Source organism: Ochotona princeps, chromosome 2 (assembly GCF_030435755.1).
Source record: "Ochotona princeps isolate mOchPri1 chromosome 2, mOchPri1.hap1, whole genome shotgun sequence".
Lineage (NCBI taxonomy): Eukaryota > Metazoa > Chordata > Mammalia > Lagomorpha > Ochotonidae > Ochotona > Ochotona princeps.
The window spans coordinates 16,572,338-16,685,524 of NC_080833.1; the positions used below are offsets into that span (position 1 = coordinate 16,572,338).

Consider the following 113,187-nt stretch of genomic DNA (forward strand, 5'->3'; position numbering starts at 1 on the left):
TCCTGGTTTCTGGCTTCGGATCGGCGTAGCACCAGCCGTTGTGCTCACTTGGGGAGTGAATCATCGGACGGAAGATCTTCCTCTCTGTCTCTCCTCTCTGTATATCTGACTTTGTAATAAAAATAAATAAATCTTTAAAAAAATATGCACTTAATTTTTATTGGAAAGGCAGTGGTTTTACAGAGCAAGAAGGAGACACAGAAAGCTCTTCCATCTGCTGGTTCACACGCCCTCCTCTTACCGCCAAATGGCTGCAATGGCCAGAGCTGAGGTAATCTGAAGCGGGGAGCCAGGAACTTCTTCCCATCCTCCCACATGGATGTAGGGACCCAAGGCTTTGGACCATCCTCCACTGCTTCCCCAGGCAATAAGCAGAGAGCTGGATCAGAAGTTGAACAGCAGGGACATGAATTGGTACCCATATGGTATACCAGTGCTTGAAGGCAAAAGATTAGCATGCTGTGCCACTGTGCTGGTGCCAAGGAACCCAAGTTCTTAAGCCATTATCTGCTGCCCTCCCAGGTGCATTAGTAGGAAGGTGGGATAAGAAGTGGAACAGTTCCACCGGCATCAGCTGGAAATGGAGGCAGGTCGGGAGGAGCCAGGTTGCAGTATCCACCGGTGAATACCAAAGTTAGACAGGCCATGCCAGACCAGACTGCAGCTCCCACCAGCATACATAAGACCTGGAGGGAGGTGGTGAGTTCCCCTGCTTGGCCATTGATCCACTGCTAAGCGTGGGAGCTGGACTTGGGGCAGACCAGGCTGGGGAGGGCTATGAAACCCATTGGCTCGCATATGAGCTTGGTTAGGGGGACAGCCAGGCTGGGTTAAATGACCATATCTACTGGGACATGCATGAGCCAGGCTGGTTGGACTTTGCCGCAGTATCAGCTGCCAATGGAGAATGGGGGAAAGTCCTCTCAGGTAAGACTGAAGAACCACCCGGAAAGTGCAAGATCCAGGACTGGGAGTGGGCCTAGTAGGGAAACTGTGAGCACCCCTCTGATGGGCTGCAGCTCCCACCGTTGAGCAAGAGAACCAGGGCTGGGAGCAGGCCTGGACAGGTGGTAGCACCCACCAGCATAATTGTGGACTGGATAGTGAGGTGGGTTGAGCTGAGCTGGGCTATAGCACCCATCAGTGTGTATGAGAGCAAATAGAATGTGGCTGAGATGGATTATCCCAGTCTGTTGCACACACCAGGATGCCCAAGAACTGGGGCTGGGGGTGGACCTGGTGGGAGTTCCCAGGGATTGCTCTGACTAGGCTATAGTTTAGACTGGTGTGTATGAGGGCTGAGTGTGTGGTGGGCAGTGTTAGGTTGGGACACAGCATCCATTGGTTTGCATATGAGATGGACAAAACTGAATGGCCAACTGTAACCAGCAGTGTGTATGTGTAGGCTGATGTGGGTGATGGACTGAGCCAGACCCCCCACTGGCTGGCACACACAGGAGTCAGGTTGGGGATCATCTCTGGCAAGGTTTTAACCGGACCCCTGGATTCAAAACTCAAACCATAGCGAAAATCACAGGATTTGTGGTCTGACCTTGGAATACACATATCAGAATTTGGCCTCCTCAGTTTCTGAAGCTGGTGCTGTGGATGGCAAGCCCAGTTGCACATGGGGGACATCACAGCTCACTGAGGCCTGCAGAGGACATCTAGTACCGTGGCAGAGGATGGAAGGCAGAACAAATTGGACAACTCTCTTGGCCAAGCTTTGATAGCAAGTATCTGGGTGAGTGGAAACTCCAAGATGGATTATATCAGCCAATGGACCTTGGAGGATTTCCTCATTCTTGGAGTACCAAAATCAACAGCATCTCAGAACTATCAAAACCACTTAAGCAGTATCCTTGGAACATGCTCCATACTGGGGACTCTGGAATGACATCGAGTAGCCAGCCCCCATCCTTGGATGCTGATGTTGTTGGGCTGCTGGGAGTGGCCCTTCCCTCCCTTCTTCCTCCAGATACAGGAAGAAAAAAAAAAATTGGAAGCAACTGTCTCATCCACTTTCCCCATTCCTGAACCCTTCCTACCCTGATTGCTGGTCCATGTGGACGTGCATCATTCTCAACTATGTAAACATCATCAAAAATAAAATAAATTTCCTTTAAAAAAAAAAAGTGGAGTAGTGGTGCCAGTGCTGCAGTGTAGCACAGTAAGCTGCCATCTGCAGTACTGGGGTCCTCTATCGGTGCGGGTTGGACACCTGGTTGCTTTGTTTCCAATCCAGCTCCCTGTTAGTGTGCATGGGGAAGCAGCAGAGCACGGCCCAAGCATTTGAAGCCCTGAACCCACATGGCACATGTGGAAGAAGTTCCTGACTTCTGGTTAAAGTCTTGCCCAGCCTCAGCCATTGTGGGCATTCGGGGTGTGAACCAGCAGAGATTTCTTCTTCCTCTTTCTCTCACTCCTCTTTTGTTTATTTGTTTGTTTGTTTAAGATTTAGTCATTTTTATTGGAAAATCAGATATACAGAGAGAGAAGAGACAAAGATCTTCTGGCCACTGGTTCACTCCCCAAGTGGCTGCCATGGCCAGAGCTGAGAGGATCCAAAGCCAGGAGCCAGGAGTTTCCTCTGGGTCTCCCACGTGGGTGATGGTTCCAAGGCTTTGGGCCATCTTCAACTGCTTTCCTATGCCACAAGCAAGGAGCTGAAAGGAAGTAGAGCAGCGAGGACATGAACCAGTGCCCATATGGTATCCCAGCATGTGCTAGGCAAGGACTTTAGCCACTAGGGTACCACACCAGGTCCAAAATAAATCTTTTCTTTTTTTTTTTTTTTTAAACAAAGCGAAATTGTGTGAGTACTATAGTTTATTATTGAGGACACTTGGAAGCTTTTCCACAAGTTGCCCTGTTACTCTCCCCTTTGACCCATGGTTTGTCTGGGAACTTTTTCTTGATTGATTGACAGCTTTGGAATCAGAGGTCACCTTCAGCCTCCCCTTCTCACTTACGATGGACAGAGGCTCCCTCAGGCAGGCTTGGGTGCGGGACTAGCTCAGGGGAGAACCAGAGATGACATTACCAGTGACATTCTCTCTGGGAAAGTTCAACACTAAGAAATGGGGTCTGGTGCAGTGGCCTAGAGGTTAAAATCCTCACCTTGAACACACCGGGGTTCCACATGGGCACCGGTTCTAATCCCAGCGACCCTGCTTCCTATCCAACTCCCTGCTTGTGGCCTGGGAAAGCAGGAGAGGACAGCCCAAGAGCTTGGGACCCTGCACCTGCAAGTGGGAGACCCAGAAGAAATTCCTGGCTCCTGGCTTCGAATCAGCTCAGCTGTCTACGGCCATACCACCCTGAACACGCCTGATCTCGGATCGGCTCAGCTCCGGCCTTTGAGGTCACTTGGGGAGTGAATCATCGGATGGAAGATCTTTGTCTCTGTCTCTCCTCTCTGTATATCTGATTTTGCAATAAAAATAAATAAAGCCAAAAAAAAAAAAAAAAAGACTAAGAAAGACCCTGTCACCATCATCCACACCTGGGGTCGCCATGATTAGCACAGGCGCCCCTTGCAGGCACTGCCAGGCTTGCCTTGTCCCTGCTCTGGGTTGGAGATGGGGGTCCCAGGCCACCTATTAGCTGGGGTGTCTACTCAGGCAAGCTTAACTATGCTGATCATGGCAAGCAGGGAAGGCCAGTTTGCAGTTGGCATCCCCAAGAATGGCCAGGTGTGGTGCCCCACACTGCTGGCCTGAGTGCTGGGCTTGAAGCAGCTCATTATGGTGGTCTTGGAGATGGACCTCAGGGAGTAGTTCAGTGGTACTTGCTAGGAGGAGGCAAAGGCCTAGAGCAAGACTGATGACAACTCTGACACTGGACCCTCGGAGCCCACCTTGGCATGAGGACAATATGCTGGAACCTAGTAGTGAGGAAAGAGATGACAGAAGTAAGACCATTACACAGGACTTCCCCAGTCGGATATCTGAACTCACTGTGGGACAGAATACCCAGGAGTTAGAGGCTGATGCTATTTTATGGCAAGCTAATCCACTGCTATAGTGCCATCATCTCATATTTTCAGCAGTTCAAGCCCTGACTGCTCCACTTGCAGACCAGCTTCCTGTTAATATACCTGGGGAAACAGCTGAAGATGGTCCAGCTACTAGAACCCCTATGCTCATGTGGGGGGACCTGGAAGAAGCTCCTGGCTCCTGGCTTCAGACTGCCTGGCTCCATTTGTTGCAACCATTTGGGGAGTGAAACAGTGGCTGGAAGATCTCTCTTTGCCCCTACCCCTGGAATGCTGATTTTCATGTAAATAAAATAAATCTTTAAAAAAAAGATAAAGAGGGCCCTGTGCGGTGGCTTAGCAGCTGGGGTCCTTGCCTTGCATGCCCCGGGATCCCATGTGGGAGCCAGTTCTAATCCCGGCAGCCACATTTCCCATCTAGCCCCCTGCTTGTGGCATGGGAAGACATTCAAGGACAACCCAAGGACTTGGGACCCTGCACCTGCCTGAGGACCCAGAAGAGTTTCCTGGCTCCTGGATTCAGATCGGTGCAGCACCGGCTGTTGCGGTCACTTGGGGAGTAGAGCAACAGATGGAGGATCTTCCTCTCTGTCTCTCCTCCTCTCTGTATATCTGACTTTCTAATTAAAAAAAAAATTTTTTTAAAAAAAAAAAATTCAGGATTTACAGGATGCTATGGGATGTGCTTTGCTATACTATGCTGTCTCCTTGCAGCTGTACAAATAGTGGGCCTAGAGTTGTACTGACCATTTTGGTGGCCACTAGCTACATATGGCTATTTAAAACCAAACCAAATGATCCAATTAACTACATTAGCCACATATCAAGGGCCCAGCAATCATATGCAGTTGCAGAAAGCTCTGTAGGTCAATGCTGGCATTCTAGCCCATGCCATGGCATTTAAACTCTACCACTGGAGGCAGAAATGCATCTAAAACATAATCGCTGTGCCAAGGATCTCACCATCGCGTGGGGATTGCAATTCCTGGTTGCATATTTCTCAATCTGGGGTGTAGTTGTGACTCAGACCTGATACAAGACGAATATGGAGGAGTCACTAGGTTCCCACCTCCATCCTTTGTCCAGAATAAGGGGACGGAGTGTTATTTTAATGCTCTAGGACTCAGAATTCATGAGATTGGGAGAACTCAGTGAAAGATTCCACACAGGCATTTGGTCATGCGCATGAATGGCGCTCCAGTTGCTAACCACCATCATTTATTGCATCTTTCTGAAATCCTTGCTATATTTTTCTAAAGTTTCCTTTTTCTTTTTTTTTTTTAAAGATTTTATTTTTTCTTAGAAGGGCAGATTTGCAGAGAGAAAGAGCTTCTATTTGTTGGTTTATTCCCTAAATGCCTGCAGTGGCTGGAGATGTGCCAATCCAAAGCCAGGAGCCAAGAGCTTTTTCCGGGTCTCCCATGCGAGTGCAGGGTCCCAAGGCTTTGGCCAGTCTCCACTGCTTTCCCAGGCCACAGGCAGGGAGCTGGATAGGAAGTGGAACAGCTGAGACATGAACTGGAACCATATGAGATCCTGGCAGTTCAAAGGAGAGGATTTAGACACTAGGCTAAAAAGAAATAAATCTTAAAAGAAAAAAAAATCCTGACTCAGTTATCGGGTTCCCCCTGGAAGCCTACCCAATTCAATCACTCCCAAAGACCCAACTTTCCCATTACTGGAGCAAGGCTCCTCTCCATTCTGTCCATCAGTCCAATTACTACTCCCACAAAACTTTGGAATTGAAACACCCATATGTGTCTGGGAGCCAAATTCTGTTCAAACCATAACAGCATGCATTTTCTATTTTTTTAAGTGTCTGACGAGGTGGCCGAGTGGTTAAGGCGATGGACTGCGTTTTTTTTTTTTTTTTAAGATTTATTTATTTTTATTGTAAAGTCAGATATAGAGAGAAGAGACAGAGAGGAAGATTTTCCGTCCGATGATTCACTCCCCAAGTGACCACAACAGCTGGTACTGCGCTGATCCGAAGCCAGGAACTTCTTCTGGGTCTCCCACATGGGTACAGGGTCCCAAGGCTTTGGGTCATCCTCAACTGCTTTTGTAGGCCACAAGTAGGGAGTTGGATGGGAAGTGGAGCAGCTGGGATTAGAATTGGAGTCCATACGGGATCCCAGAGCATTCAAGGTGAGGAATTTAACAGCTAGGCCACCACACTGAGCCTCTAGAATAAATTTTAGTGAAACAATGGATAGTACTCATTTTGGAATCTGATTCATATGGTCAACTGCCCTGCAGGAAAAAAAAAAAAAAAAGGCTGGAGTTGCCATGGGCAGTGTGTTGTTCTCTTGGGAGAGATCGGGGCTGGCCTGGTGGGCACTGTCCTTGGTGCTGAGATGCAGCAGCCTGGGAGATGTAAATCCATTCATAGTTTAGAGACGGATGGGATCATTTGGTGGTTGGTAAGAAGTGCTGAGAGGAAAATGGTCCCAAGAAGTGTTGAAAGACAAAATGACAACCATTTTAAAGCTCTCAAATCCCTTTTGTGTTTCTAGAATCAAGCGATACCTCCTTCTAGAAAGCAGGGTGTACTGGTCTGCTGAGTGGAGTGTGCCTTAAAAGAGGAGCTGGTGCTGCGGCCCAGGTTAAGCTGCTGCATGGTGTGTTGGTGTCCTCTGTCCTAGCACCACTACTGTGTCTCAGCCGCTCCACTTCAAATTCGGCACCCAAAAATGTGCCTGGGAAAACAGCAGCGGACGACCCGGGTAAGTATGTGGGCCCGGGCACCCACATGGGAGACCTGGATGAATTTCCTGACTCCTGGCTTCAACCGGCCCAGCCTTGCCTGTTGTATTTGGAAAGCAAATTAACAAATGGAAGATGCTCTTTCTTGTGTTGTTCTGCCTTTCAAATAAATAAATAAATCTTTAAAAGAAAAGGGCTGAGGAAAACAAAAAGTTAAAATCAGTGGATTGGATGGGTCAAACTTGTTTTCCTTAAAGGGTTAGAAGAGAGAGCTCTTCCTGATCATGTGGGCTAAACTCCCCTGTTCTGAGGTTTGATCATTATTCATTCATTTCCTCCTCCCCACCCTCATGATTCTCTGGAAGGTCATATAAACTTGGCTGATGATAAGGAACTCCAGTACGACGAGCGACATTTCTGTTTTGTCTAGTGGACCTAGTGCAGGAACTCAGCCCAAACCAATGACCCCCATAAAAGATGTTTAACAAAACTCTCCAGCATGGCGAGTTACTCTGTATTAGTGGTCAAGTGGGGGTTCTTCTAAGATGACATTAAAGCAGCGACCTGATGCTTTGGTGTCTGTATCTGCAATTTGAGTGATACAGCATAGAAGAACTTTATCTCCATGTCCCTCTGAGCAGTTATGAGGCACCTACTATGCTCTCAATGTTCAAGAGTAAAATATGTTAGATTGCAGTTAGTGAACTAGCTGTTGGGCTTGGATTTAGACTCAGTTCTCAAGAAGTAACTGGGCAAGGGAAGAGGTCAGTTTGCGCCCAGAGAATTGGTTTCATTGTCAGCCTCTGACTGGTCACTTGCTATTGAACTTTGGCCATCTACTTTGGTCCTTCACTGTCCCTTCGGGGAAAGATGAAATATTCTTTGTCTTACATGTTGAAATTCTCTAGGGCCAGCATTGTGGCGCAGACTGCTAAGCCGCCACCTGAGATAGTGGCACCCCATATCTAGAGCTCCACCTGCCTGCTTCTGACCCTGCTCGCTGCCAACACACCCAGAAAAGCAGCCGAAGATGACGTAAGTGCTTGGGCCCCTGCCGCTCCCATGGGAAACCCACATGAAGTTCCAAACGCCTGGCTTAGGCCTGGCATAGTCCCCACTGTTGTGGCCTTTTGCGAAGTGAACCAGCAGATAAAAGATTTCTCTCAGTCTCCTTCTGTCTTTCAAGTAATGAAGAAATAAATATTTTACAAAATGCTTTCTTAAAAGGGTTGGTGTGGCATAGTGCCTGTGACACAGGCATTCCATATTGAAGCCTGTTCCTGTCCCAGCCATTCTACTTCCCCTCCAACTTCATGTTAATGACCTGGGAAAAGCAGCAGCAGAAGGTCCAAGTATTCCTGCTACTCCTGTGGCAGACCAGGATGAAGACCCTGGTCCTGGTTTTGGTCTGGCTCAGCTTTAGCCACTGTGGCCACTTGGGGATGAAACCAGGGGATGCAAGATTTCTGTCTTTCGCTGTCTATCCCTCACTGTCGGTAATTCTTTCAAATAAATACATCTTTTATTTTTTAAAAGCTGTATTTATTTTTATTGCAAAGTCAGATATACGGAGAAGAGAGACGGAGAGAAAGATTTCCATCTGTTCATTTACTCCCCAAGTGACTGCAACAGCCGGTGCTGCACCTGTCCAAAGCCAGGAGCCAGGAGCTTCTTCCAGGTCTCCCACGCGGGTGCAGGATCCCAAGGCTTTGGGCCGTCCTCGACTGCTTTTCCAGGTCACAAACAGGGAGCTGGATGGGAAGCAGGGCCGCTGGAACTAAAACCAGCACCCATATGGGATCCGAAAGCATGCACAGTGAGAACTCCAGCTGCTAGGTCACTGCGCCAGATCCAATAAATCTCTCTCTTTTTTAAAAGATTTATTTTTATTGGACAGTCAGATATGCAGAGAAGAGAAAGGACTGAGAGAAACATCTTCTGTCCAATGATTCACTCCCCAAGGAGCCACAATGCCTTGAGCCGAGCCAATTCAAAGCTAGGTGCCCAGAGCCTCTTCCAGGTTTCCCACGCAGGTGCAGGATCCCAAAGCTTTGGCTGTCCTCCACTGCTTTTCCAGGCCACAGCAGGGCACTAGATGGGAAGTGGGGTCGCTGGGATTAGAACCAGTGTCCGGGCCCGACGTGATAGTGTAGTGGTTAAGGTCCTTGCCTTGCATGCGCTGGGATCCCATATGGTCACCGGTTCTAATCCCAGCTGCCCTGCTTCCCATCCAGCCCCCTGCTTGTGGACTGGGAAAGCAGTAGAGGACAGCCCAAAGCCTTGGGACCCTGAACCCGCGTGGGAGAGCTGGAAGAGCTCCTGGCTTTGGATCAGCATAGCGCCAGCCGTTGCAGTCACTTGGGGAGTGAACCATCGGACGGAAGATCTTCCTCTCTGTCTTCTCCTCTCTGTAAATCTGCCTTTCCAATAAAAATAAATAAATCTTAAAAAAAAAAAAAAGAAAAGAACCAGCGTCCATATGGGATCCCGGCATGTGCAAGGCGAGGACTTTAGCTGCTAGGCTACTGTGCTGGGTTCAAATCTTCTATTTTAAAAAAGTGCTTACTACATTTTTAAAAAGTTGCTATTACTGACACCAACCCTCACTCATTTCAGTAAGAATTGGATATTTATAGAGACAGTCCTTTTCTTCCCTGGGCTACCAATTGTTGAGTCCCTGAGGCAGGGTGTGTTCCAAACGGCTCCTGTATTGAACATCACTGCTGCTCCTCCAGGAAAGACTTTTCCTTATCTGGCTCCTTCTGCTCTCATTCACCAAAATCATCCTTGATTCCTGGTTCCTGTCCCCAGTCCTTCTGTTCATGCCTTCACTGCCTCCACTCAAAGGCTGTCCACTGAGAGCTTGCTACATGGGGCCCCAACATCATGGTTTCTCCTCTTGGGTCCTGGTTTGAATCCTGGCTGAGGTGTAGGCTGGCATCTCCCTGGGAGGTGATGGGAGATGAAGATTTTGAAGCTTAGAGACTTGTACACACACCTGCAGCTGCAAAGGAGAAATTTCATCCGGATTTGTGCATGGGTGTCTGATCTGAGGCAGTGGGCTCACCAGCCCCACTGCTCTGATGGTCTGGTTGCCCGCTTAGCCCCCATCATCCACTGTCTTGCTTTTCTCTATGTCCTCCACGTCTTATGTTTCCAGTTAACCAATCAGTCTCTGAGGACACAGGCAATGTCTCGAGTGTTGGGCAGGAGTTTTTGAGGAGTACATATCAGGCCTGTTGAAAACACAGGCATAGGACACAAGATCCTCCTGAGACTTGCCCCTGGAAGTTCTCACACTTCACACTGCTGCTGTCACGTACAAGTTGGCTTCCAAGGGAAGAGGATGTAGGCCTGGCAGCCTATCATTTAGGGCTTGCCATCAGATGCTTCAGGAAACACCTTCGCCTTCAGAATGAGTAGGAGAGTAGCATTTTCACTTCTACCCCTGACACTTACATAACTTGCTCCTTTCCTTGAACCTCAGTTTCCCATCTGGGTAGTGAGCAAAGAGTGGACTCTCAGGGCTGTTCAGCTGCAGGATCTCTGCTGCCTGACTACACGGGTTCAGGAGAGTCTTACAAAGCCTGTGAAAGTCACAGTGATCATCACCATTTGGTGGCCCACAGTACAGCAGGCAAACACTGTGCTTGACTGAAACCGAACCCCATGACGTGAAAGCAGGACCTGCTTCTTGTCGGTCTCCTTTAGCCCAAGGTGTCCTTGCCTGACCTTGATCAAAAGCAACTTTCTGGCTGCTGGGAATGATGCAGCTGTCCATCCAAGGTTCTAGACTCCTGAAGTCATTTACGTCTCCAGTAGGTAAGAACCTTGATGGCCAGTGTCAGCCAGAAGGGTCTATTTAGTGGAATTTCCTGGTCTGGGTGGAATGTAACTACCACCTTCGCATGAGTCCCAGACCAACTGGAAGCCATCTTGTCATCATAAATTGCGTAAGAGCACAGCATCACTGACCAATCATAGGAAGATCATGAGTACTACTGACCAATTAGAAAGCTGGACACTAGCTGATCATGAACTTCTCAGCCGCAATTTTAATCTATTAAAATCTTCACCCTTGATTCCTTTGGGGAGCCTGACAATGAAGCAACAGCTGCCCAGCCTTCTTGCCCCACACTTTGCATTAAACACCTACTTTCTTCTACCACTCTGATGTCACTGATTGGCATTTGTGCATCAGACAAGTGGACCCAGTTTGGAGGGTCTACAGAAACACTTGTACTTAATTGGGGATGTTGCTTAGCAACATGCTTGGTGACATGTGTGGCTTTTGTGTCTTTATAATGGCCTGTAAGATACACAGCAACCAGCCCCAGCGTAGTAGCCTAGTGGTTAAGGTCCTCACCTTGCATGTGCTGGGATCTCATATCGGCACCAGTTTGTGTCCCAGCTGCTCCACCTTCCTTCCAGCTCCCTGCTTGTAGCCTGAGAAAGCAGTAGATGATAGCCCAAAGCTTTGGGACCCTGTACTCATGTGGGAGACCCAGAAGAAGCTACTGGTTGCTGGCTTCAGTTCAGCTCAGCTCTGGCCGTTGCGGCCACTTGGGGACTAAATCCAGTGGATGGATGATTTTTCTCTCTGTCTCTCCTTCTCTCTGGAAATCTCACTTTACAATAAAAATAAATAATGAATAATAAATAAACAAACAAATAAATAAATAAATAAATAAACACAGTGATCTTGCTGTTCCATCCAGACTTCAAATGCCTCAAACACTTGCGATCCCAGGCTAAGTGCAGGCAGGTGTCTCCCTGTGGCCTAAGTGAGCAGCACAGTTGGTGACTTTTCCAGATGTTCAGGTCAAAGGCTGGAAGGTACCAGCAAGGAGAGGGGGATGGAGCAGGCACAACACTGTTGGAAGCAGTGGCTTCTGTTATGTACCTTTTCCATCCCCTGTAGATAGGCCCTGGGGATGCCCAATCAAGACATGTACATAGACAGTGGGCATAAGGGCTCGGCGGCGTGGCCTAGCAGCTAAAGTCCTCGCCTTGAACACCCCGGGATCCCATATGGGCGCCGGTTCTAATCCCGGCAGCTCTACTTCCCATCCAGCTCCCTGCTTGTGGCCTGGCAAAGCAGTCGAGGATGGCCCAGAGCACTGGGACCCTGCACCCGCATGGGAGACCCAGAAGAGGTTCCTGGTTCCCGGCTTTGGATTGGCAGCACAGCACCAGCCATTGTGGCTCACTTGGGGAGTGAATCATCATCTTCCCCAAGACAGAAGATCTTCCTCTCTGTCTCTCCTCCTTTCTGTATATCTGACTTTGTAATAAAAGTAAATGAATCTTTAAAAAAAACAAAACCGGTGTCTCTTTCTCCCTCCCTTTTCGAGAGGCACCCCACCTCCCGGCTTTTCGGAGGTGCTTTCCCCTTCCTCTCCCTTCCCTGCTCACCTGGTCCCTTTGCAGATAAACTTTTCTGTTTGCAACAGATTCCCAGCTTTTTATTTCTATACTAAGCTGAGGAAAGAACCCACTGGGCATTTCTGGTAACTTATTTTCCCTGGCGCCCAACATGGGGCATGCAAAAAGAGACTTAGACGGGAGCCACGTGGCCCAACTCAACTGAGAGAAGACTTTATAAGGGGTCTTCAGAACCCAGGTGGCCTTGAACATACAAACTTGTATGACAACCAGACCAACTGCCATGGCAACTTGGATGACCTGGACCATCTCTCTGGATCCCACACCTCTAGGGTCCCCTTACCCAAACGACGACCCGATTCAGCAGGAAGTAGCCAGAAGACATCGTTGCCCCTTACCCTTACAGAAGTAGGATATGGGATTTCAAGAGGGGGGTCTGAGACCATCCAGGTCTTCTGAGGTCTTGGCCACACCTTCAGATGGGCGGCACAAGCATTGCCCACCCATTTTCTAACTAATTAAGAGACCACCAGGGCCCGGCGGCGTGGCCTAGTGGTAAAGTCCTCGCCTTGAACGCCCCAGGATCCCATATGGGTGGTGGTTCTAATCCCGGCAGCTCCACTTCCCATCCAGCTCCCTGCTTGTGGCCTGGCAAAGCAGTCGAGGACGGCCCAGAGCACTGGGACCCTGCACCTATGTGGGAGACCCGGAGGAGGTTCCTGGTTCCCGGCTTCGGATCGGCCGTTGAGCTCACTTGGGGAGTGAAACATTGGATGGAAGATCTTCCTCTCTGTATATCTGACTTTGTAATAATAAACAAAAAAGAGACCACCAATGGGGAACATCTTACCTGTAGGCTCCCCGCCCAACAAGGAGGGGTTAAGGAAGGCCCCACCTCCTGGTTTTTTGGAGGTGCTTTCCCCTTCCCCTCCCTTCCCTGCTCACCTGGTCCCTTCGCAAATAAACTTTTCTGTTTGCAACAGACAAAAAAAAAAAAAAAAAAAAAAAAAAAAAAACAGGAGTGGGCATGAGACTGGGCCCTTTTGGGGCGAGGCAGGTTGGACATCCACTGTAGCCTGGCTGCTGAAGATCCTGGATGCTCTGCCCCTCCAGGCATTGTGCCCAAGAGTTTGGTAGAAAGGGGTTTCCTCATGCCAGGTGTGGCGGTGATCTGTGCCCCATGAGCCACTGTCTTGGAGGTCAAGACTGTGGAAATGCACTTGAGGCTCTGTCCAAGGCCCTGCCTGGTGACAAAACAGGCTTCAACATGAAGGACGCTGGGTGGGCAGTGCAGAGGGTAGGAGCAGTGAGAGTGACCCACCCTCACTGGTGGCAAGCCCTGTCTCCCCAAGGAGACCACCCTCTGAGGGACATCTCCTGAAATTGACTGTCCTAACTGTGAACTCTAAGGGAACTTCTGCTTCTCAGTGTCCATGACTTTCATTTTAATGAGATCATCATAATTGTAGTTCTCATAGGCTGCTATGAATATTAAATCAAAATGCAGGAGGGCACAGGTTGTGGTGCAGTGGGTTAAGCTGCTGTGTGGGAGGCCTGCATCCCAACCTCGCGTGCCAAACCTAGCTGGAGTCCCAACTACTCTACTTCTAACCCACCTTCCTGCCAATGCATTCTGGAGGTAGCAGGTGATAGCGCAAATACTTGGACCCTGCCACCCCCATGGACACTTGGATATAGTTCAGGGCTCCTGGCTTTGTCCTGGCGTGGCTCTGGCTGTTTGTTACAGGCATTTGGGAAACAAACCAACAGATGGAAGTTCTCTGTGTGTCTTTCTCTGTGTCTCCCTGTTTCTCTGCCTTTTGGGTATGAGAAATAAGCATTCAAATTGGAATGTACAACTCACTTAGCACAGAACTAGTTGCACTTGTGAGAGTTCCAATGTTTATTTATTTTTTTAAAAGATTTATTCATTTTATTATAGCCAGATATACACAGAGGAGGAGAGACAGAGAGGAAGATCTTTCGTCCAATGTTTCACTCCCCAAGTGAGCCGCAACCGGGCCGATGCGCACCGATCCGAAGCCGGGAACCTGGAACCTCTTCCGGGTCTCCCACGTGGGTGCAGGGTCCCAATGCTTTGGGCCATCCTCGACTGCTTTCCCAGGCCACAAGCAGGGAGCTGGATGGGAGGTGGAGCTGCCGGGATTAGAACCGGCGCCCATATGGGATCCCGGGGCTTTCAAGGCAAGGACTTTAGCCACTAGGCCACGCCGCCAGGCCCTCCAATGTTTATTAACTTAGGGTGTGGCCAAAGTGTCTGCCCCTCTGCTGGGTAGGTCTACCCTCTGTAGGAGACCTGCTAAGACCCCCTTCCATTCCTGTCTTAGCTCATCTTGAGCTCCAAGGGGTTATTTCAACCACCCTGGCCATGTAGCAGTAATCTAGGCTGCCGCAAAATTCACACCACCTCCAGACTTGCCAAGCAAAGATCAGCCAGCATTCAGGCAAGAAGGGAGATGGTGACCCCAAAATCCTGAGTTCTGAAGACTGCACCATTACTCAATCGGTTCCAGGCATGCCCATGTGCCAAAAACTTCTCGGACAAGCTGCCCACCCTTGAAAATGTACCTGGCTGGGCCAGGTCAAAGCCAGGAACCATGGACTACATCTGAGTCTCCCACTTAGGACCCAAGTACTTGAGGCTTCCCCACTGCCTCCCTGGGTGAGCGTGAAAAGGAAGATGAATAGGACGTGAAGGGTGGACTTGACCCCAGGCACTCCAACAAGGGAAGATACGTTCCAAGTGATGTCTTCATCACTGTGCCAAATGCTCACCTCTTTATTCCAAGTTTGTATGCAGTCCCTCCCTGGGTGCTGCCCCGCAGAGGCGGGGCTAAACCCTGGGCTCTGAGCTGGTGGGTGGGGCTTTTCCTCTTTCTCCATCAGCCCAGCTCCCGCAATGCGCCTCTTGTCCCCCTGGTAGCGTCCGTGTCCCCTTAGGAGAGGCAGGAAGAGGTTTGAGTCCCTTTCGGTTAAAGTGTGGGGAGAGCGGGCTAACCCCACATCTGAGTGCTGGTTCAAGTCTGGTCGGCTCCACTTCCCATCCAGCTTCTTGTTAATGTCCCTGGACATTAGCAGATGATGGCCCAAGTGCTTAGGTTCCTGCACCTACATGGAAGGCCTGAATGAAGTTCCTGTCTCCTAGCTTCAGTCTGGCCCAGCCCTGGGTGTTATGCCCATTTGAGGAATGAACCCGCACATGGAAGATTTCTTTCTCTGTCTCTGTCTCTCTCTCTCCTTCCCTCTCTGCAATTAGCTTTTCAGGCAGCAGAACGCACTATATCATAATGCGGCTCCAGTTTACCACTCTTAAACTCCCCACTCCGTTGGAGTTGTGTGCTATGTTACAGAAATTCGAGGACTTTGGAGTTCAGCTATTGGGGAATCCTAACTCTTGTTAGCTGGTGGTGCCTGCAGTTTTAGGAAGCGTCCACTGGGGGATTGCCGGCGCCAGAGCGCGCCGAGCAGCTCCACGCGCCTCTCTGCCTCTTCGTCTCTCTCGTTTGCTTGGGCAAAGAGCACGCCTCCTGGCCCATAAGGCTCCGGGCCGGAACTCTCGCTCTCTTTTCCTGTTCTCCATCATGGCGGTGAGTGGCTGTGGCCCGCCTATGCTTGCTTTCATCCGTGTCCATCCGTGGCTGGCCGAGCTGGGAGGCAGTGCGTTGCCGGCAGCCCGAGGAGGACGGAGCCCACAAGGCTGGCTGGATCGAAACTGGCCGTTCCGTGCGGACTGAAGCCGCGGGCTTGGCTCCTGTCACTCCTCCCGGCTTCCTAGGAACAGGCTTGGAGCAGCTGCCCGGGGCGCGCGGAGGCACGGCCCTTGGGCCGCCCGAGAGCTAGGGGCGGGCGGAGGGGCCTGGACCTTGTCCCGGGAGACCAGCCCGGTGCTCGGTCCTGGGGTTTCTTTGCTTGGGGAAGGCGCTTGCTCTGGGTTCCTGCCGCAGACCGCCTCGGAGTGGGGTTGGGTGGCGTCCAGCAACGCCGTGACCCCTACTTTACCCACCTTTGCAGTGAGGTGGGGGTTGCTTAGTGAGTCCCTGAACAGCATCCCCAGTGCCGGGCATGCTCACGAAGACAGAAGATCCCTTTTTTAGGAACCACGTGGGGCTTGGGGTGCAGGCAGACACCCCCGGGAGGTCAGGTTTTGACCCCGCGCTCCCCTTGTGTCCAGGACCAAGGTGAGAAGGAGAACCCCATGCGGGAACTGCGCATCCGCAAACTCTGCCTCAACATCTGCGTGGGGGAGAGTGGAGACAGACTGACCCGGGCCGCAAAGGTGTTAGAGCAACTCACGGGCCAGACCCCCGTGTTCTCCAAAGGTGAGTGGAGTGTCCCCCCTGATGCCAGAGCTGCTTAGGGGGTGGCAGGCTGTGGCCCTCTCCTGACTGCAGGTGAACAGGGTGTGAGGTAGGCTGGGCATAGCAGGGTCTTGTATGGGACAGGAGGGTCAGGGAATACAGTTGGGCCTCCCAAGAGCACGGAGGGCGAGTTTGTGAGGCGCACATTGCATTGGGTGGTGGGATGTGGCGGGCCCCATCTAACCCAGAATGGAGCTAACAGAACAGTAATATGGTTTGGGCAGATGTTAGCTCGCACACCTGTTTGAGAGCACGGCCAGTGTGTTCAGAATGTGGCTTCTCTAACAAATTTTGTTGTTACGGTTGCTAAGGTTGTAGTTGCAGCAGTGAGGCTACATGGTTTGGAAGTCACCGGGTTGTTTCTGTGTGGGAGATTAAATTGGGCAGGGAGTTCGTGCCACTGTGGGTGGTGGTGGAGGGGCCCATCAGTGGGAGGTTGGCGGCACCTGACCCCTTGTTGGCCCTGCCTGCAGCCAGGTACACAGTCAGGTCCTTCGGCATCCGGAGGAATGAGAAGATCGCCGTGCACTGCACGGTCCGTGGGGCCAAGGCGGAGGAGATCCTGGAGAAGGGTCTGAAGGTGAGGCTGACCCCTAGCCCCGCGGGGCGAGAGGATCGGCACCCACTCTCTGGTGGGTGACCAGGGGGGAGTGATCTGTGGTATCCTGGTATTTTATCGTCTCTTCTGTAATGGTTTTTCAACGCTCCACAAAGTTAGACTTGACTCTTGGTTTAATGCCTACTTGGAGTCACTGGTGCCTCTTGTTTCAGAGGTTTTTCCCTGTCCTTTTGAAGTTGGGAGACTTGAGTAGAGACCATAGCTGGGGCGTGTTGGGTAAGACTGTCCCTAGCAGGTGTGCATTGTGTTGTACTTAGGCTCTGGAGCTCTAAGTATTGCAGGTTGAGTTAGTTATTTGGAAGGAGCTAACAAGGAATGTGGTTGTCATTTTCCCCCTTGAGGTGCGGGAGTACGAGTTGAGGAAAAATAACTTCTCAGACACTGGAAACTTTGGTTTTGGGATCCAAGAGCACATCGACCTGGGAATTAAATACGACCCGAGCATTGGCATCTACGGCCTGGACTTCTATGTGGTATGGCTATTCCTTCCCCATTCTTGGTCTGTAGGGGGAGAGCACCTGGCTTTAGTGGGTGCTGTCTGGATGCTTGCGCATTGGCTTGAAGCTTTGGGGTGTCCTCTGTATGCATGTTCTGCCGCTTGGCAAGATGTGCCTCGTTTGTGGTAAGCCAAGGGGTATGGCACTGGGCGTTGTTGCCCAGCTTCCAGCCTGGGAGCCATCTGGCACCAGCGTGGGTGAAGAAAGCTCCTGTCAATAGAATGTAGGGACAGATTGGGACAGTGGTGCTGTGTCTGGCATGGGGTTAGTGCAGAAATGACCCTTTGTGCTGCTGCCATGTGCTAACCAGATGTAGCAGTAGGTGTATCTTCATGCTTCTCAGAATTGTTTGTTGTCTACAGTGGAGCTGTTCCCCAGGATCTTGGGTTGGGAAGGGCCGGCCTCTCAGACACATCTGTGTTGTGGCTGTGCATGGTCTGGGGTGCTGGCCACACTTCTGTCTGATGGAGAAGTGGGTCTTCTTCTTTTTTTTTTTTTAAAGATTTATTTATTTTTATTGCAAAGTCAGATATACAGAGAGAGGAGGAGAGACAGAGAGGAAGATCTTCCGTCCGATGATTCACTCCCCAAGTGAGCCACAGCGGCCGGTGCGCGCCGATCCGAAGCCGGGAACCAGGAACCTCTTCTGGGTCTCCCACGCGGGTGTAATGTCCCAATGCATTGGGTCATCCTCGACTAATTTCCCAGGCCACAAGCAGGGAGCTGGATGGGAAGTGGGGCTGCCGGGACTAGAACCAGCACCCATATGGGATCCTGGGGCGTTCAAGGCGAGGACTTTAGCTGCTAGGCCACGCCGCCAGGCCCAGAAGTGGGTCTTGCTCCAGAAACCACTGGAGTCTGAGCTGGCGAGGTAACTGTGGGTTACTCCTGGGACAGGTGCTGGGCAGGCCAGGCTTCAGCATCGCAGACAAGAAGCGCAGGACAGGCTGCATTGGGGCCAAACACAGAATCAGCAAAGAGGAGGCCATGCGCTGGTTCCAGCAGAAGGTAATTCTCCTATATCTCAAGTTCTGGTATGGCTGTGGGGGTGCAGAACAAGCTGCCAATTGGTGGGTAGCTTGGCAGATGGAGGCTTCCAGGGTTAGTGGTTTAAAGGAACACCCAGAACTAAGGCTTCTTCCTGCCCTCCTGAGTGTGGGTAACTAGGAGGAGGAGGTATTATTGCGGCGGGGGGGTCCCCTTTTTTTTAGGTTACTGTGCAGTGGAACAGTGCAGTACTTGCTGTTTAGTCCAGAAAGAACATGAAATTCAGAGCATAGGTTCAAGCATTAGCCATTGCTGACTGTGCTTTTGCTGTGTGTTCTGAAAAAAATGCAATCTCTTCTCTTTCAGTATGATGGAATCATCCTTCCTGGCAAATAAATTCCCGTTTCTACCCAAAAGGCCAATAAAATGTTTTCAGTGAAATCTGCGTTGCTGTTGTGTTTTTCTGTGAAAGGAGCCTCGCCTTTTCAAGTCCGAGAGCTTCCTTGGGACCAGCTTATAAACACCCTCGCTGACCACTGATGGGGTGGGATGCCCCGGGCACAGCCTGGGTTCACAAGCTTGCCAACATGCGTGCTGTCACGTGAGCTGGCTTTAGAGGTGGTGAGAATGAGAGGAAGATCTTCCATTGGCTCATTGACTCCCCAAGTGGCACAGCGGCCGGAGCTGAGCTGACCTGAAGCCAGGAGCTTCTTCCGGGTCTCCCACGCTGGTGATGGGGAGCAAGGCCACCGGGATTAGAACCAACAACTCACATGGGATGCCGGCATGTGCCAGGTGAGGAACCCAGCCCATGTGACCTGGCTTTAAGGGGGTTGGGCCTTGCTCTCAACTTGAGTCTGAAGCCCAGTGCTTGGTGGAAGGCTCCCTGGGCCCCAGGCGAGTGTTCTCCACTAGCAGCACTGGTGCATCACAAAGGGCTCACAGGCCTTGGTGGGGTGATTGAGGTCAATTTTTTACTTAACCCTTCAGGTTCAGGCGTCCAGTTCAACTTTTGCTGTGTTGCTTGAATGAGTTATTAATACACCCCAGTTTGTTATCTGTTTGAGGGCAGTAAAATTAGTAGCATCCCTAAGGATGCTAAATTAAACGCTAAGGAGATGCTTGGGCAGGTGTCAGACATACTCCTGGGGGGTTCTCTTGTTGCAAGTGTTGGCACATGAGAAATGGTGCTTAACGGGGGTGCTTTCCTCTGTATGAAAGGGATTTCTGTGCCTGTAGTGATATTTTTTTCCAGTTAGAGCAGTGATATTGAGAAGCCATTGTTTCTCTAACCATCCAACTCCGTATTTGGCCATTGATTTCATTTTCAGTTCTGGGTTTAAATTTTTTTTTTTTTTGAAGATTTATTTTTGTCAAATTCAGATAGAGGAGTAGAGACAAAGAGGAAGATCTTTTGCCCGCTGATTGACTCCCCATACGGCTACAATGGCTGGTAATGAGCTGATCTGAAGCTGGGACCCCAGACCCTCCTCTGGGTCTCCCATGTGGGTACAGGGTCCCAAGGCTTTGGGCCGTCCTCCACTGCTTTCCCAGGCCACAAGCAGGGAGCTGGATGGGAATTGGGGCTCTGGGATTTGAACTGGTCCCCATATGGGATCATGGCATGTACAAGGCGAGGATATTAGCTGCTAAGCTAGCGCGCCAGGCCCCGAGTTTAAATTTTGAGCACTTGTGTGAATTCAGTGCAGTAATACTCGTGACACTCATTTGATATCTAGGTGTTTCTAAACCTGGAGATACTGTTTTGTGATGAAAATGATTTTGTCTTTAGTAAGACTTGGCTAATTGTGGAATGTGTTTTTATAAATCTTGGACAAATACTCATTTTTAGTCTAATGTAGGGCTGGGACCACCATTTCATGAATGAATAAAGTAGCCAAAATAAACACTTAGGATTCTGCTGGTTCACTCCCCAAATAGCTGCATACACCAGAGCTAAGCCAATCTGAAGCCAAGAGCTCCTGGGCCTCCCACGTGGGTGCAGGGTCCATCATCCTCTATCGCTTTCCACAGGCCACAAGCAGGGAGCTGGATTGGCTGTGGTGCAGCCAGACATGAACCTGTACCCGTGTGAGACGCAGGTATAGGGTTAGTATATTACGTTATTGTGTGGGCCAGTGGGGTTTTGTGTTTGTTTTGAAGGCCTGTCAGCGCTGGGCCCCAGAAAGAGCTCTGTTGGGAATCCAGAGCTGTGGCTAGGTGTTCGTGTGCCTTGCGGATCAGGAAACATTGGGTCCTAGAGTAGGTAAGGACATGTCATAGTGAGGAGCAGCTGGAGGGAGGACAGCCTGTCCCTGCTCTGGTTCGATGCTTCATTTCCAAACATCATCCCACCGGGGTGGAAGGCATTGTGTGGGGAGGAGCTTGTAGCCAACCTGGTCGCCAGGGAGTTTACTGGATGCGGGCTACACTTCAGCCTACTGAGTAAGAACCTACCCTTTTAAACAAGACTGCCATCAATGAGTCATGCGCTCACTGGAGCACGGAAGCACTGCTCACATGACAGTACACGGAGATGGAAATGTGCAGTTTATGTTGCTCATTGTAGTGGATCACTGGGGACTGTCCCAGTGGTTGTCTCTGGAATGAGGTCGTGTCCCCAGTAAGCAAACGTCTGTCCATCTGATACCAGGCTGGAAATACTACCTGGCTACATGAAGGTCCTAGGGTGGAGTTGGCCCCGGAGCTTGGCTACTGCTGGATTTCATGACTGGAGGTCAACGTGTAGAAGGGGTGTCTGCCATTGGTGATAATCCCATGTGAACCAGGGGATCTCATCTTGTCTCAGCAAGAACGTGTTAAGGAGAAGGCCCGGTGGGAGGGAGCAGGTCAGATCAGGCCAGTGAGAGCCAGATCACACCAATCAGAAGCTTAGGAACCACTAGGCTGTCGGTCCATGACTGCTCATGGCTTGGTCCACACAGGAGAAAGAACTTGAAAGAAAGCAGTCCAGTCTGTGACCCAGGCTACTGTCTGGGTGTGCACATGAGTGCTCATGACTGTGAACTGTTAGTTCCTGTCCACAAGTGTTACCTGGGCTAAGCAGCAAATACAGGAGAATGTAGGAGAATGGCAGTGCTGAGGTCAGGCGCTCACTCCACCCGTTGGAAGTGCTGCTGTGGTTTTTTCCTTCCCATGGTCAGCCACAGTTAGTACCATGTGCTAAGGTATTTAGAGAGAGACCACATTCACATACCTTTGCTGACAGTGTGGTTTTACGGGTGTCCTAGTTTATTGTTAGGCTTACTGTGCCTAATTTACAAACTAACTTTATCATGGCTGTGTATGTGTAGGAGGAAACAGCAGTCAGTACCTACTCCAGTTCCAGGCTTCCACTGGCGGTTAGCAGTTAGACTCTCCTGCGTGTGAGATGGGTTTGCTGTAAATAGCAAACAGGTCCTGTTACTAACCTTTTAACGTGAGAGAAGACTGTTCATTTATGCCTTTCCCTGTAATGTAGCTATATACTGTTCCATTGTAGGAACTCATGGCTAGATCAAGGCAGCTGTCACTGTCAGGAATGCCATTTTCCTAGAACTGTCCCAGTGGGGGCAGTGTTGTGACTCTCCAGTGGGTACCCACAAGGTGGGTGTCCTTGTAAAGTGTCAGAGCTGCTGGCTGGGATGGCATGGTGGGAAGGACACAAAGTGGGAAAGGGGTTGTCCATGTTCTAACGTCGTTTCCCCTTGAGTTGGACCATAGGCAGGTAGTATGGGTGGTGAAGTCCCTAAGGAGGTGCTGTAGGTTTGGGGGATTTTTGTGCTTTTGCCCTTGCTACAGTGTAAATGCCCACTAGTGCTGACCTATTGAGCTCATACTGAAGGTGCTCCTGCCCACTTCACTGGTAGGTGAGGGTCCTAATAGTCTGCCACACTTCATGTCAGTGGGGCTGAGTCTTCAAGGGTTAAGGCCTTCTTGGTGAGTGGCTAAGTGAGGGCCCAGAAACCATCACAAATAAGTGGAAGCTGCCAGCCACAGGGGACCAAGCTAGAGCCCCGGGGCGCAGAACCACTTTCAGAGCAACCTGTTATGGAAACTGCAGTGTGCTTGTCAGAGGGGAATCCAGCCCAAGGCACCTGGGGGCTGCAGGAGGACTGCCACTAACTGGTGACACCGTAAGTGCAGACAGCCTGCTTTTAAAAACAACAGAAGCTGTGAGCTGCAGAGTTGACCTAGTTCGTATCTTCATGTAACTTGCTTTTAGGGTATTGTGTAATTACGTTTATCACAACTGATGACATTGGAATTCTCGTTTGGGTGGCAGTGAGAATTTACTCCTCTTGGCTTGCCACCCAAATGCTGCGGCAGTTGGGGCTGAAGCTGGGACTTGGGAGCCCGATCACTTGAGCCATGATTTGCTGCCTCCCACGGCCTGCATTGGCGGGAAGTTGGAGTCCGCAGCGGACTCGAACCCAGCCCCTCTGACATCAGTGCAGCTTTGCTGGTACGCTAGATGCCTGACAGTGCTTATGTGATAGGAATGTCAAAAATTGGCTTCAGTCTTAAAGCAAAGGGACTTGGAAGGCAACAACATTCAGCAACTTAGGCACAACGGAAATGCAGAACCCCCCTCAATCTGCAGAGTACATTGCCTTTTTTTTTTTCAAGGTTCTTACAAGGGGAGACAGAAATCTTCCTATGCAGGTTACAGCTGCAAAAATGGTCTGTCCCAGGTCAAAGCCAGGATCCCCAAGCTTGCTGTCTGCTGCTGCTTTCCCTAGTATGTGAGCAGGAAATATTACTGGCACCCAGGCCCAGCTGCCACAAAACTGGTCCTGAATATTGCTTTGATAATGCAGCTTGAACCCTTTGAATGCTGTGGCGCTGTAAAAACAGATTTTTTTAATTTGCCTTAAGCATCTGATTTCACACAAAGCATTGTATGATGTATCGTATTGACAGAAGCGCAGAACACGGAATCATCAGATCAGCTTCCCAGATTGTTGCAGGAATTGTGAGATCAAAAAGTTCAGCAATGGTTCCTGGAGACCAGCACTGTGGCACAGTGTGTTAAGCCAGAGTCTGAAGTGCCAGCATTCCACATGGGCACCATTAAACCACCTGTTAAACTTCCGATCCAGCTCCCTGCTAATGCAACTGGAAAGCAGCAGACGATGGCCCAGCCCAGGCGGTTGTAGCCATCTGGGGAGAGAACCAGGGGATGGGACATCTCTCTGTAACTCTGCCTTTTAAATAATAAATTAATTGATTAATAAATAAATAGGCTTGTTTGTGAAGGGCCACCTAGCTGCTCCGCCCTGTTTAGGGCAGTACTCGGGTCATGGTCGGTGGTTCCTCTCACGGAGGCCACGTGGCGACCAGAGCAGGGTCGCTTCGCTGACAGGCATGTATGGCCTCATTGAGTTTTCACAACTAAACAATTACCTCAAGTTACAAGTATTGCTTGTCTAACCAGCCTTGAAACCCCTGCGTTCTCCAGACCTGTCCTCAACAGGCTCGTGACTAAGGAGTAAGGCAAAACCAAGCGACTTCCCCATGGAAAACATTCTGTCTCAGAAGTAAGCCGACTCGCCAAACAGTGTTTGTTTTTTAGCCTGTATTCCCTGTGTGTCCTGGAAGAGCTGGGAGTGAGCTACTGAATCACCAGGGACAAGCATCCAAGCAAGAAAGTCCCTCAAAATCAGCATGGACAGGCAAGTGCTGTGGTGCAGCTGATGAAGGCGCTGCCTGCAACCCTGCATCCGCTGTTGAAGTGCCAGTTGGAGGAGCCTTGTTCCTCTGCTTCTGGCCCAGTTTCCTGCTAACACGTCCTGGAAGGCAGCAAGCTGTGACTCAAGTACCAGCTGGAGTTTCAGACTTGCACCTTCAGCCTGTCCCAACCCTGTTGCAGGCATCTGAGAGGTGAACCAGTATTTGAAAATCTTGATACTGCTCTGTCTCTGCCCTTAAAATAAATGCATTTTTAAAAATGATATAGGCCTGGTGCAGTAGCCTAGTGGCTAAAGTCCTCATCTTGCATGCACTGGGATCCCATATGGGCACCAGTTTTTATCCCAACTGCTCCACTTCCTTTTCAGCTTTCTGCCTGTGGCCTGGGAAAGCAGTAAACGATGGCCCAGAGCCTTGAGGGCCCTGCACCCACATGGAAGACCCAGAAGAAGCTTCTGACTCCTTGCTTTGGATCAACTCAGCTTTGGCCATGGCAGCCACTTGGGGAGTGAACCAGTGCACGGAATATCTTCGTCTCTCTGTAAATCTAACTAATAAAAATAAATCTTTTTCAAAAATCATATGTACTTTGTAGCAAACACTGTATTTTCAGCCACAGGGCTATCAATGTCTTCTGATGTGTTCCTTCTGTCTAGCTCTGGGAAACAGCTAGTTGCTCAGATTGGGCTCAGATAGCAACATGGTCATTACCCTGAGGAACTCCTTGGCAAGTTGGCCAGACAATCTCTGGACCTCGGATGTTATGTAAATTGGTTCAGTTTAATGGCTAAATCCTCACCTTACAAGCACTGGGATACCATTTGGGCACCTGTTTATGTCCTGGCTGCTCCACTTCCCAACCACCTCCCTGCTTGCAGCCTAGGAAAGCAGCAGAGGATGGGCCAAAGCCTTGGGATCCTGCACCGGTGTAGGAGACCCAGAAGAAGCTCCTGGCTCCTGGCTTCGAATCGGCACAGCTCTGGCTGTTGCAGTCACTTGGGGAGTGAATCATAGGATGGAAGATCTTCCTCTCTGTCTCACCTCCTCTCTGTATATCTGACTGCAATTTTTAAAAAAGTGCCTCTGTGGCAACCACGGGCAGGTGCGTGATTTACGGCTAGGAACAGGCCCAATTGGGGAGGTAAGGGGACACCCTAACTGGGTTGAGGTTCCCACCAAGGGGCGTGTGTGCTGGAATGGGGGCTGTGTTCTATCTAGGAAACAGTTGTAATCACCCGAGGCACTAGTGTGGGCTGGGATTGGATGCACCAGGCCAGTTCAGACCCCAACATCATCTGGTGTCCTGGAGAACCAGGGTGGATGTGGGACTGACGGGGCTGGGTCTCAATCCCCTACTGAGCCATGTGTGAGCTGTATGTGGGTATGGACGAGCCATGGCTGGGCTGAAACATCCAACAACAAGAACCACAATGGGGTGAAAGCCAGCCAGGAAAAGCCACTGTTCCTGCTAGGACAGGAGGTGAACTGAGTAGGGTTGGCTCATGGACCCCCTGGTATGCGCAAAATCTGGCATTGGGAGAGGTTCTGATGGAGGAGTCTGGGCAACTCCTCTGGCAGGACACAGTCCCTACAGGTAAGCACGAGAAGCATGATAGGAAACAGCCCAGATTAGGCCATGGAAAGTTTCCCACTGGCACACATTCGGCATGGGTCAGGGGCAGACCAGGCTGAATCAGTTCATGTCATCCATTGGCAAATCCGAACACCAGAACAGAGTGTGGGTCAAGCCGGGTTTGGTCACGACAAAACCAGTACACATTATGGAATGCCAGGGCGAGGTTGCCTGTACTGGATTTGACTGCAGCACTCAACCAGCACACGTGAGATCCAGGAAGGGAGGGGCAGAGCTGGCAGGGGGATTAAGGAGCTGGTCCCCTTGCCAGACAGCTACTCCCACTGGAGAGCTTGGGTTGGGATGGGGACAAACCAGACTAAGCAGGGCTACAACACCTATGTGCTGCATGTGGACTAGATTAGGGAAAAGCCAGGCTGGGCTGATTATTCCTGCGGGTGCAAGCATAAATTAGAGTGGGTGAGGGATGTTTGGGCTTAGCCACAGCATCAGCTGGCAGAAGCTGGCACTGGGGACTAATTCTGTCAAGTCAAATCACAGAACCACCTAAAGAGTGCATAAACCGGGACTGAGAGAGACCTGGGAGGGAAAAAGTGGGTTCCCCCTTCTTGGGTCACTACTCCTGCGGGAGGGCATGAAAACTAGGACGGGGGCTGGGGTGGCTAGACAGAGAGGCACTCAACAACATCCGTGATGGCTGGAGAGTTGAGTTGGTTAGATGGAACTAAGCTTTAATACCCACTGACAAGTACAAGAGCCAAATGGGATGGGGGACAGACTGAACTAGTCTGCTGCTACACACTGGCAAACCAGGGTAGGGGGCGGGCCTGGTGGGGGTTATTGTGGGTCGCCCACTGGTTGATGTAAGGGCCGAGTATGTGCTGGGCAGAACCAAGCTGGACTGCAACACCCATTGGTTCCAGTGCAAGTCAGGACTGAAAACAGAACCAACCCAGCAATTGAAACCACCAGCTGATTGCAGTGATGGACTGTGCCGGGACCTGTGCTTGCTAGAACATACAAGAATCTGGTCTGGGAATACCTCAAGGTTTCTTTGGAGATCTCCCCGGTCGAACTGCTGGACTCAGAACTCTAACCAAGAAAAGACAGAAGACAGAACAGGTCAATCATTCATCTCAGCTATATGTTGGCAGCAAAATATGGGGCAAACAGAGACTTTATGATGGACCATATCAATCAGTGGACGACCTCATCGAGCGAAACTGGCAGCGATTCATAACTGGAGAACTATTAAAACCACTTGAGCGAATATCTCAGAGCATGCCCCACATCCGGGACTTGGGGTGGGCGGGAAACCGGGTGAGGCTTCTCCCTCAATATCCCCCTTTACCTCAGATACATGATGGAAACAATGTGGACATAATAGTATTACCCACTTCCCTATACCCCCTGAACCTCTTTTTTTAAACCGTAATTAACTATGTAAAGATTGTCAACAACAATACAATAAAATAAATTAAAAAAAAAAGTGCTTCTGTGAACACAGCTTAAAACACACAGTCACGACTGAATTTAGAGGCAAGTCAAGTGATCAGACTAGCTGTGATATCGTAATAGTAACTGTGTCTACAAAGTAAGCCAACAGGGTCTCATTGGACCATTGGGTGGGGGAAATCGGAGGACTGAAGTTGCCTTAGCAGCAAGCAGCGGATTTCCCGCTCAGGTGGGAGAGGCCGTGTCGAGTAGCTTTCACAGGAGCCCCGGCTCCTGGTGTTGCACCAGACCCACTGAGGAGAGTCCTGGACTGCTTCAATCCCGTGTGGAAAATCCAATAGGAAATGGTTGACCCCGGAGTTCTCAGCCTTCATGAGCAGTCAAATTTCCAGTGATCTCCTTGGCAGTTGGGACATGACCCTGAGTGTCCTTTCTGACACTCCTTGATGAGGTGTCTGCTGCTTCTGCAGCGAAAGCACTTGGTAGGCCCCCAGGGGTCTCACTGGACCAGAGATGCAGTCCTCCTCTCCTCCTGCTCTGCTAGGGGATCCCCTCCTGCTCTGTGCACGTGACCACCTTTAAGAGGCTGTCAGGGTGCTCTTGGGTCCCACTGCAAGCCCCTACCATTTTTCCTAATGTCTTAATAGATTATACTTAAAATCTTCCTCAAACATTCTAAGAAGGTGGAGGATTTCTCTGCACCCCTGACCTGTCGTGGAACAAAAAGAATGTTAGTTAAGCAGTCCTCATTTTTGAACATTTTTATCTGTAAATAAATAAAGATTTTCCATTCTTTGAGGCAGTTCCACTGGGGAGTCCATTTTTTCCAAGGGCAGGGTTGTATTCAAAGGAGCTGTTGCACTTCTGAGGCCAGATAAGCAGTAGGGGAAACCTAAAGGTTTTTGAAGGATCTTTCAGGAAATTGTCTTTCTGTTGGGGGTCTCCATCACACTTTCTCTCTTCTTTCAAGTCCCTGTTCACGGGTGCCACTTGCTGTTCTCCGGCAGCAGTGGACTTAGTACATGGAGCCGATAGCAACACATGTGGACTACTGTGATGGCCAACAGCCCACATGAAGATTCTTGACACTTTCACCACCTTAGCGTCGCAGTGATAGCTTTGTTACAAGTTTATTAACTTCATGTGGATGAAGGTCCTGTATTTTTTTCTCCCCATGGTGGACCGTGTACACTGGCTCTGTATTGAAAGGGATGCATAATTGAAGTGTAGTGGAAATTAACATGTTCAGGCAGAAACAGAGAAGTATGTCTCCATGCATGCAGTACAAGGATGGAATCACAGTGAAATGGCTGATAATGTCCTGACAGTTAGATATTGGACTCTCCAACTGTCCGTGGCTGCATTGTTGGGAGACACCTCAGTGGCAGCGTGATGGACTTGTGGAAATTCATCAAAGATACCCATTGTAAAACAGGAAGGGAGATCAGTGGGGAAGGGAGGGAACTTGGAGGGGCAGGGGGAGAACCCAGTGTCTATGAAACAACATACAATTAAAAAAAAAAAATAGGAACTGGTGGCGTGGCCCAGCGGCTAAAGTCCTCGCCTTGAACACCCCAGGATCCCATATCGGCGCCGGTTCTAATCCCCACAGCTCTACTTCCCATCCAGCTCCCTGCTTGTGGCCTGGGAAAGCAGTCAAGGATGGCCCAAAGCCTTGGGACTCTGCACCCTCATGAGAGACCTGGAGGAAGTTCCTGGCTCTTGGCTGTGGATCGGCGCAGCACCGGCCATTGTGCTCACTTGGGGAGTGAATCATCGGATGGAAGATCTTCCTCTCTGACTCTCCTCCTCTCTGTATATCTGACTTTGTAATAAAAATAAAAATAAATCTTTTTGTAAAAATAGCTGTCCCTAATCACTGGCTGTATGTGAAGCAATGGATCATGAACTCTTGATCCTCTGCACAAGCTGGTTAAGAATAGGGCAGATGAAGAGACTGGGGGACAAGGTGGTCAGCTGCTGCATGGCAGGACTAGCACAGAGCCAAGACAGCGGGGCAGCCACAGAGCCAGTCAGGCTCCCCAGGCCAAGCTCTGATCCACCATCTTCGTGCTTTGGTTTCTACCCAGCATTCCTTCTTACAGCCAGAAAGACTGGCTGTATACGGGTCAGAAAACAACTTGGTCCCTTTACTCAGTGTTGGTTAATGTCTTGTCTGTATGCCATGTAAAGTTACACATGATGAATGACGAGCTGGGGTTTGTGTGGGTGGTTCTGAGAGAACCACATGAGGTGGGTGGGAGGTCAGAGAAATCCATTGGACTTAAATCTCAAGATGGTAGTGAAGCAGGCAAAGAGGTTGGGAAAAGTCGTTTCAGGGCCCGCTGCATTGGCTTAGTGGCTGAATCCTCACCTTGCAAGTGCCAGAATCCCGTATGGGCAACTGGTTCATGTCCTGGCATCTCTGCTTCCCATCCAGCTCCCAGCGGATGCAAGGCAAGGATTTAGCCACTAGCCCCAATAAATAAATCTTTAAAAATAAAACAAGTGAGTGGCACCCAGATTGAGATTGATCTGAGGGGCTGGCATGGTGGTGTACAGGATGACCCTCAGCCTGCAAGTGCCAGCATCCCATATGGGCAGCGGTTTGTGTCCTGGCTGTTCCATTTCTGATCTGGCTCCCTGCTTATGCTCTGGGAAAGCACCAGAGAATGACCCTAAACCTTGGGACCCTGCACCCATGTGGGAAACCCAGAAGAGACTCCTGGTCCCTGAGTTCAGATTGGCTTGGCTCCGGCTGTTGCAGCCATTTGGGAAGTGAACCAGCCAACGGAAGCTCTGTTGTTCTCTCCCTCTCTGTAACTCTTTCAAATAAAATAAATAAATCTTTTGAAAAACTATTTGAAAGTAAAATTGCATATGTACTGAGTATGTAGACTTTTTTCTTGTCATTATTCTCTAATACAACGTAACATTTTCATAGTATTTACCTTGCATCAGGTATTCAAGTTACCTAAAGGAGATAAAAAGTATATGAGATGGGAGGATTTCATAAATAAAATGCGAACTTTATGTAAGGCATTTTATATGAGAATTGAGGATCTCCCTTGGAGGCTGAGAACTCTGAGTTCACTCACTTCCTATTGAATTTCCCACACGGGATGGTAGCAGCCCTAAACCCTCTCATAGGGTCTGGTGACTTCAGAACTACAGCCAGGAGCCCCAGGTGGTACTTACTCAGAGATAAAAGGGTTGTAAATCTCCTTTTGAACTCAGGAGAGGAGCTTTCTCTGGTCCTTATCTAGTTCTAACCTTGGCTCCCAGGCCTCTCTTACACCAACCATCAGGGTTGCTTGTGAGCCCCAAAATTAGTTCAGATAGACAGATACTAATAAAGGTCAGCTAGTTGATATTCGCTCAGCTTGTACCTTACTGATCAGGCTTCCCATCTGGCTTTTCAGATAGACAGAGACAGACATAGATATAGATACAGAAAGTCTGGAACAGCCAGGAAAAGGCCAATTAGCCTATAATCGCTCAGCCTGTACTTACTGGGCAGGCTCCCTATTTGCTTCTCCTGGACTTTGCTAGGTAGGATGTAGAGTTAAATTCTTCCTCACTCACTGGGTTGTTTGGGATTTCCCTGCTCACCTGCCTAAAACTTTTCTATTCTTCAATTGCTAAAATGCAAAGTGCTGTAAAACCATGCTTAATCACTATATACTGCAAAGTTTAAATTGTGACTTAATTTTCTTCCCCCCAAAAACTTTATCAGTTTATGACTGTTAATGCTAAACAAGATGTAACAGTATAGAAACTTTGATGTTAAGTTTGTACTTAGCTGTTATATATATATGATGGATGTTACTGTTGATGCTTCCACTGTTCCTGTGCCACTCTGATTTAGGTTAAACTCAAAAACATGTTAGCTTGGGAGAAAAAAAAGGGTTTACAGCAGCTGGTTGTGTATATACTAAAACTGAGATGTCAAGGAAGTAGTTACAGGATGTGGTTAAGAACTTGCATTTTCTAACATGCTGGTCACTCAATACCATGTTCATTGGCTTCATGATGTGGTTAATTTTGATGCTTCTTCCTGTTGTTGAAAATGCGTAGTGACATCTCATTGGAGGAGATGATATTCTACCAGCTCTATTTCAGACCAAGGAAGGTCTCCCAATGAAACTGTTGAATTTATCTGGAAATGGAATGCTGGACTCTCTGCAGGGTCCATACCCGCAATGAAGGAATCATGACAGGATATGATCTGTAATACTGTAATAATATGGAGGAATTCAATATGGGAATGGCTTGTGGAGGGGCTGGGGGAATCTCAGAACTATGAAACTGTGTCATAAAATCATATAAAATTTTTTTCAAAAGAAAAAAAGTGAGTTAAAAAATAATAAATTGCCCTTCTGGCAAAAGAGAGAGAATTGAGGATCTGAGAATCTTCACCTCCCAGGAAGTCAGGGAGCCCAAGGCACCACAGCCTAAAATCAGGACTGAGGCTCAGCGTCCGCTTAGGTTGGAAAGAGAGCAGGTAACCTGTTAGAACCGGGAAGAGGTTTTCACAGAGAGCGGCTTTTCAGCCAAGCCCTGGGAGAGCCGGCTGGTGGAGTGGTGGGATGGGGAGGCGTGCAGGGCATTGTGAGACAGGGAGTAGTGAGCAAAGCCTGAAGCAGGCGAGACCGCTGGTGCTGCGGAACAGCTGTGGAACAGCTGTGAGCCCACAGCAGAGCAGTGTGGTCCCCAGGGAGCTCGACTGCCTCCCGGAGCCGTCAGCATCCATCCAAGGGCTTGGACAAGGCAACTTACTTCTTCACTTGCCAGCCCCTCGGCTTGGTGGGGATTGAGCAGGGGAAGGAAATGAAATGCTGGGGGCTCACCTCGTGCCAGCTGCCTTGCCACCTGTCCCAGCAGGTGCATTCCTGGCACAGTGAAGGTGTTTCCAGTCATCCAGGTGAATGCCTTTTAAGAGGAGGCCCAGAGAGGTGACGCCATTTGGCCCCAATGAGCAGGTGAGCAGGACATCTTCCTGTAGGGTGCGACCAAGTGGCCCAGGATTATGCCAACCCTGGATAGAGTTCCAGGCTTCAGAGTGGCTGAGCCAATCCAAAGCCAGGAGCTCTTCCGGGTCTCTCACACGGGTGCAGGGTCCCAAAGCATTGGGCCATCCTTCACTGCTTTCCCAGGCCACAAGAAGCGAGCTGGATGGGAAGCGGGGTCGCCGGGATTAGAACCGGTGCCCATATGGGATCCCAGGGCGTTAAAGGCCAGGACCTTAACCACTACGTTATCACGCCAGGCCTAAATAAATAAAACCTTTTTTTTTTTTGAAAGTTTTATCTAATTGTTTATTATTTGAAAAGCATGGTGACAGAGAATGAAAAAGAGCGATCTTCCATCTGTTGAACACATGCAAGAGAGCCTGAGCCACGCTGAAGCCTGAAATTCTATCCAGGTCTCCCCGATGGGTAACAGGAACCTAAGTGTTTGGGCCATCTTCTGCTGCCTTCCCAAGTGCACTGGCAGGAAGCTAGATCAGAAACAGGGCAGTCAGGACTCAAACCAACATTCCAGTATGGAATCCAGATGTCCCAAACATCAGCCTTTGCCACAACACCTGCCAAGTGTGCAAATTCAGGTGAAAGTTTAACTTTTTCTTCAAACGGGATAAAGATAACTGGAGGCAACCCAAGCAGGAGGGAGTGCTTGGCGTGTGTTGAGAGAGGGGAAAGCGTAGTATTGGATGGGATGTGACATCTCATTTTGTCATTAAAAGCAAAATACAGCCTGTTTCTGTCTTGGGAGAGGGGTAGTGCTGCAGGCTGAGTGTGGTTCGTGCCCTAGCACTCATGGGAGTTTAATCCCCGGGTCTGCTCTTGGCATTAAGAGGGAGGAAGCTTCATCCAGCTTACTAGTAGAGGTGGGGCATTAGATTATCTGAGATGCTGAGGATGCAGCCCCGTGATGGGATCCTTGTGGCTTTATTTTGTTTTGTTTTGTTTTGTTTTGTTTTGTTTTTTTGGAAAGGCAGATTTACAGAGAGGAGAGACAAAGATCTTCCATATGTTGGTTCACTCCACAAATGGTTGCAACAGCTGGAGCTGAGCCAATCCGAAGCCAGAAGCCAGGAGCTCCTCCAGGTTTCCCACGCAGGTGCAGGGTCCCAAGGCTTTGGGCCGTCCTCCACTGCTTTTTCAGGCTACAAGCAGTGAGCTGGATGGGAAGCAGTGCTGCTGGGATTAGAACCAGTGCCCACATGGCATCCTGGTGCTTGCGGTTGAGCCAACACATCAGCCCAATCCTTGTGGCTTTGTAAGGAGGGAGAGAGAGCACGCCTGCTCTCACTGTGCGGCACCAGGAAGTTTAGGCGTGGAGGTGCAGAACTGCTAGCCCAAATAAATCACTTTTCTCAATAAAACAGCCTGCCTGGGGCATGTGGTGGTGGTGCTGAGAGGCTAATACTGGCACTGGCCTGTCAGGGTGGATGCGGGCAATGACCTGGGGAGGTGGGGTCATGCTCTGCCCCAGTGCCAGAGGTGGGCAGATTGGCATCAGATTCAGGCTCAGCTGGGACCCCCGGTACCAAGCCCAGCTCTACCTGTGCGACCTCTGAGCAGTCATTCATCTCTGTGCTTCCGTTTCTTCACAGGTGAGATGGAGATCATGATTGTTCCCGATTCGGAGGGTGGAACCGAGAAGCAGAGCACTCAGCCCATGTAAAACACTGCCTCTGCTGGGGCTGGCACTGTGCTGTGGTGGCTAGAGCTTCTGCCTGCAATGCCAGCCTTTTGGCAGTTCCACTTCTAATCCAGCTCTTTACTAATGTACCTGGGAAAGCAGCAGAGGATGACCCAGGTCCTTGGGAACCAGCACCTACAAGGCAAACATGTAAGAAACTCCTGGCTTCCGCCTGGCCCAGCCCCTGCCATTGTGGCCACTTGGTGAGTGAACCAGCAGCTGGAGGGTCTCTCTGTCTCTCTCCCTATCTCTGTAATGCTGCATTTTAAATGAATGAATCTTAAAAAAAAAAAAAAAAGAAAAGAAAGTCTTGAGCCCAGCACGATAGCCTAGTAGCTAAAGCCCTTGCCTCACATGCACCGGGATCCCATATGACTGCCGGTTCTAATCCCGGCAGCCCTGCTTCCCATCCAGCTCACTTCTTGTGGCTTGGGAAAGCAGTCAAGGACGGCCCAAAGCCTTGGGACACTGCACTTGGGATCAGCTCAGCATCAGCCTGTTACGGCCACATGGGGAATGAATCAGCGGACAGAAGATCTTCCTCTCTGTCTCTCCCTCTCTCTGTATATCTGACTTTACAATAAAAGTAAGTAAATCTTAATAAATAAATAAATAAAATAAAGCTTTAACAAAACTCATGTTGGTGCTTTTCAGCTGGCCTGAAGATTTCTCTGTTCACGTTCCAGCTTCACTGCCCACTTGGCATATCTTGGAACTTCTCTGAGTCTTAGCTCCCTTGTGGGAAAAACACTGACACAGCATCAAGCCCGCAGGGTTTCAAGGCTGGGGACAATAGGGTGTGGAGAACTTGCTGAACTGTCGCCTTGGCACCATGCCAGAGTTGGCAGTGCCAGTGTCGGGGTTTCATCCATGCAGGCGGATCCCCTTTGCTCTCCAGTGTGGAGGAGCAGACACAGGAAGTGTGTGGAGCAGCCCGGCACTGGAGGTGGGGTGGGGCGCAATGCGGTGAGCCGCAGCACTCAGTCCAGCCACGTGTTGGCCCGTGGAGGCTAGCCTAGGACTTGCCAGTGCTTACTGTTTTCCAAGATAAATTGTGAAATCTCCTAATTTTAAACTTTTGGCAATTCGTTTGATTTTGCAAACAGTGGGAGGGTAAGCAGCACCTGCCAGCAGGCCCTGGGGGAGCCCACAGCTGCCAGTTGGCTATCGTGGCTCCTGCCTCTCAGTGCTCCATTTAGCAAAATATTTGCTAAGTGCCTGCCAGTCCCTGGAGCCCCCACAGGCCCTAGCCACTGTTGGTTGCTCTGCAGGCCCAGGCTCCCTCCAGGTCCTGGCCCAGTCTGATGGGCTGAGACGATGTTGCACTGTGCTTTCCTGAGGACTCCTGGGACTGAACATCCCTGTGGAGGTCCCTTTTCTCCCTTCCTCATCTTTGGCTCACCCTCTGGGAGCTGGAGGATTCAGGCCTCTCAAGTGAAGGGTGTCTAGGTTTGAAGATGCGCACACACCCCGAGGAGGCCCAGCCTCAAACCCAGGGTGGCCATGCAGCAGAGACTCACGGGAGTGAAGCCCGCCCCGTTTCCAAGCACAGTATCTCGTCCCCATCCTGCAGGCCTTTGCCCAAGCATTATTAACTACCAGCATACACAAGAATCACAGTTCCTCACTTAGATGAGGAAACAGACAGCAAGAGGTCTGATTGTGTCCTGCTCCATTCAAACTAAGAAGTAAATGCAGAATTGAGCTGTTTCCAGGAAACAAAGATTCCTGTAAGTGACGGGGCGCATTTACCAAGAAGGATCCTGGCGCTTGACAGCATGCAGGATCGGCGGCTACCAAGTCTAGTTTCATTTTAAAAGTTTGTTAAATTGTATTTATTTACTTTTTAAGCAAATAACTAAGAAAGAGAGAAATGTTCCATCCTCTGGTTCACTCCCCAAATGCCCACAACCCCTGGGAGTGAGCTAGGCTTTAGCCAGGAGCCAGGAACTCCATCATGGTCTCCTGCTTGAATGACAAGGACTCAAGTACTTGGGGTCACCCTCTGCTGCCTCCCAGACACCTTTGCAGGCAACCTGGAGGAGTGAGGACTTGACCCGGGTGATAAACCAGGATGCAGGGATCCCAAGTGCTGCCTGAGCCTGTTCTACCATTGCACCCCTCACCTCAGTTTCCCTTCCTGAAAAATGGTCACAGTGATAAAACAACCCCAAAAGCCGGTCCTTTTGTTTGTTTGTTTTTTTAAGATTTATTTATTTTTTTATTACAAAGTCAGATATACAGACAGGAGGAGAAACAGAGGGGAAGATCTTCCATCCGATGATTCACTCCCCAAGTGAGCCGCAACGGCCGGTGCTATGCCATTCCGAAGCCGGGAACCAGGAACCTCTTCCAGGTCTCCCACACGGGTGCAGAGTCCCAAAGGTTTGGGCTGTCCTCCACTGCTTTCCCAGGCCACAAGCAGGGAGCTGGATGGGAAGTGGAGCTGCCGGGATTAGAACCAGCGTCCATATGGGATCCTGGCACGTTCAAGGTGAGGACTTTAGCCGCTGGGCCAAGCCGCCGTTGTGTGCCCTTTAAGGTGTATTTGAAAGGGAAAGTTACAGAGAGAGAGATCTCCCATCTACTAGTTCACTCCCCCAAATGGCTCTAACCCCATCGGGGACTCCCACATGGGTAAGCAGGCACTCAGGCGCACATGGGCTATCTGCTGCACTCCCAGGTACATTAGCAGGGAACTGGGTCAGCAATGGAGTAGCAGGGGTAGCAGGGACTCGAACAGGTGCTCACATGGGATCACGGGTGGTGGTGTAACCTGCTGCCCGTATGGCTACTGCTTCATTGAGAAAATGCTCAAGGCTCTGCCTCTGCTCAGCGCACTAAGCATCTCCCATGATACTGACGTCACTGTAAACCCCAGGTGAAGGGGCTCGTATCTAGGGGAACGTCTCTAACACCACATGGGTCTCTGGATCAATGGCCTAGTTAGGGCACCTCTGCTTTCCTGAATGGTCTTGCCCTGGTGTTGCCTGTCACGCCTGACCTTCCACCGCAGTGACAGTGACCTCTTAGAGGAGGGTCCTGCACAGCTGCAGGAGGTCACACTGCTTCCCACACAGCGTTCCTCAGGAGCAGGCCTTGCACCCGCGCCCAGATGACCTGCTTTTTCTTATGCTCAAGGTAGATCACTCCAGCCCCACAACTGCGGTCATCGGGACCCACAGGCAGAATACGGGTCCCAGCGCAATGGTTCAGTGGCTAATTCCTCACGTTGCGAAGTGTCGGGATCCCATATGGGCACTGGTTCGTGTCCCGGCTGCTCCACTTCCCATCCAGCTCTCTGCTTGTGGCCTGGGAAAGCAGCAGATAATGGCCCAAAGCTTAGGACACCGCACCCACATGGAAACCTTAAAGAAGCTCCTGGTTCCTGGCTTTGGATTGGCTCAGCTTTGGCCATTGTGGTCACTCGGAGACTGAGCCAGTGAACAGAAGATTCTTCTCTCTGTCTCTCCTTCTCTCTGTGCATCTGTCTTTCCAATAAAAATAAATAAATATAGGAACCAGTGCTGTAGCCTAGAGGCTAAAGTCTTTGCCTTGTAGGCACCAGGATCCCATATGGGCATCGGTTCTAATCCCGGCAGCTCCACTTCCCATCCAGCTCCCTGCGTGTGGCCTGGGAAAGCAGCAGAGGATGGGCCAAAGTCTTAGGACCCTGCACCCGTGTGGGAGACCCAGAGGAAGCTTCTGGCTCCTGGCTGTGGATCGGCGAAGCTCCGGCTGTTGCGCTCACTTGGGGAATCAGCAGACCGAAGATTTTCCTTTTTCTCTCTACTGCTCTCTGTATATCTGACTTTCCAATAAAAATAAAGTAAATCTTTAAAAATAAATAAATGTTAAAAAGTGTGTGGGTGCCTTAAGGTGTCTTCACTTGCACTGTGGGGCGGGGGAGGCGGGGGAGCTCCTGTAAGTACAGCAGCTCCCTGTCCCTCCCGCCTGCAGACACTGTCATCACCTTGCCAGTCTCTTCACACCTGCTGTTGCTGCACCTAGAGCAGCCTCCCATTGGCTCTCACCTGGAGCGGCCTTCCACTGGCTCTCACCTGTCATTCCCTCCTTTGCAGTACTATGAGGTCAAGGCCCAACATCCCTCTGAACAAGTGGGTGGGTAAGTGAGGGGTGGGGGAGAAAGCGGCAGGGGAAGTGTTTCCCCTGTTGTTAGGAGAGTAGCACACACTTGGGGCTGGTGCTACGGCATAGAAGGTAAAGACGCTGCCTGCAATGTCAGTATCCCACAAGGACACCAGTTTGAGTTCCTGGCTACTCCACCTCTGATCCAGCTCCCTGCAAATGGCCTGGGAAAGCAGCAGCAGATGGCTCAAGTGATTGGGCCACTGCCACCCACATGGGAGATCCTGATGAAGCCCCTGGCTCCTGGTTTTAGTCTGACCACTCCTGGCCATTGAGGCCGTTAGGGAACAAACCAGCAGATGGAAGATTATTCTCTCTCTCTCTCTAGTCTTTGTAATCCCATTATTCTGCATTTCAAATAAAGACATCTTAAGAGAAATGGGAGGGTGGGGTGTATGGTGCAGTGCCCTAGGGTGGGGTCCTTGCCTTGCAGGCATCGGCATCCCATGTGGGCACCAGTTCATGTATTGGCTGCTGCACTTCCCATCTAGCTCACTGCCTGTGGCCTGGGAGATCAGTGAAAGGCAGCCTAAGGCCATGGGACTCTGCAGCCATTGGGGGAGACCGGGAAGAAGTTCCTGGCTCTTAGCTTTGGATCGGCTCAGTTCCAGCCATTGTGGCCACTTGGGGAGTGAGCTGACAGACGCAGGATCTTTCTGTCTCTCCTCTCTGTAGATCTGCCTTACCAAGGAAGACAGATATATCTTTAAAAAATAAATAAATAAAAAGAAAAATGGGGGAACCAGCGCAGAGGCAGCTGGTTCTCGATGATCTGGGACAGCAGCGGAGAATGGCTCAGCTCCTTGTGCCCCTGCACCCACATGGGAGACCTGAAGGAAACTCCTGGCTCCTGGCTTCAGACCAGCCAAGCTCCGGCTGTTGTGGCCATTGGAGAGTGAACCATCAAATGAAGATCTCCCTCTCCGTGGCTCTCTCTGTGTAACTTTGTCCTTCAAATACAAATAAATCTCGAACAAAAACAAAACAAACAAAAAAACCACTGACTTTCCAGGGACTAGCATTCTGGCACTATGGGTTCAGCTGTTGCCTATGATAATGATGTTCCGGAGGAACACTAGTTTGGCTTCCAGCTGCTCCGTTTCCCATCAAGCTCCCTGCTAAGGCTCCTGGGAAGCAACGAAATATGGCTCTAGTGCCTGGACCCCCAACATCCATGTAGCAGACCAAGATGGAGTTCCAGGCTCCTGGCTTCAGCCTGACCCAGCCTTGGCTGTTGTGGCTGTTTGGGGAGTGACCCAGCAGATGAAAGGTCTTGTGGTGAGGTAGGCAGCTAGTTCAGGGTCACGAGCTTGGAAGTCACTCCCCCAACACCTGGGTGTTCCCTCCTGCCCACCTGTGACTCTCACCTATCACCTGTGTAACCACTCCCTTCACAAGCCCCCATAAAGGCTTATGGCGAGGAGGGGCTCGCTCTCTTGCTTGTGTGCTTCTGTGGCTCTGGCATTCGGACTCTTGGCCTCCCCAGGTACCTCTGAGGACAGGTAACCACTGATCTGCACTCCTCACCCTCTGTTTACTGCTTCGGTGGGACAATGAAGATAGCAATGCTAAGATGCTTTGTATTCTAATTTGTGTACTATGGAGAGTTTTTTTAAAAAAAAATGAGAGAGACCCTGTGGAGAACTGGTAGCTTATGGACACGCCCAAGTTCTGCCAGAATTGGGAATGAAAACTTCATCCATCCCGTCAGTCAGCGACTTTCTCCTCCTTCCCCTTCCCTCCCTCGGGGCCTTTCACTCCAGGCTGAGCTCAGCTCACACTTCTTCTAATGACTTCATGCTCCAGGGCATTCCCAACAAGGCCCAAGAAATACCTTTCTCAGTTTCCAGGCCAGAGGGCAAGGCAGTGCCTGGAGGCTCCCACCAGGTCCTTTTCCTCATCTGTACAAAGGCAGGCTGAGATCCCAAAGTTTCCTATTAAGGGGTAGCCTTCTGCCAGGTGTTGTCTTCCTTCTTTTTTTTTCAAAAATTTATTTATTTATTTTATTACAAAGTCAGATATACTGAGAGGAGGAGAGAGAGAGAGGAAGTGGAGCTGCTGGGATTAGAACCAGCGGCCATATGGGATCAAGGCGAGGACCTTAGCCACTAGGCCACGCTGCCGAGCCCCAATTTATTTATTTTTATTAGGCAGGTTTTAAGGAGAGAAGAAACAGAAAGCTCTTCCCTCCACTGGTTCACTCCCTAAATGGCAACAGTGGCTGGAGTCGTGAGCCAGGATCTTCCGGGTCTTCCATGCAGGTGCAGCGTCCCAAGACTTTGGGCCACCCTCTGCTGCTTTCTCAGGCCACAAGCAGGAAACTGGATTGGAAGCGGAACAGCCAGGACACAAAAAGGTGCCAATATAGGATCCTGGCGCCTACCTGGTGCAGATTTAGCCATTAAGCCATCTGGGCACTATTTTTTTTAATTAATTCATTTTTTTGGAAAGGCAGATGTACAGAGAGGAGAGACAGAGAGGAAGGTCTTCCGTCCATGGTTCACTCCCCAAGTGGCCGTAGTGGCCGGAGTTGTGCCAAACCAAAGCCAGGAGCCAGGAACTTCTTTTCGGGTCTCCCATGCAGGTGCAGGGTCCCAAGGTTTTGGGCCATCCTTGACTGCTTTCCCAGGCCACAAGCAGGGAGCTGGATGGGAAGTGGAGCTGCTGGGGTTAGAACTGGCGCCCATATGGGATCCTGGTGCGTTCAAGGTGAGGACCTTAACCGCTACGCTATCATGCCAGGCCCTGGGCAGTATTTTCATACACCAACTCTTAACCTGCACAGAGATGCTGGGATGCTGAGGGGCGAAGCTTCCACTCAACTCTGCAGGAGTGTTTTATGTGTGTAGGGACCAGGCCCTGCTGAAGCCACAGCCATGGCTCTTGGGGCTCACACAAATGAAAATTATCAATAGGCCAGTTCAAATTGTTAGTGTTGTAACAAACATCAAACAAGGGGAGATATGTGGATACACTGTTGTAAATTCACAAAGTTTCAAAGTATCGAAGTGTATACTTGTTACTTTTTATGGGAGCTATTTTCTCCCCCCTGAAAATTTTAAATTCTCACTGGCCTCTTCTCTGTGGGCCTGTTTCAGTCTTCCGGCTTCAGACCAAGGGTCTCAGAGGGGTCAGTTCTGACGGCCTTAACTTCGTGGAAAGTTTTATCCATCTTCAAGGCATCCTTGAAAGGCATGCATTCTTTATTTTTATTATTATTATTTATCTGAAAAGAAGGGTTACAGAGGGAGAAAGGTAGGAAAAATTACATTCACTGATTCATTTCTTTTTTTTTTTCTTTTTTTTTCTTTAATATTCATTTATTCATTAATTACATTGCATTACATGACACAATTTCATAGGTACTGGGATTCCCCCCACCCAGATTCATTTCTCAAATAGATGTAGCGACCAGACTGACTTGGTCCAAAGCCAGAAGTTTTTTTTTGGGTCTCCTGAGTGGATTCAGGGGCTCAATTTACTGCTTTCTCAGGCACATTAGCGGGGAGCTGGATTGGAAGTGGAATAGCTGGAACTCAAACCAGTGTCTATATAATATTGGCACTGCAGGTGACAGCTTCAGCAGCTGCCCCACAGCTGGCCTGAAAGGTGGGGGGACTCAGGCTGTCAGACATCAATCCTGCCCTGGAGCGGTCACCTCCCACTTACATTACTATCTTTGAAGAGGGTGAGCTCAGTGTATGAACCCCAAAAAGATCCCATCCTTGAGTAAACAGCCAAGCCACCGTGCTGGGGGAAGTGAAACAAAGATGAATGCAGTCAGTTCAGAAGCAGGAGCCCCTTGGGGGAGGGTGACAGCAGCCACAGCTGTGTACAACACAGCTGCCCACACAGGGCCCGCAGGCCCTGCCTTGCAGCCAAGCACAAGAAACTCTAAGGAAACAGTGCCTTTCTTCCAATAATTGCTGTTTTTTTTTAAATGTACTTGCTCAGGGCAGCACTCCATAGGGTACCTGGCAACTCCACTTACTAACCAGCTCCCTGCTTGGGACCCTGCACCCATGAGGGAAACCTGAAAAAAGCTCCGGTTTCTGGCTTCAGCCCGAGTGGTTGTGGCCACTTGAGGAATGAACCAGAAGATGGAAGACTGTCTTTCATGCCTTTGCAATGAAAAAAAAAATCTTTTTCTAAAAATGTTTACCTGCTCCATGTCCTTAAACCACCTCCACAAGTTCTGAGAAACGGTTAGTGCAGGGAGGGTTGGGGCCCGGAGCTGGGTGGAGTTCCTGAGACGACCACAGAGGCTGCCCACCTGCTGGATGTGGCGGAGGAGCCCTCTCTGACCAGCACCCTTCCAGCCCACACAATCTACCACCCTAGGGAGGCGCTCCTTTCAGCTATTAGGGCATGATGGGGGTGGGGGAATGGACGAATAGTGTGTTTTTTATAATTTTAACTTTTTCAACATTGTAATGGGTACCTGAAAGTTACATGTTTACAGGACGCCATCTGAGGTTTCTATGTACACACACACAGTTTATCTTTCTGTGTTTCAAGTTGTCCTCCTACTCAACCTGGCCTTTTCTTTCTTTTTTTTTTTTAAAAGATTTATTCATTTTATTACAGCCAGATATACACAGAGGAGGAGAGACAGAGAGGAAGATCTTCCGTCCGATGATTCACTCCCCAAGTAAGCTGCGACAGCCGGTGCTGGAGATGAGCCAATCCGAAGCCGGGAACCTGGAACCTCTTCTGGGTCTCCCACGCGGGTGCAGGGTCCCAAGGCTTTGGGCCGTCCTCAACTGCTTTCCCAGGCCACAAGCAGGGAGCTGGATGGGACGTGGAGCTGCCGGGATTAGAACCGGCGCCCATATGGGATCCCGGGGCTTTCAAGGCGAGGACTTTAGCCGCTAGGCCACGGCACCGGGCCCAACCTGGCCTTTTCTAAATGATAACACCTTTCAACTATTTTCTTTCTTTTTTAAAAAAATATTATTTATTTATTTATTTATTTATACTGGAAAGTGAAATTTATAGGGAGAAGGAGATACAGAGAGGAAGATCTTTCATCTGCTGGTTCATTCTCCAAGTGGCCACAATGGCCAGAGCTGAGCTGACTTGAGGCCAGGAGCCCGGAGCTTTTTCTGGATTTCCTTTGTGGGTGCAGGGCCCCAAGGGTTTAGGCTGTCCTCAACTGCTTTCCTAGGCCACAGGCAGGGAACTGGATGGGAAAAGGAGCCGCTGAGACATGAACCAGTGCCATATAGGATCCTGGCGCTGGCGTGGTGCGGATTTAGCCATTGAACCATTGTGCCAGGCCTGTGGCTTCCACTATTGTGTAGCCTTGGGCAAACCCAGGTTCACAGTCATCAACCTTCAGTGAACAGGTGCGGAGCACATCAAACTTGGAGGTAGTTGAAACTTTGCTTTTCATCAGAGGAGGGATGGATGCCTGGGTAGTGGCTGCAACAACCACCTACAATGCTCACGTGCTGTGTACAATGCCAGCTGTGACTGGAGTCCCACCTCTGCTCTCTGCTCTAGTTCCCTACTCAGGCACAAGCTGCAAGGCCACAGAAGATGGCACCAGGGTTTGGTTCCCTCTGGGTCATCCATGTGGGAGACTCGGATAGAGTTCCAGACTCCTGGCTTCATCAACCTGGCACATTGCTGAATGTGGCTGGCATTTGGGGATGGACCCAGCTGATGGGAGATTGCTGTCTGCCTTTCCAATAAATACATCAGAGCATGACACACAGGTAATTAACTGCTCATCAGAGAAGTCAAATCTTCAAGTGTAAGAATGTGTAGCAGGGCCCGGCGGCGTGGTCTAGCGGCTAAAGTCCTCGCCTTGAAAGCCCCGGGATCCCATATGGGCGCCGGTTCTAATCCCGGCAGCTCCACTTCCCATCCAGCTCCCTGCTTGTGGCCTGGGAAAGCAGTGGAGGACGGCCCAATGCTTTGGGACACTGCACCCGCGTGGGAGACCTGGAAGAGGTTCCAGGTTCCTGGCATCGGATCGGCGCGCATCGGCCGTTGCGGCTCACTTGGGGAGTGAATCATCGGACGGAAGATCTTCCTCTCTGTCTCTCCTCCTCTGTGTATATCTGGCTGTAATAAAATGAATAAATCTTTAAAAAAAAAAAAAAAAAAAAGAATGTGTAGCAGGTAACCCTGGCTCAGGCGGACAAGTGCTGGAGCCCAGGCAGCCAGTGGGATCTTTGTGTTTCTGCTGTCGCCATATTCCACAGTGACGTCTGCAAAATGTTGCCAGCGTCTCAAGGATGTGCCAGGTCAGTTAGTCAGCAATTCCACTTTTCCCCGGCTCAACCTGTGTTTCTCTGCACCCACACGACATTCTCCAGACAAGGAGGAATTTAAACTTGAGAGAGCATTTGCCGCGCAGTTGGGCGGAGGAGGGGAGGGGGACCAGGACGCAAGCCCAGGTTCCAGGTACACTGGGGCCCCCCGCCCCGCCCCACGTTGCCTTTTTCATTACCCCCGCGCCCTAGGCCGGTGACGGTCCTGCCTGGGTGCTGCGGGTGCCGGCGTGGTCTGTGGAAGGCGGGGCGGTGCCTATCCTGACTTGCAACAGGTGGATTACTGGGCAGCCACGCAGCAAAAGCAGCCATTTCCTGAGGCAGAGTATGGGAAAGTTGCTGAGGAAGCTGGGAAGGGGCCTCCCCGCCATGGGGCGCTAGGGGACATGGAGAGGGCTTCCCGAGCCGCCGGGGAAGGCAGGCCGAGCGGGGGTGGGAGGGAAGGGGATTCCGGTCAGGTGCGCCCGGTTGCCGGGAAGTTGGGAACAGTCGGGTTGATCTTTAACCCGAGGAGATGCACCCGGCGCTGGTACCCTAAGTCAGTTCCCCCGCGGAGCTACGACCACCTTGAGGGCTTCCCGCAGGAGGGCGATGGGCCGCCTCCGGGGCTGCTGCCGTTGAGCCGCAGTCAGTAGAGACGTCGGCCACCGTTCGCTCGTTCATTCATTCGTTTTTCCCTTGTCTCCTTTGCAAAGGCCCTCCACACACCTGCTTTTCTCTTTGGACCTCCATTTCCCGACCTACTCAGAGGGAGCACGTTGCCCCCCGCCCCCAGGGGACCCAGGCTTCTTAGATGATTCGGGTTTTCCCTCCTCCCCGTTGTGCAACCACTTGCCGGTTCTCGTATCTCCGCGAGCCTCAGTTTCCTCGTCCCTACCCATGGGGAGAGCGAGCCGAGCTGTCTCGGGCTGCGAAGGCAGCGCAGCCGCGGGGCGGTGGCCTCGGCCGACACCTGCGCAATCCCGCGGCGGGGCGCTGGGCTGTCCCCCCGGGCCGGCCGACAGGTGCGGTGCTCTGGGCTCCATCGGCCGCGGCCCGGTCCCCACGCGGTGCCCCCCGCCCCCCGGCCCGGCGCGAGGCTGCCACCGGGGCTCCCGCGCCCCCGCCGAGGCCCGGAAGGGGCCGGCCGCGCTTCCGTCTCGCCGGGGATGCTCGGAGGGCGGAGCCGCGGCCCGAGGACGCGACGCGAGCCCAGTTCCGGCGAGGAGGCCGCGCCAGTGACAGCGATGGCGGCGGAGTCGGCGCTGCAAGTCGTGGAGCGGCTGCAGGCGCGCCTGGCCACGAACCCGGACCCCAAGAAGGTGAGCGGGCGGGCTGGTGGGCTGGCGAGCAGGCGTTGGCGCCGCACGGCCCCCAGTAACGGTCGCGGGGCCCCCCGGGGCGGGGAGGAACCGCGCCGGGGACTCGAACCCCGAGCCAGGCCCCGCGGCGCTCGCGGGCTGGGGTCGCCCGCTTGGCAGGGGTCTCTCTGGCCCGGCCCGGGCTGCCGGCGGCGGGCGCAGTGGGGCGAGCGCCGCGTGCCCCGCGGGTCCCGAGCGGCTCCCAGCGCCAGCTGCTGCCCCCCGGGGCCGACAGGGGCGCGCCCGCGGCCCGGCGAGGCCCCCCTCCAGGCCGACGCCTCCTCCCGCCGCCCGCCAAGCCGCCCGTCCACTCGGACTGCGGCCCAGGAGCTGCCGCCCGTCGGCGCCGCGGCGAGGGTGGGCGACCATCTTTAATTGGAGCCAACTTGGGCTGTTGCTGGCTGCTTCCGAAACTCCTGCCCGAAGTTTCCGCGAGCTGTGGCCCGCTGTCGCGGGATCGCGGTTTCCGGGGACCCGGGTGTCCGGCGCGGCATCTCGGGCGAGGGCAGCGATGGGCGGGAAGGTGGGCGCTACGCTCCCGGGGGGAGGCGATGCCGCCCCTGGCCCACCTGCTGCTCCCAGGTCGGGCCCGCGGCTCTGGGCCCCTGGCCGATCTCCGCACTGCCCCTTGCCCGAGGCAGAGTGGGACACGCCGCCGGGAGCTGCTGTTGGGTCGGCGGCCCACGGTTCGGGGAGCCCATGTGAGCCGGGGATCCCGAGATGTGGGGTGGCACTCCACAGAGTCTGGTTGTGTCACCTTATGTCCTGAACTCGGGACCCGGTGACCAGGCACAGCGACAGGTTTCTCTACACTTATCTCCGTGGCCACGTGATGGACAGTCATTATTTCTGAGTACTGGTTTGTTTTCCTGAACTTGGTGGAGATCCGGGACTGACTTGGAAAAACCTTCAAGGGATCTTAGCTAAGGCCCGCCCCCCATTTGGTGTCTGCGTCTGTTACGATTTAAATGAGCTCACACACATACAAACGCTGCATGTCGTTTTTGCACTACTGGTTGTTGATATACATGTAATATCTAATCAGCCAGTAGGTTTACAGGAACTGTTGTTATTATTATTAAGGACTTGGACTTTCTCTTCCCCTGAACTTGGGTTTTGCGTTGGGGAGTGGACCTTGGGGAGAAATTTTGGGAGGTCATTGCTGCAGAGGCCGGCTAGCTGGCGCTCAGCAGGAGCTAGCTCACTGCGGGAGCAAAAATTGCAAAGCTGGCATGCTGGCCTCCCTCTCAACCCTCTGTTAACCCAACAAGCTCCCACAGGTTCTTCCTGAAATTGCCAGATGACTACATAGCCGGGTTGCATTTGCAATCAGGCCTTGCTCTAAAGCCGTTATCAGCCAACGTGTGGATTCTGCATCTGTGTGTCCACAGATCTTGGGGTGTTAAAACCCTGTTTCCACGGTCAGTTCCTCTGGTGATCAAATTGGTCAGGGTCAGTTCATTTTATTTGAAGACAGAGACCTAGAGAAAGAACTTCCATCTACTGGTTTGCTTCCCAAATGCCTGCAACGGGCAGGACTGGACCAGGCACAAGTCAGAATCTCCATACACATCTCCCACAGGGGTGGCAGGGACCCAAGTACCTGTGCCATCCCCTGCTACCTTGCTGGGTAGCCCTGAACCTGGGTGCTGGGATGGTGAGCCTCAAGCCGGGTCTTGACCACCAACGGAGCCAGACACCTGCCCCTGGGGTCACTCGTTTTCCGGTCTTGCTCTTAAATTGGAAATGACCTTCATGGGTATTAAAGTTAACTCGATCCTTGGTTTCATTTTGAATAAAATGTGCCCAGAACACAGATTGACCGCAGACAAAGACTCAGGGATCAACACTGACTCGCTCTGGGTAGAAAATTGTGCAAGAGACATTTCTGTTCCGGTGAGCTAGTCAACAGCATGCGGGCACCTCCTTGGGGATGCCCACCATGCTTTTGCCTGCTGTTTCCCCTGTCGTTTCTCACGATTCACAGAAACCGCTGGGCTCCTGGGGTTGACCACTGCTGTGTCCAGGTGGCTCCTGGCTGACTGGGGAACAGGGGCGACACAGGAAGGGGACGCTGACTCTTGCAGCCAGCACTTGACCTTGGAGTCAATGCCTGCCCCAAGCCTGTGGCCCTGTCCTTGTCATTGCATGTTCACTCTGTGGGAGTCTTAGGGTCCTGGGTTGCCTCAGTGGCTGCCTTTACTCTCTACACTCAAGTGTCCAGCAGTGCCATGTCACAGGGAGCCGCTCTGACTGGTTCTGCTCACCCTCAGCGCTGTCTGAACCACTGCCTTCCTAAAGACAGTGTTATTTATTTATTATTTAAGGTGGAGTTATAAGAGAGAACGATCTTCCCATTTGCTGGTGGCTGCAATGACCAGAGCTGAGCTGGTCTGAAGCCAGGAGTCTGGAACTTCTTCCAGGTCTCACACATGGAGGGCAGGGCCTAAAAGGACCATCCTCTACTGCTTTCCCAGGCCATAAACAGGGAGCTGGATGGGAAGTGGATCAGCCCAGGACACAGATCTGCACCCATGGGATCCTGGAGCTTGTTGGCAAAGGATTAGCCACTGAGCCATTGTGCCAGCTCCATTACTATTATTACTATTAAATGAAGACTTATTTGGGAGATGTTTCATCTGCTGGCTCATTCCCCAAATGGTTGTAAGGCTGGGGCTTGGCCAGACCAAAGTCAGGTGCAAAGGGCTTTATCTGATTCTTCCACAGGATGGTTCTGACACTTGGCCATTGTCCTCTGATTTCCCTGGGTGCATCAGGGAGTTGAATTAGAAGTGGAGCAGTGGGGATTCAAATTGGCATCCATATAGGATGCTGGCATCACAGGCAATGGCTTGGCCTCGATGCCACAATGCTAGCCTTGGTGGTGTTCTACAGGATGCTTCGTGGCATGGTGGGTTAAGTTGGCTAACCCCACCGAACTCGGTATCTGAAATGGAGAAAATGGACAGATGAGCTCATACGTGGTGGCACGGGAAGGACCTTGGTGTAGTATCCGACACGCAGTGGATGGGAGTGTTCCCCCTTCCCTTTCAGGGCATGGCATCGCACAGAACTATTTATTTCAAACATTTGCATTGATTGAAAGGAATTGACATTAATCTGCACCCATAGCTTGGGTGACAGTGAGAACACAAGTATTCCCTGGATGGTGATCATAGAATTGGAAGTGGTGGATCATTTTCCCCCAACCTTGGAGTTTCACACTCACTAGATAAACCACGTGGCCTTTTGCTTGTTCCCGACCAAGATTATCCCCTGTCATTTGATCGCCCTGCCTAGCAATCATGTTAGGTAATAAATGGAGTAGAATGACCAGAAAAATGGTCTTATCACTATACCTGCCAGCGACGTGACATGCCAGTTACAGCCTGGGCGACACACAGAAAAGGAACAGATGTTGGTATATGAAGTCTGTCTTCAGGATATAAAGTTGTGTTTTTGTTTGTTGTGGTTGTTGTTTTCTCAGAGAACAGATTTTGTTCTTGTATTTAAATGTAAAGGGAGCCACAGTTCATCACTTTTTGAACTCCTGTGCTTTGTAATGCTCCTGGTGTGTTTATGTACACGGGACCACTTCCTGGACAAAGCTGTGGGCAGTCATGGCTCTCAGTGGAGAGTGAGAGACCAGGCGGGCAGGAACTCTCAGGAATCCTGAGAGCCATGGGTGTAAAAGCTGTCCATTGATGAGTGAAGTAATCAGTTAATGATGGGCCCTGTTGGGGCTTCACAGTGTCCCCGGGACGGTGACTGAGGACTGTATACGCTGTGACTTCAACACAGGCTCTAGTTCCAAGTTTGCAGGGTTCAGAGAGGACACTCAGCTTGCACAAGGTTCCCAGGCAAGAAGCTGAGCCGCCAGCCCGGAAAGACTGCCTCTGTACAGCCCCGCCTCACCCATCTTGACCTAGTTTTAGGAACCTAGAGAGAAAAAGAGGCCCACCCCAGACTGCTGTTCCTCCAAGTTACCTAGGCCTGGGGCGTGGTCTGCTGCAAAGCTCTCTTTGTGAAATTGCTTCCTGTTTGTAGGGAGAAAACATACAGTGAAACCATGAACCCTTCTGGAAAAGCCATCACTGTGCATGGTGCTGAGCCCACCCTGGTCCAGGGTGATTTTCCTAAACCTGTGTCCTCTCTGGTCAGTTCTGTGTCACAATGGAGCAGCATGAGAGATGGGGCACGAGTTTGATCAGAGTGGGTAGTTTTGACCCCTTAGCCATGTTGCTACGTCGCCACATCGGTCCCCCCATGTAGCCTCATTTCTGAGAGCCTAAAATCCAAAGCCGCAGACCCCAGGGAATTCTGCCCCACTGGCAGTGTGGGCCAAACAGTGTAACTTTTCTCTACCTGTTTCCACATTTATAAAACGGGTGATCATGGACCATATCAATCAGTGGACGACCTCATCGAGCGAAACTGGCAGCGATTCATAACTGCAGAACTATTAACACCACTCGAGCACATATCTCAGAGCATGCCCCACATCCGGGACTTAGGGTGGGCGGGAAACCGGGTGGGGCTTCTCCCTCAATATCCCCCTTTACCTCAGATACATGATGGAAACAATATGGACATAATAGCATTACCCACTTTCCTATCCCCCTAAACCTTTTTTTTTCCTTCTTTTTCCTTTAACTGTAATTAACTATGTAAAGATTGTCAACAACAATACAATAAAAAGAAAAAAAAATTAAAAAAAAAAAAAGAAAGAAAGAAATAAAACGGGTGATCAGTGCCTGTTACCGTGAAGTAGAACCCAGCACTGGGAAGTCCCGACGCCCTGGCAGGTGCCACCCCTGTTCCAGCAAGTGGTGACTGTGGCTTTATGGAAACCTTACACTTGGCTTTATTCCCTCTGCAGCTTTTGAAATATTTGAAGAAACTCTCCACCTTGCCAATTACAGTAGACATCCTTGCGGTAAGAGTTGTGGATCTTTTAAATATTGTATAACTCTCCCGTCCTCTTCCCATGGAGACAGTGTAGGGGACCTTTGAAAGCCAAGCCCGCACACACTGCATGACTGTTAGTGTGAACTTCCAGGGCAGCATGCAGACAGCAGGGTCACACTGCCAAGGGCTGCGGGGATCGGGAAGGACAGGGTTACCTGGGGTGGGGAGGGTGGGGAAATGTTCTAGAATTAGATGGCGGCAGTGGCTGCACAGGATTGTGGGTGTCCTGGAATCCACATTTTAACATGGGGAATTTTGCGTTGGATGACTGTTCTTCCAAAATTTAAATGAATTGAAGGAAAATTGGCCTTGAGCAGTCCTGTATCGAAATTCCAGTTCTGTGCCTTCAGGTCGTTCTTCGGTGAAGTGGGTTGGTTGATACCCTGCCTCTTGATCATTGTGGACTGGGTCCTGCCCTGCCCACTGACCCTGTTGCTCAAGGCTCTGCCCCTGCCGTGGTCACTGCTGGTGGCACTGTGGCAGCTGTGACATCTCTGCGCTTGGTGTGCTGTGTGCTCCTGAGAGTCCCTAGAGAGCTGGAGACACAGGCCCCAAAGGGCATGCTGTGGGACAGAAGGACTGGCGGGTGGGCAGCTCGGGGCAGGAGGCCTAAATGCTGCAGGACAATGGGAGTGCGGTTCTGTGACCCTCTGGCCACTCTTCTCACGTGTCAGGAGACCGGGGTCGGGAAGACGGTGAACGGCTTGCGGAAGCACGAGCAGGTCGGAGGCTTCGCCAGGGACCTCGTGGCCCAGTGGAAGAAGCTGGTTCCCGTGGAACGGTGAGCCCCTCTCCCTGCCCCGGTTTGTTCAGCTTTGTGCTTTTCCGTGTTACTCCTCCTTATTGAAAACAGCTCTTTGAGGGGACAGTGTGTGATACAGTGGCTCCAGCATCCTGGAGGGCCTCGAGTCCTAGCTCTGCTTCTGATTCAGCTTCCTGCTGATCCTCACCCTGGGAGGCAGTAGGTAGCAGCAGATGCACTGGGGTCCCTGTCACCTGAGAGATTGGAACTGAGTTCCACGTGCCTGGTTTCAATTTGACTTGGCCCTCACTATCGTGGGCGCTAGTGGGTGAGCCATTAGGTGAAAGAGTGCTGTCTCTCTGCCTTTCAAATAGGGAAAAGAATTAAAGAAAAAAAAAAAACTACTGAAAATTTGGGGCTGGTGTGGTGGCATAGCAAGCTAATGCTCCGCCTGTAGTGCCAACATCCCATATGGGCACTGGTTCAAATCCTTGCTGCTCTATTTCCAGTCTAGCTTTGTGCTAGCTCCTGGAAAGCAGTGGAGGATGAACCAAGTGCTTGGGCCCCTGTACTCATGTGCAAGACCCAACAGACCTCAACTATGGCCATTTGGAGAATGAGCCAGCAGATGGAAGATCCTCTCTCTGTCCTATCGTAAATCTGACTCCAATAAAAATAAATAAATCTTAAGCTTTTTTTAAATTGAAATATGAAAACAATCTGTGATCATGGATTGTGAAATATCAGAAAATATTTTAAAAATGGAATGAGTCAATATTTCTTATAATTGTATTTAAGGATTTATTTGAAAGAGTTGCAGAAAGTAAAGGAGAGACAGATCTAGCTGCTGGCTCGCTCCCCAAATGGCTGCAAAGACCAGGGCTGCGTCAGGTCTAAGCCAGGAGTCAGAAGCTTCCTCCAGGTCTCCCATATGGGTATGAGGGTCCAAACACTTGGCCCATTCTCTGCTGCTTTCCCAGGCAAATCAGCAGGGAGCTGAATCAGAAGTGGAACGCCTGCAACATGGACAGCACCCCTATGGGATGCTGGCACCGCAGGTGGTGGCTTAATTGACAAGTGTCCCTAGGTTCAAAGGCGTCTTCCTGTTTCATTGTGCACAAGATACTGACCTCGCCTGTACCCTGTCATTGCGCCCATCACTTTCCACCTGTTGAAGATATATTCTCTCCCAGTCTTCCAACTTGATTATATGTCTTCAGGCAGACCCACTAGTATTGTGGTGACCCCGCTGTTGCTGACTGTGCGTCATCTTCATCAGGGTCTGTGACGTGCACATGTTGAGGCTTACTAGTGCTTCTGCTTTTGTTCTAGAAACAATGAGCCTGAGGACCAGGACTATGAGAAGAGTAGCTCGCGGAAGCGCCCTCGGGATGCTGTCCAGGAGGACGAGGACGGGGAACAGGAGGGAGACGAGCAGGAGCCCTGGCGGGCCTCCGGGAGCCAGACCTACAGCCCCGACCACAGACAGAAGAAGCACCGGAAGCTGGCAGAGCCTGAGAGGCCGCAGCGGGCAGCACCCAGCCACGAGAGGAAGCGCTGCCACCGGGCATCACCCGCCTACTCCTCCGACCATGAGTCCTCTGATTATGGTCACGTCCAGTCCCCACCGCCGTCCGCCAGCCCGCAGCAGGTGTACCTGGACCACTACAGGTGCCCAGATGAGGACCCCGAGCCCATCATCCCATCCCAGAAGTCTGGCAGAACTCACAGCAATGCCTTTCAGAACAGACTGGGAGTGATCCCAGAGCGGCAGCCAGCTGAGCCCCCAGCGAGAGAGGCTGGCGGCCACCGCAAGGAGCACAAGTCTTCCCACAGGGAGAAGCGTCCTGGGGAGGCCAGAGGAGACTCGGGGAGCAGAGAGAAATCCCACAGCCGGAGGCCGCCCTCGGGGGACAGCACGCGGGAGAAGCTGCCCTCAGGTGGGCCCCATAAGGAGAAGGAGCGAGACGGGGGCAGCCTCAAAAAGAAGGTTTTGCCCGCCTCGGAGGTGGCTTCGGACAACCACCTTAAAAAGCCAAAGCACAAGGACTCACACAAAACCAAATCAGACAAAAAGCCAAGTGTAGACGGCGCTGGCGCGGGCAAGGGCCCCACCGAGCCCCCGGCCAAGGCAAAAGGGAAGGCGTCTGATGGCCTCAAGATGCAGGAAGGCAAAGGGAAGGCCGGCAGGTCGGAGCGGAGGCCCAAAGCTGAGGAGGCGGACACGGAGGACGGCTTTGAGGAGCCCACCATGTCATTCGAGTCATACCTCAGCTACGACCAGCCCAAGAAGAAAAAGAAAAAGACTGTGAAAACTTCAGCCACAGCACTTGGAGAGAAGGGGCTGAAAAAAAATGACTCAAAAAGCACTAGTAAAAGCTTGAACTCGGGGCAGAAGCTGCCCAAGGCGAATGGAAGCAAGGTGGAGAAGCTGCAGCCGGCCACAGCCGACTCAGCCAGGCTGAGAAAGGTAACCCTGTCCCCCGGGCCCAGCCTGCGACCCTTGGCTGGCTCCTGAGGGCCCTGCAGCTGCTGTTCGCAGTAACGTCCTCCCTGCGGGGTGGATGGTGCCTGGATAGAGAGCCTTCTGAGGGGTCCCAGTGTGGTGGCCCTGTCTGCGTTCCCTGACTTGGGTGACATCAGTTGGGACTGCGGCTGGCCAGGAGGCACCTGTGCGGTGCGCTCTGCCAGGTCACCCGGCAGGAAGGGAAGCTGTGCTTGTCACCAAGGCTGTCCATTCACGGGGTCTCGTCTCTGCAGGTCCCCACGGACCCGTTGCCGGTGTTGCCAGACCTCCCACTGCCCATGATCCAGAGCAATTACCGTCCACTTCCTTCCCTCGAATCGATCTGTTCCTTCCAGCCAAAGCGAAAAGGTAGGCTTTTATGTCATTCTTTCTTAGTTAGTTTTTATTTTTTTATGTTTTTGAAGATTTATTTATTTTTATTGGAAAGTCAGATATAGAGGAGGAGAGAGAGAGAGGAGGATCTGTCTGCTAGTTCACTCCCCAAGTGGCCACAAAGGCCAGAGCTGTGCCAATCCAAAGCCAGAAGCCAGGAGCCTCTTCCGGGTCTCCCACGTGGATGCAGGGTCCCCAGGCCACAAGCAGGGAGCTGGATGGGAAGCAGGACCGCCAGGACACAAGCCGGCATCCATATTGGATCCAGACGCGTACAAGGCTAGGACTTAAGCCACTAGGCTACTGTGCCAGGCCCTCTTAGTTTTTTTTTTTAATTGCATTTCATTTTATGACATCATTTCATAGGCCAGCCCTCTTAGTTTTTTTTTTTTAAAGATTTATTTTATTTTTATTACAAAGTCAGATATACTGAGAGGAGGAGAGATAGAGAGGAAGTGGAGCTGCCAGGATTAGAACCAGCGGCCATATGGGATCAAGGAGAGGACCTTAGCCACTAGGCCACGCTGCTGAGCCCCAGCCCTCTTAGTTTTTAAAGGTTTGTTTGAGAGGCAGAGTGATGAGGGTGGGTGGTGGCAGAATATCTGTTGGTTCATTCCGCAGAGGCCTACAGCAGTCAGGGCTGGGCCCAGGCAAACGCCAGGAGCTGGGAACTCCGAAGTCTCCCACGTGGGTGGCAGGACCCAGCACCAAGGCCATCGCTTGCTGCCTTCCAAGATACACCTTAGCAGGAAGCTGATTTGAAAGCAGAGCAGCTGGCACTGAGATGGGATGTGGTTCCCCCACCCCAGTGGCAGTTTGAAGCCTGTTGGCATAGACACTGTAGCCTTTCAAACATATAAATAATCATGAGCGGTCTGGTGCTATGGCCTACTAGGTAAAAAGGCATCCCATATGGACACTTTTTTCTTGGGGAAAAAAAAAGATTTTTATTTGAAAGGCAGAATTATAGAGAGAAAAGGAGAGACAGAGATCTTCCATCCACTGGTCTATTCTCCAAAAGGCCAGCAAGGCCAGAGCTAGGTCAGTGTGAAGCCAGGAGCCGAGAGCCTCTCTGGGTATTGCACATGAGTGCAGGGGTCCAAGCGTGGAGTCAGCTGCCGCTGTTGCTGCTTTTCCTGGCACTTCACGGGGAGCTGGACTAGAAAGAAGAATAGTAGCTGGAATCAGACTGCTGCCCCTGGGGGATGCTGCTGCCACAGGGGGAGGTTTGGGCCCCTGTGCCCACATGGAGACCCAGAAGCAGTGCCTGGCTTTGGCCTGGTCCAAAGTTGTGGCGGTTTGGGTAGTGAACTAGTGATGGAAGGCCTGTCTAACTCTGCCTTTCAAATAAGTAAATCTTTTTAAAAAGATTAAAAGAATCAAATAATTAAAAACTGACTCATGATCTTTCTCTATAGCAGTGACGTAATATGAGGTTTTTGGTGCATTTCCTAAGAGTGTAGATTCTGGAGTTCAGCAGCTTGCCTTTGAGTCTCAGCTTTGATTTGACTTTTTTTTTTAATTTTGAATTTTATGGTAATTCTGTATAGTCTGGCATTCCCCTCTCCCCCCACTGATTCCTTCATAAGGAGTTACAATTCCTTGAGTCTGTTATTTAAGTGTGCCCTGACATTGCCGGTACAAACAATGTCAGACCATCATCCCATTGTCTAAATATATCCAACATTGGGAGGTTTTTTTTTTTTTAAGATTTATTTATTTTCATTGCAAAGTCAGATATACAGAGAGGAGGAGAGACAGAGAGGAAGGTCTTCCATCCCTTGATTCATTCCCCAAGCAACTGCAATGGCCGTAGCTGCGCCAATCCTAAGCCAGGATCCCGGAGCCTCCTCTAGGTCTCCCACAAGGGTGCAGGGTCCCAAGGCTTTGGGCCATTTTCAACTGCTTTCCCAGGCCTCAAGCAGAGAGCTGGATGGGAAGTGGGGCTGCCGGGATATGAACCAGCGCCCATATGGGATCCTGGTGTGTGCAAGGTGAGGACTTCAGCCACTACACCACCGTGTTGGGCCTAATTTTTTTTAAAAAGATATATCTCTTTCTCTTGTTTTTTTGAAGATTTATTTATTTTTATTGGAAAGGCAGATATACAGAGAGGAGGAGAGACAGAGAGGAAGATTTTCCGTTTGATGGTTAACTCCCCAAGCGGTCGCAAAGGCTGGTGCTGAGCCAATCCAAAGCCAGGAACCCAGAGCCTCCTCCAGGTCTCCCTCATAGATGCAGGGTCCCAAAGCCTTGAGCCGTCCTCGACTGCTTTCCCAGGGAGCTGGATGGGAAGTGGGGCTGCCGGAATTTGAACCGGCGCCCATATGGGATCCTGGCGTGTGCAAGGTAAGGGCTTTAACCACTACGCTATTGCGCCAGGCCCTAAGATATATTTCAAAGGCTGAGTTACGAGAGAGAATGAGAGAAAGCCAGGAGCCTAAAGTTTCATCCGGGTCTCCCATGTGGGTGACAGGGACCCAAGCATTTGGGCCATCTTGTGCTACTCTCCCAGGCACATCAACAAGGAGCTAAATCCGAAGTGGAGCAGCCAGGACTAAATGGGCATGCTGGCAGTGCAGGCATCGGCCTCCTCTGCTGGGCTGCAGCGCCAGCCTCCCCACGTCGACAAGTTCTGTGACCTTGGCTAGCTGGTTGACATTTTTGAACCGTAGATTTATATTCTGTGAGTGGGAAAAACACAGCATTCGCCTCCTACTCTTATTTCCTGGGTTCCGAACTGATTTTGCCAGGAAAGCTTTTATATCCAGGCTTTTCATTTGCGAGTGCCCAGCGAATCCCGGTGGCTGCGTGGGATCTGCTTGCAGCCCTTTGTCAACAACAACAAAAAGTGGTTTTAACAGCAAACACTTGAGACACCTCAGCAGTGGCCAACAGCTAAGTGCTGGGGTCTTGGCCACCATCTAGACACGGGAGGTTTACGCCCTGATGCAGAGCTGTCGGTTAGCAGGGGCAGGGAGGGGGAGGCTGTCACCCGGGCTGGAAAGGAGTTTTTGCTGTGTCACCTGGGGGCTCCTTGTGACATCCTCTCCAATTCTTCTGGCCCTGTAGCATTCTCGTCCCCCCAGGAAGAGGACGAAGCGGGGTTCACTGGCCGGAGAATGAATTCCAAGATGCAGGTGTATTCCGGTTCCAAATGTGCCTATCTCCCCAAGATGATGACCTTGCACCAGCAGTGCATCCGAGTTCTTAAAAACAACATCGATTGTAAGTGGCTGGCTTCCTGCCGGCGCTCCGCCCTGCGGGACCTTCCTGCCTCAGGGCCTGGCTGTGAGCCAACATCAGCTTCTCTGTTGGTTTCTCTGTAGCCATCTATGAAGTAGGCGGTGTCCCTTACTCTGTGCTCGAGCCCGTGCTGGAGAGATGCACCCCTGACCAGCTGTACCGCATAGAAGAGTGTAATCACGTGAGTGTTTCCGGTGGCGCTCTGTTGCGAAAGGGCAGACCCAGGGTCTGATCACTGTCCGGACATGTGTGCTTTGCCTCCGGGCCTCTCTGCAAGCGTGTCTTTAACACCAGCGCCTGGCATCTTACATGGGCCTCCTTGGCTAGAATCAAGATGGGAAACCAACAAAGGGAGTGGAGGTCACGCCTGCCACCTCCCTTGGGCTGGGGAGGGTCCTGACAGCAGAGTACCCAGGCTCCGTGGCAGCCCTGAACACAGCATTTGGCATTGACACGCAGGCATCTGCTGGAGATGAAGGAGCACTGTCACGGAGGGCAGGGAGGGCTCTGAGCTATTCCAAAGTCCTCCCAGTGTGGCGTGCATTCTGGCTGTGGCTGCTCTCATCCTGAGCAGCCTGTGACAACCTGCTGTGTGGCCTCCCCTGCTGTGTGGCCATTCGGGGTCATGCTGGGAAAGCCCTGGACTTGGCTTTGTCCAGCCCCATGCTGGCCTGGTGCCTAGAGGAGACGTGCTAACCTGGCTCTTGGGTTGTCACATCTCCTAACTGCCTGGGAGCTGCTGGCATGGTACCTCACACTTAAGGTCTTTAAATTCAGTGATTGGGTGTTTTCTTAGAGTTGTGGTATTTTAATATAGTAAAGATGAAAGATTCCCTAGGAAAACTGCCTCGCTCCTAGGTGACTAAAGGAAAAAAAAACTTTAAAAAATCTATTTTTATTTGAAAGGTAGTGTTATACAGAGATTTTCCATCTGCTGGTCCCCAAATGGTACAATGGCCAAGGCTGAGCTAGGATGAATCCAGGAACCAGGAGCTTCTAGGTCTCATGTGGGTGCAGGGACCCAAGCGCTTGGGCCATCTGCCACTGCTTTCCTAGCAGGAACTGGAAAGGAGGTGGAGAAGCCAGGACTTGAATTGACACCCATGTGGGATGCTAGTGTCGCGGGCAAAAGCTTTACCACTGCACCATTTCACTGGGTCTTGGAAAAAGATATTTTAAGAGTGTTTGGGGAGCAGGGGACATGGTAGCCTGGTGGCTAAAATCCTCACTCTGTAATCACTGGCATCTCATGGGTGCTGGTTTGTATCCTGGCTGCACCACTTCACTTGCAGCTTTTGCTTGTGGCCTGGGAAAGCAGTCGAGGACAGCCCAAAGCCTTGGGACCCTGCACCTGCATGGGAGACCCAGAAGAAGCTCCATTTCCTGGCTTTGGATTGGCTCAGTTCCGACCATTACGGCTACTTGGGGAGTGAACCAGTGGATAGATCTTTCTCTCTGTAAAATTTTTTTTTTGAAGATTTATTTTATTTTTATTTGAAAGTCAGATATACAAAGAGAAGGAGAGATAGAGAGGCAGATCTTCCATCTGTTGATTAACTCCCAAGCAGCCACAATGGCTGGAGCTGAGCCATTCTGAAGCCAGGAGCCCGGAGCCTCCTCCAGGTCTCCCTCATAGATGTAGGGTCCCAAAGCCTTGAGCCATTCTCGACTGCTTTCCCAGGCCATAAGCAGGGAGCTGGATGGGAAGTGGGGCTGCTAGGATTACAACCGGCGTCCATATGGGATCCCAGTGCGTGCGAGGCAAGGACTTTAGCCGTAAGGCTACTGTGCCAGGTCCTTAATACATAAATGTTGAAAAAAAATTTACAGGGCCTGGGACAGTGACTCAATTGCTAATCCTCTACCTCCAACAGTAGGATTCCATATGGGCGCCAGTTTGTATCCTGGCTTCTGCACTTCCCATCTAACCCCCTACTTACAGCTTTGGAGAGCAGTGGAGGATGACCCAAAGCCTTGGGAGCCTGCACCAGAATGGGAAACCTGAAGAAGCTCCTGGCTCCTGGCTTCTGATCAGCTGAGCTGCGGCCATTACAGCCATTTGGGAATTGAACCAGCAGATGGAAGATCTTTCTCCTTCTCTCCTTCTGACCATAACTCTGCCTTTCCAATACAAATAAATTTTAAAAAGTGTTTATAGTAAATTCTGATTCTGATTTAGGTATTAATTGAAGAAACAGATCAATTATGGAAAGTTCATTGTCATCGAGACTTTAAAGAAGAAAGACCAGAAGAATACGAGTCATGGCGGGAGATGTACCTGCGACTTCAGGAGGCCCGAGAGCAGCGGTTACGGCTGCTGACTAAGAACATTCAGTCTGCCCATGCCAATAAGCCCAAAGGTAAGAACTTGCGGGAGGTAGCCGTGGTGGGCCACAGGACCTGGGGGCGCCGTTCATGTGGAGGCAAGTCTCGGGCATTTGCAGAGGTGAGCAGAGTGGACCTGCTGCGCTGCCTCGGGCTTCCCGGGGTTGGTGAGCCTTTGTTTCTGGGGGCACGGAAGCCTGCAGGTGTTGCGAGTGCCTGCAGTGTCTGCCAAGGGAGGCAGGTGGATACGCATGCTCCACCTTTCTCCACAGGCAGACAAGCAAAGATGGCCTTCGTCAACTCCGTGGCCAAGCCTCCTCGCGATGTCCGAAGGAGGCAGGAGAAGTTTGGAACTGGAGGAGCAGTTGTTGCCGACAAAATTAAGTAAGCTCTCAGCATTTGCCAGGGAGGAGCGGCCTGGGAGGTTGTCCTGAGCCCCAAGTGGAGACTGTGGGGCAGGAAGCAACTGGCCCAAGGCAGTGAGGGTACAGGGTGGTCCTGGAGGCAGCCCCTTAGCCAGCCTCCCTGAGCCCAGACCACAGCGCCGGCAGCAGGGCTCTCAGGGTTAGCCGGGACTCAGGAGCTAACTTACGGAAAATGTTCACTGCACTGTTCCTCTCCCCCATTTAAATAAAATCCCTTCACTCAAACTACAGGAGCATTTCCAAGTTTGAGACTGATGCAGTTCACCCCTCCCCTGCCTCCCATCCCACCCCAAGCCCCAGCCAGAACTGGGGTGTGAGGCACCACAGGCAGGCCTCCTCCAGAGTGGCTTCAGGATAGCCATGCCAAGGGCTCATCCCCTGCCCACCACCCACCTGCCGGGCTCTGTTTTCCAGGATTAAGCCAGCCCCGTATCCTTCCGGAAGTAGTCACACCTCCAGCAGCAACAGCTTCCAGGCCAGCCCTGAAGAGCCAGCCTACGACGGCCCAAGCACCAGCAGTGCCCACCTGGCGCCAGCAGTCAGCACTGTTTCCTACGATCCTAGGAAGCCAGCTGTGAAGAGTGAGTAACTTGGGGCTCATCCTGTATGCCTCAGAACCCCCCATCTGCAGGGGTAGCTGTGTGGCGTGCTGGATGTGGGATGTAGCATTTAAACCATGCCCAGCAGGCCGGTGCACACGGCAGTCCCTCCTGGTAGTTCAGTGACAGCCTGTTTCTCTGCCAAGGGCCGTTTGGATATTTATAACATCGTTAATGGGCCATGCAAAACTTATCAACTTAAAAATGAGCCTGCTATAAAGGTATTGAATTTCGAATCCTACCTGTGGCTGCCTTAGTAAGGCCAAACTGAGCGATCTTTGGCATCCTATGGCCCACAGACCAGACGCTCGCCACCCCAGCACAGATGAGTCCCAGTATGCTGCAGGGGGGTCCTGACTTGTGTCTGACTGTTTTTGGCGTGACCCCTGGGAACGGTGGGAGTCCAGCCAAGTGTCAGCCGTACGCAGGTCACCTGCAGAGAGTCAGGCTGGCTGTTTCTGCCAGGCTGTGTGGCTCGTCTCCGGCCTGGACCGAATGAGGAGCAGGGATGCTAGTTCCTGGTCAGGAATCCCTGAGGCTGCTTTACATGACGCTGAATCTGGAATTCGGAGTATAGCAACAATGGAATCCCGGTTCTGTGCTAATGGGAAAGCTGTGGACACGTTGGCCAGTCCCTCTGAACCCAGGCACAGGTGGCCGGGTGCAGGGGTGATGGTTTTGCCCACTGGTTCTCCAGTGGGTGCTGGCAGGGTGCCGTTGCTGCTGTAGCGGTGTTGGCAGACTTCCTGAGCGCGTCCGTTTGCTGGTGCACATGGGACAGCAGCAGAGCCCGGTGCTACTGCCATGGATCCAAGGCAACTGCCTCGCTTCTCTTTTTCCAGAAATCGCCCCGATGATGGCCAAGACGATTAAAGCCTTCAAAAACAGATTCTCCCGGCGATAGAGGAGGGCCTGCCCCCGAGCTGGATTTGGTGGGGGCAGGGGGACAAGGACAGTGGGAGTTGGGCCTGGAACTTGGAAGGAAGCCGGCGTCTTTCGCTTTGTGGACACTTCGGTCTCACAGCGGCGCCCGTTGGTGGGCGTCACCCAGCCCCGCCCCACCCACCCGGAGCACACGTCAGGGTTCTGAAGGAGATGTGACACCTCAGTTTCACTGAGCATTTTAAGGTCAATTCTACTTTTGTTGTTAATTAGCATCTTTGTAAACTATAAGACATAGTTTTAATTAATAAATATTGCCCCCAGATTGTATTTATATTACCCCCCAGGTTATTTTTGTTTTGGTTTATTGAGGGTTTTTTTATTTGTTTGTTTTGGTTTTTTTGGTCCTCTACCACTCACTCAGCCTCCTTCCCATGGGTTCTTTATTAGAGCTGCTGAGAAGCCAGGTTCAGGTCAGCTCTGCTGAGTGGACTTGATGCGCAGGCAGGCGGAGTGTCCCTAGAGCCCGTGTGGGGCTTGCTGCGTGTGGGCAAGGAGTGCCCGGACAGAGCCTGCCCCGCGGGAGGCCTGTGCAGGAGCACCTGTCCCTCCTCCTCCAGTCGCTGGGGCTGTAGGCAGGCAGGCGCAGAGGTCAGCATCTGTCCCCCATCCTGTATTTTGAGGTGTGTGTGTTTTGTTTTGTTTTAAGGTTTACTAGAAGGCACAGAACCTTGGGAGATGAATTTGCACAGAATCTCAATATTTTTACAATTTCCAATTTCTGCTTGAAAATGTGGGGCTTTTTCTCCCTCCCACCCTCCTCTTCCTGTCTCACTCATTCTCCCCATCAGCCCGTAAGGCAGGGGAAGGGACCCAGACATGGCAGGGCTCCTCACAGCTCTGGAGAGCTGCAGTCGCCAGCACTTTAATCTCTTCTTCCCTATGAACTGCAACAGGAAGCAAAGGACTTTAGCAGCTGGGATGCTTCACTTTGCCTTTTCAGAGGTAGGACCTTGTGAAGGCACAGCATGGCAGTTTGCCACGCTGGGTAGAGAAACTTGGGGTGGAAGCACTCTACGCGCTGCTTGTTTTTGCATTTCTCAGCCAAGATTTGGGAGAGCAGGAAGCGTGTGCACCGTGATGTTGGGGTTGGGGTGCCTGTCACATCCAGGGACTCGCACTTCCCAAAGTGGACAGGGCAGCCAGAACCCAATGAGGAGGGTAACACTGGCTGCCTTCGTGGCTGCCCGAGAGCACAGATCTAAGTGAATGTGTGAGTCCGCTTGGGCGGAGGCCCAGCGGAGGGACAGGCTGCGAGTCCAAGGTGTGTGTCTTCTTAAGGGAACCCAGAAACCAGACTGAGCTTGTGGTCATGTGACCACCCGGTGGACCCTCACTACTTGTAGCTGTCCCTAGACGGTTCAGCTCAGCCGACTGAGAGTCTGTGCGACAAACGCTCCACGTCCTTAGTCCGGGGTGCCTGTCGCGACAGGACAGACACTGCTGCGAACAAAGTCACTGCTACTCTTGAACTGGATGAAACATTATTTCCCTTGAAATAATGCATCACCTTTGCACCCCTCTTCTCCTAGCCTGTTTCCCCAAATCTAAGATCAGAAAACGCCTCGTCCGATGCCAGATGAATGTCTGGGTTCATCAAGAGCTTGGCTGTCGCTGGGCACTGCTCCCTCCGGACGCCAGCCACCTTGGATTTGTCCCGAGCTCCGTGCCCCCAGGCTGTGTTGTTGGGAAGCAGTTTCTCCTATTTCCAGTGTGTCAAGCCCGACCCTGAGGTGGAGAAAGGAGGGGAGGGCGCGCATGCCCTGGTCCCCCTCCCCACGCCACCCCGCCCTGGCCAGGAAGGTTTGACACGAACCCCTGTACACAAAGCCGGTTCTGCCTGTCCCCAGGACAGTGTCTGTCCATGCCCCACTCCGGCTCCTGCGGCGGGCACAGGGCGGGCTCCAGAGGCTGCTGGGCCTAACGTCTCATTCGTGAGAACTTGTGCAATGTTCTGTTCTGTGCCACACTACACGCAGAGCGCAAGGTCCCGGACAAGCTCTCTGTGCCCCCTGGTGTCCCAGGCAGTATCCCCACGGCCTTCTCTGGGAAGCGGGAGGGCAAGGAGCAAGGCACCCTCCTGCGCCTCCTTTGTATTTTGGTCCCAAAATGTAAATACAATTTTCTATGTTACTTTTTTTGTGGTAACTGCCAAGAGGAATATTTTAATTAGATAAGTTATATAAAAAGGAAAATTCCATGTCTAAATAAAAAAAAAAAAAGAGCAACAACCAGTCCCCACGTCTGTCTGTCTGTCTTCTGGCTGTGTGTGGAGGGTGGGGGAAGTAGAGTGGGAGACAGCAGGGCAGCAAGGTGGGGACTTTTTCCTCAGCTGAGGCTGGAGGTGGGGTTGGGGGGTACTTGGACCGGCAGCCAGCCCAGGACTAGGAAGAGTTTGTGGGGGAGGGAAGCCATGCAGGATTGGAGGGGACCCCGATGTCAGGAGCACATACTGAAATGACACTGTCCCTTTGTAGACTTGGATTCCGGAATGGAGGCAGTCAAGAATTGGGACTGGGGCCTGGTACAGTAGCGTAGTGGCTAAATTCCTTTCCTTGAACACACCAGGATCCCATATGGGCACAGGTTCTAATCCCGGCAGCCCTGCTTCCCATCCAGCTCCCTGCTTGTGGCCTGGGAAGGCAGTCGAGGATGGCCCAAAGCCTTGGGACCCTGCACCCATGTGGGAGACCTGGAGGAGGTTCCTGGCTCCTGGCTCCTGGCTTTGGATTGGCTCAGCTCCAGCTGTTGTGGCCACTTGGGGAGTGAACCGTCAGATGGAAGATCTTCCTCTCTGTCTCTCCCTCTTTCTGTATATCTGCTGTTGCAATGAAAATAAATATTTAAAAAAAAAAATTGGGACTCAAGGATAATAACGAAGCCATGGAGCTCATAGGTGGCAGGGGAAGGGCCGGAAGCCCAGACTGTTACACCTCAGGGTCTGTGCCCTGGGGTAGAAGGGGCCCACGCCGTCCTGTCAGCCCCACAGGGTGACCTGGGGAGAGCACAGAACACCGTGGCTTCTGTGACAAAGCAGGAGAATTTGCAGCGTTTGGCCAGTGGAGTCCGGCAATGGCTAGAGCTGGACCCAATCAAATCCTGGAGCAGGAAGCTTCTGGGTCTCCCAGGAGGGTGCAAGGTCCCAAGGCTTTAGGCTGTCCTTGACCGCTTTCCCAGGCCACAAGCAGGGAGCTGGATGGGAAGTGGGGCATCCAGGACATGAACTGGCAACCATATGGACACTGGTGCCACAGGTGTTAGAATATCCTGTTACTCCATGCCACTGTCCCCCCTTTTCTCCTTAAAGGTGGAACAAAAAGAAAAGGCCTTGTTTCCTGCTAATGCAGACATTGAGACTTGGAGGCCACAGGCTGGGCAGTACTCTGGGCAGCAGGTCCTTTCTGATCGGTGCTTTCTGGGGCCCAGCTGGTCCGGGCAGAATTAGCTCATCTCTTCCGGTTTGGGCTCCTGATTTTTCCAGGCTCCTTCCTTATGCTACAGTCTCTTGGAACCTCGGCAATGGAGGCTGTACCTAATTCTTATCTCAGTATCACCAACTCAAATACAGCGGCCGGGCCCCAGGCAATGGACAGTGGCCAGAACAGAAGGAGAACAGGAGCTATTTACACAGCCCCACCTGACTGTTTCCACGTGGGAAGACGTCAAGGCCCTCTGGGGCCACATCTCCTGGGTTTGAAGAAAAGGCAGAAATCCAGTCTTGTATGCACATTTCCCTGTTGTAAAACTCCTATGCCGGCGCTCTAGAAAATACCAAAAAAAACCATATAAGGTATATGACTCAAAAAATGCAGCTTGCTAAAGCTGGCTCCCATAGGGCTGTCAAATCTGGCCAGCACTTTCTCCTTAAGAGCTCGGGGCAGCTCCCCGGCCTTCCTGCTGGAGCACACCCAGACAGCAGCAGTGACACGTGGCTGAGTCCATGCCCTACACATGAGCAACCCGGATCAAGTTCCGGGCTCCTGGCTCCAGCCGGACCTAGCCTAGCTGTTAACAGGCACTGGGGAAGTAAACCAGAGGGTCAAAGATTTCTCTCACTTTCCCTTCTTCAGGTGCAAAGAAGATAAGAACATTTTTTTTTAAAGGTTTTATTATTGTTATTGGAAAGCCGGACATACAGAGAGGAGGAGAGACAGAGAGGAAGATCTTCCATCCGATGAGCCGCAACGGGCCGGTACGCGCCAATCCGATGCCAGGACCAGGAACCTCTTCCGGGTCTCCCATGCGGGTGCAGGGTCCCAAAGCTTTGGGCCTAAGCTTTTGGGTTCTAATCTCGGCAGCTCCACTTCCCATCCAGCTCCCTGCTTGTGGCCTGGGAAAGCAGTCGAGGACGGCCCAAAGCCTTGGGACCCTGCACCTATGTGGGAGACCCAGAAGAGGCTCCTGGCTCCTGGCTTCGGATCGGCACAGCACCGGCCATTGCAGTTACTTGGGGAGTGAATCATTGGATGGAAGATCTTCCTCCCTGTCTCTCCTCCTCTCTGTACATCTATCTTTCCGGTAACAATAAATAAATTCTTTAAAAAAAAAAAGACTTTATTGGAAAGGCAGCTTAAATTTACAGTGCGGAGAGACACAGAGAAAGATCTTCCATCCACTGGTTCACTCCGCAAATGGCCACAAAGGCCAGAGCGGAGTTGACCTGAAGCTATGAGCCAGGAGCCTCTTCTGGATCTCCCACATGGGTGCAGGGTGCCAAGGCTTTGGGCCATCCTCGACTGCTTTCTCAGGCCATAAGCAGGGAGCAGGATGGGAAGTGGAACAGCCGGGACATGACCTGGTGCTCATATGGGATCCCAACACTTGCAAGGTAAATATTTAGCCACTGAGCCTTCATGCCAGGTCCAACAGAACATTTTTAAAATGCAGAAAGCCTGCTCGAGGTGTCTGTGTGTCCCATGAGCACGATGTCGGGTGGCCATGCTGGCACATCACCCGTCTGATGCAGTCCAGGAAACAATCATGCCCATCTGGGTTTACATATGAATAGCAGGACAACCAGGCTGGCAGCAGCTCTCAGCCAGCTGTGATGTGGCTCCTGTCAGACACTCGGGCAATGTTTGGAGGAAATTTTAGTTGCTGCTGTAATGGTGCATCCCGTGGGCAGAGGCCCGGGAACTGCTAACCACCCTGTAGTGCACACAGCTCCCACATCCCCAAAGAACTGGCTAGCTGCAAAACAAAACAGTGCCACACTTAGGAACCCCTGTGCTTGGAACAGGAACAACCTCCCAGCTCCTGGTTTGCAACAACCCAGGCCTCGCTGCACGGCCGCTGAGTCTGGCAAGGCATTGCCTTAACACGGTCCTCCACGGGCCCCGGCTCGGGAGGTGCGCTCCCCATACCACACACACAATCACCATGTTCAAGGCCAGTGCTGGCTCCTAAACCACATCCACAAGTGACATCCATCATTCCTGTCACATTTCACAGCAGCATCTTAAGAGCAACTCAGTGTGCCTGGGTAAAAAGAATTGGTAGTACTTGCAGATGGCTATGAAGTTTCCACAGGCAAGCAAGGCAGCTGGGGCTCCAGGCAGATCGCAAGGCCCGGGAGCAGGGCAGCCAGGGGTACAGCCTTTTGAGTCATACCCAGCTTTGAATCTCACCCTTCTTAGCTGTGCACCCCTCAACAAGTCACTTAACCTCTCTCTGCCTCAGTTTCTCACCTCAAAAAAAAAAATAAAGAAAATGTATCTGCCTTGCAGAGCTGTCATAACGATTTGATGAGTTAAAACATGTGACATTAGGCCTGACAAGGTAGCCTAGTGGCTAAAGTTCTCATCTTGTATGCACCATGATCCCATATGGGCACAGGTTCTAATCCCTGCTGCCCCACTTCCCATCCAGCTCCCTGCTTGTGGCCTGGGAAAGCAGTCGAGGATGGCCCAAAGCTTTGGGACCCTGTATCTGTATGGGAGACCCAGAAGAAGCTCCTGGCTCCTGGCTCCTGGCTTCGGATCAGCTCTGCTCCAGCTGTTGCAGCCACTTGGGGCGTGAATCATTGGATGGAAGATCTTCCTCTCTGTCTCTCCTCCTCTCTGTATATCTGACTTTCCAATGTAAATAAATAAATCTTTTTTTAAAAAAGATTTATGCATGTGATATGCATAAAACAGTGCTCGGCCCATAGAAGGCGCTCAAGTCTGTGGCCATTATGAAGCTGATGAATTGAGAATGTGCTGAGCAAGGAGTGGGCCTTCAGTAAAGGGGCGCTGTTAGAACTGAGGCTGTTGGGAGCAACACCCATAGGGGTGCCAGTCCTGGCTGCTCCACTTTTGATCCAGCTCTTTGCTAATGTGCCTGGGAAAGCAGCAGCAGATGGTTCAAGTGCTTGGGCCTCTGTCCCCCGTGTGGGAGACCCAGAAGAAGCCCCTGGGTCCTGGCTTTGGATCTTGGTAAATCTGCCTTTCAAATAAGAATGAATAAATCTTTGTTTAAAAAAAAAACCACCACCAACAATTATAAGTAGGAGAAGATCTTTACCCTAGTGATTAAGACAACTATGTTCCACGTCTAGTTCCAGGTTTGGTTCCGGCTTCCTGCCAATGCAGACCCTGGGAAGCACCAGTGAGGTTTCCAGTAACTACTGATATGGGAGACTTAGGTGCAATTCCAGCTTCCACTTCTGGGCCCGCTCAACCAGTCCTGTCATGCATCTGGGGAACACAATGTTTCTTCAAATAATACAGAAAAACCTTTTTAAAATAAATAACTAAAGCCCTAAGACAATACTTGGAGCACTATTGTGTCATATGATTGTTAGCTGTTACCATCAGGTTTGCCAAAAAGCAGCAGTAAAAAGTGATGCTAACAGGGCCCGGCGCAATAGCGTAGTGGTTAAAGCCCTTGCCTTGCACGCGCCAGGATCCCATATGGGTGCCAGTTCTAATCCCAGTGGCCCCGCTTCCCATCCAGCTCCCTGCTTGTGACCTGGGAAAGCAGTCGAGAATGGCCCAAAGCCCTGGGACCCTGTACCTGTGGGGGAGACCCAGGAGACCTCCTGGCACCTGGCTTCAGATTGGATCAGCACCAGCCATTGCAGCTGCTTGGGGAGTAAATCATCGGATGGAAGATCTTCCTCCCTGTTTCTCCTCTCTGTATATCCGCCTTTCCAATAAAAATAAATAAGTCTTTAAAAAAAAAAGCGCTAACAGCAATAGTTAACAATTTCTTCAAGCTTGAGACAGGAGACGGAGGAACATGGATACACGGATAAAAATCCACCTGTGACCTGTGCAAATATCTACAGAGATGTATTTAGGGAGCACAGGCACTGGCCTCACCTGCTAAGCCAGAACACTGTTGGTCCCAACGCAAGAAAGAAAAAGCTTGGAAGCTTTCCCTACCTGCCTCAGAGTCGTTCTAGGAGCCGGCGAGAATTCCTACTTGTTCTTAAACATTCCTGCAAAACGAGAGTGCAAGACAGGGGCCAGTAAGCAGAGGTAAGAGTCACCCAAATCCCACTGAAGCCACCTGCCACTCCAGCCAGCGCCTTCCCAATCCTGTCCAGGTGCCCCGGTAGCCACTGCAGTTTCCCCTTCAACCAGACGGGGGCGCAGAAAACGACAGACTTGGTCTTGCTAGTAGTGACAGCCACTTTAAGAGATGGCCTTTTCCTGCGGACCAGGTGCTGGATGGGACACTTTTCTTGTGTGGTCTCATATCACCGGCATCACAGAACTTCACAAGGCACACATATTTTTTAAGATTTATTTTTTACTTATTTAAAAGAGAGTTACAGAGAGAGGGGAACATAATTCCCCAGCCCCTCCCTGCCTCCCTCCAGACACTGAATTTGCTGCTTCATTCTCCGAATGACTGAAGGACTGATGTCAAGCCAGGTTGAAGCCAGGAGCCTGGAACTTCTCCCAGGTATTCCACATGGGTGCAGGGGCCCAAGCATTTCAGCTACCTTCTGTTTCTTTCCTAAGCACCCTAACAAGGAGCTGGATCAGAAGTGGAACAGCCGGGACTTGAACTGGTACCCACATGGGCTGCTCATGTTGCAAGTGGAAGTTTCATCTGTTATGCCACAATGCCATTTTATATTTTTTACTCTTATTGTTTCTCATTTTTAAAAAAATTTATTTATTTTTATTACAAAGTCAGATATACAGACAGGAGGAGAGACAGAGCTCTCACCAAAGCCAAACGGCTGTTAGGGAAAATCAGTTTTTCCTGATGCTTTTATAAAGTCTTCGCAATGACATGAGCAGAGCGCTCTCTCTCTTTCTCTCTCTCAGAGAGGAATATATGCCATCTATTGATTCACTCCCCAAGTGGCCTCAACAGAACATTTTCAAATGTGGATTCTCCAAGCACTCGGCGCTAGGAGGCCTAGCAGCAGGGTCCCCTGTACCCCTTCTCTTCATATCCCTAAGCTGTCTGCCTGGCCAGAGGCCAGTCGATGAACGAACCAATCCTAAGCTGCACGCTGACGCTGCTGAAGGGCTCTGGGGCGGCAAGCACCCAGCTGGCCTGCAGCTCCACATGAAAGCCTGCGTCAGCACGTTCCAGGATGCCAGGGACCAAGAGACGACCTTAAACACATCTTCCAGAAAACAGACACAGAATCAGGGACAAAAGTACCCCTGTGGTTCCCAAAGCTACAAGCAAGCGGGGCCAAGGTTTCTATATTAGGAGGAATTCTGGGCCTGGCATGATAGCCTAGCAGTTAAAGTCCTTACCTTGCACGCACCGGGATCCCATATGGGCGCAAGTTCTAATCCTGGCAGCCCCACTTCCCATCCAGCTCCTTGCTTGTGGCCTGGGAAAACAGTAGAGAATGGCCCAAAGCTTTGGGAACCTACACCTGCATAGGTGACCCAGCAGCGGCTCTAGGCTCCTGGCTTCAGATCCGCTCAGCACCAGCTGTTGAGGCCAGTTGGGGAGTGAAACAGCGGACAGAGGATCTTCCTGTCTTTCCTCCTCTCTGTATATCTGACTTTCCAATAAAAATAAATAATAAATCTTTTTAAAAATTAGGAGGAATTCTACCCACACATTACCATTAAACATCAGAGTTCAATAGGACATTGTTGGTGCCACTGAGCATGTAGGGGGGCAGACACAGCCAACTGCAAGGTGGCACCTTCTGAGCCCCACCTCCTGGCACCTGTGCCCCTCTGCAGTTCCCTGACCCACAGGGACCTTGCAGAATGGCTAGATGGTGAGCCCTGAAGCTAGGTTTATCAGACACTGGTTTTAACCCCACTGATCTTCTAGAGTGCTTGCACTGGGATCCTGAGGACTAGCAATCCTTCAGAGAAGCCTGTCACATGAGTGTACCATCTTAAAGATGGATTGTCCGGTTTGAGATGTCTTCAGGCTCAGGAGAGACCCAGGCCAGAACCAAACGGCAAAGCTGTTTCCAAACCCAGAGCTCAAGGAAACATAATAAATGCTGTTTTGAGCCATTATGTTTGAAGTAAGTTATTACACTTAACAGATAACTAGTACAGAGGATGGGGCAGAATTATTTGTGGTTCCTCTGATCAAGAGGTAAAGTCTGGGGCTGGTACTGTGGCGTACCGGACGAACCTGCTCCTGTAACACTGGCATCCATTAGGCGCCGGCTGGAGCCCTGGCTGTTTCACTTCTGGTGTAGCTCCCTGCTAATGACATGGAAAAGTAGTGGAAGCTGGCCCAAGTACTTTGGCCCCCGAACCCATGTGGGAAATCCAGAAGATCTTGGCTCCCAGCTTCAGTGTAGCCCAGCCCCGGCTGAGGGGGCCACTGGGACGGTGAGCCAGCAGATAGAAGGTATTGCTCCCTCTCCAATTCTGCCTTTGAAACAAACAATTATTTGAAGATTTATTTATTTTTATTGGAAAGGCAGATATAGAGAGGAGGAAAGAGAGCTTCTGTCCATTGATTCACTCCCCGAGTGGCCACAATGGCTGGAGCTGAGCTGATCCGAAGCCAGGAGCCCAGAGCCTCTTCCAGGTCTCCTACATGAGTACAGGGTCCCAAAGCTTTGAGCTGTCCTCCACTGCTTTCCCAGGCCACAAGCAGGGAGCTGGATGGGAAGTGGAGTTGCCAGGACTAGAATTTGCGCCCATATGGGATCCCGGTTCATACAAGGCTAGGACTTTAGCTGCTAGGCTACCGTGCTGGGTCTAAAAAATTCTGTGTTTTTTAAATGTTGCCCACAGGGGCCAGCATTGTTACAGAAAGTTAAGCTGCCATCTGCAATGCACATGAGCACGGGTTCACGTTCTGGCTGCTCCACATCCCATCCTGCTTCCTGGGAACGCTCCTGGGAGTCTGGGGAAATGTCCCATTGCCTGTTCTGACAGCATGTGGGAGACCCCTTCAGAATTCCAGGTTCCCGGTTCCACTGTGGCCATTTGAGGAGTGAACCAGTACACAAACAGATCCGTTTCTCTTGGTCCCTCCCTCTCTGCCTTTCATAAAGGTAACTTAGAAAAAAAAAAGGTAAAATACTAAGACCTCTGGGCCCGGCAGCGTGGCCTAGTGGCTAAAGTCCTCGCCTTGAAAGCCCCAGGATCCCATATGGGCGCCGGTTCTAATCCCGGCAGCTCCACTTCCCATCCAGCTCCCTGCTTGTGGCCTGGGAAAGCAGTCGAGGATGGTCCAAAGCTTTGGGACCCTGCACCCGCGTGGGAGACCTGGAGGAGGTTCCAGGTTCCCAGTTTCGGATCGGTGCAGCACTGGCTGTTGCGCTCACTTGGGGAGTGAATCATCTGGCGGAAGATCTTCCTCTCTGTCTCTCCTCCTCTCTGTATATCTGACTTTGTAATAAAAATACATAAATCTTTAAGACCTTTTGAGGAGGCAGAACCCTCTGACAAAACTGCTTAGAAATCTCACGGGGAAGTGTGGAAGGGAACTTTTAAAGATCATCTGCTTGGATTCCTTCACTTCAAGGACTGAGTTGTGTCGCAGCCTTTAAGTCTGCTCAGGGACAGCTGTACTGTCCGACCCCGGAGGGAAGTGATGCCTCTCTGCCCAGCTGTATTAATCTCTGCATTATCCAACGCCCACCGCGCCTGGAATTCTGTTATTTCTGGGTCAAGGAGACCCTGGATTAAGGAAACGACTCAAGGTCACAGCACGGACAGCCGAATCAGGAGGGCCCTTGGCTGTCCCTAACTCCGCCCTCACCCGAAGGGCACACGGCTTGCCCCTGCGCCCCGCACCGGGTCGTTCCGCACGCCTTCCTCCCGATGGCACAGCGGCGAGCGCCCCTCACCGCTGGCTGGACACCGCCCATGGACTTCCCGGGCTGAGTCGGCCGCGGCGTCCGTCTCCCCGACGCGGACAGCGTCTACAACCACGCGGCCCTGACCCGGCGTCTCCCAGGGATCCCGTCCACCTCCGCCAATCCCCGCCCCCAGGCCTGCCCCGCCCCGGGCCTGCGTATGCCCCGCCCTAGGCCTGCCCCGAACCTTTGCACTGCTCCGCCTCTTGCCCCGCCCCTCTCACGGGACTGTACGCTGCCCCGCCTCTTGCCCTGCCCCGGCTGTGGGACTGCACGCTGTCCCGCCCCCGGGCCTGCCCCACCTCCAGGCGTGCGCGTTGCTCCGCCCCCGGCCAGGCCCGTCAGTCCTGTTCCAGGGCAAGCCCCACCCCCGGCCTTACATGCTGTCCCGCCCCCGGCCCTGCGCGCTGCCCCGCCCCCGGCCCTGCGCGCTTGCGCTGCGCGGCGGGCGCCTTTTACGACGCGCGGCTGACTGGGCGCGCTTGGCGGCCGGAGCGGAGCCGAGGGCTAGCGGCCGGCGCCTGGCCTGGGGAAGGAGACGCGTGAGCGGCGGCGGCGCCATGTCTCACGGCCACAGTCACGGCGGAGGCGGTTGCCGCTGCGCCGCCGAGCGAGAGGAGCCGCCCGAGCAGCGCGGCCTGGCCTACGGGCTGTACCTGCGCATCGACCTGGAGCGACTGCAGTGTCTCAACGAGAGCCGCGAGGGCAGCGGCCGCGGCGTCTTCAAGCCGTGGGAGGAGCGGAGCGACCGCTCCAAGGTGGGCCGCGTGCGGCCTCGGGCTCCCCGGGGCGACGGGCAGCGACAGCCCAGAGTTCCCGGGCGCATCGCGGGTCCGTCTCCTGCCAGCCCTTTGGGAAGCGAAGCTGGTTGAGTGTACCCCTCCTCTCCATTTTTGTGGGACAGGGAAACTCGGTCCTACCTAGCGCTGGTTGCCAGGGCTGCGTGGCGTCGTGCGGAAGCGATCCTCGCCCCCATTGGAACCCTAGGTCCCCACCCAGAGCGGGGTCGTTCAGAGCCGCTGTAGGGTCGCCGGCGTCCGCGAGAGCCTTTGGAACGGTGTGCATTCCCTCCCCTGGAAAAGGGGCCGACAGCACGGGTGTTCCCCGGCTCACCGAGTCCTGGGCGGTTAAGACCTGTTGGCTCAGGTGCCTTGGCTCCCTCCTGTCTCTGGGAAAGCCGAAGCAGGTGGAGGCGGCGCTCGACACCCTCGCCCTCCAGCTGCAGAACGGGGTGGGAGATGCCTGAAGTTTGGAGGCGCTCAGCAAATATTTGTTGCTTTCTCCCCCCTCCCTCCCCGCCCCCTCCAGTTTGTTGAGAGTGATGCCGACGAAGAGCTTCTGTTTAATATCCCGTAAGTATCTGCTTGGTGGCTGCTTCAGGCCAGTGAGGCTGGACCCCAAGCCGCCTAGCCAGACACAGGGGTTCATGCTGACCAGAGCTCCCATGTGCTTCCAGAAGTGGGCTTAAGTGGACTCAGGAGGAAAAGCAGCCGAGGTTTTTTGGTGCAGACTGGCGTTGGATGAGTCTGCTGAGCGATAACTAAGCAGTCCAGTCCATCTAGACTCGTAGGAAGCCCGGCTCTAAGAAGCCATGATGCAAGTTTGAGAGATGAGGAAACGGACTCCCAGCCGGGTGAGGGGTCTACTCCAGCAGGGTTTGGGTGGCACCTAGCTGGCTGACACGCTTCTCTTTTTGCATCCTGGCAGATTTACCGGGAATGTCAAGCTCAAAGGCATCATTATAATGGGAGAGGACGACGACTCACACCCCTCTGAGATGAGATTGTAAGTGGCCCTCCAGAACCTTCTGGTCCTCTTTCTCTACTGACATTTCAGCGTCATACCGATTTTCTTGGGTTTACTATTCCCCCTTTGGAAACGTTTTGGCCTGTTCTCAGGGTGCCCCAGAATCCACTTGTCTTCCTGAATTAGCAGCACTGTTAGATGAAGCTCCGCGAGGGCCAGCAGCTCGCTGTCCTCTCCAGGTGCCCACAGTGGCACCGGTCACACAGCATCCCATCAGCAGCAGCGGCAGAGCATGGCTGTCTCAGGATTCCACTCCTGGGGCCGGCTGCAAACACTTGGCTGTTCCCTACAGTGATGATCTGTGTGAGTTGTCACGTGGGATTTCTCCAGCAGAGTGTGTGGTTTCCACTGAGCAAAGTTCCACATACTTGTTGCCACACCAAGTCTCTGGCCACCACAGCTAGAGTTCCAGTTTGGACAGCCGATCTCATTCTAGACTAGCTTTCCTCGATGAAGATGAGAGCTGCTTTTTGAGTATTGGAAGAACAAACAGAGGAACTTCACAGACAAAAATGCCATCTGATAAATGGATCAACTTTAATGGACTTCAGTGTTATTAAGAAGTGAATACTGTCCATGAATTGTTTTAAAAAAAATACTGATTTTTATTGGAAAAGCAGATTTACAGAGATAAGAGACAGATCTTCCATCCACTGGTTCACTGCCCACATGACCGCAATGACCGGAGCTGAACCAATCCGAAGCCAGGAGCCTGGAGCTTCTTCCAGGTCTCCCACATGGGTGCAGGGTCCCAAGGCCACAAGCAGGGAGCTGGATGGGAAACGGAGCTGCTGGGACAGGAACCAGTGCCCACATGGGATGCCGGCGCTTGGAGGTGGAGAATTAGCTAATTGAGCCATGGCCCTGGGACCCTATCCGTGAATGTTAAAGCACGATTGGCAAGCAGATCCACATGCAATAGTCCCATTGTCTCCTGTTTCATTTTGTGTAGTTTCAGATAGGTGTGATCAGCTGCAGTAGGAAAATAAATGCGACATTCTAGAAATAAATAGTTCCCAAGGTTTCGGTTAGACCATCCTGAAGAACAAGTGAATCCTGGCTGTGACTCATCTGTTTGTCCAGATATCAACACTGTGTGCACCTCCGTCGGTCACTTCGACTGGACTGTAGTCAGGTCACCCTCAATTGACTTGATAATTGTCCCGGTGGCACCGGGGGAGTGATACTTGGGAAAAGTGAAAGTGAAAAGGACGAGTCTTGACTTCATAAGGAAGGAAAAAATGTTATGTTGCAGTTGCTAAAGTTATTGTTCCTAATCTCTTATTGTGCCTCCGTTTAAAAAATGCTTATTGCAGGCATTTATGTATCAGAGGACATGAGCTATATGTAATTTTCATCCTGGAGTCTCAGCATCCGGGAAGGTCTTGGAATATCATCCTCCAGGGATAAGGGGGACTATGGTATTTAGTCATCGTAAAGAAATGGTGTGTTTGACACTTTGGGAGATCGGTTACTAAGGAGAGGGACTCCACACACTGGCTGTGATGGTGGGATTGAACCTGGGGTTCAAAGGTTTTGCATGGCATCATGTTATTTATCTTTTGTAGCATGTTTAAAGTAGCAATAGTGGGGTTGGCGTTGTGTGATGTGTTTAGACTCTGCCTGTGATGCTTGCCATATGCACACTGGTTCAAGTCCTGGCTGCTCCACTTCTGATTCAGCTCCCTGCTAATGGACCTGGGAACTCGGTGGAAGACGGTCTGAGTGTTTGGGTTCCTATCACCTCTGTCGGTGACCCAGGCTGCTCCAGGCTCTTGGCTTTAACCTGGCCCAACTCCAGCCATTGTGGCCATTTAGGGAGTGAATCAGCAGATGACATCTTTATTTTTTTGTTCTGTCTTTCAGACAAATAACTAAATCTTAAAAAAAAAAAAAAAGGAATAGTAATAGTAATAAATACTTTGTAAGACTGTGGAAGGGCTTAAATGAGATAGAGTATGAAAGAGCTTAAAATAGGGCTAAAACATTGAAAATAACCAGTTTTGGATAAGCAGATAAAACTATCACAGCCACCTCGGGCTTAGTGGCTAAAGTCCTTGCCTTGAATGCGCCAGGATCCCATGTGGGCATCGGTTCTAATCTCGGCAGCCCCACTTCCCATCCAGCTCCCTGCTTGTGACCTGGGAAAGCAGTCGAGGACGGCCCAAAACCTTGGGACCCTGCACCCATGTGGGAGACCTGGAAGAGACTCCTGGCTCCTTGCTTTGGATCAGCACAGCACCAGCCATTGCAGTTACTTGGGGAGAGAATCATCAGACGGAAGATCTTCCTCTCTGTCTCTCCTCCTCTCTGTATATCTGACTTTCTAATAAAAATAGATAAAAAAATTTTTTTTGAGGTATCTTAGGAGGTTTATTCCAGTGGGGCAGGAACAGGGGAGTGTGGAGAATAGCAGGGAAGAGGGGGAGGGAAGCCAGAAGGAAGAGAGAAGAGAGCAAAATAGATAAATATTTTTAAAAAGTCTTTATTTTTTAAAATATAGAATGCTTCACGAATTTGCATGTCATCCTTGTGCAGGAGTCACTCTGTCGTTCCAGTTTTAGTAAATGTGCTGCTGAAGTGAGATGTATTTATTTTTAACAGGAAGGAGAGATATACAGAGAATGAGAAAAATACTTTCCACCTGCTGGTTTACTCCTCAAGTGGCCACAAGGGGTGGAACTGAGCCGATCCGAAGCCAGGAGCCAGGAACTTCCTCCAGGCCTCCTACGTGGGTGCAGGGTCCCAAGAGCTTGGGCCATCCTCAACAGCTTTCCCAGGCCACAGACAGGGAGCTGGATGGGAAGTGGAGTAGCTAGGTCTTGAACTGGTGCCCATATGGGATCCTGGTGTTTGAAGGGGAAATCTTAGCAAATTGAGCCACTTTGCTGGCCCACATACTGAGTTTTATATTAGATGATGTGTCTGGGATTGCTTTAAAATATTAAGCACAGGGTTTGGCAACATAGTGCTACAGGTTAAGCTGCCACCTGTCATGCTGACATCCCGTCTGAGTGCCGTTTTCAGTCTCAGCTGTCTGAAGTTGTGCTGGGAAAGCATGGAACATGACCCAAGTTCTTGGGCTCAGGAAGACCCACTTGGAGTTGCAGGTTCCCGGCTTTGGCCTGGCCCCACTTCAGCTCTTGTGCCGTGCGGAGAGCTTACCACTGGATGGGAAACCTCCCTCTTTGTGACTCTGCCTTTCAGATAAATAAACAAACCTTTAAAAAAAAGAAAGTAACAAATGAAGTAGAGGTCACAGGCAAAACTGGCAATATTGGGCTCAGCGGCATGGCATAGTGGCTAAGGTCCTTGCCTTGATCCCATATGGCTGCTGGTTCTGATCCTGGCAGCTCTACTTCCTCTCTGTCTCTCCTCCTCTCAGTGTATCTGACTTTGTAATGGAAATAAAATAAATCTTTTAAAAAGAAAAAACTGGCAATATTATTAAAGATGAGTGATGAATATATAGAGATTCATTTTCTCTTTTGTGTATGTTCACAGTTTTCCATAATAAAATTTTTAGGGGGCTGGCATTTGGGCGCAACACTTATCCTGTGGCTGTGGCCTCCACATCCCCTGCGGGCTCCAGCTCGAGTCCCCCCAGCTGCTCCACTTCTGATCCACCTCCCTGCTAATGGCTTGGAAAGCAGCAGTCGCTGGCCCAAGTCCTTACCTTCTGCTTCTGGCGTCAGCTTTTTTAGCTTCTGCATTAGAGGATGGCATGCAATCTTTGTTTTTCGGGGCCTGGCCTATTTTACTCCTCACTGCTCCAGGTTGCAGCAGATAATCGAGCTTCAGGGTTGTGTCTGGCCTTCTGCTGAGGTGCCAGTCGGAATGCCCGCCTCCCCTGCTGCTGTGCCGGCATTTCCTTCTGGGAAGACCCTGGCAGGCAACAGTGAGTTTTTGAGTAATTGCATCCCTGCCACTCGTCCTGGGAGAGTTGAGCTGAGCTCCTGTCTTGAACTGCTACGTGGGCACCCTTGTGAGCATTTGAGAAGTCGACCAGTGAGTGGGAACTTACTCCATCTCGTCTGTCTCTGCTCCTCAAATAAATAAATGAATGAAGCCTTCATTGGTTTTTTGTGGATAACTGACATTCCATTGTGTTTAGTCATTCCTGGTGCATTCTGTTGATCCTGTGTCCGTGGATAGATGACTTAGGCTCTAGAGAATACCTTGGCTGGATAAGCCAAGTGGTGAGGGTGCAGGTGTCTCTTGGGTGTGCTGACCTTGTTGTCTCTGTTAAGTCCCAGGCGAGTTAGCAGGGAGCTGGATCAGAAGCCGAGCAACTGGAACTTGAACTGGCATTTGGTTGTGGGAGTTGGATGTTCCACGTGGCAGTTGCACCACAATATACCACCTTTGTCTGCTTTGAAATATCTCTGTTCAAATCATTTGTCCATTTAAAAGATGAAATTTTAACTTTTTGGCTGTTGAATTGTTTGACTTTCTTCTGTGTTCTGGATATGAATCCCTTGTTGGATGAATAATTTGCAAAAATGTTTTCTCCTGTCAGTTGGGACACCTTTTAACTACAGTGCTGCCTTTCATGACGCTGCTAGTAAATGGTCACTGTTATTATCATTCTGGTACTGGTTCCTGAAAACACTTTGAAGCAAAGGTTTGCTTTCTTCAAAGACAGCTGTTCTGCAGCAGATAAGAAGGCCCTGCGTGGGTGGGTCAACAAGCACCCTGGAGCTGGCGGTGGCCCAGGACTTTGGAGTTTATGGGCTACACACAGAGTTGTTGCTTTGAAAACATTTCTTCATTAGTGGTTTTACTATGACATCCCGAAGCCTGCTGTGAATTGGTAGCTTCTCTTGTTCTTTCACAAGGGAAATCCCCAAATTGTGTTTTGAAGAACCCTAAGATGGGCGTCTCAGGCGATTTTGGGACAGAAGCACAGGGTTACCTGATCGTATCTGTGTTTAATGTGTTTCTGCCAAAGTATGTCTTTTTCCCCATGAGTAAGCGGTTTTATTGAACTCCCTCAGCCTGATGGGATGTGCTGGGTTGCCTGTTTTCTCCATGTATTGGAGGCACGTGGCCTGGGTTGAGCCATGATTTGTGTGTTGCTTCTCATGTGATCATAACCCACTCAGAGATGCCACCGGGTTATGTTGTAGCTGGCAGCTCTTTTCTTGTTGCATTGAAGACATCTGAATGAAAAAGGCAGTGAAATGCTATTTCCAAACTTTGTCCCCCAAATTTGATATCCTTTGAATAGAACCAAAGCCACTTGCGCAGTCTGTAAGGAGCTTTGGAAAGGACAGTGAGACACCTTTCTTGACTTTCCTTCCCTTTTCTTTCCAAGGTACAAGAACATTCCTCAGATGTCATTTGATGACACAGAAAGGGAGCCAGACCAGACCTTTAGTCTGAACCGGGATGTTACAGGAGAATTGGAGTATGCCACGAAGTGAGTGCTGGGCCCCTCTTTTCTGTGGTTTCTGGGAATCCTTTGCTGTGAGCTCATGGGGTGAACATCAAGGCTTCTGGAGCTTGTCATTCTCCATTAGCAGCAGCTGTGTGTTAAAATGGTGGGGGAGGAGGCGCAATTTAGTACAAGGTGCAGATCGGTTCATTTGGAAGAGCTGATAGAGCTGGATGAGCTCTGTGGGTAGCCTTAGGAACGATGGTTCTAGAACTCTTTGCAGAGAGAGCTTGCATTAAGTCGCATTGCACATGGCCACTGGATCTCTGCATTGGTGTGTGGTTGCTGAGGGGAGTTGCACACTGAGCATGCCGGAGCCCCTGCTCGGCTTTGCAGTGTTCCCAGACTCCAGCCGCTTGAGGGCAGCAGCCCAGTCATCCCTTCTGTGTCTCTACTGCCATGGGCTGGCTCTGCAGGCACTTGGGAAGTGTCCGCTTGAGCAGAGCAGATAGACCCCAGGAGTGTGTGCTGGCATTTGCCTGGGTTTTACAAGTTGTGGCTGAATTATTGACACGGTGGTGAGATGCTTGTTAAACTGTAACCTTGTATTTCTCCTTTTCATTTTCTAGAATTTCTCGTTTTTCAAATGTCTGTCACCTATCAATTCATATTTCAAAAAACTTTGGAGCGGATACAACAAAAGTTTTTTATATTGGTCTGAGAGGAGAATGGACTGAGGTAAGACGGGGCTGAGCGGTCCTGCCTGTCTCTGGACGCTGCAGTGGTATGAGCTCCGAGGGAAGGGAAAGCGCAAGTGAGGCATCCGGCTACTTCTGCTGCTCGGTTTAGATTTCTTTCTCAGTTTCTTCCGAGTAAATTATCTGATTCATTTGATTTTAGGGATTTTTAAAGATTTGCGCTTTTTTTTTTGAAAGGCTGATTTAGAAAATGAGCGATAAAGCGAAGGATCTTCCGAATGGCTCACTTCCCAAATGGCAACAGTGGCCAGAGTTGAGCTGATCCAAGCCAAGAGCTTCTTCTGGGTCTCCCATGTGAGTGCAGGGGCTCAAGAACTTGAGCCATCCTCCACTGTTTTCCCAGGCCACAAGCGGGGAGCTGGAGTAACTAGAACTAGAATTACCTTCTGTATGGGATGTGAGCACTGGCAGGTGGAGGATTAGTGTATTGAACCACCATGCCAGCTCTAACTATAGGCTATTTTGAGAGGGTTGATCCTCTCCTTGCAAGCACTAGTATCCCATATGGGCACCAGTTCATGTCCCAGTTGCTCCACTTTCCATCAGTTCCTTGCTTATGGCTTGGGAAAGCAGCAGAGCATGGATCAAAACCTTGGGACACTGTATCCATGTGGGAGACACGGAGGAAGCTCCTGGTTCCTGGCTCCAGGATTTGGATGCTCAGCTTGGCTGTTGTGTCTGCTTGGGGAGTGAACCAGCAGACAGAAGATCTTCCTCTCAGTTATCTCGTTTACTCTGTAAATCTGACTTTCCAATAAAAATAAATCTAAAACAAATTTTGGACAAGTTCCCGTTTTCATGGTGTATCCCGCACTATTGGGTTTGGAATGAATCTTGATCTTTTCTGCAAGCTTTTCAGGATCAAATGTATCAGAAGAGGGAAGAGGTTAGGTGATGGCTTCTAGAAACAAACATGAATAAGGACTACACTGGTGTGGTTGGTTCAGGAAGAGGCAATTCTGTGCTTGGCCCTGACCCAGCCTCGGTTTCCTTACAGCTTCGCCGACATGAGGTGACTATCTGCAATTACGAAGCCTCGGCCAACCCCGCCGATCACAGGGTGCATCAGGTTACCCCGCAGACACACTTCATTTCCTAAGGGCTGTGCACGGCTCCCACAGATGTGCTGTGTCGGTGAAGAGGAGAGACTGCCTGCTGGGAAGGACAGAGAAGCTCTGAGAGAGTTGGCTGCCACAGGCTCTGCCAGGCTTTGTCTTGGGGGCTTGCTGCCGAGGCCTGGCCGGGGGACACCCACCGCCAGGAGAGTTGTGTGGGTGCTGAGGGACCACCGAGGTTCTCCAGAGCCCTGCAGAAATTGGGTCTCAGGCTGGGTGGCATCTGGCCGTCGTGGATAATGCTTGTTTTGCCAGTCACTGTGGCCATGGGATCCCAAGTGTCTTGTTTTGTGGCAGAATTTTTTGTTTGTTTTTTCTTTTCTTTTTTTTTTTTTTTTGAGCTGCAGGAAGCCGAAGCCTCAGGCTTGTGGCTGTTTTAGCCTTCAGGAGGGTCTCCACTGGGAAACACTTGTCTCTGCTTGTTCTTTTCTCCTGGTCAGTGTCCAGCTTTCTTGTCAAGTGGCCCTGCATGGAGCTGTCTGTCACACAGGCGTCCCATGGCTGAAGCTGGAAGAGTCCCCTGCTGTGTGTGATGGCTTGGGGAGAAGCTCTCCTCACTGCCTACCGAACTGTGTGTGTGTGGGGTGGGGGTGCCTGGGTGTCATTTCTGTGCATGTGGGTAACCTGGTCCAGTAAAACTGAGATTTAGTTAAGCTCCCCCCAGCAGCTCCTCCATGTTTATTAGCTTCTGACTTGTGTTCCAAGCCCAGTGCCAGCATTTGGAGATCTCTTGAGTTCTTCTGTTCTTGCCTTTTATTCACTGTGACTAATAAGCTTCCTAATAAATCCCTGCCATACTTGGTGTTTGTATTGTCTTTTGAGTTTCTTGGTGGTACTTGTGAGACTTTTAGACCAGGGAGATAATAAGAAATGCCCCAGAAGTCTAGACGAGTTCTCCCCTGAAGAGGCCCAGCTTCCATGCTATCCACTGGGCTTGAGACACGCCCACCACAGCATTTTGTAAAGAAGGGAGTGGCTTTCCCATAGGCCAGTGCTCGTCAAGGGCAGTGGTGTGGGGAGTGACTTTCACAACAACTCAAGCGCATCAAGAAATGGAGGAGATGGGCTTGGAGCTATAACCAGGCAGCTAAAGTCCTCTCTTTGAGTGTGCCGAGATCCCATATGGGCACTGGCTCTAATCTCGGCGGCCCCGCTTCCCATCCAGCTCCCTGTCTGTGACCTGGGAAAGCAGTCAAGGATGGTCTAAGGTTTTGGGACCATGTACCCACGTGGGAGACCCAGAAGTGGTTCCTGGCTTTGGATTGGCTCAGCAATGGCCATTGCGGCCTCTTGGAGAGTGAACCATGGTTTGGAAGATCTTTCTCTGTCTCTCCTCTGTATACCTGTGTTTCCAATAAAAATAAATAAATCTTAAAAAAAAAAAAAAAAGGGAAACAAAGGTGGGCCTGAAACTTGGGATTTCAATTTCCAAAGTTGTCATGGCAGCTGGAGAGAACTCAAGTGTCTACAAGGGGAAATGGGGATGGCCAACATTCTGTCCACTGTAGGAAATGGCAATGGTAAAGAGAGAGAATATTGAATTGGACGCTGGAGAGAAGGCCACTAGGGTATCAGCCCACACTGCTTTTCTGATGCCATGGAGGCCCCTGCTGCTCGGCAGGCCATGTGGGACCTGACGCCAACCAGAAGGTGCACTAAGGGGCCACTTTCGCCACGCCTCTGATTCTGCAGGATCTACTTGAAGGTACTAGGAGGGGAATGTTCTCATTTGGACTTAGAGATCAACAAAGTCTTAGTGCAGACCAGTCCTTCATTAAAGCAGTAAACACGTCTGAATTTGGGACTTGACTGTAGTGTTTGCCATGGTGTCTCCGCTGCCAGGGAGCCCTTAGGTGTGGCATCAACCAGACCTAGTGGGGGACCAGGGAGCAGTGGCAGCCATGCTGTTTTCTTCTCACCAAACCCTGGTCCTTGGTTTGCTGTGGTCCCCTGGGCCCAGAGACTTCTTGCCTGGAGTCCTGGTATGTTAGGCTCCAATTCTGGTCTGTTGCATCCTTGAAACCACCCAGGCCTTGGGGAAAGTGATTTGTTGAGCTTTTAAGTCTGTTTTCTTCCAGTTCAAAGGAAAACCCAGTATAGGTTGAGCTGGCCAGGACGAATGTGTGACTCACTTCCTGTTTGTGGATCCTTTCATATTCTGTCAGGGACATGGTCCTCCATCTCCTCTACCTCCCACTGGGCCTTCCCTGGTCCCTGTTCCTCCTTCAGCATGGCCTTTGCTCATGCCAGGAGTCCATTTGATGGCATTGGAGGGCAGGCCCCTTTCCAACCAGGTGTCCTGCCATGGCCTGTGTGTTTTCCCAGGGTCTTGTTCAGAGGGATGAAGGCTCATACTGGAATTTTACGATGTGTAAAGCATGCTCACACAGACTCATTTGTGCCTCACAGCAAAGCTGTGGACAGGGTGGTTATTAGCACCATTTTATAGGCCAGGAAACAGGTCAGGAGGAGCAGCATCCCAGTGTCAGCTCGAGGTGGTTGTTTATTGCCTTCGCCCGGCCTTGGTTTCCTCATCTGTAAGCCCGGAGGACTAAATAAGCTCTCAGGTCCTTTGAGGTCAGAGCGCATGCCATCCATTCCTCCGGTGGTGAGGATGACAACCAGATGGACACATCTAATGTGCAACACGAAGGCTGGAGTCAACAGTGCTGTTTGGAATGTTTGCTAAGTGAGATTCCAGCCACAGTGGGGAAGGCGTGCGGTGATGGGTGCTCACTTGTTCTGCTGTCAGCAGCCACAGTATCCTAACATCCTACAGTACACCTTCAGTACCACAGTAAAACCGCGCACCATCACCCCACAAAACGGCACCCAAGGCCGGAAAGAAGCGTGTCCCACCGGGAGGGCCCCACTTCACGCCGACACGGGCGTGCGGGAGAGCAGTGCCCAGCTTGACTCTGGACGCCTCGTCCACTCCCTCTCCAACATGGCAGCCCCTAGCCGGGGCGCTTCCGGGTTCCGTACCGCCAGCCCGGTTCCTTCCGGCAGCGCGATGGCTGGGTTCTCGGGACTCGAGCGGAAGTTCCGGCGGGGGCGGCCGAGGGGAAGAGTGTGTGTCTGTGGGGAGAAAGAGGGGATTTGCCCGAGCGCTCTCGAAAGCCCCGGGGAGAGAGGTACCCCGGCCCGGCGGGCGGGCGGCGGAGGAAGGGCTGGGCGAGGTCCGCGCGGGCAGGGACGGGCGGGGGCGGCCGCGCGCTGGGGATGGGGGTGGGGAGAGGGGCGAAGGCGCTGTCCACTCTTGCGGGGGGACATCAGAAGTGGATCGGGGCTGGGCAGGGGCCCGTCCGGGAGTGGACAGAAGGACTTGTGCCGGCTGCCATTGTGGGGCGGGGGCTTCTCTGTGAAAGCCGCGTGGTGGGCAGGGTAGACATGTCACTGTGGGGTGTGGGTGGCCCGCGGCCAGGGCACACGCTCCCACTGTGGGGGGTGGTTAGGGCGCAGGTTCCTACTGTGGGGAGGGAGACGGTAGCTGGGGGCGGGGTGGTTGGGGGAGGCGCCCCTCCGAGAGGGGAGTTCCGACAGTGGAGAAGAAAGGGAATCTTCGCCTAGGGCAAGAGGCGCATTCCTTTTGGGGGAGAGGGACCGCCCTCGCCCCCCCCCCCCGTCAGAGGTCCGAGGTCCCACTTTGGGGAGGTGCAGTTGGGTCAGCAGGGTGGGAGGGCTGGGCGTCCTGGCAAGGGGAGGCACTTAGAGGCGGTGAGCGGCGGCCAGTTTGGGGATGCTGTGGGGCGGGTGCGGGGAGGGGCCAGCCAGCCTTGACATTGTGGTGTGTGTTTGGGAGTCCCAGATCTGGACAGTTGGAACCAGTGGCAGCAGCAGCAGCAGGTAGCGCCAGGCGGGGGGCGGCATGGAGCTCCAGTTTTGGGGTGGCCGCCTTCAGCTTTCTGGGGCTCTGGGAATGGTTCAGCCAGAACTGCCAAAGCAGGCTGGCTGGAGAAGGTGGGGGCTTGGCATCTTTTCTCCCCTCTATGTCATGGAGTTGGAGGGTCCGGAGGGACAGCAGCAGCAGGGCTACCCTCTTGTGCTAGCCTCCCTGCCAGCTCGGGCACATTATGGACTAGCGGAGTGGCTGGCCTGCAGGCCAACTTTTGTGTCCGCCTGGGGAACTTACCTGGATGCCATGGGGGCTGGTGGGCGGTGGTGCCTGCCTCCTGAACTCACCCCCTCCTCGGGCAGGCCCAGCCTGCAGGGAGCCCTGTAGTGTATGTGCGGTAACACCATGTCTGTGCCCCTGCTCACTGACGCCGCCACTGTGTCTGGAGCTGAGCGGGAAACGGCCGCGGTAAGGGCCCCCTTTTCACCCACCGCAGCCCGGGAACTGGTTGGAGGGGTGTGGGAAAATGGAGGTGGTGGTGGTGTGCAGGGGGTGGCCTGGAGCCAGGAGGCCTGGGGTTAATCACTTGTTAGGTAGCCACCTCAGTCCCCCCAGGTCCTTGGGGGTGGCAGGGGGCAGCAGGAGGAGGGCATAAGTCAGGCTACCTGGAGGGGGAGTTGGTCCCTACCTGCCCATTTCCCATCCTTTTCCAGGTTATTTTCTTACATGGACTTGGAGACACAGGGTGAGTTTGTGGGGAAGGGCTGCTTCCTGGGGAGATGGGCTGTGCCCAGTGGGCAGGGCTGGAGGCGTCCCCCTTCCCACACGGCGCCTTCCCTCTCCCTGCTTTCATAGGCACAGCTGGGCTGACGCCCTCTCTACCATCCGGCTCCCGCACGTCAAGTACATCTGTCCCCATGCGTGAGTGTCACCCCAGCAAGGGGAGTGGGGGATGGTCTGGGAGAGCATTCGGGCTCCAGGGAAGGGGCGGCATGTGTCCTACAGTCCCTGGCTGCCCTCGCCCGCCAGCTGCACCCTGGGACTCGCACTCAGATGTGCCGTTTGCAGCCCTGGCTTCTACGGAGCCCTGGTGAATGGGATCCAGCAGCAGCCCCCAGCCCTAGGGTCTCCCAGACTTGAGACCACCTAGAAGCATGGCTTCCCTGGGCCCTTTCCCCAAGTACTCACCACCCAGCTGGAGGCCGGCACACCCAGGTTGGGCTCTGCTTCTCCCTTGCTCCTGCCCCAGTCTGAGCTTCAGCCTCAGCTGCAGCCCCACATGGCAGTTGCCAGGCAACACTTCAAACACAGGTCCTGCCTGCTGGGAGGGGCCCCTGGGACCACTCTGCCCGCTCCTGAGCAGGCTGGCCCTCCTGCTCTGCCCCTGCAGGCCCAGGATTCCCGTGACCCTCAACATGAAGATGGTGATGCCCTCCTGGTGAGTTCAGGAGCTGCATGGGGGGCAGGCGGGCACAGCTTTCTCCCAGCTGCCAACACTTCCCCTCTCCCAGGTTTGACCTGATGGGGCTGAGCCCAGACGCCCCAGAGGACGAGGCTGGCATCAAGAAGGCAGCGGAAAACAGTAAGTTCTCTGTGTGCCGCACCCCCACCCCCCAGGAAAGGGTGGCCCAGTCATGCCCCTTTCCCCCCAGTCAAGGCCTTGATCGAGCACGAGATGAAGAATGGGATCCCCGCCAATCGGATCGTCCTGGGAGGCTTTTCCCAGGTGAGGGGGCGCAGACCCGGTGGGGATGGGCGGGTGAGAGGTGCCCTCCTGATACCTGCTTCTCTCCTCCCTCCAGGGTGGGGCCCTGTCCCTCTACACAGCCCTCACCTGTCCCCACCCTCTGGCTGGCATCGTGGCACTGAGCTGCTGGCTGCCCCTGCACCGGGCTTTCCCCCAGGTGAGCTGGCAGTGTCCCTAATGACTTAAGGACTGTCATGCCATGTTGACTGTGCCCTGAGTGCAGTGTCTGACCTGCAGGCAGCCAACGGCAGTGCCAAGGACCTGGCCATCCTTCAGTGCCATGGGGAGCTGGACCCCATGGTGCCCGTACGGTTTGGGGCCTTGACAGCTGAGAAGCTGCGGTCTGTCGTCACTCCCGCCAGGGTCCAGTTCAAAACATACCCAGGTGTCATGCATAGCTCCTGCCCGCAGGTCAGTGGCCCTTCCACCCTCCCTCCCCCTCCTCTCCAGCCTGGAGCCTCACTGTGCCCCGCTCCCCAGGAGATGGCAGCCGTGAAGGAGTTTCTGGAGAAGCTGCTGCCTCCTATCTGACCGCTGGCCCCAGCACCTGGGCCGGGGGATGCAGCAAGCAAGTGCGGCACCATCTTGGATCTGAGCCGGTCGAGCCCGTCCCCTCCCTCCCTGACCTGTCCTCTTCCCACAGGCCTCTGGGGCAGGTGGCTGGGGCAGGCCTCACAGCTGGCTGTCTGGGGCAGAGGGTGGGATGCTTGCTTGTCCCATTGCCCTGGAGATGGGCGCCCCCTGGCAGCAGGATCGCAGGGGCCCAGCCGCCCGCCCACTCACTCAGGACCTCACTCGCAAGCCCCGCCCGGGCCCCCTCCTGTGACCTCAGGGTTTGGCCCGTGGGGCCCTCCCAGGCCCCTACCCATGACTCTGCCCAGATAATCGTGTGTCTCTCCTGCCTCATGCTTCTCCGTCATGAATGTGTCCTTGGCCCTGGGGCCCCTTGCTGCTGTGGGCAGCCTGCCCCTGGTGGGGTGGGCCTGAGGGTGAGGAGTTGGAGTCCTTCGGGGCCTTCCCTCCCTCTGCCATCCCCCCCACTTGGGGGCTGGGCCCTGCCTCCCTCTCACCCTCTCCCCTGCAGGCCTGGAGCCTGTTGGGCTGGATTGGGGTTCAAGGTCTCCCCCAGCTGTCTCCCCTCCTTCCCTCGTCCCCCCACTCGAGGCCGGGAGGTGGCGGGGGGAGGAGCCGCGTCTCATCGTCTGTCTCTCTGTGGTTTTGGGTGTTTTCTTGTTGTGTCCTGGATTCTGATTAAAATCAAAGAAACTGCTTCCTCCACTTTCAGGACTGGCTGGTTCTGTTGAGAGGAGGTGGAGAGCGACCACCTGCTCGAGCTGCCCTGTGTCAGGGAACTTTTATTTTAAATACTTGGGAGAGCTCCTTCACATAGTATAAATTAGTACCTGGGGTGGGGGGTGGAGGCAGGGGTGGGGTGGGGGGGTTGGTCCCGGAGCCTCCCTCCCTGCTGTCAATGGTCCTGGAAGTTGCTGGACCCTGTGAAGATAAGAGTTAGAGACTCTCAACTCCAGGGCCTGGTCCATGGATCCCATGGCCTCCTTCCTGGTGGGCTGAGCCGGCCCAGCCAGGGCCTGAGGTAGGAGAGGCCTTGACTTGGCTGCCCAGGCTTCTCTGCCAGAGGTTGGAGAGCTGGCAGCTGCTGTGCGTGCTCTTCTCTGGTCCGGGGGCTCAGGCCTGGGCACCAAAGCCTGCAGGATTCTGCTTCTGCCAGCGCCACAAATCTTCACCTGTGACAGTAGGGAGGCACGCGGTCAGGGCCTTGTCCCTGTGGTCTGCCCAGCCCCCACTCGCCCCTCACAGCACTCCCAGGGCTGGGCCAGCACTCACACATCCTGTCTAGTCCCAAGGCTGCTGTCCAGCCCAGCTCCTCATGGGCCAATCTGGGGTTGGCATAGCAGGCAGCCACATCACCTTCCCGCCGTGCCACCACCTTGTATGGAATCTGCCAGGGAGATGCACGATGCTCAGGTGAGCTGGCCCTAGGCCTCGCCCATCCCAGTGCACCGGGAGACCAGGGAGGCTGGACAGTGCTGGCAGGAGGCCTACCTTCTTCCCAGAGGCCTTTTCCATGGCTTGGACCATCTGCAGCACTGAGTAGCCGGTGCCAGTGCCCAGGTTGTAGATCTGCCCAGGAGAGGGGAGTGGACAGGATTGGGGGAAGGGCTGGGCTCACTGCTGCGGCGGTGGGGGGCAGTGCCATCAGCTGGAGTTCTACCCATGACCCCGCATTGCTCCTCCGCCTACCCGGCAGCCACACTGCTCCTTCAGCTTCTTCAAGGCTGCGATGTGGCCCTTGGCTAGATCCACCACGTGGATGTAATCCCGGACGCCTGCGGAGGAGGTGCCAGTTGGGTGCTGAGGTCATCCCTGCCCGTCTCCCTCCGGGCCTCCGTGTCCCAGGCTCACCTGTGCCATCCTCCGTGTCGTAGTCATTGCCAAAGACGTTGAGGGCCTCCCGGCGCCCGATCGCCACCTGGAGGCGGAGGACGGAACGGCTACCCTCTGGTCTCCAGGCCACGCCCTCCGCTGGCCCCCTCCTCCGGCCCATCCCTGCCCACCTCACCTGCGAGACGTAGGGCATGAGGTTGTTGGGGACGCCCTGGGGGTCCTCACCAATGCACCCAGAGGCGTGGGCCCCTGTGGGGTTGAAATAGCGCAGCAACACCGCGTTCCAGGCCTGTGGGGATACGGGCCAGATGGTGGGGGCCAGGCTGGGCAGCACAGTCCCCGTGACTCCAGAGACTTCCTCAGCCCAGCTGTGTCCCAGTCTGTCCTCTGTGTCCTCCACTAAGTGGGCTGAGGCTGGGGGCCGCCCCTCACCTTGTCTGCCCGGCACAGGTCCCGGATCATCTCTTCGATGAAGAACTTGGACTTGCCATAGGGGTTGGTACAGCCCCCTGTGGGGTGGGCCTCATCCAGAGGCAGGTACTGGGGGTTCCCGTACACGGTGGCCGAGCTGCTAAACACCAGGTTCTTGACCCCGTAGCGCCTCATGATCTGGCGGAGGTGGGGAGGCGTCAGTGGCCCCTGGTCCATGCCACTGTGCCAGGCCGAGGTTACAGGAAACAGACTGACGGTCCGAGTGACACAGTTTGGGGCCCATCTGACTCTGCCCCCAGGTCCTACTGCAGTACGTGAAGCCTTGTGTCTTGTGTGTGGTGGGGGACCTGCCCCCACCACTTCCACCCACAGCCCCCCTCCCTGCCCTCTGTCCCAGGCCCCACCTCTAGAAGCTGGATGGTCCCAGTCAGATTGACCCTGTAGTAGTCCAGGGGCTTTTGCACTGACTCGCCCACAGCCTTGAGCCCTGCGAAGTGGATGACGGCCACGAAGCTATGCTGCAAGGCAGAGCAGGGTCAGGCTTGCCTTCCCACCCCGCCCCCCCCACCTGCCACAGGGCTCTCTGCTGGGCACCCACCTTTGTGAAGAGGCGCTGCAGGGCAGCCTGGTCCAGGATGTCCATCTCCTCAAACTCCACCGGACGGCCTGTCAGCTCCTGGACCCGCCGCAGGCTCTCGGGCAGGGCGTCCTCTCCTGGTGGGGCAGGGGAGGCCATGAAGCCCTGGTCAGGCCGGTCACACCCCTCCTGGTGGGACAGGGCAGGCCACCAGCTGATGCCAAGGCTCACCGCGGATGGCGTTGTGGAAGTTGTCGATAACCACGGGCGAGTAGCCGGCCTCCAGCAGCTCTAGCACCGTGTGGCTGCCAATGTAGCCCGCGCCACCTGTCACCAGCACCTTCTCCCCCATTGTGCTTGTGGGCCTGGCTGGGATGGAGCTTGGAGGGGGCTTCTTTCCGGGGGGACTCTGGCCCCTGAGCTCACCTGAAGGGCAGGTGGGTGGTGGGAAGCCCTGGTTAAGGGGTGGCTGGAGCCAGCCGTGGCTTGAGTGCGGGCACTGTCCCTTACCAGCGACCACTTGCTCGGCCCTGGCCTTAGCGTCTGCCTCTGTATCTAGTACTTATGTGCTCAGCGCGGGCAGTGTGAGCGCTCAGCGGGAATTTCTCCAGAGCACCCAGGGCGCAGGTCAGGACGTGGACACACAGGTCCCAGGAACCCAGGTGGGGAGCGTGCGCTTCCCTCCACCACATCCGGGCATCACTAGGGGGCAACAGGTCCCAGAGCCGAGTGAAGGACTAATCCTACCTCCACCCTCCCCTTCCCTCGAGGTCAGCTGGAAGGAAGCAGGAAACAGACCCGATGACCTCCGGGAGGATCAGCTCCTGCGCTGCAGGCCGGTCCGGTGTGGGAGCCCCACCCACCCCACCCCACCCCAACTGCGGCTGCTTCAGCCTTTGCCCAGGCCAGGGCCAGCCTGGCTCACCCGTGGGTGGGGCCAGGCCAGCGGCTAAGCCGTGTAGACGTGGACTTGGCTAGAAGCTCACCACCAGGTGTGCAGCTCCGCCCGGAACAAACAGCGCGCAGGGCGCGGAGCTGCAGCGAGCCGACACTGGGGCCTTTCATTGCCGGCCGCCGCCGAGCCCTCCCCCGCTCCTCCAGCCCCGACCCACCCCAGGGAGCGCCCGCTGCGGGCTGGGCTCTTGGCGGCCACCTCTGCGCTGTTCCTCCGAGTTCCCCCCACGGCTGGAGGAGGCACCGGGGCCAGAGGGGAAGGCATCAGCCGGCGGGGCCCGGCCCCTCTGCCCGAGCAGTTAGCCCTTCCCCCTGGCCGCCCGTCGGAATCTGCTCCAACCCTGCGCTCAGCACGGAAGGTGGTCGCAGTTGGGGATGACCCTGGAAGGCTGATCAGGGGCCCACCGCGCCCCGGACCCGCCTCAGCTTTCCCGATCTATGTAATGGAGGGGAAGGGGCGCCGCGGCTCGGAGGGAGCCGAACTCAGAGGTCCTGGGTCGGGAATGAATGAACCCGCGCGCCCTCGCCCCGGTGGCGCGGACCCGGAGCCCAGGGGGCGGGCCTGGCCAGACCGGGCTCAGTCTGGTGCGCAGCCCGGACGCTCCCGGCACCGCCTCGCTGCCCGCGGAACCCCGGTCACCCCCGAGCGCGCTCGGCCCTTCCTCCCGCTCCCGAACCTGCACAGAGTCCCGCGCCCGGCGCTGGCTCCACAGGCGCCGCCTCCAGCGCCCGGAGCTGCGGCCCCTTTAAGAGCTGGCGGCCCACCAGGGTCCCACCCCCCTTTCACGCCCCCAAGAAAACGTGTTCCTTGGGCTACGGCGACTCCGGGCGGACAGAAGGCTTTGCGGCCTCCGGCGCCCGTGCGGCAGGCTCCGGCGGAGGCCGGAAGTGGGCGGCGCCAGGCTTGGACCCGGGCGGCGAACCTGGCTACCGACCGCGCCAGGGCGGCCCCGGGCAAAGGGCGGCCGTGGGAGCCTCCTTAGAGAGGGGCTTGTCGGTTTCAAGGACTCGCGCAGGGGCAGTCTGGGTTTTGCCGCCCAGTTAACGGGGCAGGCCCGGGGTCGGTGCGGACCGGGGCCCAGGGGAGCCAGAGGCTGCTGCCGCCCTCGTGGCAGCTGGTGAAGAAACTCAGGATCAAAATCCCAGCCATTTGCTCCTGGCTCATTGCTACGAAGAAGCCGCGTGAGCGTGCAGACCAACGGCCTGTGTGACCTTTAATGAATCAAGGCCCACCTAAGTCTGGTTATCTCACAGGTGGCTCCAAGTAATTAAGTGGGTGCTTCCTTTAGTTGCTGGAGGCATGGCTGGCCTCCAGGTCCAGCTGAGATAGGTAGGGAATGTGTGGTATTTCCCCTCACCTTGTAGGCTATTGTGGACTGCGCCTATACAAACCCTATGAATGTGCTGTTCAGGCCCACACTCCCAGTAAGGGGTGTTGGTCCCAGCTGGCCAGTGAGTCAGGCAGCTGCCTGCTCTCAACCAAGAACCCAGGCTCGGATGTGCTGAGCTTGAATAAACCATCCTTGTGCACTTGGATCTACTTCAGACTCCTGGTGATTTCGGGGATCTCAAAATCTGGGCACAACACTGGCTCCCCAGGAGAGGCCCGAAAAACCGCCCCTGCGGGCAGCGTCCCTAGCCAGCCCCGGGGCCAGAGATTTCCAGCGCCTATGCCAGGGACAAGAGAGGAAGTCCCGAGAAGCAGGGCTTGGGGGGGGTTCACGGTCTCCGTCAGCGCCACCACGGCCTGGGCTGGTCTACTGGCACATGCACACCCAGGCTACACTGAGAAATTCTGGAAAATTAAGGCTTTAATTATCCAAAATCATGATCAGAGTGGAGATCTCCGAGATGCTGAGGTTGGCAGGTGCCCCCACAGAAGCTCAGCTCTCAGCCCTTTCAGCAAACCCCTTCTGTCAGCACAGGTTATCTTGCTGCCCCTCGCCCTAAGCAGCCGGGTCTCCCTGGGCCCCCCAGCTGGGGCCTGAGAGTCCTTCCTCGCTGGGGGCCCACCCGCCTTCCAAGGTTCACCTCCTGGGCCTCTCCTGCTCCTGTCCTGGGGCCACGCAGCGCCCTCTCCTGCCTCCGTCCCACCCCCAGACCTGGCCCCAGGTGGCTGTGAGGTACCCGCTCCTTTTCTGATTCGTTGCCATTTCATCACCAGTTATCCACGCACACCCCTGCTTCCGCCCGTTCCTGGGATTCAGAGTTTGCAGGTGGCCTGGGCCACTTTGGAACTGGTTTTCCTGTTGAGGGCTTGGCAGATAAAGTCACCCGCTGCCAGGAGCTTCTGGAGGTTCACACCCTTCAGGAGACAAGTTGGAGGAAATCCAGAATTGTGAGTGCCCTCAGCTTCCGGGGCGCACCAGGCAAAGGCCGGCAGCCTGCCAGGGGCCTCCCCCCTTCCCTCATCTACGTCTACGATGTCCAGTTGGTATGATGGCTTATGGTGCCATCACCAGGCCTGGCCTACAGGGGTCAAAATGACACTCCAGGGGCAGCAGGGGTGCAGGGAGTAACTGGCCAGGGTTGAGTCCTGCCTCTGCCTCCCAACCCAGCTTCCTGCTGATGAGCCCGGGCAAGGCAGCACACGATGGCTCAGGTGCTCGGGCCCTGCACACAGGAGACCCAATGACCTGGGCTCCGGCATTAGCCTGGCTCAGCCCTGGCCGCTGCGGGTGTTTAGGGAGTGAGTCTGAAGCTGGAAGATCTCAGCCTCTCTCTTCTCTGCTGCTTTGCCTTTTGAGGAAGTGCAAATAGAAACACACAGAAAAATGCCATGTTGAAATCAAGACTGAGTGAAACGCCTGCCTGCTGGCACTAGCCCATCTGGCTGCGGGGGCACGGGCTAGCTCCATGGCAAGCATGCGTCCAGCTTCTTGGTCCCCAGCCAGCCCCGTGAGGCGGGCACTGTGACCATTCCCTTTCTTAGATTACAGGGTTAGATCATTTGGGCCTGTGAATGACAGGGTTAAGTTTTACTTTATTATTTTTTAAAGATACTTTGGGCCCAGCGCAATGGTTCAGTGGCTTAATACACGCCTTGCACACACAGGGGTCCCATATGAGCACTGGTTTGTGTCCTGGCTTCTCCACTTCCAATCCAGCTCCCTGCTTGTGGCCTGGGAAAGCAGTGGAGGACGGCCCAATTCATTGGGACCCTGCACCCACGTGGGAGACCTGGAAAAGGCTCCTGGCTCCTGATTGTTTCAGCTCCGGTCATTGGGTCCACTTGGGGAGTGAACCAGTAGATCTTTTTCTGTCTCTCCTTCTCTCTGTCAATCTGCCTTTCCTATACATATGTAAAATAAAAAATATTTTATTTGAAAGGCAGAGTTAGGGAGAGGGAAGAAAGGAAAAGAGGGAGAGATTTTCTGTTTGGTTCTCCTGAATGGTTATAGCCAGGGCTGGAGCAGCCTGAAGTGAGGCACCCAGAACTCCAGCCGGGGCTCCCATGTGGGTGCAGGGGCCCACATGCTTGGACCCTCCTCCTCTGCTTCCTGGGCATGCTGGCAGGAAGCTGCACGGGAAGTGGAGCAGCTGGGAACCGAACTAGCACTCTGCGAGGGGGTCAGGTGATACAGGGGGTTGCAGCTGCACCTGCCGCACCACAGCACGGGCTCAGCTGTTACACCCAGCTGCAGCTAATCCTGAAGCCACTCAGCTTCCACGCCGCCCCTGACCCTCTGGGATGGGGGGGGCAGGTCTATGGGCTAAGTCCACCTTTCGGTTCTTGCCCCAGTCCCCGGCACCTCCTCCTAGGACAGAACTATCCAACTCACACGGAAACCCAGGATGTCATGCTCACGCTGTTGCTTCCTGCACCCCTGGCTGCTGCCTCAAAAACACAAAGCTCCGGGGGTCCCCACCACCTGGCCCCTCCTAACGCCCCACCACCCTAACAGCCCCGAGAACCACTTCCCTTCTGTCCTTTGGGTGGTTCCCAGGCGCTGCCAGTAGGGGGCAGCTGGACTCACCGTGTGAATGCCCAAGCCTGCCAGCATGTAGACCAGGTCCTCGGTGGCCAAGTTCCCGGACGCACCCTGTGCATAGGGGCAGCCTCCAAGTCCGGCCACGGAGGCATCCACGACGCTCACCCCCATCTGAAACAAGGAAGAGGAAAGGCGGCTGTCACCAGGGACCAGAGTCCCGAGCCCACCGTCCTGGCCTGAACCGCCCCGGCTGAGTCTCCATGTAGCGCAGGGAGCCCGTGGCCATGCGTGCCTGGCTACAGTGGGGAGTCCCCAGCACTGCCTGCCGTCCGCCATCCACCTGCAGGTTCCCTTCGCAGCTGGGTTCTTCGGCCCTCGTCACAGCTAAGTCCTGCTCACCTCGAGGCCACCTCCTCTCAGAAGTCCTCCCACACCGCTGACCTAACTTCCTCCCACTGCTGGGATTTAGGACCCCAGATCCCCAAGCCTGCAGTCACCTGGAGCCCCCCCAGAGCACTGCCCCATTCCCGGGCAGCCACTTCCTTCTCCACTAGATGGCGATCTCATTTCTTCTCTCCCCTGGGGCCTCTACCTCCTTCCTCACTTTCAGCTGCTGCACGATTCAAAAACGATTCAAAAACGAAGCAGACACAACCAAAGGAGGTGTCCCCATTAGCTCCCACGGTCACATACCCCAGTCCTACCTGCATCCGGGCCCCAGGCTGCATCCCTGCAGTCCCAGACAACGCCTGGCCTTCTCTGGTGAGACCACTCGTCTCTGCTGGAGGACCAGTTTTCCAGTCTCCCCTCCCAACTGTCACTCGCTCTCCTGGGCCACCATCTTCTACAAATCCTTGGGGAACCCTCCAGCCTCCTATTCCTTGGCTCCACTCAAGGCAGAATGCCTGAAAAAGGCTGTCCCTACCTCGGATCTCCTGCCAGCCTCACCCGCAGCCATGATGAACAGGCCATGTCTGCCAAGAGCTCGAGAGGGGGTCATGGAGACCCCATGCTGCAAACTCCAAGGTCAGGTCTTTGGTCTGCAGGTGCCTGTCAGTGCCTTCACGCTGTACCCAGGCCCCAACCTGGTCAGCCTGGGCTGGCCATGGCCTGTCCTGCCACCTGTGTGCCTCTGATCCTGTAGGGCCATGGGGGCTTGGGGGGAACCTCACTACTTGCCCCTCCCAGGCTCTTTGCCTCACTCACTCCTGCTGACTTCCCCATGTTAACTCACACATGCTGAAGACCCCAAGTGTGCGCGCCCTGCCCAGACCCTGCCCTGGGCGACCTCAGCTCCCCACCGCCACCAGCAGCCAGAGGCAGCCCTTTAAAGGAGGACTCCCCTCTGCTCCAGACAGGCAGCTCTCCGCTCACACCCTGCACAGCCATCTCCCTGGCACATCCTCTCCCTCTGCTGCCCTCCCCTTGGCCAGTGCTCCTGCCCTGCACACCGCTGGCACACACTACCCCAGGGTCTTCGCACCTGCTCTTCCAGGCTGGCCTGCTTGCCTCTCCGCACCTGGGAGGGCTCCCTCCCTCACTTCTTTCAGGTCTCTCAGGCCCGCTTTGTTTTCCCACAGCACTTGCTCTTCATCTGTTTTCTTGACCATTTGTTTCTCTCTCATTGCACTAGAGTGTCAGCTTCATGAGGTCAGGGACTGCCATGGTCGCAGGCGAATCCTCAGTGCCAGGAACAGCGTCTGGCACCCAGGAGGGCATGACTGGGTACATGGCCTCAGAACTGTGTTTATAATGTTGCCAGAGGGCTGGAACTGGGCTGTTTCACTCCTGTGGTCAGTGCACAGCTAAGCACCTGGCACACACCTGGGCCATCATCCTTAAGGGACTGCTGGGAGGGGGAGGTCACCATGTGGCCGAGCCCCTGAGAGATGCTCACACACAGGACCGTGGGGACCCTGGGGACCAAGACACTGAGCAGGGCTGACAGGCAGTGTCCAGGAATGGGTGGGGTGAGGCTGGAGTCCCAAGCGTGTCACCCTCCATGTGCCGTTCTACCCCACCTGCCTGGCAAGGGGCTGGTGTCACAGCAAGCCGAGCAATGGACCACCTTAACCTACACAACCACATCTCTAAGCAAGTGGTGACAGCAAATAAAAGAATCCTTGCAGGGAGAGCCATGGACCTCTGGGCTCTGGGAGAGAAGAGAGAGCGAGAGCGTGCAGGTGGCGGGGACTACCTTCACTACCCTAACGACGGCGCTACAGGCTGACGCCACAGGCAGCTGTCCTTTCTCTCAGACTGCCAGTGTGTGCAGTCCCCACTCGGGGTCACCCCTGCAAAATAAAACCTCAAGAGGGGCCCGGCGGCGTGGCCTAGTGGCTAAAGTCCTCGCCCTGAACGCACCGGGATCCCATATGAGCGCCAGTTCTAATCCCGGCTGCTCCACTTCCCATCCAGCTCCCTGCTTGTGGCCTGGGAAGGCAGTCGAGGACGGCACAAAGCATTGGGACCCTGCACCCGCGTGGGAGACCCGGAAGAGGTTCCAGGTTCCCGGCTTCGGATCAGCGCAGCACCGGCCCGTTGCGGCTTACTTGGGAAGTGAATCATCGGATGGAAGATTTTCCTGTCTCTCCTCCTCTATATATATCCACCTTTCCAATAAAAAAAAATAATAAATCTTTAAAAAAAAAAATAAAACCTCAAGAGAAGCCTATGATGAGGCGTAGTCCCATCTCTGGGGCCGGCATTAAAGGCGTGCCCGTGTGCCACCTCCTGGCCTGGTCCTCCCACACCCACGTGCACTGCATGCATGTGTGCACACACATGCGCCCGTGGGACCCAGCCTCACACTTGAAATGCAAGCCTGCCTCCCTGCCTGCCCTCTTCCTGTTTCTGGCCACTTAACCCTTCGTCACCTTCAAGCCTTGCCTGAGCTACTTCCACCACATCCTCTGCAACCCATGCAGCTGGCACGGGGCTCCCCCTTGCGTCACCTGTCACAGGGCAGGGTCCCCACAGCCTCCTCACACATAGATGGCGCCATGCGCGTTGACAACAGGGACTATGTCTGTGTGCACCTCACCTTCCCCCCAGCCCAGGACCTGGCACAGTGGCAGCAGGGAATGCTCACTGAGAGTAGCATAGACCAGGCCACCCTGGCCCCATGCCCTCTGGGGCAGTGGGCACGAGCCTTTGTTACCTGTAAGGCCACCAAGGTGTTGGCCAGGGCTTGGCCGTAGGTGTCGTGGCAGTGGACAGCCAGGGCAGACAGCGGCACCTCGTGTGTGACAGCAGACAGCATGTCCTTCATGGCCCCTGGAGTGCCCACGCCAATGGTGTCCCCCAGGGAGATCTCATAGCAGCCCATTGAGTATAGCTTCTTAGCGACCTGGGGAAGCAGGCCAGGGGTGAGGGCCCCAGGTTCCGGCAGTCAGGGCTCAGGAGCCGAGTAGGGATCCCTAGTGTCTGTGTCCGAGGTGTGAGAGTCTCACGGGGTCACAGGCTCCCACACCTGAGCATGGGAACCATGAGTCTCATCCCAGGAACCCTGAGACTGTGGGTGTGGAGCACAGAACCAGCCACGCCCAGGACCCACTCACCAATATCCCTCCCACGGCATCCTCCTCCTCTCACACCTCACCCACCGGTCACACCCGGGGCCGGGATTGGGCAGTTCTGTCCTGGCTGGTAAGCTCCATGCAGTGCCAGGGCTGGCACACTGGCTACAGATTTTTAGTACAAACATTTAACCATTCAGAAGCCACCTGCACCAGGAAGGCACTGGGCAAATGAATGAAATTGTGACCCAGCAGAAGACAGCAGGGAGAGCAACGTATGTGTTGAGGGCAGGTGAGGAAGCCCACCCCGACCCCCCTGCCCCACGAGAGCTCCACCCAACACACACCTCAGCCACTTTAGCCGGGGAGACCTTCCCTTCGTAGGGGCATCCCAGCACACAGGAGACATACCTGCAGGAACACAGAGCAAGAAGGCCATCAGTGCCCTGGACTCTTCAGCCAGTAGGGCACAGGCAGAGTGGCTGATGGACACATACATCCTTGGCCGGCCTGGACTCAGAACCCGAAGGCTGGCTAGAGGCCAAGGGCTGAACCCCAGACTGGCTCAGAGCGGTGCTGAGGAAACAAAGGCAGTGGCGACCTGGTGCCACGAGGGGGCGGTAGAGAACCTGGCAGGGCTCACAGGCTACTTCTTACAGGAGATGCTGCAGAGTTTCCAAGGAGAGGAGCAGAAGCTAGAACCAGTGGGCACCTGACCTGCACAGGGGTGAGGGCATGAGCAGCCCTGAGCCAGGGGGCTGGCCCCAGCCTCAGGAGACCGAGGGCGGGAGGAGACTCCAGGGCCAAGCACGAACCCAGTAGATGGAGGGCCACAGGGTCAGTAGCTGCAGGGCTGGCAGACAACCTGGTGCTCACGCTGTCCTCTGCCACTCCTGACAAGCCACTCGTGTGCCACCGGGCAGGGACAAGGCTTCCCAGAGAGAAAGGCAATGAAAGAAGAAGGCAGGACGATCATGGATAGTGACTGGGCTCTGAGGGAGGGAAGGGTGCTGTGGTGGGCGCAGCAAGAAGCCAAGTGCAGCTTGGAGACCTGCAAGCCCTCCCAGGGATACTGGGGGAAGGGGAAGGCCAGTGAGAGTGTGCCCCGGGGCAGAGGCGGCAGCACTGGCCAGGGACAGGGAGCCCCGGGGCAGAGGTGGCAGCACCGGCCAGGAACAGGGAGCCCCGGGGCAGAGGTGGCAGCACCGGCCAGGAACAGGGAGCCCCGGGGCAGAGGCGGCAGCACCCGGCCAGGAACAGGGAGCCCCGGGGCAGAGGCGGCATCACCCAGCCAGGGACAGGGAGCCCCGGGGCAGAGGCGGCAGTGCTGGGCCAGGGACAGAGAGCAGAGGCTGGAGGCCACGGAGCAGAGGAGTGGATGGCACGGCTCCTCACGGCTCTTGGGGTTGTCTTGGATGGAGATGGCCAGTCCCCAGCTGGCCCCCTCTACAGCTGAGGTGATAAAACCTGTGACAGTCAAGCACTGCTGATTAAGACACACGGGAGGGGACAGTGTGTGGCCAGCGGGTTAGGCCACCCTGCTGTTGCACCCCTTTGCAGAATGAGCCAACGGATGAAGATCTAGCTCTTTCTTTTTTTCTCCCACTCATTCTTTCAAATAAATGAATAGTTTAAAAAAATAGTCATAGTAGGCCCATTGCAATTGCCTAGTGGCTAAAGACCTTGCCTTGCATGTGTCGGCATCCCATATGGGCTTGGTGTCTCAGTGGCCCCACTTCCCATCCAGCTCCCTGCTCGTGGCCTGGTAAAGCAGTGGAGGATGGCCCAAAGCCTTGGGACCCTACATCCACATGGGAGACCCAGACAAGACTCCTGGCATCTGGCTTTGGATCAGCTTAGCTCCAGCTGTTGCGGCTACTTGGGGAGTAAACCAGTGGACAGATCTTCCTCTCTGTTTCTCCTCCTCTTGGTGTGCCTGACTTTCCAATCAATAAATAAATCTTTAAAACCAAAAGGCATAACAAATGTTTTCTGCATAAATATTTTTCCTAAAGATTTACGTGAAAAGAATGATAGAAAGAGAGGGAGACAGGGAGATCTTCTAATCACTGGTTCACTCCTTAACTGTCCTCAGGAAGGACTGGGCTGGGCTTGGAGCCAGGAGCTGTCCCCCGGTCTCCCATGTGGGTGCAGGGGCCCAGGCACTAGGGCCAGCCTCTGCTACCTCCCAGGTGCATTAGCAGGGAGCGGGATTGGAAGTGGAGGAGGCAGGACTCGAAGTGGTCCAAGTGCTACAATGCCCCCACCTGAATCACTTGACACAGCGAGATCTCCATGTACCTTCCTGTTCTAAGTCTCCTGCTTATTCACCGAACACTGCCGAGTAAGGAAAACTCCTGTGGAAACAGCACAGGCCTTGAGGCCGGGGCAACTTGAGCCCCTGCCTTCCCACGGATCCACTCATGGCTGCTGTGAACTGGGTCGAGTGCCTGAGAGCAGGGTGCAACAGGAGTGGGCAGAGATGTGGGCTCCGCCCTCATGGCGAGGATTTAGCCACAGGTCAGTGCACCAGCTCCAGGTGAGGACAAGATGAAGCGACCCCAAGAAGGATGCAGGAGCGTTGAGGTAGCACCTATGGCCCAGAGGTGGCAGAGAACATAGCGGCAGGGAGCAGTGGAAAGGTGCTCCCCCGGGGCTGGCATGTGGTGGGCACAGGAGGCAGGGGCCACAAGGTAGTGGGCTTCCAAGCCACCTTCAGAGTCTAAGTGGGGTTGATCAGGGAGAGGTCTGGAATCAGGGACAAGGTGCTCAGGTGTGTCCTCTTGAAGGATGTCCTTGGCTGTCAGCTCAGGGGTGCAGCCTGCCGGTGGACTGTTCACTCTCCCTGCGCCTTGATTTTGCCATCTGTAAAATGGGGGGGTGGCTCTGGGGCCCCTGCTAAGTAGATGAGGTATATAGGGTTCTCAGTGGGTGGACGGCTGAAGCTGGGGCCTTGGTCCATGCTGGAAGGGCACCGAGGAACAAGAAGAGTGCAAGGCGTGCTGACTCACCCCCGCACGGGGATACTGGCTGCCCGAGCTGCCTGCAAGATGGCATCAAACCGCTGGAAACTCTCCTCAATGGAGCAGTTGATGTTCTTTTTGGTGAAGAGCTCAGAGGCGGCTCCGAAGATGCTCACTTCCTTGGCGCCAGCAGCCACCTGTCAACACCACGAGGAGCCTCAGTGCTGTTCTCCCGAGCAACCCACTCCCCGAATGGCAGACACGTATCTCGCAGTGAATGTTAGGATGAGTGTCACAGAGCAGACTGTGTCCTGACCCCAGCAGGATGCGGCCTTATCTGGCAACAGGGCCAGTGCAGAAGTGAGGAGATAGTGTGAGGCCAGGCTGGGGCAGGGTGGGCTGCTGGTCCCAGAGGACCGGTGTCCTTGCAAAGGCACAGGAGGAGGCCAGCTGGAGGAGAGGCAGGGAGGACAATGATGTGCCCACAGGCTAAGCAGCACAGTCACTGCTGCCACCACCAGAGGCAGGACGGAGGCCTGGTACAGATTTCCCAGGCTGTGAAACAGCCCAGTGCTGTCATGTTTTTTTTCTTTAAGATTTATTTATTTGTATTCAAAAGCCAGATTTACCAAGAGAAGGAGAGACAAAGATCTCTATGTTGGTTCACTCCCCAAAGGGCTGCCATGGCCACAGCCAAGCTAATCCAAAGCCAAAAACCAGGAGCTTTTTCTGGGTCTCCCACACAGGTGCAGGGGCCCAAGGCTTTGGGCTGTTCTTGACTGCTTTCCCAGGGCACAGGCAGGGAGCTGGATGGGAAGCGGGGCTGCCGAGACACAAACTGGCGCTCATATGAGACCCCGGCATGTGCAAGGCAAGGACTTTAGTGACTAGGCTACCAGGCCGAACCTGTAATTTTTTCTTTTTTTTTAGAAAATACTTATTTTATTTTTTATTTGAAAGGCAGAGTTACAGAGAGGAGAGACAGAGATCTTCCATCTGCTGGTTCATTCTCCAAATGGCCTGGAGCCAATCCAAAACCAGTAGCCAGCAGTCCTTCTGAGTCTCCCATATGAGTGCAGGGCCCAAGGACCTGAGCCATCCCCTGCTGCCTTCCCAGGCCAGGACATGAACCTGTGTCCACATGGGATGTTAGCTGCAGGAAGCGGCTTAGCCTACCACATCATGGCACCAACCATAGTTATTCTTTAAATTATAATTTTTAAATAGTTTCTAACAGATTTGATATGGTTTGTAGATATAATTCTAAAAACATAATATTCCCTCCCCCTACCACTATCATTTTAAGTGGCCCTCGAGGTAGTACTTTCTCATAGAGACCCCAGAAAATGGATAGATATAGAGAATTATAGCTCAGTAATAACAGAGGTGGGGGGCTGTGGCACAGTGGGTTAAGCTGCTGAACACTTCTATCCCCCCCCAGGACTTCTCCAAGTCCTGGCTATCCCACTTCTGATCCAGCTTCCTGCTAATGAGGATGACAGTTCAAGCCCTTGGGCCCCTGCCACCCATGTGGGAGGCCAGGATGGAATTCCAGACTCCTGGCTTTCATCTGGCCCAACCTTAGCTATTGTAAGCATTTGGGGGGTAAACTAGCAGGAGAAATCTCTCTCTCTTTTTTGGTCTTTCAAGTAGATGAAAACAGACATTTAAAAAGTGTCAGGATCCTATGTGAGTGCCAGTTTGTGTCCCAGCTGCTCCAGTTTCTTTTTTTTTTTAATTATTATTTTATTTTGATAATCTTTACATAGTTAATTAGGGCACAAAAGGTCAAGGGCTACAGGAAACTGGGTAAGACCATTGCTTCCACATTCTCTCTCTCTCTTATTTTTTTTTCTGTATATGGGGTAAAGGGGGAGATAAAGGGAGGCAGCTACTCCACTTCCCATCCAGCTCCCTGCTTTGGTCTGGGAAAGCAGGAGAGGATGGCCCAAAGCCTTGGGACCCTGTACCTGCGTGGGAGACCTGGAAGAAACTCCTGGCTCTTGGCTTCAGATTGGCTCAACTCTGACCATGGCAGCTATTTGGGGAGTGAATCAGTGAATGGAAGATGATTTTCTCTGTCTCTCCTTCTCTTGGTAAATCTGAGTTTCCAACACAAATAAATAAATCTTAAAAAAAAAAAAAAAAAGGGCCCGGCGACGTGGCCTAGCGGCTAAAGTCCTCGCCTTGAAAGCCCCGGGATCCCATATGGGCGCCAGTTCTAATCCCGGCTGCTCCACTTCCCATCCAGCTCCCTGCTTGTGGCCTGGGAAAGCAGTTGAGGACGGCCCAATGCATTGGGACACTGCACCCGCGCGGGAGACCCGGAAGAGGTTCCAGGTTCCCGGCTTTGGATCGGCGCGCATCAGCCCGTTGCGGCTCACTTGGGGAGTGAATCATCGGATGGAAGATCTTCCTCTCTGTCTCTCCTCCTCTGTGTATATCTGGCTGTAATAAAATGAATAAATCTTTAAAAAAAAAAAAAAAGAAAGAAAGCCTGCCCAAGAGCTCGCACCCTCTGGAAAGCAGGCAATCCCAGGGTGCTGACATCCAAAGAGTGCACACTCTGACTTCCCGAGTCCTCCTAACCAGGTACTCACATTTGTTTCACTTCAGAGTGGAACCTGCGACTCAGAGAGGTCAAGAACTCGTGGCGCTCACAGAGAGGTGAGAGGCTGGACCAAGGCTGCCCTAAGCCAGGCAGTGCCCATCACCACTAGAGATCCCACGACAGGCCGGGACCAGCGTCACCCGGCTCATTTCCAGAGTCCCCCAAACCCCCACCAAGCTGGTTTCTTACCGCTGACTCAAAGCCTTTCAAATTCGGGGTTAGGACTGGGTAACTGCGGCCAGGAAACTTCTGGATGCCCCGTAAGACTTCAGTGTGGTCAGCCATCTGGGAGCCAAGAGACACACATTGAAAGTCACCACCACGGCACGGGCAGGATGGGAACTCTCCTCACACGAGGAGGGAGTGTCTGCTTGGGCCTGGAGGATTGCCCTGTAGCCAACCAGCCATGAACCCAGCCCGTTCTTAGCTGGGCAGCAGGCTGCCCTCCGGGAGCCCAGCACTCCTTCCGCAGTGGGGCTTCCTCCCTGCCTGACCATGCCATAAGACGGCAAGCCTGGCTCAGCAAAGTCATCGGAAACATCAAAACTCACTCTGTACTCACACATCCCTTGAGGCCTCTCAGCCAGTGGCCGGGACGCCCGGGTTCCCTACTCCCACCTGCTGGGGGACAAGCATGTGACTTGCTCCATCTGGTCCCAGGGAAGGCCTCTCTCTGTGGCTGGGGCTCACCTGGGGCACCCACTTAGGAGACACGAAGCTGGTGGCTTCTATCACGGGCAGCCCTGCTTCAGACAGCATGTCTATCAGCTTGATCTTCACGGCCGTGGGGACCACATTCTGCAGTGGCAAGAGGCACAGGATGGCAATCACATGGTTACAGGTGTCAGTGCCCGGCAGCCCACTGTCATGGTGGCTCCCAAAGGCTCCCAGAAGCTGCAGGCGCCCCCGCCTGTGGGCAGGTGGCAGGGCTGGCTGCAGGCCCTGCAGGCGGTGGTCTGGCGCCTGACAAGGAGTTAGTATCGCAAGGACATGGTTACTTCCCTACCACACTGATTTTTCTCTGATTAATGTGCAGCTCATGATCCCATCAACAACTCAAGAGCAATGGGCCAAGACCCCAAAGCACAGAAATGACTATGGGAGAGGAACTCCAAAGTATCACAGCTTCACCTTGTCCATCAGTAACTGGCATTAGGCTCTTCCTCCTCCATGTGGACCAGCTCCTGGAGATGGCTGTGACCAAGCCTGTCATCCCTCCTACGCTACACCCCAGCATGGTCTCACTCCACCCACTCCTCCTAAAAGGCTCCTTCCACTGTCCTACCGTCTTGCTCAAAAACCTTCTGTGGCTCCCTAGTACTTTCAAGCCTAGGTTAAAGATCCTAGAGACTCCAGGTTCACCCAGGCTCTGTCGCCTGCCCTCTAACATCTGCCCCTCTGCATTCACTGGATCCATTTAACAAATGACTTCGGAAAGTCCTCCTGTTCCAGGTAACACAACTCCAACCTCCTGGGGGCTGCCACAAGCACTCCCTGTGATAGCTACACTGGTCCTGCCTTAAAGAGACAAGTTCCTCTCACCGAGAAAATACTCAGTGTGTCATTTCAGAAACATACACCTGGGACAAAACCCCCCTTAGTCCCAGAGGTGGTCCTATTAACAGCCCAGAAGGTAACTCTCCACACTTGTGTGGTCCAATATGCTAGCCACTAGCCAGCTACCTTTGGTCACAGAAGTTACATTAACATCAAAAGTCAGTTCCCTCTGACTGAGACAGACAGAACTCCCATGTGTTGGTTTACTTCCTGAATGCCCACAGCAGCTAGGGGGCTGATGCTGAGAGCCAGGAACTCAACCCAGGTCTCCCAGGTGGGTGGTAGCAAGCCAGCTACCTCCCAGAAGGGCGCTGAGGTCAGGAAGGCACCTGAGGTGCGGGGCATGGGCAGCTTAGCCACCTGCCCAAATGCCCACCCAAGCCACACTTTGAGGGCTCAAGAGCTGCATGTGTTTAGTGGCTGCCACGCTAGAACATTCTAGAATGTTCACACCCAAAACACCTTCCCATCTTCTCAGCAAGTTCCACGGGACAGTGAGGGTTTAGTTTCTTGTGTCACATATACAGGTTTCGGTTCTGTGCACAAAAGTGTGAAGTTTTAAAAATATCATTTTATAACCCGCTCATGTCACTTGATCAACTCCAGTATTGCTATGGCTGCACAATACTGCATTTCACGAAAAGCCCACAGTGTCTTTGACCCAACCTAGTCATGTCTCTGAATGAAGACGTCATGTTTGGCTCATGTCCGTCTTTACCTTTTCATTTTGTAGTCCATCTCGGGGACCAACTTCCACAATTTTCACCTGTTTGGGGAGTGTGCCCACAGACGATGTGCTGACCTTTGGTTTAAAAGAGCAAACAGAGTGATTGTCACAACCCCGGCCTCTCCCCAGGGCAAGGCGGGAGCAGGGGCGGTTCACCCTCTCTGACCTGGAGACCAGAAGCCACATTCCTCAGTGGCCAATGCCCATTTGATGATGATACCACAGAAACAGGAACCAGTGAGTCACGCTCTGGGGACCCACATCCTGCATACACAACTCTACACCTGCACTCCTCCATCACTGCCACCTGCTGCTTACCCTGCAGTCAGTCCCATCCCCTTTCCTGCCATCTGGGCACCATATGAATTCATCAGGTCTCGCTACTGTTGCCCTCTGCCCTGGAGGGTGCCAAGCCCCAGACCCACTGGCTGCCTCTCCCACCCAGGGCTTCCCCTTATCCGGCAGGCTCTTCTCACATCTCTTTCAGTCCTGGAGAGGCCCCACCCCCCAACCCCTGGGCCACGCAGCTCCTCCTGGCCATCTCCCATCCCCACCCCAAAACTCAGAGCACTGCCAGTAACCTGCTTCTGGTAGAATCCTGCTCCAGGAGGAACCCGGTCTGTCAGTGACCTGCACTTCACCTCCTAGCCTTGGGTACTGAGCTCAGCACAGGTTTATTGAAGTAACAGATATGTGAACCCAGAGGGAGGTTGGGGTGGGGATCTGGGGAAAGGCCGGGCAAACACAGGAATGGGGCTGAAGAGAGGACGCCCTGCAGAGACAACAGAGCAGAGGAGCTTCCTTGTGTAAAATCGGCCCAGCTTCCCTGCCTCCCCCCTGCCCAGGAAATGTGACAATCCCATCCCTTCTATACCCTGAGCTTCTTACCATGACAATGTCTGGCTTCGCTCTATACAATTGCACCAGGATGAACACACCGTAGTGGGACAAGAGGAGGGAGCAGAACCCTGTGGACCTGCCCAGGTCCCCAACCCCTGCAGACCTGCAGGAGGCCCAGCCACCCTCCAGACAGAACATGAACAGCTCCCTGAAGTGGCCTGGGGTTAGCTTGCAAAGCTTTCTGGGGGCTGGCCGGGGCATAACACGCTGAGTGTCGGGCCAGGCTGTGCGGGAAGAGCATCTCTGGCAGGGATACCTGCCTCTGCTGCTCTGGTGCCCGCTGCAGTGTGAGTGGCTCCCTTACTCTGTTTATATTCAAGGCCCCAGGACAGACTAGGCCGCAATCAAGTCAGTTCCACCTTCAGCCCCATAGGAGCTCTTACTCATTAGCACTCCACATCTGCCAGCGGGGCTTTTGTACAGCGACCCACAGCAGCTTCTCAGTAATCTGTGTCACCTGCTGAGGCCCCCAAGAGTCCTAAAAACCTCCAGGAACTCCACTTGGCCAGCAATCTGAGCCTTAGAGGGGGCAGGTTGTTTCCCATCGCAAGGCTAGGCCCTGACATGGGAGGTGGCCCTGGCAGGGTGGTTCAATGGCACAGGCCCCTGGCCCTGTGGTCACTGCCATCTCCATGCCACCCTAAGGCTGCCTGGGGATGACCCTCTCTGCCCATAGCATGCCGGACTGTGAGGCACCACCACCAACACCCATGGCCGATTTAACACCCACGAGCACCCCGATTTAACTCCCACCAATGAGCCTGGCAAAGTGCGTTTCCAGCCACACAGCTAGAAAGGAACAAAGCATGGCCTGGGACCCTGTCTGCTTCTGACCTTGAACTTGAGCTAGCAAGCTCACAGAAGACCACGCCTCACACCATTACCTTGGGTTTTCTCTTTCCAGGCCCCTGGTATCCACCATCTGCCTGCAGATTTCCTACCCCTGCCCAGCTGGAATGGGTATCCTTGTTTAAGGACACTTGAGAGTTCTCTGAGGGACCCACTGCCAGGACGGTGATTCTTCCCACAGTACAGTTATAGCCCGAACCCTGTCGGGTAAAACTTCAACCACAGGCTTGATTGCTTCCTTATGAAGAGCCACAATAACCACTGAAAGCTTTCCCCGCATTTCTTCTATCCTGAGGTAATGCTACCCATTTCATGGACAAGAAAACTGAGGCTGAGGCTGACTCCTTGGCTCAACTGGCTAATCCACCTTCAAGCACTAGGATCCCATACAAGAGCTGGTTCATGTCCCAGAGCTTCACTCCCGTCCAGCTCCCTGCTTGTGGCCTGGGAAAGCAGCGGAGGACGGCCCAAGGCCTTAGCACCCTGCACCCAACATGGGAGACCTGGAAAACGCTCCTGGCTTCGAATTGGCTCAACTGCCCCCCCGCCCCAGTACCATTGCAGTCATTTGGGGAATGAGGCAGCGTGTGGAAGATCTGTTTCTCCTTCTCTCTATAAATCTGACTTTCCAATAAAAATAAATACTTTTTTAAAAAAGATTTATTTATTTTTATTGGAAAGGCAGATGATATACATAGAGGAGGAGAGACAGAGAGGAAGATCTTTCGTCCGATGACTCACTCCCCAAGTGGCTGCAACGGCTGGTGCTGCGCTTATCCAAAGCTAGCAGCCAGGAACCTCCTCCAGGTCTCCCACATGGGTGCAGGGTCCCAAGGCTTTGGGCCATCCTCAACTGCTCTCCCAGGCCACAAGGAGGGAGCTGGATGGGAAGTGGAGCTGCCAGGATTAGAACCAGCGTTCAGGGCGAGGACTTTAGCTCTAGGCCACGCCGCCGGTCCCAAACATAAATATTCTTACAAAAAAAAAGCCCTTAGGGTGAGGCAGTCAATCACGACATTGCTCAGCAGAGCTGGTTGCCAACACGGGGACACCACGGTTGGAACTTTTACTCAACACTTGAGGGTGTCCCCCACTCCACTCCCTGCGTGGAGGGAAGAACCTTAGGATCCATCCCAGGGGAATCCTAGCTTGACTCCAGGCGCCCCAAGTCCAGCTCAGTAAGCAGCAATAGCTCCCCAGCAGCCCTAAAGCGACAACAGCTGGAAGTGGACACGAGAGACAGGGTCACTTTAGCAAGCCTAATTCCAAGTGTTGGTGGTTTTCACTGGGGCAGAGGTGACAGGTCTGACGCTCAGAGGGAAAAAAGAGCCCGGGGCGCTGGAAGGGCCCTGCACGGGCAATCAGGACGCCCGGATGGTGTCCCAGCTCTCCACGACCCGCTCCACCTCTCCGGGTCCCCAGTGGCCCTTCAGGGACCTGGGGCAGCCAGAGAGTCAAGGCTCTCCCGAAGCTGTTCAGTTTCGCATCTCAGACACGGCCGCCACGGGCCAAGCCCCCGACCCTCACTGTCACGGTGCCTGCAGGGTCGCCCCCTCGGTGGACGGGGCACTTACAGCCCGGAGGGTCGCCAAGCCCACCAGTCGCCGCGGCAGAACCTTCCTCACTGTCGCCATCTTGGCCCAGCCTCTCCAGGCCCCGCCTCCGCGCCCCACGTGATGGCCAGAGCTTGGCTCCTCCCCCGGGGCGGGGCCTCTGCGGTGACGCGACGCCCCGCCTCACCTCCAGCTCTGCCTGTTTGTATTCCATTTAGGCAGTCAGTAATTTTAGGCAAAATGAGTCTCTAGGAACGACAGAAATTAAGCAGTCTCTTGCTTCCTGGGTTTAGATTCTGAAACATGCGGCGAGGCAGATAGTAACAATTTCACGGTTTTATGCTTTTTACCTTTCATAAGAAGCACTGTCAGTTTTTTGCATGTATTAGTTTTTCTTTTTTTCTTTTAAATATTCCATTTATTTGAAAGGCAGAATTACAGAAAGAGACTAAGTCAGAGACACTGTTCACTCCCCAAATAGCCCACTGGCAAGAGCTGGGCCAGTCTGAAGCAAGAAGCCAGGAGAGTTGTGTAGATCTCCCCCGTGGGTACAGGAGCCCAAGCACTTGGGCCATCTTCCCTTATTATCCCAGACGCATCAGCAGGGAGCTGGATCAGAAGTGGAATAGCAGGGACTCAAACCGGCGTCCATCTGAGATGCCAGTGTCAGAAGCAGCAGTTTTTTTTTTAAGATTTTTAAATTTTTATTACAAAGATATACAGAGAAGAGGAGAGACAGAGAGGAAGATCTTCCGTCTGATGATTCACTCCCCAAGTGACTGCAAAGGCCGGTGCTGCACCGATCCGATGCCGGGAACCAGGAACCTCCTCCAGGTCTCCCACATGGGTGCAGGGTCCCAAGGCTTTGGACCATCCTCGACTGCTCTCCCAGGCCACAAGCAGGGAGCTGGATGGGAAGCAGGGCCGCCGGGATTAGAACCGGCACCAATATGGGATCCCGGGGCGTTCAAGGCGAGGACTTTAGCCGCTAGGCCACGCCGCCGGGCCCTTTCTGGAAGTTTCATGTCACCTCCATATAGAGTATAACTTCCATGGGACATCATGGCGTCTACTCCTTCCTATCCCTGGATGTAACACAGGAGCATCATGGGTAAGTGGCTGAGTTAGGTAAGGGGGTGGAGTTACAAAACACAACTTTCAGCTCACCTATTCCTCTTCAACCTTACTGCCTAGTTCCCACATACCTTATGTTACACATATTGTATCATAATAAAAATGGTTAACTGTAGAGTTGTCCTATGACCCAGTAATTTCCCTCCCAGGTCTGCATCCACAAGAGAAATAAAATTTCACCACACAGAAACAGTTGGCTCCAAATGGCAACAAGCTAAATACCCATCTAGTGATGAATAAACTAATAAAACGTGGTGTGTCCTTACAACGGAGTGTGAAGAGCCCTAAAAAAAAAAAAAAAAAGAAGAAGCCAAGTGTATGTTAAACAACTTGGGTGAGCTTTGGAAACATGCCGAGTGAAAGAAGTGAAAGGATAACTCAAGGGCTCTGGGTGATTCCAGATATAGGAGGGGCCTGGGAAAAGCCAATTCACAGATTAGCTGTTGAAGGGAAGGTGAGTGGGGTCTCTGCTGAAAACTAAGGAGTACTGGAGGGGATGAGGAAAACGTGAACTCACTAAAAATCATTGAATCAGGTCTGGCGCAGTAGCCTAGCGGCTAGTTATTGCCTTGCATGTGCTGGGATTCTATATGGGCACGGGTTCTAATCCCGGCAGCCCCAGCTTCCCATCCAGCTCCCTGCTTGTGGCCTGGGAAAGCAATGTAGGATAGACAAACAAAAACAAAACAAAACAAAACAAAATAATAAAAAAAAACAGTGGAGGATGGCCCAACTCCTTGGGACCCCGCACCTGCGTGGGAGACCTGGAGGAGCTCCTGGCTTCAAATTGGCTCAGCTCCAGCCATTGTGACCACTTGGGGGGTGAATTAACGGACACAAGATCTTCCTCCGTCTCTCCTTTCTGTATATCTGACTTTCCAATAAAAAAGAAAAAAACACTGAATCAGATTCAATGGGTGAATTGTATAATATGAATTATATAGCCATGAATGCTTTATATATTTTGGCCTGGGAAAGCAGTAGAGAGAATGGCCCACGGTTCTGGGACCTTGCACCTGTATGGGAGACTTGGAAGAAGCTCCTGGCTTTGTATCAACTCTGCTCTGGCCATTGCGGCCACTTGGGGAGTGAACCTGTAGATGGAAGATCTTTCTCTCCTTCTCTGCAAATCTGCCTTTCACTTAAAAAAAAAAAAATCTTTAGGGCCCGGCGGCATGGCCTAGCGGCTAAAGTCCTTGCCTTGAATGCCCCGGGATCCCATATGGGTGCCAGTTCTAATCCCGGCTGCTCCACTTC

At 53.1% G+C, this 113,187-nt stretch overlaps 6 protein-coding genes and 1 pseudogene across 11 annotated transcripts; 4 read left to right on the forward strand and 3 right to left on the reverse strand.

Annotated features, from left to right (window-relative positions):
- Window positions 1-15,595: 15,595 nt before the first annotated feature.
- RPL11 (ribosomal protein L11) lies at window positions 15,596-19,015 on the forward strand. Its single transcript, XM_004592262.4, has 6 exons — window positions 15,596-15,696; window positions 16,281-16,428; window positions 16,941-17,047; window positions 17,428-17,559; window positions 18,481-18,591; window positions 18,937-19,015. Exons 1-6 carry the CDS (start codon window positions 15,691-15,693, stop codon window positions 18,964-18,966), a joined length of 534 nt encoding a protein of 177 aa, XP_004592319.1. The 5' UTR covers window positions 15,596-15,690; the 3' UTR covers window positions 18,967-19,015.
- Window positions 19,016-45,471: 26,456 nt separating this feature from the next.
- ELOA (elongin A) lies at window positions 45,472-62,208 on the forward strand. The gene is made up of 11 exons (XM_058676743.1): window positions 45,472-45,749; window positions 50,668-50,724; window positions 51,431-51,537; window positions 52,831-53,968; window positions 54,259-54,373; window positions 57,470-57,625; window positions 57,727-57,824; window positions 59,823-60,003; window positions 60,241-60,352; window positions 60,808-60,974; window positions 61,835-62,208. Exons 1-11 carry the CDS (start codon window positions 45,597-45,599, stop codon window positions 61,894-61,896), a joined length of 2,346 nt encoding a protein of 781 aa, XP_058532726.1. The 5' UTR covers window positions 45,472-45,596; the 3' UTR covers window positions 61,897-62,208.
- Window positions 62,209-73,628: 11,420 nt separating this feature from the next.
- PITHD1 (PITH domain containing 1) lies at window positions 73,629-82,562 on the forward strand. Its single transcript, XM_058676776.1, has 6 exons — window positions 73,629-73,937; window positions 74,488-74,531; window positions 74,887-74,964; window positions 80,303-80,407; window positions 80,992-81,100; window positions 82,118-82,562. Exons 1-6 carry the CDS (start codon window positions 73,740-73,742, stop codon window positions 82,217-82,219), a joined length of 636 nt encoding a protein of 211 aa, XP_058532759.1. The 5' UTR covers window positions 73,629-73,739; the 3' UTR covers window positions 82,220-82,562.
- On the reverse strand, window positions 77,479-77,569 carry LOC131479710 (U6 spliceosomal RNA; annotated as a pseudogene).
- A 2,665-nt stretch (window positions 82,563-85,227) lies between the features above and the next one.
- On the forward strand, window positions 85,228-89,095 carry LYPLA2 (lysophospholipase 2). 4 transcript variants are annotated; one of them, XM_004592260.2, is made up of 10 exons: window positions 85,228-85,369; window positions 86,433-86,538; window positions 86,784-86,815; window positions 86,926-86,991; window positions 87,461-87,508; window positions 87,582-87,652; window positions 87,723-87,796; window positions 87,873-87,974; window positions 88,055-88,228; window positions 88,298-89,095. In XM_004592260.2, the coding sequence occupies exons 2-10, from the start codon at window positions 86,461-86,463 to the stop codon at window positions 88,346-88,348; spliced, it is 696 nt and encodes a 231-aa protein (XP_004592317.1). In that variant the 5' UTR covers window positions 85,228-85,369; window positions 86,433-86,460; the 3' UTR covers window positions 88,349-89,095. The 4 variants fall into 4 exon arrangements, with proteins under 4 accessions (XP_004592317.1, XP_058532754.1, XP_058532750.1 ...); XM_058676771.1 differs by having other exon boundaries at window positions 85,287-85,365; window positions 86,431-86,538; XM_058676767.1 differs by lacking the exon at window positions 85,228-85,369 and adding an exon at window positions 85,601-85,619.
- On the reverse strand, window positions 89,092-93,015 carry GALE (UDP-galactose-4-epimerase). Of its 2 annotated transcripts, none has more exons than XM_058676745.1 (11): window positions 92,864-93,015; window positions 91,464-91,658; window positions 91,254-91,369; window positions 91,060-91,173; window positions 90,656-90,832; window positions 90,399-90,512; window positions 90,242-90,308; window positions 90,080-90,165; window positions 89,882-89,959; window positions 89,663-89,777; window positions 89,092-89,562 (listed from the first exon to the last, which is right to left on the reverse strand). In XM_058676745.1, the coding sequence occupies exons 2-11, from the start codon at window positions 91,582-91,584 to the stop codon at window positions 89,504-89,506; spliced, it is 1,047 nt and encodes a 348-aa protein (XP_058532728.1). In that variant the 5' UTR covers window positions 91,585-91,658; window positions 92,864-93,015; the 3' UTR covers window positions 89,092-89,503. The 2 variants fall into 2 exon arrangements, with proteins under 2 accessions (XP_058532728.1, XP_058532730.1); XM_058676747.1 differs by lacking the exon at window positions 92,864-93,015 and adding an exon at window positions 91,980-92,083.
- Window positions 93,016-93,979: 964 nt separating this feature from the next.
- On the reverse strand, window positions 93,980-110,921 carry HMGCL (3-hydroxy-3-methylglutaryl-CoA lyase). Of its 2 annotated transcripts, none has more exons than XM_004592258.3 (9): window positions 110,818-110,921; window positions 107,486-107,569; window positions 105,901-106,008; window positions 105,400-105,495; window positions 102,648-102,796; window positions 99,984-100,047; window positions 99,279-99,467; window positions 96,164-96,289; window positions 93,980-94,491 (listed from the first exon to the last, which is right to left on the reverse strand). In XM_004592258.3, the coding sequence occupies exons 1-9, from the start codon at window positions 110,875-110,877 to the stop codon at window positions 94,390-94,392; spliced, it is 978 nt and encodes a 325-aa protein (XP_004592315.1). In that variant the 5' UTR covers window positions 110,878-110,921; the 3' UTR covers window positions 93,980-94,389. The 2 variants fall into 2 exon arrangements, with proteins under 2 accessions (XP_004592315.1, XP_058532731.1); XM_058676748.1 differs by lacking the exon at window positions 93,980-94,491 and adding an exon at window positions 95,950-96,058 and having other exon boundaries at window positions 96,102-96,289.
- Window positions 110,922-113,187: the final 2,266 nt, after the last annotated feature.

Bases quoted from the DNA above. Each gene is read 5' to 3' on its own strand.
- ELOA (XM_058676743.1), top strand. From the start codon at position 45,597: ATGCTCGGAGGGCGGAGCCGCGGCCCGAGGACGCGACGCGAGCCCAGT. The intron at 50,725-51,430 runs GTAAGAGTTGTG...CTCACGTGTCAG, and splicing joins TTACAGTAGACATCCTTGCG to GAGACCGGGGTCGGGAAGAC. The intron at 53,969-54,258 runs GTAACCCTGTCC...TCGTCTCTGCAG, and splicing joins ACTCAGCCAGGCTGAGAAAG to GTCCCCACGGACCCGTTGCC.
- GALE (XM_058676745.1), bottom strand. From the start codon at position 91,584: ATGGGGGAGAAGGTGCTGGTGACAGGTGGCGCGGGCTACATTGGCAGC. The intron at 91,370-91,463 runs GTGAGCCTTGGC...CTGCCCCACCAG, and splicing joins CTTCCACAACGCCATCCGCG to GAGAGGACGCCCTGCCCGAG. The intron at 89,778-89,881 runs GTAGGCCTCCTG...TCTCCCTGGCAG, and splicing joins AAAAGGCCTCTGGGAAGAAG to ATTCCATACAAGGTGGTGGC.
- PITHD1 (XM_058676776.1), top strand. From the start codon at position 73,740: ATGTCTCACGGCCACAGTCACGGCGGAGGCGGTTGCCGCTGCGCCGCC. The intron at 74,532-74,886 runs GTAAGTATCTGC...GCATCCTGGCAG, and splicing joins GAGCTTCTGTTTAATATCCC to ATTTACCGGGAATGTCAAGC. The intron at 80,408-80,991 runs GTGAGTGCTGGG...TTCATTTTCTAG, and splicing joins GAATTGGAGTATGCCACGAA to AATTTCTCGTTTTTCAAATG.
- HMGCL (XM_058676748.1), bottom strand. From the start codon at position 110,877: ATGGCGACAGTGAGGAAGGTTCTGCCGCGGCGACTGGTGGGCTTGGCG. The intron at 102,797-105,399 runs GTAAGAAACCAG...TGGTGTTGACAG, and splicing joins TGAAAGGCTTTGAGTCAGCG to GTGGCTGCTGGCGCCAAGGA. The intron at 100,048-102,647 runs GTGAGTCAGCAC...GTGTTCCTGCAG, and splicing joins GCCAGTATCCCCGTGCGGGG to GTATGTCTCCTGTGTGCTGG.
- LYPLA2 (XM_004592260.2), top strand. From the start codon at position 86,461: ATGTGCGGTAACACCATGTCTGTGCCCCTGCTCACTGACGCCGCCACT. The intron at 87,509-87,581 runs GTGAGTTCAGGA...CCCCTCTCCCAG, and splicing joins AAGATGGTGATGCCCTCCTG to GTTTGACCTGATGGGGCTGA. The intron at 87,653-87,722 runs GTAAGTTCTCTG...CTTTCCCCCCAG, and splicing joins CAAGAAGGCAGCGGAAAACA to TCAAGGCCTTGATCGAGCAC.
- RPL11 (XM_004592262.4), top strand. The intron at 16,429-16,940 runs GTGAGTGGAGTG...CCCTGCCTGCAG, and splicing joins GACCCCCGTGTTCTCCAAAG to CCAGGTACACAGTCAGGTCC. The intron at 18,592-18,936 runs GTAATTCTCCTA...CTTCTCTTTCAG, and splicing joins TGCGCTGGTTCCAGCAGAAG to TATGATGGAATCATCCTTCC.